Source organism: Phocoena phocoena, chromosome 18 (genome assembly GCF_963924675.1).
Source record: "Phocoena phocoena chromosome 18, mPhoPho1.1, whole genome shotgun sequence".
Classification (NCBI taxonomy): domain Eukaryota; kingdom Metazoa; phylum Chordata; class Mammalia; order Artiodactyla; family Phocoenidae; genus Phocoena; species Phocoena phocoena.
The window spans coordinates 54,134,820-54,278,998 of NC_089236.1; the positions used below are offsets into that span (position 1 = coordinate 54,134,820).

General features: G+C 36.3%; 1 protein-coding gene across 4 annotated transcripts; it reads right to left on the bottom strand.

The window, feature by feature from the left end:
• Positions 1 to 11,918: 11,918 nt before the first annotated feature.
• RBM26 (RNA binding motif protein 26) lies at positions 11,919 to 88,095 on the bottom strand. Of its 4 annotated transcripts, none has more exons than XM_065895873.1 (22): positions 88,025 to 88,095; positions 61,378 to 61,496; positions 60,622 to 60,758; positions 56,862 to 56,950; positions 55,974 to 56,191; positions 53,866 to 54,126; positions 52,924 to 53,163; positions 52,337 to 52,477; positions 51,836 to 51,976; positions 47,954 to 48,065; positions 46,743 to 46,902; positions 44,120 to 44,284; positions 43,161 to 43,292; positions 41,877 to 41,948; positions 33,408 to 33,533; positions 32,982 to 33,056; positions 31,377 to 31,544; positions 29,396 to 29,500; positions 24,824 to 25,024; positions 22,028 to 22,114; positions 14,319 to 14,432; positions 12,543 to 12,699 (listed from the first exon to the last, which is right to left on the bottom strand). In XM_065895873.1, the coding sequence occupies exons 1-22, from the start codon at positions 88,093 to 88,095 to the stop codon at positions 12,610 to 12,612; spliced, it is 3,024 nt and encodes a 1,007-aa protein (XP_065751945.1). In that variant the 3' UTR covers positions 12,543 to 12,609. The 4 variants fall into 4 exon arrangements, with proteins under 4 accessions (XP_065751946.1, XP_065751945.1, XP_065751944.1 ...); XM_065895872.1 differs by having other exon boundaries at positions 43,161 to 43,283; positions 51,836 to 51,991; XM_065895874.1 differs by lacking the exon at positions 41,877 to 41,948 and having other exon boundaries at positions 11,919 to 12,699.
• Positions 88,096 to 144,179: the final 56,084 nt, after the last annotated feature.

Consider the following 144,179-nt stretch of genomic DNA (forward strand, 5'->3'; position numbering starts at 1 on the left):
CTGGCTGTGGTGTAACCAGTGAGAGAAATAAGTCTGCAGTAATTCCGAAAGTTCTCAAGTGTGCAAACTCAATTTATTGCTTTTATATACCTCAAATACTTGTTCTCAAGACCTTTTTCTTTTCTTTTGGCTGTGCCACATGGCATGCGGGATCTTAGTTCCCCGGCCAGGGGACCTGTGCCCCCTGCAATGGAAGTGCGGAGTCCTAACCACTGGACCACCAGGGAATTCCCAAAACCTCATTCTTTATGCGGGGCACACATCCAAGGCATTTCCCTAGATTGCACCCTAAAATGGGACTAGTTAGATGTTATTCTGCCTTTACTGCTTTTAAAATTAAACTTTTGATTTCGAGATAATTAAAATTCACATGCAGCTGTAAGAAATAACAGAGAGGTCCCATTACCCTTTACCAAATTTCTGCTAATCCAATGGTAGTATCTTGCAAAACTACAGTACAATTATCACAACCAGTATACTTACGTTGATAGACGAGATAAGTTTCCATCACCATAAGGATCCCTCATTTCCCTTTCACAGCCACATCCACTTCCCTCCCACCGCTACCACCTCCATAATCCCTGGCAACTACTAGTCTGTTCATCTCTATAATTTTGTCATTTCAAGAATACTATATAAATGGAATTCACACAGTAGCTTTTTGGGGCTGGCTTATTTCATTCAGTGTAATCTCTGGAGATTCATCCCGGAGTGGCATGTATCAATAGTTTTTTTTTTTTTTTACTGCTGAGTAGTATTTTCATGGAACGGATGTTATCAGTAACCATTCACCCATTGAATGCTGTGGATTATTTCCAGTTTTTTACTATTATGAATAAAGCTTCTATGAGAATGTGTACAGACATTTGTGTGAAAATAAGTTAAATGCCCAGGAGTATAATTGCTAGTTCATATGACAGTTGTATGTTGAGCTATTTAAGAAACTGCCAAACTGTTTTCCAGAGTTGCTATCCAATTCTCACCAGCAATGTACTGAGTATTTGTGATCTAGTTTCTCTGCATCCTTGACAGTATTTAGTGTTGTCACTGTTGTACTTTGGCCATTCTGATAGGTATATAGTGATGTCACATTGTGGTTTTAATTTTCTCATTTCCCTAATGGCAAAGAATGTTGAATATCTTTTCACAAGCTTATTTGTCATCTGAATGTCATCTTTGAGGAAATGTCTCTGTCTTTTGCCTATATTCTAATTGGATTGCTGGCTTTTTTTATTGTTTTGCTTTGAGTTAATGATACAATCTAGATACCAATCCTGACACATACTAGAAATGTGGTTTGCAAGTACTTTCTTCCACTTTGTAGCTTATCTCCTTGTCCTTTTAACAGATTCTTTCACAGAGCAAAAGTTTTAAATTTTGATGAAGTTCAATCTATCATTCTTCTATGGATTAAGCTTTTGGTATCAAGTCTTAAGAACTTTTTTGCCTAGCCCTAGGTTCCAAAGATTTTTCCGGATTTTTTGTTCTTCCTAAAAGTTATAGCTTTATATTTAAGTCCATGATCCATTCTGAGTTGAGTAAGGTGTGAGATTTAGGTCAGGGTTCATTTTGTTTTTGCCGAGGGATGACCAATCGTTCCAGGATTGTTTGTTGAAAAGGCAATTATTTCCTCCATTCAACTGTTTTTGCACCTTGTTAAAAATCAGTTGGGCACACTCATGTGGGTCTACTTCTGTGATCTCTATATGTCCATCCCTCCCATCAAGAACACAGTCCTGATTACTATAGTTATGTCTTGAAACTGGATAATTTCACCCACTTGATTCTTCTTTTAAAAAATCATTTTAGTTATTCTAGTTCTTTTTGGCCTTTCCATATAAATTCTTGTATGATCTTGTATCTACCAAAAAGAAAATTATTTATGTCAAACCTGTGTATCAGTCTGGGGAGAAATGACACACTTACTACATTGGGTTCTCCAACCCATGAGTCTCTCCATTTACTTAGGTCTCCTTTTCTTTTTTTTTTAATCAGCATTTTGTAGTTTTCAGCATTCAAGTCCTGTACACAGTTTTTTAGATTTACACCCAAGTATGTCACTTTTTCCCTTATTATAATTGGCACTGTATTTTTAATTTCAGCCTCCAGGTGTTCAGAGCTAGTATATAGAAATGCAATTGATTTTTCTAGGTTTATAGTTGGGACTGCACACAGGAAGGCCCTAATTGTTCACATTTGGAATGTTCCCAGGTCCAAGTGGGTAAGGGCAGTCACAGGTAGGTTACATACATAGCACAGTAAAAATCTTGGGACACTGAATCTGGACATTAGGTCTGAGTGGCGTGGCTTATGGCTTTATGTGAAAAGTTGTGCTGAGGTGCTCTTGTGGCAGATAAGAGGGAGTTATTGGGGTGGGGAGCAATGTAACTCGCTCAGGTTGCTATCATCATCCCTTCCTTAAGTGGTTCCCCATGAGAAACACAAGCAGGACCTTGAATAGATGTGCCCTGGATACATGTTTTTCTATGAAATTTTCATGTCTTTTGATGCTCCATAAAGCTTATCAGTTGAGGAGAAAAATAAAAATAAAAAAGTACTACTTGCTTCCAGGCTGCTTCAGTCAGAATTTTCACAAATGCAGGACTAAATCTATAATCCATCCTCCTCTTCCCATCCTTGGCACCTTATATGGCTCTATTCTTTTGTGAGCACTCCCAATCTGGGGATTCTCTCTTTTTTCACTGGAAACCTTGACAAAACAAAATTTTAAAGACCTACTCCTTTTAGGTTGACCAAAAAATGGTTGGTTAGGATTATATTACATTAGTATATGCAGTTTTCATCCATTTAATATTATAAATATGACATATGTGAGGGCTGTCATGACTAATAATCAGCTCAGTATTCAATATTTTTGTCAAAGAGTTACCTGTTTGGTTTCTATGTAAATTCTTACCTCATTCAGACATGACAATTGTTAAATGCCAGAGATCTTCCTTTTTATCATCATTCTTTAATTTCTGTTAACTCTGAATATCAACTTGATAAGAAAAAAAAATATGAAGTTGGCATATTATCCAGTTATTTATCCCCAAAAAAACCCTAAACAACAAATACTGCATTAAACTTAGTACAAATTTGAAAGCTATCCAACTCCAAACTTGCAGACGGCTATAACTTCTAAGTATTTCTTCCTAACACTGACTTCTAATAAAAAGTACAGGATTGTCTACGAAGTTTTAAATCACAGATGTTATTTTTTTTTAAATAATAGGTTGGTAATGTCCCTGAAAATTCTGATTTAAATGAGATCTTAGGGACAAATGTCATTTTAAGATTAAAACATGGTTCAAAATGTGAAAGACTTTAAAGGCTTACATTTTTGTGTGTAATTTGTACTATATATAGGTATATATCTATATATATAATTCTTTTTAATAATTTTACCAAGTATCATTATTTATTAACCAAAGTCCTCTATTTTAAGCCAGAGACTTCTATTTCATAACCAGATCTCTTTAACTAGATTTTTATCAAAACTTATATACTGAGATGATAATGTATTTTCTTGTAGAAGCAGTGGAAGACAGGTTATTACCAAACTTATTTAACCCAAGTTATAGATGGAAGGGATATCTGCAATGAAAAACACAAAAAACAAATATTGCAATATTTATCATTCAATAAAAATAAATATGAAATGAACATGCTGAATGCTGGAAAAGTATATCAAATTAGATCAGGAGAAGAAATGTTCAGATGAAAACTGAAAATTATGGAGGGAAGTTCCAAAAACTTTCATTAGCCTTGGAAGTTGACAGTATAAGCACGTTATGTTTCTACTTGTGCAGTGCCCAAGGGCTGCAAGTTTTCCTTTCTATTCTATGTTACTATAATTGATGCAAAATGCAAGACAATTTTAAAAAGTTAACAACTGCTTTTAGTAAGACTATTTTATTTTAAAATTTTTCAAAATATAAAAATAATAAACATTATGGATATTTAACAAACAAAACATAATTCAACTATAAATAATAAAAATGTTGACAACCTCACATAAACACGTAATACTATAAACATTCTAAGCATACAAGAGTAGTTTTCTAGTTCAAGTTTTACCATTTTCAGTTCAAGTTTTATTATCACTTTAAAAAATAAACAAAAAAAGCTGCTACAGCTTAACCAATTACTTTCGCTCCACTCAAAGAGCAGGGAATTTTTCCCCCATGCCAACACACATTCGTGAAATGGGATACTTATGGGCACAGGTATTAAAAACTGGAACAATCCAGTCTCCAGACAAGAAAGAACTCCTTTGGTGTTTTTCAGTTCAACAATCCACAGAAATTGAGTTAGACTAAACCACTATTAAAGGAAATCTTGTGCCAGACATGTTGTGAAGTAACATCATACCCAAAACAGGTTCAGGATTCTGAGAATCAAAAGTAAACATCTATGAATGCTTTGCTGATACTTAAAAATTGTATCTTAAGAACATTCACTAAGGTGCTGGAATGAAGTCTTGCAGATGTAGAAAACAATCTGCACATCAACACAAAACTTGTACAATGTAAATAATACATCTCTTTAGAACTTATCAAATGTTCTATAAATATTTAAGAATTACCCTGCCTCCTGTTGAGTAAAAGACAGATGGGAATTTAAAGCAGAACAGGATTACACCATATTTTAGGACTAGAAAAGTTTTCCATTTGAAATGTGGGAAAACTGAGCCATGCTGAATGTATCATTTTCTTTATTCTAGTCATATTAACACACCACTCCTTTTATCAAAAGAGCTAATGAAAAACTGAAGAAATTATTTTCTTTTGGGGAAGCTGGACACAAATTAGTATAATGTCATTCTCCATCTTATCTTTAAATTATGGGATGTTTCTAATTGGCTGGGCTCTTTACCCAACTCACCGCAGACCACTTTTATAATTATGCTGCTAGATTAGATTAAGTTATAAGCAATCATAGATTTAAGCCTAGCAAAGTCTAGATAACAGGTTGAAAAATGATATTGAAAGGTTCTGTAGCACCAATGACTTTTTCCTAAGACACTTGAGGGCCTGCATCACTTTAAAGTATTATTTATCTTGTAAACAAGACCAAAAATATTCAATTGATCTGTATTTTGAGCACAAATATTTATAAACTCTATTAAAAAAAAACAAATATAGCATGAGTAGGGCAGCTGATAGTGTAAAATCTAAGTATATTGAAAAATATAAAGATATATAAAAGGCTTCCATAATGCAATCATGCAGAGGTAAACTGCTTCACTCAATTACACAAAAGTGATTCTGTACAGTTATCTACACGTAGCTCCGTAAGAATCCTCTTCAGGAAAATGAAATAATGAAAATCCCTATTTTTAATTAATAAACATATGGGAACTCAAATATGTACCTGACCTACCAGATCTCACAGCGATTTTCAAAAAGTACAATGATCTCAATGAGAATTAAATCATCTCGACTTCTGATTCCCAATGTCATGTTCAATTTATTTTGTTTTTAATTTAAAAGCAAGGGGGGGGGGGAGGAATATGACAAAATAAAATTGAGAGTGGTGGGATATGATCCACATCTATTAACCAACCAAAACTGTTAACAGCAAGTATGGTCCCCCTTCAGAGAATGTTTTTTGGGTTTTTAGCCCAGCAGGTTAGAACTATTCTATTACACAGGCAGAGAATCTTTCCTTAAAAAGAAAAAACTACTGAACTAATCTGGGAAAATATTTGTGAACTCCCAGCAACTATATGTTTGTTTGTAAACGTGAACTAAAAGAGAAGTCCAATTTTTAAAATGCCCTGTAGGCTATAAGGTCATAATTATGTTAAGAAGACCTTCCTTTAAACCAAGCCTACATTAACCATGCTGTCTCCAACTAACGTGGATCAAAATAGATAACTTACGTTATGTCTGACGGGTTCATTCTTTTTTTCATGAAGACAAATGCAATGCATACTCAAGAAAAAGTGCTTGCAGAATAGTTAACTTTGCACAAAAAGGTGAAAATATGAGCATGGCTGAATGGAACTAAAAAAAAAAAAAAAGGGAGAAAAGAATCAAGTATAATTTGGACTTTTCTAAAGGAGTTGCTATCAAGTGTAACTTCCGACTTCTTAAATGCTAATAAGAATCTATGAAGGAATACTAAGAAATTAGTTTTCTGAAAACTTTATGGTGCCCATTATAAAGAGGGTATTTTGGGTGAATATTTAGAATAAAATTTAATCACACTCTTTATAAATAATTCCAAGCCATATTGCTTATAAATAAATGATACAGACATACACCTTTTAAGGCAGGGAAACTATAGTTTTAACAATGCTAGACACACAACACTATTTCCCCTTGCTTTTAAAATTGTCTTTGATATCTTGGTTGCAACTGAGGAAAATAAGGAAAAACTGTGTAAATTAGACATTTAATAGATATTTCTTAATATCTACAATCCACAGATCATTTTATACTACTTTAAAAGAAAGAAAATTATTTTCCTTGTTTACTTTGAAGAGTTAAGAATTTTTAAAAAATTATTTGGGTAAGTGGCCTTGGCAGCGACTTCAATAAGTATATTTAGAAGAAACAGGCAAGTTATCACCATGTGAAAAAAGTATTTTACTAATTGTTCAAAATTATTTTAAGTGACTATCCTAACTCCAGAAATGTATCCTAAAAACCCAGGAAAATTAAAGCCAAACCAAGGTTTAACTTTTTAATCATTTTCATCATTCTAAATTGTTCATGCTAATGAACATAGTATCATGGCTTTATAGACTTCCTAGACACAATTTCAATTTGGCTGAGACTGAAAACTTATCTCAGGTTAGGAAAACCAAGAGGATTTTCTTTTTTTCCTTCTTAGACTGTTTAAAAATAAATGGCTATAAAGGGGAGAAAACATTTAAGAATAAGGTCAGACAAAGCACACAATCAGATTTACTTCTGGACTCAGATGTACCCTAAAAGAACTGTAAAGATAAAATGCTAATTATGGTACATGTAAACACCTATTCAAAATGATAAAGGGCAAACATAAAACGATAGTATCATATTATTGTAACAGTCGTCTCCAGACAGGAACAGGTCTTGCTGTTGTAGTCACAAAGCTAAATTCAGGCAATGATGATCTCTCTCTGCTGGAAAAAGAGAAGACTATTAAAAAAAACTGTGAAAACAGTAAATAAATCTAAAAACTGAATCATACCATACACTGACCTCTAATTTTTTTTAACATTAAATAAAATCTGAGAAAGGAATCAAAATGAAAGTTCCAGACAAATTTCACAAAGATCAGCCTTGGGTTAAAATGATTTAACAAAACTTCTCTGCATCATGCTTCACTGAAACATTAAGCTGCAAAGATCACAGCTCTGCAACATGGTTACGATCTAAAATTTTTGATTAGGAAATGTCATAACTGACCACATAGTAAATTTTTATCAGTGTGGGTTGGCAAAGTAGTAATTTTAAGAAATCACGAACAAATTCCAAAATATTGATATAAAATAAAAGCAAGAACAATTGTCTTAAGTTTCCCAAGGACTTCATTTCCTTAAACTCCATGTGATAACCATTTCATTCTTCAATCACACTATATGACATAAAATACTATACTAAGCATAATGATTAACAACAAAAGTAAATAAAAAGGAACATATCAAAATGAGACACTGCTTCGTATACAAAGGAAGACTAACTTGGATGATTGGGAAGATGAGAGGATGGATGAAGTAAAGTGACAGGGAGGGAGGGATGAGGAAGCAGCAAATATAATAAATTGATACAAAAAAGTAAAATAAAAATGCTTTTAATTATACTAAGTAATGAGTACATAATACTGATAAACTGCAAGAAAGTTATTAACCAAATTAGGAATTTTTCTACTGAACAAGTATGAAATTTTTCTTTGAACAAGTTTTCATTAGAAATTACTGAGTATGTCAGTCATGTTCACCAAGGTTTCTTCCTTTCTTAGGTCTTTTAGATAGCTATTTTGGAAGATAATCTGCTGTCATCTGATAGGTATACAATGATCAGAGAGAAAAAAATCTCTTCTCTAAAAGCCTGTATGCTGTATACATACCTCGGAGCAACTAGCCAATTCAAGAAGTTAACAAGAACAAAGTAGTTCCTGAGATCTGGGAAAAGGAAATTTTCTTTCTGCCTTACAGATAGTATGCTGACAATTTATTCCTAGATTACATTTCTGCTTTAATTATATGGTTTTGGAAGAATGAGAAAAGCCCTGCAAAAGACCAAAAGGTGAACTAACCTAATAAGCCAGAATTTTATGCAGGACATTTTTGTTTTAAAAGGCTAAAAGACTTCTTATAAGGGAAGAAAAAAGAAAATTTTACAAATATTTACATAAATTCTGGAAGGACTAAAACTGACTTTCTATAATTAGTTCACACTATAGGTAAGGGGAAAAAAGAAAGAAAATATAGACTGATAAAGTTTGTATAATATTCTACAATAGCCATTGATATTTCAACATACCAAACAAGCAACTGCTTGCCTTCTTTTTGTAACCCTTAGAGCCAGTGATTAGTGTTCCAAGTAAGACTGAAAATACAGTCCCCATAAAACAGTTCTAGTAACAAGAAATTTCCTTCAATTAAGCTCAGCCATACTTTCTACAGGCAATCAGCTAAAACAGTGAAGTCTTATCTTTATAGTAAACTACTGTTTGATACATTTGATCATATTACAAAATAAAACAAGAGCTATGGAATACTCTCCCATTCATGCAACATGATTTCATTAAATGCTTGAGTACTGGTTAAATACTAAAATTAATTTTTAAATGTTACAATTATCCAATAACAGTTAAAGCAACACTGCTTACGTAGAGACATAAAATATTGAGTGAAATATGTAAAATGACAACTCAACCATCCCTTGAGGTAATCCTAATCAATCTTTTAAACCAATGATACATAATTTCCTTCAATTTTTTTCCTGGAAAAAGTAGCTACCTACATCTCAATCCCTTTTTCACTCCCACCTCAGCCCAGATCTATACTACAGCAAAGAACTTGTTAGAACTGCAAAATTTAAAAGCGTGTATCAAGTTTTAGGTAGCATACTGTAATAAGAAAGAGTTTTAAACTTTAAGTTTGGAAGTGAAAGGAAAAGTTACAAGCAAGAAGAAAAAGTGTGAATACAGAAGTTAATCTACACTTCCCAGGTTAAAAGGAATTTGGGTAGCAAAGGCAAACATTTGGGAACACTATATACAAAACTGTACCAAGACACACTGTATGAATTATCATAACCAAATCTAAGTTGTTTCCACTGATAAGATGATAGAAACAGCAACAGCAACAACAGGTAGGGAGAATTGATACAGATATGTTAAATTGTTTTAGATCAAACACTAATATACTACCAGGGAAACTAAAGACGTGAAACGGACCTTAGAGATCATCTAGTCCAACCCCTTTCATTTTACAGACAAGGAAACAACCCTGGATAAGTTAAGAGACTTGTCTAAGGCCAGAGAGTCAAGTTACAGAGCTAGGAACCAAAAGCTAAATCTCTTAACCCTTGTCCAGTACTCTACACTAGCTCATCTTCGGATATAAAAAATTAATGGGATGGACTAGATTAGTGGCTCTTGACATTTCTGTTCTTACACACTGATAGAAACCAAAAGGCGATTTTACTCCTGAATGGACAACATTTAAAACTCCAAAATTTTAATAGCCTACTAATTGTTATGGAAATTCCACTAAGACTACTTGTATATTCCTCCATCAGTATTTGTAAGCCCCACTGGTGCAATACTTAACAGTATCAATTGTTTACTAAGACGGTCCCAATGACTGAGAAGACCTTCAAGAGAGATTTTTAGAAAATTGATAAGAATTAACAAGGGAGGTAATTGTCACTCCATTGTTGGAGATTTAAATATGCATTCATCCATTAATTCATCCAACAAACAACTGAATGCCCACTATGAGCCAGGCTTTATGATAATCACTAGAGATAAAAAGATGAATAAGACATGGTCCCCTTCCTAGAGGAGCTTGTAATCTAGTGGGGAAGACAGACATATAAACCAGATAAATTATATTACAACATAAGTACTGTAACAGAGATATGAACAAAGTGCTGTGTTAAAAGGGATGGTTAAGGTATGAACTGGCTAATGACCAAGAAGTCTACTAATTTTGTGTAACAACTACCACATTTATTGTGAACACAATCTCATGCCCAATCAATAATTAGGAAAGAGGTAGCAATGTAGAGGTTTTAAAAAAAGTTGGCACTGAAATCAGAATGCCTGCAATTCAAATTTAGTCCTTCTACTTACTAGCTGTCACTTTGGGCAAGTCATTTCATCTCTATTAGCCTAAGTTTCCTTATCTGTAAAATGGGAATTAACAACTACTTCAAAGGGATATTTTAAGTTTTAAATGAGAACACATGAAAGTACATGTAGAGTACTACTATTTATAAACATATGCATTAATTTGAAAAAATCCAATAGCAATTTCATACTACGTAATATTTATAATTAAAATCATATTAATGATAATAAAAATATAATTATGGACCTAATGAATGTTGCTAATATTTAATCCCATACTGCAGGACCCTATCAAAACATACTTGTCTTCTGATTCATTCAAAGCAACATGGTGTAAAACCTTTTAATTTTAGGTTACTACAGAATTTAAGATTAGGGAAAGTGATTAGCTATTTATGGGTTTAAGTAAATAGTATGTGATTTCAGTTACATTATAAGGGAATTTTACAATAATTGCAAAACATCATGCTAAAATTTACTAATCATATTATAAAGCCAAAAATCAGCATGGAGATTTAACTGGCCTTTGCAAGATTTTCTTTCTTTATAATACCTGTTTGGTGTAAAGAGAAGAAACGTGAGCCTCTGCCAATTTGGCATCTTTCACGACTACTAAAAAGAAAAGAAAACAAACTTACCTAATGAATCAGAATAGCACATAGTCAACATACAAGAGACTACATCAAAATATATCACAGCTCTAAGTAGAGTAAAGAAGTTTCAAGTAAAGTCACTATTTTGACAAAAGAAATCTGATAGTGAAATTTTAAATATAAATATGTGCATCAACTGCAAGCCAAAACATTCCTATGAAATATAATACCATCAAGAATATATATACAACTTTAATCCTAAGTGTGGGAAGAAAAGAAAAAGAGGAACAGCATCCACTAGCTACTCCACTGGCAAAAGACTATGGTGGTGAAATTAGTCTGTGATTGTGAGGACCCCAGTATGGGAAGAAAGTAATTTTTTTTTATGTGACTTTTAATATAATCACTATATTCTCAGGAGGGGTAGAAACACTTGCAACCAAAAGGATAAACTGTAAAAGATAAATATGTAATCTTCCACCCTCCATTCTATAAAGAATGCATTTATTTCCTGGAAACTGCTGTATCAACTTTCAATGATCATGTTCACTTGTCAGAGAAAGCCACTTAAAAATCACAATATTGTTGCATATGTCAAAGATTTTTTATACAAGTATAGGAAATGCACACTTAAAATATCAGACTGGAACACTTACCAAACAGTGTTTTCCTAAAGTAGTATCTATAGTACATTTCTTTATTCATACATCTTCAAATGGTCAAGTTTTCTTTCATACATCCAAAATGTAATGTGATGTTTTCTTATTCACCAAATGTTAGCTCTACTTGAAGTCTGGTTCCAAACTAATCAGCCTGCTTTTAATTTAAGACATCTGTTGAAAGTTTATAGGATCAAACCAAACTGAAGTGGTATAAATTTTAAACAATGGATTGAACATTATTGTAAAGGTACTGGTAACCATTATTATTATTATTAAGAATAAGTTAGTGATTATAGCTCCTTTTGTGATAATTGGGGGGAAGAGTAGATCACCATCTGGAATGGTCTATTTATTTTAACTTTTTTTCTTTTTTTTTTCTTTTTTTAAATCAAGGAACATTGTCTTTTTTTTTTGTCATTGCTTTTTTCTTTTCTTTTCTTTTCAAGAGACCATTCCACTTTATTTTTAACATCTGAATGCATAAGGACTCAAATGCAAAGCAGTCATACACCGTTATCATTAAAACCCATATTGTAAAATACATACACAAGTCCAACAAAAGGCTAATACATAGTAAAGCCTAAGCATACTACTATGTAATATTATGAATACATAACTTGGAGACTTTAGTTAGAGTACTATGTTACCTACTCATTTTTGAAAACATTCATTAAGATCTTAAATGCAAATGCATTCCTTATTTGGAGTAAAACAAAATCCTCTAAGTTATAACAAGTATTGGTCATTAAGTCTTCAGACCTATTCATTAAATTACAAAGAACCCGAAGAATTCTGTAATGTTCAGTAGAAGTATGTAATAAAAACATTGCATATGTTTCTAGTGTGATGTCTTTACCAATTGTTTACTGAAATAAAACTCAAACATCAATCTTTCAAAATACAGGATTCAGAAGGTAGTTTTCTTCTCTTCTATTTGTGAAATCCATCTTCATCACATTTTACCAAAAATTGTTTTTACAAATATGTAAAAGTACATTAGATAATACTAATGAAACACAGGTAGAGTTCTATCATATGCAGATCAATGATCAGTCAAATCATCTTCTCCAAGAGCGAGATTCATTGTCCTCTTCTTCTTCATCATCATCTTGAAGTAATGAGTCATCCACCAAAGACTCTTCCTGAAACTTTAGGTTAAAATGCATTTAGGAATTTACCCAAAAAAAAAAAAAAAGAAAAGAAAAAAGGTGACACTTTTAAACACTGATTACTCTCAACAGAGTCGAATACAAAAGGTATTTCTATAGCTAGAACATTCAAGAAACAAAGAAAAGCAATCTCTACTCAATGGTTTCTCAATACTATCTATTCTATTGCTTGCATCAAATAGACACTAAAAAAATATCAAAGTAGTAAGCCTTTGTACATGCCGTTTCTCCTGCCTCTCTTTATCAAATTATGCCATCTTCTATACCTACAAAACATTGCTCCACACCTTTTTTTTGTTTTAAAGAAAACATCAGTAAGTCTTCTCTGACACTAAATCAACCAACAACTTGAATAAAGTTTATCAATATTTATATTTCTTTTCTGCTGTATGTAACAAACATTTTCTTTTATAGCATTCTTTTCTTTTCCCCATTCCCTTCATAAAAGCTTCTCAGTCTACTTTTCAAACTTTTCAAAATACCTAATACCAGGAGCTCTCCTGCTTTTCTCCCCATTCAATTCAAACTCATGGAAGGACAAAGGTATAATCTAAAATATAAAATGACAAATCATGTATATGAGTTTCAAAATACACATTTTATTCTTGCATTTGACTATGGATATGTATAACAGCCTTGAATGCTCTTCAAACAAAATGAAGTGCCATTATGAAAATCTAACCAATGTAAAACATGGAACCATTTAGTTTCCCCACCTTACCTTTCATTCCTTAACTTCCTCAACTTTTTCCTACAGCTTATTTCATGATTAAACAAAACAGTTGCATATCTTTAGGTTTTTGGTTTCAAAGGGCTCTCCACTTCACTGTTCATGCTCTCACCTCTCAGCCATCAGACTACCTGCTGTTACCCAAGAAAAAATATACTCTTCCACACCTATACCTCTGCCATTTAAAATGCCTCTCTCAACTATACTCCCAGGCCCAGCTCTTGGTTATGAAAAGTTTTTTTATCACTCAGGGTTCAGCTCCACTGCCACCACCTCCTTCAAGATTCTTCTGGAAAGAAACAATCACTCCTTCCTCTGGGTTCCCACAGCATATTGTTCAAATCTTTATTTACCATATCAGTCTGCCTTTTATTATAATTAGTTTCTTATGTGTCTGTCACCACCCCCTCTTCCATATTATAAGCTCCTTGATAACAGGGACCGTGTCTTATTCATTTTTGTGCCTATCACAGTATCTACCATATAGCAGGCATTCATTCTAATGAACTAAAATGATATGAATTAAAATGAAACCTGAAATGTTAATAAAGCAACTGAATAGAATATATACTCTAAAACTTAAAATATCACAAGATTTCCTGTGGATAAAAATCTAATGAATAATTAATGTTTTCTAAGAGTAAATGAAAACTGAGTATATATATGATTTTCATATATTCTTTTTGGATTAGCAATCCACAGTTCTCATTAATACATAAAATTTAAAGTTGTCTGCATTTATCTGATATCCCCTGCCTGGAAGATGGCTCAGGAATAAAAGTTTTATGTTAAAATCACAGCCATAAAATCACATTTTATATAAAAACGTAAACATTTAAGGGTAAAAACAAGTGGAAAAAAAACATACTTCCTCTTCATCAGGTTCAACTTCTTCTGTTTCAACAGCTGAAATATTAGTTATTGGTTTATTCCAAGCCAGTTTTAGATCCTGCCCTTTGAAACGAGCTCCATGAACTGCAGCCTAAAACAATTAAGAACATTGGAATATAGAACATTAATAATTTGTGAAGAAAAAAATGAAATGTTATAGTACCTAATATTTAAACTAAATTAGCTAAACACAAGTGAAAGACAGTTGTGTATTTTTGCTTTGTGGTTTACTTCTTTATTTACTATTTATTATTGCAATTTATAATGTACTTTATATTGTTATTTACTTCTAAAATCAGCCTAGTGATTGTAAATTCCTTTATAAAAAGAAAACAGGAACAATTTCTCATAATCGAGTAGAGCTATTTCACTACTGGCCAATATCTGACTAGAAGAACTATGTCTCCATGTCTACAGTAAAAGGATAACTGCTACTCAAGGCAACAATCTCAAAGCACTTCAAGATTCTGGCTGTAGATCTTAATTCTTGTTAATTCACAAATGGCTCATATAATAACTAGAAACCTTTAACAAATATAAGAATAATTTTGCATGTGTATTTATTTTTAAATTACATCAAATAATCAAAAAATACCATAAAATGTCTGATGTATCACTATTACAAAATATAAATATCTCAGTGAAGAAGAAAAAAACAAACAAAAACCCTGAACTTTTCTATTGAAAAACTAAAGCACTTCCCTACAAAGCTTTCAGACCTGCATACGGTAAAACTGAGTAAACAGTCAAGTCTAAGTACTTGTTACATTAAATGGCTGGTTTAGAAAGAATGCTTTCAAATTAAAGTAATGTGAACTAACATAAATCAATGTTAGCAACATACCAAAATAACTCACAGTCACAAAAGATTTATAGCACAATCTCAAAGTACAGCATAATGTGAAATGTAGAAACAATTACATGTTCAATGACATTTGACTATGAATTGCGTGATATTAAAGTCCCCAGGTATAAATTTTAAACCTGCACATATAAATTTATGATAAATTTAAAATATTTCATGCCTATTAAAATGCAGCTCAGGAGTTTTTAGTCCATGACCCCATCATGTCATATAACTAAAAATTTTTAAGTACTTATATATAATATTTAAGGCCAGAAACAAACTGTAATCTTTTTGAAGCTATAATTATTACATAAAAATATATTCCGGTAAGGAATTCCAACTGTCTCATGCAAAATGTCTACTCATAAAACTCATGTTTTCATCCAGCTAAAAAAGGCAAAAAAAGTGATGTTTTTTTATAGTAAGTTCTTCAAAAATTTCTTATGGGGACTTCCCTGGTGGTGCAGTGGTTAAGAATCCGCCTGACAATGCAGGGGACACGGGTTCGAGCCCTGGTCCGGAAAGAACCGACATGCCGCGGAGCAACAAAGCCCATGCGCCACAACTACTGAGCCTGTGCTCTAGAGCCCACGAGCCACAACTATTGAAGCCTGCACGCCTAGAGCCATGCTCCGCAAACAAGAGAAGCCACCATAATGATAAGCCTGTGCACCACAACGAAGAGTAGCCCCTGCTCGCCGCAACTAGAGAAAGCCTGCATGCAGCAACAAAGACCCAACACAGCCATACATACATAAATTTATTTAATTTGTTAAAAATTTCTTATGGCCTAATTTTGTAAATCTCTATATTTAGCACATACTTCAAATTTATAAGGTGAATCTACAACTCTCTAAAGTTTTAATTTTAAAGTTATTTACTGGATGCTATTATCCAGGCTCTGTTGTTCCATTTACAGAGCATAGGCAGAGTAGATTTAGCATAAATCTAAGGGTCCTAGGATTTTCAGAATGCTAAATGAGCTCTGGTTTCAACTTCAAGTCATCTGCTACATTAGCTCCTCACAAGAGAGTCAGCCTGACCTTTGAAGCTTTGAAACCAGGCATTGACTTCTCCTCTCTAGCTATGAATGTCCTAGATGGCACCTTCTTCCAATATAAGGCTGTTTCATCTACACTGAAAATCTGTTGTTTACAGTAGCCACCTTCATTATCTTAGCAAGATCTTCTGGATAACGCACTGCAGCTTCTATATCGGCACTTCCATTTTTATATTACGGTGACAGCTTCTTTCCTTAAACCTCATGAACCAACCTCTGCTAGCTTCAAACTTTTCCTCTGAAGCTTCCTCATCTCTCTCAGCCTTCACAAAATTGAAGAGAGTTAAGGCTTTGCTCTGGATTAGACTTTGGCTTAAGGGGATGTTGTGGTTGGTTTGATATTCTATCCAGACCACTAAAATTTTCTCCATGTCAGCAATAAGGCTATTTCATATTCTTATCATTCATGTGTTCACTGGACTAGTACTTTCAATTTCCTTCAAGAACTTTTCCTTTGCATTCACAACTTGAATAACTGGTGCAAGAGGCCTAGCTTTCATCCTATCTTGGCTTTTGACATGCCTTCCTCACTAAGCTTAATCATTTCTAGCTTTTGATTTAAAGTGAGAGATGTGTGACTCTTCCTTTCACTTGAACGCTTAGAGGCCACTGCAGGGTTATCAACTGGCCTCATTTCAATGTTGTTTTGTCTCAGGGAATAAGGAGGCCTGAGGAGAGGGAGAGAGATGGAGAATGACTGGTCAGTGGGAGCAGTCAGAACACACATTTATTGATTAAATTTGCTGTCTTATATGGGCATGGTTTGTGGTGCCCCTAAATAACCACAGATCACCAGAACAGATATAATAAAGAAGAAGCAAGTTTGGAATATTGCAAAAATTACCAAAATGTGATACATACAGTGAGCAAATGCTATTGGAAAAATGGCGCTGACAGACTTGCATAATGCAGGGCTGCCACAAACCTTCAATTTGTTAAAACAAACAAACAATATCTGCAAATTGCAGTAAAGCAAAGCACAGTAAAACAAGGTATACCTGTATACGTGTGTGTATAAAAACCATATAGTACAGAATTAAATGGGAAATATCAGTAGGATATGTATGTATATGTACATGTGTCTATATGAACATATGCATTTTTTTCCCCACTCCCAGCTCCTACCACTGAAAAAGATTAGTTATAGTAACAAACTCAGTAGTAATGAGCATCCCTAGTACTCAGATTGTGGTCTTTAAATACCTTTCCCAGTAAAAAGAATCAGAGCTCCTTAGAGAAATGGCCAGTTCCTAGTCTGGAAGAGAAAATTTATAAGATGAACCTAGAACACCTTTTCATACCAGAAAGCAGAGAAAGTATCATAACCCACTAAAGTCCTGTCAAAAGAACTCAGGAACAAACCTATATACTAGCCACTAGCCAAAGATGGGACATCAATAACTGAGGACAATGGATCAATACCCATGAAATGTTTAAATCTATGAATTTATAATTCCACAATACCAATCAAGTTAAATCAAAATATGAATCTTATTCTGGATCCTTAAAGGAAGTAAGTAAAATATTTATAAGAAAACCAGAGAAATGTAAACACTGGTATTTGGTAATACTTAAGAAATATTAATCATTTTTAGGTACGATAATAGTATTGTTTTATTTTTTTAAGGCTCTAATATCGAGAGAACAGGTTCAGTATAAACACTGAAAGGTTTACAGCTGAAATGATATGATGACTGGGAATGGTTCCAAAATAAGGAGGCAGAGGGTTGTTAGTGGGTGGAATACAGACAAAATAAGATTGGCCATAAGTAGATAATTGCTAAAGCTTGATGATGAGTGTGTAGAAGTTCATTTTACAATTTTCTCTCATTTCTATGCTTTGAAGTGTAAATAAAAAGTATGTTTAAAAGCTGAAGCATTTTATTCATAGGCTTGCTTTAGACATTTGCCTATTTAGTCTTGCACAGTCATTCAAAGTTTGCACCATATTAGGACGTAAGGAAAGTAGGCACACCCAGTGACAGAAGAAAAAATTTTAAAAAAGGCTTTGAAGACCTGACAAATGAGGGAGGAAAAAAAAGTATGAAAAGTAGTTATGAGGTAGGTTCCATATCTTACATGGAAAATGATTCTGGAAACAAGTAACATCTGGAAAAGGCTGGATTAAGCAAAATTAAACAGGTGTGTTTGCCTTTTCAAGTCATTGAGATTATAATTCTAAATTGAATATACAAAATGCAGCTCTTCACAAATTTACTGACAAGAGAATCCTTTGCTAGAGGAGCTCCTATAGAACCAGTGTTCTGTAAAAACAATGTGGGGAAATCTGACCTAAGGCCAGAAGAGCTAAAGCTGCAAGCCTAGTGTACCTAACTTTTTTTTAGTAACCATAACAATAAAACTATCTATAAAAGAAGGTTAAAACCAAGCTTATTAATGTTTGTAATAACCACAGTATACAATGTTTAGGCAGAAGTTACATTAAAGGACCACAAAAACATGTAAATTCTGATTTTTAGAATTTATAGGGAAAGACTACATGGCCACTGTCTCACAAGCTTCAGACTTAGATTTACTAATTCTCATAGCACAGTGCCCATCACATAGCAACACTTAATAACTATTAAGTAAATCAGCAAGAACACACACACAAAGACTGTGAGATACATGATTTGATTTCTCTTGAATGAATCCACTTATACATTTACTTCTTGCTATAAATTTACTATTTACTCAGTCAGCCCCATCGGCTTCTACCCTTCATGCTGCACTATCCTCTATGAATCCAATTTTGTGCTTCTATCTTCAGGTCTAAAGAATGAGAGTTTTGAAATCACTCTATCTTGTTTGTATCCAGTTTCACTGATTTACCAATCAATTCTCATTCTTAAACATACACACACACACACAAATATTAAAAATAGCTAACATTAAGAGGGTTTACTATGTTCCAGGCACTGTTCTAAGTATACCTTACAAGTTCTGAGTCAGTGAATCCACACAACTACTGGGAATTGAGGCATGGGTGTCAAAAACGCACCAGTAAAACAAGATTCTCTTTCTTTGTGATATAAAAAGCTATATACCTTCTTTGAGTTTGGGACTGTAGAGTTTCATCTTTGGGACTGATTCTTATAAAACAGGAACTTAACTATTCCTATTCTAAAACTGGATCCTGGTTTCTTACAAAAGTATAGGAAAAATTCAGAGTAGGAAAACTAACATTCTAACCAGTCATGGGAAGAGGTTACCTTTTTCTGTCCTGTTTGGGTACTTATGCACCTTTAGTACATTAGGGGTGGTGACAGACAAATTGGAAAACAGAAAATAAAGCAGTAGGATCCATCTTCTAACTAACCAGAATCAAACCTTAGCCATCTTAACCTAAAGCTAAAATGGTTCTGTTTATATTATTACTCCTTAAAATATTTCAATCACTTTTCTGAGGAAAATTTCTTACTTTTCAGTCATATTTAAATGTCTTGATTATCTTATTCCTGTACTTTCCTTTGAAATATTATGCATCTATTGACTTAAGGAAATAGACATACATTCAGTCATCTAATACAATGATTCAGAAATTATGAACAATGAAATATTTGGAAATAAACATTAGCAAAGGTTTACAATTTTCTTTTCTTGGGAAGGACTATCCTTTACCTTGAGTTTATATCCACCTACATTTGTATTAAATTTTTCTTTATTTTATATAATGATGGTACAATTTTTTTGGTACTTTTTAAGCATTCTTCCTTGACAAAATTAAACACTGGAAACCTAATGTCAAACACACTAGTTTTTAAATTCCTAAACCTCACTGTTCCCTAAAATCTAGAAGTTTGAAAAACACTATTTTAGCCTATATTCTGCTTGTATAAGATTAGCCTCAACTTAATTTTCTATCCTCTTCTAAAATAGAATGTTACAAAATTTTAAGAAATTTTTTTGGCTTAAGGAAATGTTTAACAACTTCTATAATCAAATTCCAAATGTTTATCATAGCAATGGTAGTTGTTCCTTTTAGTCTGTTACATAAATCCAACTAAAATGGTATTTACCCTGAAAAGCTAACTCTCATCAGATCTAACTTAAGCTAAGTTATTCTGCCACTTATTCAACCTTCATATAATTTACTGTTAAAATCTTTCTTTATACATTAATCCCAGGTCTTTGAAATCACTGCTATTCATTTGGAAGATATATACATAGTATAAAAATATATATTAGAATTTACATCTGAGATAGAAAAAAGCAAAACCCAAGAAGATATATGTCAACAGGTCCTACTTACCAAAAGCAAAACATCCAACAATTATTTAAGAGGCAGGAGGGTTTTGGGTTTTTTTTTTCTCAGCCACATAAGTAAACAGGGACAAGTAGTAATATATATTTTTAAAGTAGTTACTAAATTCACAAACTTGGTAATACTGTAACCATTTGAACATAACAATTACCATTGTTTTATAACAATGGTAAATAGAACATAAAAAGATGGTACTCAAGCAACGTATCCAACATTACACTGAAAACTGTCATTGAAGCTGTCATTTAAAGGAGGCTCATTCTTAACTTATATTCAATAATACCTCTCAGAGAAAACTTGATCAAAAATCTACTTTTTCAATATAACACATATACATATAAGCTTATAAGAAAGTTTTAAACTCTCATCAATTATAAATTACCTTTTATTTTCACAAAAGACCTTTAAATAGAAGATTTCTTAAAACTTAATAAAACTCTAGGATGAGGAATTCCTATTCTATAAAACTATCCACTACCCACCCACCTAACCCTGAAACTATGTTATTCTAGGGCCCCGTTAAACACTTTTCTGAGACTTATCAGACCAACAGTCTTTTTTATAGGCTGCAATGTGCCAAGAGCAACTCCTACCAGGTAAGTTCCCAGCAATGTACCAGCAGGGAGTATTCACTACAAAGAGAATAAATAAATTTAGAAGATTTTCAAAACTTATTTAGACCACAATCATCTTAAAACTTCTGAAAACCATCCTACTCTTTCATTCACATTAGGTTAACTGTTTGGAACGCTTAACGCGTTTTTCCAAGGTCAAAATGGTACATCTATTTCTCTACAATCTTGAACAAAGAATACATAGGGCTAAAAATGTTCCGATGAACCCGTTACACCTCGCACTCATTTTCCTTTTTTAAATCTTTTAAACCCAGAAGAAAGACAAGGCTGCATATACTTCTGGTCATTCTCTAGAAAGATAATTCAAGATACACATTTTAAGACAACTATACTACAAGGACCCTAAAAGCTAGCGCTATATATTCCTGTTTTGGGCAAAAAGTTGTAGAGGCCTAGTTGCGGGTATGCTGAGCTACGGACACTGTAGGGTTCAGCCAACTGGGACTAGGAAGTAGCAGATGAGGGATGGTTAAGAAGAGCAGCCATCAGGATTCTATCTCCGCTTGTACCTTACCCCTCACCACTCATTCTGCCAAAGCAGACTTGTTCTGGGCCAGCTGAGAAAGGGATAATGGAAAGTGGAGTGGCCCTATCTCCTGTGAAAGAGAATGGAAGAATTCCTGATGTCTCAAGAGAGTACAACTTGACATTCAACTTGGTGATTAACTATATATTCTAAATATTCATGTTATATATAAAACTGCCTAACTGCTTTAGGACATTCTTTGTAGCCATGAATTCCACTTCCTATGGTCTATCTACTGTCACAGTGTAGTTCTTTAGTAAGTCAAAAAAATTCATTTATATTAAAACTTAGAGGCAATATTTATAGAACATTTAAATCTGAATTTTAATAAATTAGAATATTTATAATACTTACTGCTTCAGCTTCTGCTCGTGTCTTGAATGTAATTACTGCATGAAGTGAAGAGTCATCAATCTGACAATCTTCAATTTCACCATATTGCTTTAAATTAAAAAAAAGTATTTCCTCCAAATAAATATTTTGAAACATCCAAAATCCCAATGGTTTTTAAAATATTAAGACACCAATAAATATAACCCAGAATGCATAACAATTCAGGGTGATTAGCAGAAAGAAATTATGAATAATTCATTTTAGTACGTAATATTGTATGATAAAGGGTGTTCCTATTTTCCAATATTATTTACAATTCTATACTTTCTAGAACCAGGGTAACTTACACTTGATTGAACTATTCTTTAAATAGGGAAACAATGGTGAAAGATTGAGCTTCCTTATTGCCATTCCTTCTATACTCATTATTCCAATTCCAGAGTATGTTAAATTCTTTCTAAAGCAGAATATTTAATCCTCAGAATATTGTGTGAGTTTTTTGCATCATTCCCAATTTAAAGATGGGGGGGAGGTTCAGAGAATTTAAGTAATTTTTCCAAAGTAACTAAGTTAATTACCAGGATGAGAGTCCAGTTTTCCACTCAAAAGTTTTCGATTCAAAACTCTGATTGACCCTGCTTTTACTCTTACTTTACCCTCCTCTAGACCACACTCTTTTAGGACATTTAAAAGCTAAACATATTAAATTATGCTTGTTTTGGGTGTGCTGGATTTTATTTTTCCCTGTGTAGGAAGATTTTTCTGCAAACAGCAGAAAACAGCACCTTTATCACATAAAACTTTAGTCCTTTATATATCATTACTAATACCTCCTTATTTCTTACCCCCAAATAAAATTATAACCACAATCTCATTAAATACACACACTCCACACAGAAAAATTCTGTAGGGCATAGTAAAGAAAACGACCACAGAATCAGTCAGATCCCAGCTCTGTTAGTACTAGCTGTGTAAACTTGAACAAGTTACTTAATCTCTTCATGCTTCATTTTCCCAATCTCTAAAATAAGCATAATAAAGGTACCTACCTCATAGAGTTGTCAAAATAACTCATAATATGGTGAGTTATATAAAAAGCATTCAGAAAAATACCTGCCACAAAATAAGTGCTCTGTAAGTTTTAGCTGTAATGTTTATTACTGCTACTGGTTCCAATGGATAAATTAAAGAAAGCATTTTGTTAATCACAATTTGTAACCATCAATGATCCTTTAGTAATGTAGATTTTTTTCTCTGATACCTGTCATATGTTCAAATCACAGGTTGAGATAGAGAAGCTATCTTATTTAAAGACTGGCAATTTTTAAAATGTGCATTACCACTACTAACTTTGAGAAGAGTTCGAATCTCCAAATATATCCAAGAATATCCATTTAAAGGCTCTGACTGTTTCTAAAACCAAAACCATTTCAGTCTCATCAAAACACATTCCTAAACTCACCTTGTTTGTCTGGATTATTTGAGCATATCCTTTGATAATTTCCTGATTAGCTGTATAACGATATGTAGTACACCTAAGTTATCTGGATCTTCTTCCCCTTGGGAAGGTGCAGAAACAGGGTGTGTAGTAGGGAAGAATCGAGCTACAGTTATTTCCAAGCTAGAAAGCTGATTCCTTATTTTCTCCCTTTGAAGCCATAAAGCAGAAGACTTTCCAGACTCACCATCCTTAAATATTAATCATTTTAGTTATTTCTTAAACATATACCATTTCTTTCAATACCTCTCTATGTCCTGAAAAAGTATAGTTTTACATTTGTAACTGCAGTTAACAGTCTGGAATATAACTGTCAAATACTTAAATCTGAATATTCAAAATGTTAAATTATTTGTGTACCTATCTATAAGCTTACCTATCCCTCAAGACCCAAGCTCCAGCTTTACTACCTCTTGAAACTTTCCTCTACTGTTCTTTCACCATCATATGTCTGTGTGAAAAATACTTCTCTAAGTTACTGAAGTATTTATAGTTTTTAATAAATTTAACTAGATTTTAAATTATTTGTAGTTTAGCTGGTTTGTGTTAAACCATTATATGTAAAATCCTTGAGGGTAAAGAACTGGTTATTTACTTTATATCTCCAGAGCAATTACTCTAATGCTGCAGGCAAGACCAATGCTTAGTAACTAACCTTTAGGATACCACTAAGAATCATAACATTTAAGTTGAAAAGGGCTTTAGGCAGATATGATCTCCATTCTGCACATGAACCCAACAGATCCCAGGAAATCCAAGTAAAATAATGGATTAGCAGGGACTAGAATCTTATTCTTCTTCCTCATAGAAGGAAGTCCATTGCAATTAGACTGACTCCCTTTAATTATACCCTGGCATCAAATAAGGCAATGTCAAGATAGTATTTCAAAATTTTGTCTTGTGTCATTTCTAGGTTAGCTAGGTCAAGAATACAGTATTAACAAATAAAGTTCCATCTTAATTTTAAAAAATCTGGATGGCCCATGCAACATGCTAAATTTTTCCTAAAAGTAAACATCAAATGAAACTAAACGATAGGACTTCCCTCTCTGAAACAATAAGGTCTAAATCATTCCTTTCATAATCTGAAGGCCTACTAAGTGTAAGAATAGTAACATTTCTTCCAGACAATGATTAAACAAAAAACCACTAGAGCTTGTTTTTTAAGTAATTAACAAAGGATTATTATAGATTAATCAAAACCTTTGGTGAGATTAATGGGCTTAAATTATTCATTTCATTTTCATACTTTCCCTTTAATATCCATTACCCCCAACAATGATTATCAGTATTTGTTTTGTTGGACAGTAAGAAAGTACCGCAAAATGAGGAAGAAGATCTTCTCTATCACTCTCTGTAAATGCAGAAATCTCCAATGCCCTGGGACGGTGATCCACCACAGCATGACCAGGCACACCTCGACCTCGACCTCGACCCCTGCCTCGGCCGTGAGCTGCCCCTCGACCTCTTGAATGAATTCCTCTACCACGACCAGATGAGAGAATCCCCCGTTTCGCAGCCTAGAAGAGATTAGACAAATAGGTTAAACATCACAATTACTAACACGAGCCAAGTGTTATACTCAGTCAGATGAGTCATACAATCTGATATGAGTTATACAATTTGATACATATTTACATATTCGAATAATGCCCTACAAAAGGATTTCATAATTTAAGTTAGGGTTTTAGTTTCTAAAGTGAAAAAAAATTTAGACAGCTAATGAATTTAGAAAACAAAGTAACATTAATTTAAGCAATGTTTTGAAATTAATAAATGTGCCTTTTCTACTAAGCCCCTACTAAGACATCAAACTATATCACAAAAAGACCAGCAATTCTTGAGTTCCAAATAAGGCCCAGAGCTGAATGTTACTTCAAAAGTTAGTATAGGGACTTCCCTGGTGGTGCAGTGGTTAAGAAACCTCCTGCTAATGCAGGGGACACAGGTGCGAGCCCTGGTCCGGGAAGATCCTACATGCCACGGAACAACTAAGCCCGTGCACCACAACTACTGAGCCTGCGCTCTAGAGCCCGCGAGCAACAACTACTGAGCCCGTGTGCCAAAACTACGGAAGCCCACGTGCCTACAGCCTGTGCTCCACAACAAGAGAAGCCACCGCAATGAGAAGCCCATGCACCACAACAAAGAGTAGTAGCCCCTGCTCGCCGCAACTAGAGAAAGCCCGGGCGCAGCAACAAAGACCCAACGCAGCCAAAAATAAACAAATAAATAAATCTATTAAAAAAAAAAGAAGTTAGCATAATGTAGACATACAAGATACCTATATATATAAGTGTATTTTTTCTAGTTATGGCTTTCAAATACAGTGTTTCCATTTGTTTGTCTGTTGACTTCAATATGTACAGTTATTTCAAATTCATCATTTTGATCATTTATACTAACACCATCATACAACCAATGTAGCATAGTAACATATTCCACTTTATCGCTCTATATGAATAGCACACCATTCCTTCATTCCACAAATATTTAATGAGCACTTCCTGTGGTCTAGTCTTTACCCTCATGAAGCTCAAATCCTAAAAGGGTAGAGACATTAAGCAATCTAGTTATTTGATTATATTAATGAGAAGTGATTCAAAAAATGAGGAAATGCTTTACTTAAAGATTTAAATAGAATATTAAAGATCTGCAATGAATAAACTACTAGAATAAAAGTTCCATTAGGAATTTTTTTCCTTGTTTTACTCTCTACTTTATCCCCAGCACCTAAAATAGCAGCTAGCAGATTGTAGAAACTTAGTTATTTGTTCAATGCATCAAAGAAGGTACAAAGAACAAGCAAGGCAAGGGTGAGGGGTGGGGGTTAGAGCATGAACAAAGGAACCAAGGCTGAAAGGAACTTGGTACTTCTAAGAAGGAATAAAATTCAGTACAGCTGGACCACATGTGATGAAGCGATGAGGCTAGAGAGACAGGCAGAGCCAGATAATGAACAACTTTAAGAACCACGTTAAAGACTTTGATTTTATCCCAAGAGCCATGAAAATCAATTAAAACATCTAAAGTTCAGATGTAGGGTGATGTAATCAAATCAGTGTTTAAAATATTATTCTGGTAAAAGGAAAAGAGAACAAGCTGGGAAACCAGTCAGGCTACTATAATAGCGCCAACAACTGAAGATAGCAGCTTAGTCTACAATGGTGGCCATGGAGATAGAGAGAAGTAAAATAAACACATTTAAGACATACTGAGGCGGCTTCCCTGGTGGCGCAGTGGTTAAGAATCCACCTGCCAGGGCTTCCCTGGTGGCGCAGTGGTTGAGAGTCTGACTGCCGATGCAGGGGACACAGGTTTGGGACACGGTTCGTGCCCCGGTCCGGGAGGATCCCACATGCCGCGGAGCGGCTGGGTCCATGGGCCATGGCTGCTGGGCCTGTGCGTCCGGAGTCTGTGCTCCGCAACGGGAGAGGCCACAACAGTGAGAGGTCTGGGTAACGCAAAAAAAAAAAAAAAAAAAAAAAAAGAATCCACCTGCCAATGCAGGGGACATGGGTTCAAGCCCTGGTCTGGGAAGAATCCACATGCCGCGGAGCAACTAAGCCCGTGTGCCACAGCTACTGAGCCTGCACTCTACAGCCTGTGAGCCACAACTACTCAGCCTACGAGCCACAACTACTGAAGCCCGCGTGCCTAGAGCCCGTGCTCTGCAACAAGAGAAGCCACTGAAATGAGAAGCCCGCACACTGCAATGAAGAGTAGCCCCTGGTCACCGCAATTAGAGAAAGCCCGCGCATAGCAACGAAGACCCAACGCAGCCAAAAATTAATTGATTAAGAAAAAAAAGATACACTGGGGAGTAATATGTATAAGACTTGGTAATTAAATGTGTATGAATACTGAAGGAAAGGGAGAAATCAATGATGACTCCCAGATTTCTGGTTTGGGTAATTGTGTAGATGAGTTTAGGAACAAAATAAGCACAATTTTGAACATGTTGAGCCTGAGGATGTGAGACATCCAAGTGAAAATGTCAAGCAGGCACCACTGCCAAAATCTCTGCAAGTATAAATATTTTAGTTTATTCATCTCAAGACAGTTAATTTTAACATTAGCTAAAGTAATCATCTAAAATCCAAATAACAAACTTCAGAGGTCAAGGATTAATGTCAATAACAGCACAGCATATACAAACGTATACTCTTAGGAACTTCAAAATACTCCTTAAAAAAGGGGTCCCTGGACCAGTAAGTTTGAGCAATACTGAGTATTTAAACATGTGTTTTTGGAGATTCACAAATTACAAGCCTCTAGAAAACCATATACAAAACAAATGTTTATACATACACTGCCAAATGTAAAATAGATAGCTAGTGGGAAGCAGCTGCATAGCACAGGAAGATCAGCTCGGTGCTTTGTGTCCACCTAGAGGGGTGGGATAGGGAGGGTAGGAGGGAGACGAAAGAGGGAGGAGATATGGGGATGTATGTATACGTATAGCTGATTCACTTCGTTATACAGCAGAAACTAACACACCACTGTAAAGCAATTATACTCCAATAAAGATGTTAAAAAAAATTAAAAATAGAATGTGGGGAAAAAAAAAACATGTTTACTATAACCTCTTCCAAACTTATTTGGCCTCAAAAGCTTTTTTCACTAATACCTATTAACAAAATATGGAATTGATGTGGTGAATGAACACCCTCTGGCAAACACTGCATTACTGCATATACTAATATTAATTGCAAACTAAAGTTTGGCCATCATAAAAGAAAAACAGAAGATGTCATTCAGTGTTTAGCTATATCATGATAAGAACGAAAACATGGACTAATAATATAAAGGATATTAGTAATACTATTATTTATTTGCTAAAATTATGGGTCAAAATTTTAAAAATGATAATGTATTTTTTTAAAGTCGCATCAACACAGGCATGAAATCTCCAGAATGGTGAAAACACAATTTCTATATTAACATAAAAGGAACCTATCTTTTCCAAAACTTGTTATCTTAGGCAGGACACACAGACAACCATATCAGTTTTCCAGAGAATGCAAAATATATGCAGGTTTAATATACCATCCTATGGCTTCCTATGACAGACAAGACAGAGCCTTAAGACAAGAACAATGGCTGCTAAATGTTAAAGTCTTTAATAGCTGGATACCAGTACTCAATACAGATTTCTACTATGTTGAAAAAAGAAAATCAAGTTGCTAATGAATTTGGGAAAAAAGCATTATTTTCAGATTAAGCAAAAGGAATAAGCTAAAATACAAAAAATTAAATTGTGGCAACGATAAATATAGACAAGTACCAACTACACTAATGACATAAATGTCTCTGTACTTCAAAATGTAATTCTGATTCTTAAACGTATTTTTGCTAAATGTTAAAAATTCTCATGTATAGAGATCAATTTTACTAGATTTTTCTTATATAATCATATAACTAAATTATAAGAAGTTAGTTTTTTTCTCTTTAACATCCACAGCACCATCTATAGGCAAAACTTAAGAAAGCATGTTCTTCAATATAATTCTACCTCTAAAAGTCTGATCCTTACAGGAACTCAACGTAACATGCCTATATATGCACAGAATATCTCCCTAAGAATAAATGAAAAGGCTTTAATAGATTTTGGTCCTAGGAAGAAAAACAAACCGAAAATAGAAAAGGAACAAAATTCACTAGAAGTAGAGGGACTTGTGTATAAGAGTAGAATGGCTATCACCCCTCATTAAATACTAAGAGATTTTCTATTAGCTCTGAAAGATTTGTTAACCTCTTCCCTCTTTTCTACATCAACTTCCAACATGCCAACGACTGTTGACCAGAATGAGAGGAATGTATTTTCAAATAAACCATCAAGACTGTAACTAGTCCTCTTTAGCGTACTGTGTGGCTATCATGAAACGTACCTCCAGCTGTAATTCGGTATACTTTCTCCTAAGTTCAGTGACTTCTTCTCCAGCTTGCATCTTCTTATATAAATCCAGTTCTGTGTCAAGTAATTCTTTCTGCATCTAGAAAATAGTAATAAATATTTTAGGTGATGACAATCAATATCCTGCATTTATACAAAACATTTACAAAGAATTTTTTACACATTCTCATTTAATCCGTACATTTCTTCTCTATCTCCAGTCCTATCATCCTAGTTCAAGCCACCAGTCACCTCTGGTCTACACTACTGCAACAGCTTTCTAACTTGTTCCTACTTCCACTGATTTCCCTATAATTCATTTTCCAGACAGAAGCCAGAGTGAGATTTCTACTGACTGATATGGAGTACTTTTCAGGAAATAACTGAAAAGAAAAGCAAAACACCAAGGTGTTAATGAGGAATATACAGTACGCTTTTACGTAAGAAAGAATACATACACACACACCAAGAGGGAGGGAAGAGTGGGGAACAGAGTGTCAGGGCTCAAAGGGGGAACGGTTGTTTATATAAACCTTTTTATATAGTATAACTTTTGAATCATGTTAATGTTTTACTTATTCAAAAAATAAAACTAAATCAGCAAGAATGACAGGGAGAGCGATCCAAAACTGAATACAGACAGAAATAAACCTAACTTTATCAAATTAATAACATAACCACACGAACAGAAAAACACATGATCCTACACCACGGGTCTGACTCTATACTCTTAGTGGAGTATATTATGAGGTTGTAAAGAATGCAAACAAATTCTTAATTTTATATTTAGTTAGTTGTTGGAAGTGGTATTGTTTTAGCAATTCTGGAACTATTCGAATGGATTACAGGACTGTGCAAACGTATACTGTATTGATGTTAGTGGGAACCAAGTTGTCATCATGGGAACAGGGAGATATGGCCTAAGAGAAAGAAAAGAAGAACGCTGTGGTATTAAATTAGAATGAGAAATATCAATATAAACTCATAATTATATATATATATATATATATATATATATACACACACACATATATACATACACACACACACAACAAATACACACATACACACAAAGTATAAGTATTGTATAACTCCACGGGTTTTTTTAAAATCACTTATTGTCATCTGAAATTAACTTGCTCACTTTTTTGTATCTAATCAGTTAATCTACCTGAATTTTCTCCCTTTCAATCATTCATTCTGGAGACTTCACTGGTGGCACAGTGGTTAAAGAATCTGCCTGCCAATGCAGGGGATATGGGTTCGGGACATGGTCCGGGAAGATCCCACATGCCGCATAGCAATGAAGCCCATGTGCCACAACTACTGAGCCTGTGCTCTAGAGCCCGCGAGCCACAACTACTGAGCCCATGTGCCACAACTACTGAAGCCTGCGCACCTAGAGCCCGTGCTCTGCAACAAGAGAAGCCACTGCAATGAGAAGCCCGCGCACCACAACGAAGAGTATCTCCCGCTCGCCGCAACTAGAGAAAGCCCGTGTGCAGCAATGAAGACCCAATGCAGCCAAAAAATAAAAATAAATAAATTTATTAAAAGAAAATATCATTCATTCTGTACAGTGACATCAGATTGGTACTTCTCTGTTCATTAATATTTTATACCACCAATTACTTACAAAATAAATCTCAAACTCCTCAGTCAAGCAGTCCAGTACCTATATCGTTTTGTCCTCTAGCTACCTTTTTAAGATTATCCATAACTATTTGTCTAATTACTGACTTTCTAACTACAATTGACTTTCTAACTACAATGTGCAGGGTTCAAAAGATGAGTAGAGTTTGCTTGTTTGTGTTTATTTACTTATTAATTACTAGAGAAGGAGAAGAATGGTAGTATATAATGATCAAATTTTGAGCAAAGAATATTAGCTAAAGGAAAACTGAATCTTAAATAATGTAGTGTTTTAATGTTCTTTTAACAAGTAGTAATATGAATAACAATACAAATTGAAATACCTGAGTCTTGGTTTTTATACTTTTTGGAAGACAGCGTCCAGGAGAAGCAGCTTTGACCTCATCTTTCAACTTGGTAATATTTTTTGTCAAAATCTCTAAAGTTTTCATTATTTCTGCTTTATCTTCAGACTTCATTGCTTTGTTTTTCTCCAGTTTTGAAATTAACATCTGGCAAATTTTTAAAAACAAATATATGACACATTCCTACTATTATTTAAAAAGCAAACATGGCAAAGTAAATATAAATAACTGCTACTTTTAGTTTATGTATTCATGACAAGGCTTACAATCACTGAGACAGCAGAATAGCAGATTGGTGATGCTAACTATCTCAATTCAAGTCTTAATCTTGGTTTACGTTGTGAAGAACTATATTACTACTTAAGTCTCTTAGAACATAAGTTCAAAGCATACAACCACAAGAAATTTAATTCAATCCCTGAAAAGTTGTCATTTTGAAATAGCAACAATCTTACTTTCTAATCCACTTGCTGATATTACTGATCCTAAGTATTCCCACTCCAAACATAGTCCGTAACCCAGAAAGAATCAGAGGAAAAATTTTACTGTTTCCCTCCATATGAGATATTAGAAAAATGGCATATTTAGTTACTTACTTTCTTTGTCAGAGAGAACAGTAACTGGCTAGGCTAAGAACAATATGCCCAACATAGATAGGAAGTAAGAAGATAAACATGGTAATATGGAGAAGACATCACAAAGTATTATAGGTTCTCTGAGTCAAGATGGTTTCAGTTTTGGTTGTAAAGCATTGTGATGTCTCTTTATCAAGTACATACAAATTTAAATTAGAAAAGACATACATTTTAAACCAAAAGGTAAAAAGTTTGTGTATTTTCAATATTTTCAAGTGTCATAACTTCTATTACCAGACATAATCAAGAACTGACACTAATTAAATGCCATAACTAGAGCAACACTGTACAAAAGAAATACTGCAAGCCACTTTTAATTTTCTAGCAGCCACCTTACAAAGATAAAAGAGATACATTAAAGTTAATTAAATACATATTCTATTTAACTCATTTTATCAAAAGTAACATTTCAACAAAAATTACTGGGATGTTTTACCATTTTTCTTCATACTACGTGCTTGAAATCTGGTATGTATTTTACACTTACAGCACACGTCAATTTGGATTAGACACATTTCAAGTACCTGATAGTCAGATGTGGCTCTTAGCTGCTGTACCAGACAACATAGGACTAGAGGATCACAAGCCAATTAAAGAAAGGTACATATGTCAACATTGAGAAAAAGGTTCCACTTACTATCTATTGAACTACTGTGCAGCAACATACCTGGATAAATATTCCTTATTTTCATTTCAAGTTGATAGTCATAGCTCCATTTAAACTAATCCATTTCCCAGTCCACTGTGCAATGTATATTACACAATGTAATACACTTCATCACCAACATTTTATCAATTAATATATAATTATTGATAAATATTTCAGTTTTACCATTATCAATTACAGTAAATATGTTTCTCAGGACTATCTATAGAGTGTAAGATTAAATTCACTAAAAATTATGACACTTATAAATATATTTTGCCAAATCTAACTTTAATATTTTACCTTCTGTGTTTCAATGTGCTTTTCTAAAATTTCTTGTTTTCTTTTCCTTACATCCTGCTGAAGTTTCAGTGCCTCCTAGAGAAGGGATCAAAAATATTATTAGAATATTTACCATGTACCTTTCCGATAAATGGAATTACCCAAAAAGACAGAACTGGTTGTAACTGAAGAAGCTTGGCAACAAAAATGAAATGCAAAGTTTTCCTATGTAAAGCTTAAATAAGTACACAAGTTTCAAAAATCAATCAGGAGAGCCTTTCATTCCAAGACGAAAATTAATATTTACTAATATACTAGGGAAAATAAAAGTTCAGTGGCAGCCAACATATACCTTTCTTTTAGCTCTATTTTATGATAAGCACTGAAAAAACACATACATGCAGAAAAGCTTCCTGACCTGCAAATTCTGTACACTACTATACTTACCTGTTTTTTTTTCTGTGCTTCATTATTATCAACTGCAGAGGTGGAAACAAGTAAGGTTTTTTGTGCAGCCTTCAAAGCAGCTGGATTATACACCGTTTTTGTTAGGCCAGTAGATGTAGACAACACCTACCAATACAAATTCAATTTCTCAAAAAATGTATCAAGCATTCATGATTTCCTGAGTACTATTTCCTTCAAAACTCTAAAGCACTCCTGTCAAAATCTACCACACTGAACTAAAAGTATTATATATTTGTAATAACTAAGTCACATTAGTGATTTGAAAGAAAGGGTATGAGTGAGGGATAAACTATAAAGTGAAAAAATTTTTAATTAACACCATATACCTTTAGAAGAAAAGCAAACACAAAAACTTCAAATCAATAAAAAACACTGCCATTACTGTATCACTGAGAAAATATTAGTTGTTGAATACAACACTAGTATTCCTAGTGACTAAAGCAAAAACTGTACACAAGAACACAGCACAGGAGGAAATCAGACACTGTCCTGCAAACAATTTAAAATGATCATTTGTAATTTACATTTCTGAAATTAACCTTATTGCTTTCTCTCTCCATTCCTTTGCTAGCACTGCTCCTACTTTAAGTGATCTTATTCCCTTAAACTCAGCTCAGGTTCAGCACAACCACTCCAGACCTCCACAAAGCTCTAATCATTTATTTCTTCTACCTAGGTCCTTCGATGAAATATTATTCCTATTAAAATATTTAGTAAAAATGACCTGATGACATATTAATTTATTTTATATCTCTCTCCCTATCTTCACTGTAAGAGCCCTGAAACAAAAAAAACCATGTCTTTCTCCTCTTTGTGCTTCTTCTAGTACCTAAACCTTACTACCAACTAATTATGAGACAATGGGTAAATTCAGGTACCTTCTTGGGCCTCAGTTTGCTCATTAAATAAGAAGTTCAACCTGAAGGTGCCTAATGTCCTCACAAACCCAAAAATTCATTCCATGAGGGTAGGTATTTTTTTGCTTGGTTCACTGCTTTACCTTCAGTGCCTAGAACAGCACCGGGGCACACAGCAAATGCCCAATAAACACTTTTGCACCAAGTTAAAATGAAATGATGGTAGATCAGAGAGGATAATCTTTTCCACACAAAGGTCAATTTAAGAAAATTAAAGTGTATAGGCTGCCTTTTTTATCCTCCGAAAGCAGAAAGTTGTAGGTTCCAAAGAGTGGTTGGTTACTGGTTCTTGGAAAGGAGTTTAGAGATCCCTTCAAAGAGAGCTATGAATGCTATAAAATCTAAACATGAAACCATGTGTGTGAAGAGTGTAACTTCCCAGAGGAAAAAACATAGTTTCCAAAGTCTTAAAGGAGTGCATGATGTAAAAGAGGTTAGAAGAACTACATAAATAGAAGAGTATCAATGAGAAAAAGAGCCCTACTTTCTCGGTACTAAAATGTAAATAACTGGGTATATCAGAGAAGTAGCAATCTGGACAATACTTTCTAATCTTTTATCATGAAATTAGATTAGGGAACATCACAAAGCTTAGGCAACTCATCACTATTCTAAGTATCCAAGAATGTCTTAGCCTCTAAATGAAATAAAAACCTAGAATACTGTAATTACACTAGTTCCATATAGCACAGCTGATGTTTAAAAATAAAGGTTCTTTACAATAGTTGATATGTATCAAACTTTGATAATTTTCTTCAATAATGAAAATACTTAAGATATCACTAACAAGTATGAAATGGTTGCATTCAGTAAAATATAAAGTAGACACAGATTTAGTTCATAGTCTAACTTGTCACATTCTCTGTAATTCTAGAGGAAAAGTTATTCCATGCTACCTTACCACACCATACAATGTCAAACTGTACGATTATACAGGGTGAGATAATAACTTTATAAAGGGAGAAACGCAAGATAATCTGCAGAAGAAAGAGACTGAGTGTTTATAAACTGTTTTCGTCATGATGGCTCCATAACAAGTTGAACAGTTGTGACCAAAACAGGATTTCTATACTCAAATAAAGTTGGAAACAATATCATAACGCTACTTTCTAGTTTCAAAATGTATATTATCGTAAGAGCTGTGAGAAAGCCAGAAGTAAAGAAACCCATAAAATTTGTTTAATTCAGCATTTCTCCAATTTCAGTGAGTAGGGAACACTCCCTTTCCAAGTACTGTTATTAATACCAGATATCACACTAAGGATTGCTGTTGCAAGGTGAATAAAAGTATATGATAGGGCTTCCCTGGTGGCGCAGTGGTTGAGAGTCTGCCTGCCAATGCAGGGGACACGGGTTCGTGCCCCGGTCCAGGAAGATACCACGTACCGCGGGGTGGCTAGGCCCGTGAGCCATGGCCGCTGGGCCTGCGCGTCCGGAGTCTGTGCTCCGCAATGGGAAGGGCCGTGGCGGTGAGAGGCCCGCATACCGCAAAAAAAAAAAAAGTATATGATAACAGTAAGAAGACTCCTTTATTGCTACAAGCATCTTACTTCCTTGTTTTCTCCAGGAACTTCCTTCTGTAAAAACAGAACATCAGCTAATATATTTCACTGAGCTTAAGATATCACTGCCTAGGAGACACACTGTCATTTAATATAACCCTACTAAAGGAAAAGGCTGCCAATTATAATCACAAATACCAAGAACTATAAGATGTAGCCCAATTTCAGAGGTGTAAAAATGTGAAAATAAAATGTCTTAGAAACAGTGAACTATATGATTACAAATATTGCTCACTATCTGGATCTATTAGGTTCCAGAGTTTAGACAGTAAGAGTTTGAATAACAAGAAATATCTGTATTTTTTGCAAGATGAGGATAGAGTTGTCACAAAAGAGAAGAAAGTAACGAACCCAAAAGAAAAGATGATGCTACGATTCTAAGAATGTAATAAAAACATAGTGGTCTTTCTAAACAACCACACCTCTATTTTCCAAAATGGTTTCTGCATGTGCTGTATTTTTACATATTGACCTTATTTCCAGTGACCTTACTGTATTCACTTATTAATTCCAATCGCCTGTGAATTCTTTTGGATTTTCTACATATACAATCATATATCATCTGTGAGTAAACACAGTTCTGTTTCTCCCTTTCCAACGTTTATGCCATTTATTTTATTTCCTTATTGTAGTGGTTAGGCCCTATACTACTGGAAAAAAGTGACAAGAGTGGACATCGTTTGCTGTTCCTGATCTCAGGGGGAAAGTATTCAATATTTCACCATTGAATATGTTAACTGTAGGGGTTTGTTATTTTGCAAATATACTTTGTCAAAATTAAGGAAGTTTCTTTCTATTCCTAGTTTGCAGAATGCTTAATGTGACTAAATAATTTTACCACATTTTTTTTCTACTGAGATAATCACATGGGGTCCTTCTCCCTCCCTCCAACATCTACCACATACCTCCTCCCAACCCTTTATTTTGTTAATATGGTGAAATAAATGATTTTCAAATGTTAAATCAACCTTGCATTTCTGGAATAAACTCTACCTGGTCAGGATGTATTATCTTTCTCATATCACTGTACATTTGCTAACATTTTACTTAGGATTTTTGCGTTTATGTTCATGAGATATTGGCTTGTAATTTTCATTTCTTGTAGTACACTTGTCAGGTCGGGTATCAAAGCTCTCTTCAATTCGTAAGATGAGCTGAAAAGTATCACACGCTTTGTTGTTAAAATATACATCACTAATACCTCTTACTTCCCAAGATAAAAGCCAATTCTCCAATAAAATAGAGGTTATAATCCATTAACACCTCCTTATCTTACTTCCTATATAAAATATTACAAGCCATGACTATTATTAGTACTTGTAAAAAAAAAGAAAAATAGATTTTTCTCATGGATAAAAACGGAATAAAAGAAGTATTTTGTAAAAATTACCTACTGCAAAAGAATACCTACTGTTATTACAAATTAAGTCATCCAAGTATCATTTTTTAATAACCAGTGCCCAAGTTAAAATCAAATACAAAAGAAACATAGTTAGGATGCCCCAAAGCAACACTCCCAATAAGCTAGTTCTCACAGGTGTCTAAAGCAGAAGTGCCTTGCTTAAATGCAATAAAAAGACAGTATTCTGGCTTCCCTGGTGGCGCAGTGGTTGTGAGTCCGCCTGCCGATGCAGGGGACGCAGGTTCGTGCCCCGGTCCGGGAAGATCCCACATGCCGCGGAGTGGCTAGGCCCGTGAGCCGTGGCCGCTGAGCCTGCGCGTCCAGAGCTTGTGCTCCGCAACGGGAGAGGCCACAACAGTGAGAGGCCCACGTACCACAAAAAAAAAAAAAAAAAAAGACAGTATTCTGAGGAGTTATGTGTAGGAAACTTATTAATATATAATTACCATATAGTCAACTTTTATATTAAGTAAATAATCAGCCTTTCAATAAATCTCAATGTTCACTTATGACATTCCCTTAAAGCAGCATACAGATGTGTTTTCTGTAGCAAAACTTAACTGGGAATTCTAGTGAGGACAGGAGTTTACTTTAAAATTAAGTTTATCAAATATTTTCAGGAATTAACGATTTTATTTCTTACAAGAATACCAAGTAGCTTAAAAGAGACAAAGGGACTGAAGATCTTGCAGAGAAATATCTTAACATCAAAGAAAAAAATGTTTAAGTCAGTAATCAATTTTTGCTACAACAGCTCGGTTCCCAGAAAATTCAGCATAGCAAATAATTTTATATAAATCATATTTCTCTGTAAGAAAAATAATCCTGGTAATAATACTGACTGAGTAATCCACAGAATAATCCTGACAGAGGCCAATCCATTTTTTAAAATTAGTCAATAACAGTTATGAAAAGAAATGATCATACATTTCCTTAATCTTTATAATAACATAGCAAAATTACACAACAAATACAAATTTTAAAAATCAAAGGGTTACTTAAATGACTATATTTTATCGTTAAGGAAACAGAGAAAGTAAGACTTATCCAGGATCATCCAGAATGTCAGCTGCTAAATCCTAACAGCCAAATTCTCTATATGACATGCAATGTTCCTTCAATTATGCCACACAATTTCCCTTTTAAAAGTTCCATGGTACAGATGTCAGCTTATCATCATGCAAGGGGACCAGGATATATTTTTAGATTACCAAAAAAAAACCCTGCTAAGGAACAATAACATCCTGTACCATAAGTCTGATATACCTAAAACTGATATAAGAACATTAAATATTCAACTGATTAGTCAGTTTACCTTCTTAGAATTTAGAAGAGCTTTACGGGGATAATTTGGACAGTCTAAACCTTTTTTAAAAAACTAACCAGGATGGACTTCCCTGGTGGTGCAGTGGTTAAGAATCTGCCTGCCAATGCAGGGGACACGGGTTCGACCCCTGGTCTGGGAAGATCCCACATGCTGCAGAGCAACTAAGCCCGTGCGCCGCAATACTCTGAGCCTGTGCTCTAGAGCCTGCAAGTCACAACTATTGAGCTTGCATGCCACAACTACTGAAGCCTGTGCGCCACAACAATGTCTCCGCAACAAGAGAAGCCACCGCAATGAGAAGCCCGTGCACCACAATGAAGAGTAGCCCCCGCTGGCCACAACTAGAGAAAGGCCGCGTGCAGCAAGAAAGACCCAATGCAGCCGAAAATAAATAAATAAATTTTTTTAAAAAACAAAACTAACCAGGATGGTATATGCAGATGCCACCTTTATTCTTCATAAATCTCTCTAGAGTAAGCTGAGGCACTCAAACATCATTTTACTGATCACTCTACTCAAACAATACCTATTTAATAGTTATTACACTATCTTAATATTTAGCAGTAAAAATTAGGTTTTAAGTTTCCTCTTTCTTAGCCCTCTCACATGCAATCTTAGAATAACAAAGAATCACTAGAGAGTTTAGTGGGTGCTATTTACAGGAAGGGGATAAAATTTTACATTTGTGTACTTGTTTGCTTTAACAATGACAAAAGGGCTTCCCCGGTGGCACAGTGGTTGAGAGTCCGCCTGCCGATGCAGGGGACACGGGTTCGCGCCCCAGTCCAGGAAGATCCCACATGCCACGGAGCGGCTGGGCCCGTAAGCCATGGCTGCTGAGCCTGCGCGTCTGGAGCCTGTGCTCCGCAACGAGAGAGGCCACAACAGTGAGAGGCCTGCGTACCGCAAAAACAATGACAAAAGATATTGTTTGCATGCAAGGTTTGAGCTTTTCCCAGCCTTCAATTTAAAAAAAAATTGAAATAACATTTGATGATGGGGAACATTCTCCTACTCTTCCTAAGACTTCTCTGAATCACTGAGCTCTAAGGATTATGCAGTAAAAACCCCTATGGACTAGGGGAACAGAAATAACCAAGAATAAGCAAAAACAAAATGCTATTCTGTAAACACGTTCACTGAAGATGACAGGAAGTTACATACTTGTAAATAATTGCTTTCCTTAGAAGATTCTTTAAAATATTTACTGAGTAGGGTTTTTTTCATAAATAGCCCACTACCATTAGTGATTTTTCACAAATATACTTAATGCTAACTATATTAGCAAATTTATACTATCAATTCCAAATTTGGACACCTTTCATCTAAAGCTATACAAAACACGTTAAAAAACAATAATGAGAACAAATAGCAAAACACGCTAGAAAAGTTTTGTAAAAGCTATTATTAGTACACTTCAATTTCAGAATCCAAATCTTGACATAAACAGATCCTACACATAATCAGGGTTGTAGACCTCACCAGAATTGCTCAGTACTATACTAAGTAACAGCCCTTATATTGTTATTTTATTCCTTAGTTACTTATTATCAAGAAGGATAAAAATAATCAAAGTAAATATTTAGATGCTGCTAAATTTAGTGGCATAGACTAAGCCACACAAATTCGGGAGGGGGGCATATATGGAAAACTCTGGAGGTTTCATAGTAGAGGTTAGAGAGATTTTCAATCTTTAAAAGAATGACTAGAAATCTGTTAGGCAGAAGGAAATTACTCCAGAAAAACCACCATCAAAAAAAAGAAAAAAGAGGCAGGCAATAGCAAGAGACAATGAACAGAAAAGGGCTCATTAGGGTAGAAAGGAACAACTAAAGCAGAGGTAACAGAACCACAATAATTGAGGTATGATGAGTTATGAATCAAGCAAATTCAGCTGAGGAAATGAAAGTTTCTGTACGAAGTTAACATTAAAATATGCCTGAGAGTAGAATGGTGGCAGTGTAAACTAGAGGAGGGGGATGCCAGTCCAGAGGCCAGGGAACTGAAGGAGACAACTGGACTACAAACACAAGTGAATGACTCTAAGGCTTCTAGACTGCACAACAAGGAAAATGGTGGCATCACTTCCAGAGGTGGGTGGCTAGGAGGAGAAACTAATTTATAGGGGAAATAATGAATCATTTTAGGCATTTTATGCCTAAAGTAATGCTGAGGTACCCAAGAAGAAAACGTGATATACAAAATGAGATTCATACTCAAATTTCTAGAATTGCCAAAGTTTAACACAGTAAATAGGAAAATAATATACTGAAGAACCAGTGAAGAGAGCAGGTCAGCTATTTCATGAGATGCTCTAATTAACTATAATGTCAATTTCCCACGTAATCTTCACAATGGAAGGAGCCATGGACTAGAAAGAAATCAAAGACCCAGATTCCAGGCCTAGCTCAGTAAATCATAGTGTATAGGTCAATCATAAAACTACTTGGGGGTTACCTTCCTTAAGGTGAGGACAGAGAAATGAGAAAGATTATCTAATTCTAATATTCTGTGATTTGACATACCTCAAAAAAGACTAAAGATCAGGGCCATTCACTCATACCTAAACAGAAAAAAATAACACATCTACACAGAACTATAAGACAGGTCCAAAAATGTTCTCAATTTAATCAGCATTTGCTCCCCTCATTTAAAAAAAGAAATGACTAACTATATTGTCAGGCTATACACAATAGCTGTTTGTAATAAATAAAAAACTTATTTACATCATTCTAATTTACAAAATACTCTTTAAATAATTGATTTTATTTAATCATCATAAAACCCCATAAGACAAATATTACCATCACCATTTTACTGATGAGGAAAAGAGTTCAGAAAGGTTAAGAGCACTGCCCAAAGTCATGCAGTTAGTAAGTGAAGAGCCAGAGCTCAAACTCAGGTAAAATTCCTATTTCATGGCCCTCTCTATAAGGTTGTCAGAATTTTCAAATTAAAATGTATGATATCTCTAAAGAAAAAATAGTAAATAAAAACTAAAAACAAAAAGAATGGAGCATAAGGAAATACAGTGAGCAGCAAGTATTAAAATGCTGATGCAAAAAGCAAAAAGAGGTAGGCAAATATTTTTCTTTTTCAGCAAATGGAAAGCAAAAAGGTAGGAATAAAAGATACAATTAAGAAGCAAGAGTTTGGAACTATGAAAAAAATTAAAAAATTAAGATGCCACCTGAAAACATTTATGAAGCCAAGACACACACATCATGCTATTCTTCTTACCTTTTCAGTTGCTGAAACAGATGGCTTTGATACAAAACCCAACCTGTCCTTCACAGATAACTTAGTTACATTCTAAAAAAATTAAAACGGACATATTCAGTGTTTCCCCAAACATATATAAGTCTGTAGGGATTTTGAACATTCTGATTTTACTAACATATACTGACTCTGTAAGTATACTGATGTTAATAACAAAACCTTGGGCCTTCCGCAAAGACAGAGACAGAAAGAAAATGTCTGGAAAAACAAACAGTATACAGTATTACTCAATCATGGAAAATTATGATGTAAAATAAGAGGTTTGAACCAGGTGGTTGCTAAAGTCCCCTCCAGTGATACAGAACCATACATTCTTAGAATCCTATGTTGACAAGTAGAAAGTTTGTACATTCTAAATATTAGATCTGAGTAGTTAAAATACGTGCCTGCTTTGTGAGCTTAAAACAAACGCCATTCTTTCCTAAAGTATGTTTGTTTTATAGCCAAATACACTGTATTTGGTGATGATTTGGGATAGCAGGATTGGAGGGGTTTTTTTTTAGTACCTAATAATTTACTAATTTACATTCTGCATGTTTTTTATAAAATCTCAGTATCTTACTCTTCAGGAATTATCTACAAAGACTTATTTTAACAAGGTGGCATCCATTAGCTAAGTAGGATACGACATCCTATTTCACACAGCAAATATTGAAACATAAGAGACTGAGGGTGCAGAAACAAGAAAGTGCCACTCAAGTGTGGAAGGGAGGGAAGGGAATGGCATATGGAGAAGAGAATTTGAGAGTCAGGAATAAGTGATGCAAAGTTCTGAGAGAGCTGCATAAGTAACTTCAAGGTTTAAGCCTTCCCTTTCCAAAAGCTTTCAGTTCAGTCTACTGCATAATTATCTCTGGAACAACATTCTAGTTAAGTAAAAGATGATGGGAAAAATAAGATTTAATGTACTAAAACTTTACATTTTAGACAGTTTTGCTGGAAAATGTCTCCTCTACAAAGTGAAAAAGTATTTATTCTCATAAATAAGTATTAGCTACAGGAAAGAATTTAAGATTCAAATACTATAGGAAAAGTAGACTATGAAAACATTATGGTAATGGTAAAAAAAAAATTTTACAAGTGGTGTACAAATACGAATAGACCATCATATTTCTGCATAAAACGTATATATAATACATATATATATATAGACACACACTCAATTAATTATAATTCAAATCACCAAGGGAAACTAACTGACTGAGAACCTATTACATGACAGGCACAGTAAGACTTTTCATTTACCTGAGGAAGTTCTGAACTGGCACTCTGGGCTTCTGCTGGTTCAACAGTACTTGAAGGTACCGGACCCAACCGCTCTTTGACTGACTGCTTCACAACAGGCAAAATGGGCTGCTGGACTAAAGGCTGCATTACCTCAGAACAAGAAAAACATGTTAAACAAGTTGATTAGTTCATGAGCATGGAAGGTAACCTTTGTTATTTTGTTACTAAGTTGCCCCTGCAGAGAAAGTTTTAAAAGTGCAGCTTATAATCAAAACCTAACCACCTCCCAAATTCCTTCATGCATGTATACAGATGCATAAGATATTTATAAAGTAGAGGAAAAAATCAAAATCTGACCTTCACTATCTTCTGTCTTTTTTTAGTTAACAGAAGAAAGATAAACAGAAAAACAAACTGCTGTAGTACACCTCTGCAAACAATTAAACTTTACATATTCATTGGCTCACTGATTGAAAGAGAGAAAAAGAGAGGGAAGGAAGGATTTCCAATATGAACCCACAGTCTGAGTTTCTAGAATACACACAGCTACCATGTACTGGAGTATCTCCCATGTAACAGGGACTGTTCTATAGGCTTTACACATATCATCTTATAATTATCTAAACTAGGGATTAATGTCATAATAAAATGAGAGAACAGGTTAGAGAAGTTGCTTTTAAAAAACACTGTGCCAAGGGCTTCCCTGGTGGCGCAGTGGTTGAGAGTCCGCCTGCCGATGCAGGGGACACGGGTTCATGCCCTGGTCCGGGAAGATCCCACATGCCGCAGAGCGGCTGGGCCCGTAAGCCATGGCCGCTGAGCCTGCGCGTCTGGAGCCTGTGCTCCGCAGCGGGAGAGGCCACAACAGTGAGAGGGCTGCGTACCACAAAAAAACAAAAACAAAAAAACAAAAAAAACCCACTGTGCCAAGAGCGCTCCAAGAAAAGCATTTAATTTCACACAAATTTCTCTCTTACTTTTGGAGAAGTAGTTTGTAACTGCTGGGTGCTTCCTTCTCTGTGCCAATAAACCTTAATAAAGCGATTATTTAGCACTGCTTCTGTACTTGATATTGCTTTCTTTGCTTCTTCATATGTTGCAAATTGGATAAGGGCACCTTCAGGATCACCATTATAGGCAACCTAGGATTTAAAATATTAAGCACAGTGAATTTGCAAATGAATCTATTGCTTTATACAGTAAAATTCCCCAAGAAATGAAATATTGGTCCTCCAAGTAAGAGTCTATCTTTACACTTCCTTATATCTAGATTATTACCAAAGCCTACTTTCACTCCAGAAGAAATGGTAACTGAGGACCGTTCAGAGTGGAATCAGAGCCTCCTCTATATAACACTTAGTAGAGAATGCTCACTGCACAAATGTTAAATACAAGCATTAGAATGTTTCACTTTTTACCCCCAATATTAAGGCTATGAGAAATAATCCTTATGTCACTGAGTGACATGACTTAGATCCCCAGAGTCAGAAAAAGTCAGCAAACTACTTTGAAAGGAGTGATCTCTAATTGAAAATCACAGAAAAATCCATCTGTAAAATTTTCCAAATTGGTAACCCTCACAAAAATATTTCCAAGAGTGTAAGAAAATTTAAGGTGGGCAGGGGGAGTAAGATCTACAAAACAATAGCAACAATCACATTTTACACATAAGGAAACTAAGATTCAAAGAGTACGTGATTCTGTAGATCCATACAACGAGTAAGTAGTAGATCCAGGGCTTTTTAGTGTTCAATTTCCTGTTCTTTCAATAATACCAGTACTTTCCAAAGTATGTTATATAAACTACTGGTGATGCAAAGCAATACAAAATAGGGATTAAGCACACAGACCCTGAATCAAGCAACCTCGCTCCAGATAACAATACCCACTCAGTAGTTAAGAATTAAATAGTAATTCATGTAAAACAGAGGGGGGGGGCAGTTATATTAGGATAAAGCTAAAGGGTTTCTTTAAACTAACTTTCAAATATATGTATTTTATAAATAATGCAGGTAGTATACAGATACAGCAGTAGGACCTGTACAGAGATAAGATACCAATCTCACCAGTAACTGAGGAAATACAAGTTGAAACAATAGTGAGATACCATGTTTTAACCCTCAGCTTTAAACTTCTTTAAATTTAATGTAGTTAACTGTGTAAGGAAAAGAACTTTTTAAAGTCTAGATCTAAACGTGGTAGATAAATCGAATTGCCATAAAAAGATATTTAGAGATATTCAAGATGCAGTAAATAACTACAGGGTAATATGTATACTAGAGACCCACATATTTTTAAATATGTACATATTTTTAAGTTTGCATACTGATTTATAGGTAGATACATACAGAAATACAAAACAAAAAATCCAAAATAACACATGGTAAATTGTTACCAATAAAGTAATAATATTATGGGTATATATGAGAAGAATGGAAGAGACAGAGAGCTGAACACATTTTCTTTAAATTCTATGTAAATCTCTACTGCCCCACCCTTTTTTGTTGAACTTTCTTTTCATTTTAGGGATTGACTGACTGACTGATTTGGCTGCGTTGGGTTTTCGTTGCTGCCTGAGGGCTTTCTCTAGCTGCAGCGAGCGGGGGCTACTCTTCGTTGCAGTGCACAGGCTTCTCATTACGGTGGCTTCTCTTGTTGCGGAGCACGGGCTCTAGGCACGCGGGCTCAATAGTTGTGGCTCGTGGGCTCTAGAGTGCAGGCTCAGTAGTTGTGGCGCAGGGGCTTAGTTGCTCCGCAGCATGTGGGATCTTCCTGGACCAGGGATCAAACCCGTGTCCCCTGCATTGGCAGGTGGATTCTTAACCACTGCACCACCAGGAAAGTCCCTCATCTATTACTTTTATAATATTATTTTTTAAATGGAAAGAAAACAAATTTTTCCAAATATCAACTTAAGCTGTACTCTCTAACATTTATTCTTATCCAATTATGGGAAATAATTTAGTGCAAAAGAATGCTGCACAAACTGGAGAAGAAGCCCAACATTATTTGAACTTTCAACACATTACATAATGTAAACTCAATACTAAATAACCTCACAAGTAACATATACCTAAGCCAAGGTCTAATTTTAGGGGAAATCAAATACAAATTACACTGATATTTATCTTAAAAGATGTTCAAAAGTGGAAGAGAAAAAAATAAATGTTTAAACTGATTATGGATTACCTGGTATATGGGCCCCCAAAGTATCTATTAAATGTGTCCCACCATAGGGGCAGCAAAAATAAATCTGACTGAAGCATTCTGCTAATGTGAAACTAAGGAAATGAAAACTACTTTAAGATTAGATTTTACCACTGTGGTTATTTAACTTTGCTGTAATTTTATGATAATCTCTATTAGGTAAAAAGTGTATAATAAGATCAATCAAGTCTCCTGCCTTTTGAAAGTAAATAGGTTATTCAAAATCACACACTTTCCTAAAATAAAAAGTTTCACTTCATATCCAATTTTCTAAACTTAGAATAATACCAAAGTTTCCATAATATTTTCTTATAAAACTATTTTTCTTACTATATTAAGATTCCCTCTCTAGATAATTAAGCAGAGACAATAGAATTACTTCAAGGCTCTTACCTGTAAGTTAACCAAGGTTCCAAATCGACTAAAATGCTCATTAAGTTTGCTGATATTATTTAATTCTGGAGGAACTTTTCTAAGTTCAAGTTTGGTATTTTCATTTCCAAACTGAACCTTTTTCTGGAAGCCTGGGCTGTTTGTTCTATTAAAATTTGGCCTGTAACAAAAATCAAGTTAGTTGATACATTCATTTATAAATCCTGATCCCTATCAAGTACAAAGGAATAAAGTTTTGCAACTTAAGTTCAATTTTTTTTTCAAAATTGAAATTGCTAGTTGATAAAGGGAATTTTTTTTTTCCTCAAAAAATGAAGTTTCCAAATGAGTAGTGTTCATTATCTTTTATGGAAGCCAAATGAGAAGGTTTCTTCCTCATCATTTGTTCCTTTCCACTTCTATTCCACTCCTACTTAAAATTCTTAGCAGAAAAGTTCTTAGCACCCTCTTTCAGTCAATTTGCCTATATAACCTTTGCCATTTCTGCAAAGGCTAACTTATTGAGATATTTCCTACTTCAAAACATTGATTAAAAGCAAGAAATGACTGTCTCGACCTCCTTCCAATTAAAAAAAAAAGTCAGAATTGTAGACCATACGTTTGACACTTGAAGAAAGGGTGTCAAAACTGTGGCCCAGGGAGGTTACATTGCTTGCCCTAAATCACAGAATTAGAGGCAGAAACAGAACTAGAAATTATCCATTATTAAACATATGTTAAAGCTCTAAAAGTGTGATCCCAGTCTTTCCTCAAACATGCAAATTTGTAAATGAATCATCAAACACACAGCCTCCCCCTACCCCCACAAAGGCTGCTTTCTAACTCCTAACAGGAACTGCCCACATGTAAAGCCTCCTCTCATACCTAACCCTTCCTTCCTTCCCTAAGAGTAGGGTCATGACTATCCTTTAAACAGCTAGTATTCAACAACATTGCTAAGTTAAGGGGTGGGTTGTTGTTGTTTTTGTGAAGGTAGGGGGAGGTACAAATCATGTGCTCAACCACCACACCATTTCTATAAGAAAGTACCTTCCAAGTACCAGACAACTAACTTACATATTTTTAGAAAACAAATACTATACACTTTAGTTGGGGACTGCCTACAGAATAAATTTTATTTTGAAAGAGACCACTATACTGTCACAATAATACTGCAACGATCCTAAAGATCACTGCATAATAAAATTCCTCAATTTCCCCCGCCAGCTTACTTATCAAACCAAGTCTTCTTTGTAGGAACTCCAGGCTCCCCAGAACCAATGGTTCTTTTTCTTGACTCTGAATCCACTACTATCCTCATACTGCTTTTATTAGGAGGCTTTTCTGTTTGAAACAAAAGAAAAGAAAGCATAGATTAATATTTTCTGTTAATCGTAGCCACCTCCTTAAATCTGCATTAAAAACAAAGTTCTGGATTTTTGTCCAAATATACATTTTAGAAGAAATAGAAATATATGTACATCTAAATACAGTCATCTAAAGGATTTTAACTTATTTTGAATTCCTTTCACACTTAACTGAACAATAATCAGTAATTCTCATATGTCAAATTAATAATAAATAAATCATCTTGGGGCTGAGTTTATAGTTTTGAAATTAAATGCACAATCTACAAGATTTAAAATTTAACACTAGTCTAGTAACCCTAAGACTCAATAACTTAGAGTTGTGACTGAAATGAGTTGCTTATTTAAACATCAGCATATTAACAAAATAAAATCATGTTAAATTAAAAAAGGTAAATATTCAACATTGAAATGCAGTGCAAAAGAGCTGTAAATATGTGCTACTTTCAACATTTTACATACACTTAGATGGAGTTTGACAAACACAAAACTACATTTAACCTGTTATTCCCAAATGACGCCAAAGTTTAAAACATGCTAACATTGGTCCACACGGAAAAAATATATTTTAAAACTCCTTTCTTAAAAGATGGATAAATTGGTTATATAACTCCTACTCTGAGTATTTCTAAACATATAACTAACCAAAAGAACTTAGGATCTGTTTCAGCACAGTCTCTCTTATGGCTACCACTATAATCTCCACGCAGGAGATCCTCCTACCAAATCTGTTCTTCCTCTTAATGAATGATATTATCATCTGCCCAATTATCCAAAACAGAAACCTGGTGTCTTTCATTTCACCTTCTCCATTACCCCCATTCTAAGTCCCCAAATTCAATAAATTAAAGGTGTTGTCAACTCTTTCCACTAAACTTAAATCTCTTACTTCCCACTGTTACTACCCTAGTCTAGCTACTTATCATCTCTTTTCTAGAATTTTTCAAACGCCTTTAATTGGCCTCCTATCTCCCCGCCCCCATATCCCTTACTCCCTCTGTTCCTAATCAAAAAGATTTTCCAGTTTCACAAAAGTAGCACAGGATATATGTGCTTTATTGACGCCCTTTTTCTGGCTAACTCTGACTTATCCCACATCTCTACAGCAGATCAGGTGGAAACATCCAGTATCTGGCACTGCTGGCATTCACAGTGCAAGTTGTAGTTTCTTTGCCAAGTGGTATCTTCACAGAACCAGTTCTGCAACAGAATTTCTGGCCTTATCCCTGCCTCCCAAACATGTTCACTAGCCGTTTTAAAGAGTCTTTGAGCTATCCAATATCCTTTTGTACTTTAATATGTTCTTTATCTGAAGGTTCACCAAGAAAGGCAGTGATGTGTTTGCTCCAACTCATCTGTATTCCCTCACTCATATTCTCTTTCACTGTTATTTATTTATTTTTTTTTCACTGTTATTTATTTAAAAGGAGTGCTAAACACACAGAAGCAAGTTCCTCTTGATATACAATTAGTAAATGTGTCTATTAGTTGTATTTACTGTGTTTTCCCCTGATATCTTTTTAATAAATTGTTTTTCTGCTTAGCGTTTTCAGCACTGGTTTTGTTGATGGCAAATGAAAAACCACTTAGCCCTTCTTCCTACCTATCTATATCCAGTCAAGGGAGTGTCTATCAAGTTCTCCACTGCCTTAGAAATCTAGAAAGTACAATTATCACTTTTTTGATTCCAAGGCATTAAAAGGCCTAAAGTTTTTTCATTTGTTTAATAACAATAATTTCCTATAAAGTTGAAAGTATGAAGCATAAAAATATAGTTATCACATAACAGTCTGTGACAAATGTAAATGAGGCCATCTATAGGCTATTAGAAATGTATAATAATTATATAATGAACAATATTATAAACTTTTAATTATGTATATGTCCCAATCCAGGCCAGTAAATTTCAAACCAAATGGGCAATAGATGAGAACATTTTGAGGGGAGGAGGGATGAAAAAAGATAAGGCAACAAAAGTATAGGTCATCCTCAATTTAAATGGTTTGCTAAATCAGTTGTCTGGTACATAAAAACAATGTTATTAATGGAAAATATATTCCTAAACCAGCTTACAGAAATAGTACATGATGTACCTAAAGAAATTTAAAAAGTAATAAAATAATCATTATGTATCATGATTCTCTAAGAAAAGGCATTCAAATTTCTAAGTAGGCATACCAGACATTTATATCTCAATAGAGCCATTTCCTATAACTTGTAACTACATGCATGTGGAGCTGAAATTACCATAATTCCAACTTCTATATGGTAAGATTTATGTGCAAGGGGTTTGATCCTTCTGTCTTCTCTCAATCACCAGCAAAAAACTGTCCTAGATTTGGGATGGGTCTAATAAATGTTGATCTATAGTGGCATACATTTATGCCACTCCAAAGCAGCAAGGTAAGAAAGAGATGATTTGATGTCAGAGGTTCCAGCAAGAGCAAGGAATACTGGTATAATGAAAAGAAAATGAGTGCTAAGTAGTGACCCAAAGAAGGAAGGGGTTTTCTCTGAACTAGTCAGGTAGGAGACACTCAAGGGATGAGTAAATACCATGAACAGCCATAATCTTAAGTGGCTACTTTTCAATTACAAACAATCTTATTTCCCTTACATAAAAATTGTTAAGAAACCTTTTTTCTATTGCTGTTATTAATGAAAGTCATTAGAATGCCTCAAGGAGACTTTAAAAGGTGTGGGAGGAAAGGGACATCCACATGAAATGTTGTCCTGTGATCTCACAGGATAAAACGTTCCTCAGTCCTCCACCACAGAAAGTTCTCTGAACACTCAAAGTAGATGCTCAGAATCTGACAGTTTCTAATGAACAAACAAAAAAAGTGCAAAGTGTAAGTAAACACAAGTTTACTAAACCACATTAGGTACAGACTGTTACTTATTTAAACAAGTTGGACTTTTATTCACAACTGACAATGCATGACTTTTTTTTTTTTTTTTTTACTAGAAATAAAAGATGGCAAGGAAAGATTGGAAAGAAAATGAGATTTAAAAGTTAGTTGAAGTAGTTAGGAAAAAAGATATATTTTTATTGGCCTGTATAATATTTTCTATAATGTCTCACAACATTGCTCCATCTTTCAAATTAATGTGAACTCTCCCTCCTTTGAACCTTTGTATCAGTTTGCACCTCTGTATAGCACTTTTCCTGTCCTGGCTTGTGGACCAGTCTAAATTCTATCTTCTTCTCCCATTTAGAAATTATACCAAAAAGTCTGTCTCCTCTAAGAAAAATTTAAAAGCTAACAAGTCACTTTCTAAAATATAATTCTTTATGCTTAAAGTATTATAAGCAAACCAGTATCAAATTCTAACATGTCAAAAGCAAACAAAACTAAAATATGTATCAAGCATTAAATTTGTACAGCTAATTTCATGATCTAAACTACAAAAGAATTTATCTTTAGGAATTAAAGCATCATTCTTAAAGAGTTTAAATGAACCAATTAAGACTGCAAATGATAGCATATACCCCCAAAAAGCTAGAAAATAAGGACTTTGGGGAAATTCCTTTCCCCTTGGATGACAGAATAAAATGTCACCAACACCACAAATAGGGTACCACACATTACCTTTTCTCTCATGTGAGACCAAAGGATCCAAGGAACAAACATAAGCATCATCCCTTACTCAACTCCAATAAACACAGGACTGACTGTTCTTTTCAAATGCTTTGCCACTCTTGATATTATGAAAATGATAAGAAGAAAAGATTCATCATAGTACCTCTGGGTGGCAAATCCATATCCCCTGATGTTAGTCCTATCAAGTTAGGCCTTTGCGCATGCACTCTGTGTCGATACATTGGTCTGGAAGTGTTTGTTATGCTTGGGGCTTCAGGATTGTAACCATCTGTGTCATATGTATCTGGTAATACAAAAACTGCAATTAAAAAACAATTATAAAACTCCTCTTGGTAATTTTTTTATACTATAATAGAAAAAGTCAACTACGTAACATATTACTAATTCATAACTAACGTGCATATGTATTTTTAAAAAGTCTTATAAAAATTAAATGTTATTAAAAACTTAGTTTTTTAAAAAGTGTAACTGAGAACTTATATTTAATGTGCATTCACCATGTCTACATTTTATTCCATATAATTTTAGTAAGAAAAACAGACTTGATAGAGCAATTCACTCTCTAGACATTTTTTAATTCCTCACCTAAAACTCTTCTCTAAACTATACTACATTATCAATACAGAGAGGGCCAAAACCGCACCTGCAGTAAAAAGAGAGGGTGGAGCAGGAGGAGGCTGGTGATGGATGCCAGTTGTTACCACAGTAGGAACAGAGCTGGTCGCAGAGTTTGGGGGAGCATCCATGCCAGATGGTTGCAAAGGAGGAAGTGGAGGTGGTGGTCCTGTCAAAACCAAAGAATAAGAAATATCATCTGAAAGCAAACAAATAAAATAAGTTATTGTATATCCAAACGTGATATTCTCCTTTAGCAAATTATAATATCTACAAACACCAAGCTCTTACAACTATATGAGTTTTTCAGGGTAGAATATTCATTTAATGTATTCCAAAACAGGTTTGTCTTAAGCTATAAAGGACTACAGATAGCTGGGATTCATCAGTAACATGCATAATTCAGGGCCACCCTAAACCACAGTAAACCATAGGTTTGGCACAGCCTGAAAAATAAGGAGTATATTCCAGATGGAAGCATCTTACTCTTAGTTCCTAACAGGCATCTATAGGATTACTTTAGATACTTTTAACAAAATCAAGCATTAAACTATCAACTTTTATAAAAGACTATGAATGGATAGATAATAAGTATAGGCAAACATATTTACTTACCTGTGACAGGTGGTAGACTGGGTGGTAATGGGCCTGGCGGTGGCACTGGGGGTCTCAGATTCACAGGTGGGGGTGTAAGAATTGGTGGTGGTGGAGGGAGTCCAGGAGGAGGTGGTCCTTCAACAACAGGAGGCTGTGCTGGGAAAGGCAGCATACCAGGAAGATTGACATCTTCTACAACTACCGGGTCACTTCCATGATCAAAAGGGCACATGTCTCCTCTCATACAGAAACCCTTTTCTGTGAGGAAGAACAATTAGAAAGAAATATGAAAACTGCTGGACATATACATTTTCTCTAAGTTAAAAAAAGTGGAGATATTTAAAAATAGGAATATTTTTAATATTGGGCAAATATAAGTAACCATATCACAAGAGCTACCTACTCATTTCCAGTAATATAAAATATATATTAAGTGAAAATATAGCTAACATACCCACTAAAAAATATATTACCAAATTAAAATGAGTAAACCCAGCTAGCAACATGATACAGCTTTAATACAGTTTACAAAACTTTTACAGTAAAATCTTAGAGTCTTCAATTCATTTATAAAATGCTTATATAGGTGATATTCACATTTCTAGGTTTTACTTACATGCTAATAACCACTGATTTCTAAAGAAGTCAGTTTTGTCAAGAATGTTTCAGTAGCCAATTCCCTGGTAGGTAACTCAGTAGATATTACTCTTGTTTGGCAAATTCCAAAAATATGTTAAGACTTGGTGCAAATAAACAGTATCTTTAAATTAATATTCAATAGTCAGTGGTGACTAATGAAGACTTCAGTAATATACTGAGGAATTCATGAAGTAATTAAAACTAATTTCCCACTATTTCCAATAGGTTAATAAGTCTTTGAGTGTGTATAACCTAAATTTACAGAAGTTACTCAGCTGGAAATATTAATTCGATACCTCATGAAATAGTTGACAGGCTTACCATCATAGTCTCTACACCGTTTCTTTGGCATTGGTGGTCTTACATACGAGTTATGGTCCACTTGGTCTTCATGAAATTCAGACCAACTTTCGGTAGTATTATTACCATGATGAGTAGGAGCAATTACTGTAATAGTGCTGCTCAAAGTAGGTACAGGGTAGTGGCCAGATGAAATATTAGGTACCGAAGAGACTGGAGTATAATTGTTTTCTAATGCATCTGCTCTATCCAGGTCATATTTAGGTTTTACCAGATCCCTTTCTGCAACAAAATATAAATGACTTATAAAACTACACTCTATTAAACAAAAAAACAAAAAACACACATGTCCCCAAAGCTAAGAAATAGATATTAGGTTCGCCAAAAGGTTCGTTTGGGTTTTTCCATAAGACGTTATGGAAAAACCCAAATGAACTTTTTGGCCAACCCAATATTTTTGCTAAACATAGAGAAAAAGTTCAAATTTTACACAATCCTCCTTTTAAAAACTATTCAATGTATATACAATGTTCCAAGATAAGCAATTTCTTTTCAATATGACCTAAACTAAAACATCACACATAAACTTGCTGTACTTAATGAGATTTTTCTTTGAGCTTTACTTAGCAGAGAATTTTAAAATTTTCTTCATTGCAATCTTAGTATGCATAACTTTAGCCAACAAAATAAAATATACAAGTATGGTTATTTTTTCTGTGGTGAATATTTAGTTGTCATCCATTCAAAGATCCTAGCATGGCTTTATACACTGAACACTATTTGTTGAAGATGAGAATGGATGTGTAAAGAGGAAGAAAAAGGAGTACATAATAAACACAAAGAAATTAACTGGGCCAAGAAAAGAAAATTTACCAAGGAAAGAGAAAAGACATTAAGGAGATCAGTTAAGTGAAGCAATGTGCAGAAAGGCCTAATACACCTAGATCACAGGGCGGGGAAAAACTCTAAGAGTAACAGAGAAATACAGGGCTTACACAAAAGCCATAAATATTATTTCCTAAAGACTACAAGTAACTATACAATAAAGTTCGCAAGGGTAGTAAAAATCTAAGTTGAGTAAAGGTGTTTTACTCTTAAGGTGTTTAGTTGTTCTACTGCCTGCAATATATCCCTTTCAATAATACACATTTAAAGAAAAATACATGTTGGAAATGAGACACTCCTGTAAACTCACATATCTGAAATGAAAATTTTTAACTGTTTTCATAGTTTTGAGGTCTGATATATGATAAACTGAACATACTTAAAATGTACAATTTAATGAATTTTGATCTATGTATACACCTGTGAAACCAAACATCACAATCAAAATAAGGTATATACTGTACATACTCATCACCCCCCAAAAGTATCCTTGTTCCCTTTTATGATCCATCCCTCCTTTACTTTATCCCAGGCAACCACTGAGTTGTTTTCTGTCATCATAGATTAGTCTGCATTTTCTAAAATTCTATGTCTGTGTGTGTGTCTCTCTCTCTCTCTCTCACACACACACACACACTTTTTTGTGTGGCTTCTTTCAATCAGCATAATTATTTTGAGATTCATGCATTTTCCTACATGTATCAATAGTTCTTTCCTTTTTATCCATTCTATGGATATACCATAATTTGTTCATCCATTCACCTGTTGATGGACGTTTGGATTGTTTCTAGCTTTTGGCTATAACAAATGAAGCTGCCATGATCTGTGTATGTCTTTGTGTGGAAATACACTTTCATTTCTTTTAAGTAAACACCTAGGAGTGGAATGACTGACTGGATCATTTGGTAGGTATAGGCTTAACATTTTTAAGATACTGTTCAAGTGTTTTCCAAAGAGTTCCAATTTATCTCCATCCTCACCAACACTGGGTAAAGCAAGTCTTTTTAATTTCAATCATTCTGATGGGTGTACAGTGGTAATTCATTGTGGCTTTAATTTGTATAAAATAAAAATTTTTTAAGAAATTTTTAAAAAGCATTCACTTGGACCCACAAAATACATCAAAATAGAAAAAAATAAAGATAACATTGACAAAATTAAAACAAATTTTAAAACCCTCAAATACAGAATTTTTTTCACAATGAAAGTGCCAACTAAAATATACAGATATGTGGATTATTTACCCCTGCTTCGGGTCCTGCTTCTGCTTCTAGTCCTGCTTCTATCTCTATCCCTGTCACGAAGCCTCTCTTTACTCCAACTTCGACTCCGACTCCTGCTGTAACTGCGACTTCGCCCTCGTCTTCTATTGTACCGGTCTCTGTATGAATCTCTTCGAGGAGGGTTTCGATCATAATCTCTTTTGCGAGAACGATCATCTTTTTTCCTCTCATCACGACTTCTAAAGAAATATATGATCACTTTTATGAAAATATTTAAGTGGATACAGGAAAAACTCCAATTAAAGGCAAAAGTTCTATTTTATTCTTGTACCACCATGATTCTTTATCCCACCATCAGAATACAAACATAGGAAACTCAAAAAACTGAAAACCTGAACATGACCTGCTAAAGTACTCTAAAACCCCTAAGGAAAAAAAGAACTCTTTTGACGTCTTCATTTTATACACAAATGCATCTATACATTAAGGGATCTGTACATATGTCCTGTAGTATATATTGTCTTGTACACAGTCTCATACTTATAGGCATATATTACATGCACTGCACTCTAAATGCTTTTGAAGCCTTAATGGGAAAAATAATGTATTTACTCTAAAGGGAAACTTTGGGCAAAAAAGGTCTCACATTAAGACTTCACTGGAATTTGCAGTTAGGAATAAAAATAATAACAATAACAAACATATGCTGAGCACTGTTCTAAATCTCACTTCCAGGACCAACAAATCTCACCTAGATATTCTTGGTAGAAAAGGAGTGAGTTATCACTTTCCTAGACCAATAAAAGAGTAGATATTACTTACCCCTATGTAAAAGAAAATCAAGTCTAAATATTCATATAAAATAAAAGCAATGTCTAAACATTGAACATGGTTCAAAGAATCAATCACCTATTTTCTCTGTATCGGGAGCTTGACTGAGGAGGACTGTGATTTAGCCTTCTAGAAAACTTCTTCTCTCGTTCTTCCTCTTTTGTGATCTGATACACAAAGAAAAATGTGTGCAAGTTTAACAACAGTTATTCCTTGCCATGTTACTGTTTCAATGACTTAACTGATATTAAAATATGAGCAATAGAGTCTTCTTGTGAAAGCATTAAACAAAATAAATTTGTCTTCTAAGTACAATCATTTAATTTAACAATAAAAGACAGGCTTGCTGAAAGTTAAAGTGAATGGTAAAGAAATTCATAAATGCTTATCTTAGATAACAGTAGCAAGAAAAACATTTTAAGCAAGTGTCCTTATTTTACACATCATTAATGGAAAGCCAATTTTATTCCTTCTTTCAAAAGTCCATTCAAGTTTTGGTTTCATGGATTTGATCTGGCACCAAACACATTAGGGACTAAAGGAGAATGCATTAGAATTAACCAAGTCATAGAAAAAGAAAACATTTGAGAAAAAAATACCTGTGAAAATAAACAAACAGTTCTCTAGTTTCTCACAGCAGTATGACAGCTATACATTCCTCTTTCCTACAATTCATATTATATAATTAATATAATGCAGCCCTGAAAAACATTCCCTTGATCAGTGCTACTTTCTCTAGACCAGCTTTCCATGCTGCCCAAAAAACTGGTTCCACAGGACATTAAGAGGTGTTATTAGAGAAAAAAGGATTCAGAGGATAAACAAATTCAGAAAATATTGAACATGAGCTTCTGTAAATATGATACGGCTCAAGATTTTGCATGTTTAATAAAAACCCTAAGATATTCTTATGCACATAGTCTACAGATAGCATAAATATGTCCCAGTTTATGCCAGCTGTTTCAGCATTCCTTTGGGTAAAAGCCTCTCACTGTCAAGTGTCTCACACTGGATGATAAATTAAATGGAAATCCTATCAACAGACCAAACTCTGAGAAATAATACTTAAAAGCCTTCTTTTAACAGTTTGCCTTTTTCTTTCTTGTAAGTACTTTTTTTGTTCTACTCTTCCTATCCATTTCAACCTTCCCCCCTGCAAAAACAAAACAAAACAAAAAACCCTCCTGATGCATTTTTTCCCTTCAGTTTGCTTCCATGCACTCTTGTAAATAAGTTAGGTTGACAGACTGTCACATTCCATGGTACCTGCCCAACTGCGAACTTTCACAACACCCACAGCATTTAAAGTCCAGACTGCCATCTGACATTTCGGTTCTGAAAGATGAGGGATAAATATCCTTCACAACTGCTCAAGACAACTGTGGTGAAATATTATTATATCAACAGATGTAAGACTAAGGCTTACTGCTTCTCAAACAAAGAGCCCATGATTTACTCAAGATTTCCATGAATTAAAATATAATTTGCAATTATCTGGAAAAAATTCTGGAACCAATCCAGACTTCCATCAATGGGTAAAATTTAAATAAATTATTGTATATCTCTATGTTGCATAAGCAGTTGCCAAGACAATATCCACTATCCCATTCTTCCTTACTAACAGACCCCCTATACCGTTAGGTACAAAACATGCAGTTATAAAATTATTTCTGGTCTTCCTCTGAAGACAGAAGTGATGGGGGTGTCTTATGTATATGTGCATGTAACTATATATATATATATATATATATATATATATATATATATATACACACATGTGTGCAAATATGTTCAGATATACAGAGACAAAAATACATTTGAGAATTATATAATACATATGTAAATACATATGTAAATTACAATACATATCATACATACATAAATATTATTATATAACACATATGTAAATATAATGAACATATATTACTTATATAATCTGGAAAAAAACAGAGTATCAGGTGAAAAAAAACCAAAGGCCACAACCACACCCACCACACAACAATGTCTCAACAATAATAGCAACTATCATTTACTGAGAACCTACTTTGCGCCACACACTCTGCCAAGTGCTTCACAGACCTTATTTTACTATTCCTCACAACAGCCCTATAATATTTCCATTTCACGGCTGAGTAAACTAAGGGTTGGAAAAGTAATAATTTCAAGGTCACAAAACGGTGGTAAAAATTTTTTTTAATTAATTTATTTTATTTATTTTTATCTTTGGCTGCATTGGGTCTTTGTTGCTGTGCACAGGCTTTTCTCTAGTTGCGGCGAGCAGGGGCTACTCTTCGTTGCAGTGCGCAGGCTTCTCATTGGCTGGCTTCTCTCGTTGCAAAGCACGGGCTTTAGGCGTGCGGGCTTCAGCAGTGTGGCACTCAGGCTCAAGTTGTGGCTCGTGGGCTCTAGAGCGCAGGCTCAGTAGTTGTGGCACACGGGCTTCATTGCTCTGCGGCATGTGGGATCCTCCCGGACCAGGGCTTGAACCAATGTCCCCTGCATTGGCAGGCGGACTCTCACCCACTGCGCCACCAGGGAAGCCCCAAACGGTGGTAAAAATTTAACCAAGATTTGTTTGACCTAAAACTAGGCTAACCATGGATATATTATATTAATAGCTTAATTGTCAACGATTATTTTTGTTAAAATTACAATCTTTAAACATCAAACTGAGGAAATTTGAACTATTATATGATTATTAAACAAGAGGGTAATCTTGTATGAAAGGTAAACACCTCTTAAAGTATGAAGTCATTTACATTGCCCTATGAAGGTCCTTTTATTTGACTACCTTAAAAATAGTCCCCTACAGGGCTTCCCTGGTGGCACAGTGGTTAAGAATCTGCCTGCCAATGCAGGGGACACGGGTTCGAGCCCTAGTCTGGGAAGATCCCACATGCCGTGGAGCAACTAAGCCCGTGTGCCACAACTACTGAAGCATGGGCACCGCAATAAGAGAAGCCACTGCAATGAGAAGCCCGTGCACTGCAACGAAGAGCAGCCCCCGCTCACCACAACTAGAGAATGCCCGTGTGCAACAAGGAAGACCCAACACAGCCAAAAATAAATAATAAATAAATAAATCTATTAAAGAAAAAAAGTCCCCTACAAAATGCATGTAGGCAGAAGCAAACAGATCTACTGACAATCTAACTATTTTCATAGAACACAGATAATAAGAGTCCATACCTATAAATACTGTGCAGAGAAGAGTTAAAAGCACTCCTGAGACTTATCTTTAGAAAGACCTGCTGATAAGGTAAGCCCTTAGCTGGCATCTGCAAACAACAATTTCTGGAAGGTTCACATCATTCCCTGATAACAATAGCTCACTATGCCTAAACTGTCTGGATAAACAATATGGTCTATGCTGAACATCTGCTTTCCTCCTCAGAGTCTGGAATTTTGGTACATATGAGGCTGAAGATGCCTACGTAACCAGCGCTAAATAAAAACCCTGGGCACTGTGTTTCTAATGAGCGTCCCTGGTTCACACATGTTGTCACTACTTGTTAAGTGCATCTTCTTTGACTCCACTGGAAGAACCTCTGGAAATCTGTTCCTGTTTTTCCCCAGATTTTGCACCATATACTTTTTTCCCTTTGCTGATTTTGCTTTGTATCCTTTCACTGTAAGAAATCATAGCCATGAGTATGACTATATGCTCTGAGTTCTGTGAGTACTCCTAGTGAAATAATCAAACCTGGAGGTGGTCTTGAGGACTCCCAACACAGATAAAAATAAATAAAACTAAAAATAAATTAAAAAAAAAAAAACTCAGTTTAATCACTCCAAATATGTTTTTAAAGAACATGTAAAGTTTAACACAAATTCTTACCTCTTCTTTTTTTATATCTTTTTCTTGGTGCTGAAAAAATTCTACCTTTAAGCTTCCTGATGATGGCTGCTCTGGAGGAGGTAGATAACTCTTTGTATTCACAGCATCAAAAAGTTTTTCCACAAATATCTGTGTCTCTAAAAATAAAACCAAAACCAGCATAGATTAAAAAACATTTGCTAAGATATTTATTCTCTACTTCTCCACATCAGTATGATGAAATATGCCTTGATTTTTTATAAATCTAAAAATTATACTAAGACCAACAGCTTCCCAACCAGTGTGCTATGGCACAAGTCCCATGGTAATACTGATCCATTCAATTCTCAGGATGCTGAGGGCTAGAATGGCTAGAGCCGCTGGGTCAGTCGCTCCCAGCCATCACTAGTCTCCATGTATCCTGCCTAGTGTGCCAAACAGAAATATTATCATTACCTAAATGCTGGCAAGGTGAAAAAATTTGAGAAGCACTGTGCTAGACAACATCCAAAGTAGGTTCCTAAGCAGTACTATCTTTCAGTCATTTTCTTAATCTCTTAAGAAAAAAATAACAGCATTCTTTAAGAATAAGCATATGGATGTTAATGAAAGAAAAGATTTCCATTATAAATAAGCTATGGATATAATCAATAATAATACTATTTGTTCAACTTTGTTACAGTTAGCAAGTCTGTCTCTTAGTGAATTCCTTTAACACTCTCTGAATCTTATTTTAAATAACTTTTTAAATTAGTATTTTTAAACCAAAGATCTTACCTTTTTGAAGAAATACATCCAGTTGATCAATACATAACGCCTTTAATTCTTTTTCACTTTTGTCTTTCTTTACCAAAGCGAGAACATATTTTGCCAGGGCTGATGGATCTGCATCACAGCTGAAGAAAAAAGCAATGTTGAAGGAAATATAACCATAAAAAATTGAACATTCTACGAATTCCAGTTACAAACTAATAGCATGATAGTTAAATGAGTTAATATATGTAAAAAAGCATCTGGTTCATAGAAAGCAATGAAGAAATATAAGTTTCTCTCCCTTATCTTAATATGCTTTACATGGTATATGTAGTCATCATTCAGTATTCTGCCAAATACACACTAATACATGTATTAAAGATTCAGTAGGCTCTATTATTAAAAAAAGAAGCTATAACAAATTATAAACAACACCAAAGCATCAAAAACTAATAATTAGTGTGGTACCAATAAAAATACCAAGAGGCGGGCTTCCCTGGTGGCACAGTGGTTGAGAGTCCGCCTGCTGATGCAGAGGACACGGATGTGCGCCCCGATCCGGGAAGATCCCACATGCCGCGGAGCAGCTGGGCCCATGAGCCATGGCCGCTGAGCCTGTGCGTCCGGAGCCTGTGCTCCACAACGGGAGAGGCCACACAGTGAGAGGCCCGCATACCGCAAAAAAAAAAAAAACATACCAAGAGGCTATTCTCCCCCAGAACAAGGTAAATAATGGTCAGAAAAACCCTGAAAAAGAGGACAATAAAGGGAAACTTGAAAACATACCACACAATACAGAATTTTAACGAAAGAAAAGCAAGTTTAGAAATAGACCCAAATATATATAGAAACATAAATTTTATAAAGGTGACATCCAAGTCAAGGAAGAAGGGATGAACTACAAAATAAATGGTACTGAGAAAACTTGGCAGCTGTCTTTCTAAAAAATTAAGTTGGACCCATAACTTATTCCATATACCACAGTAAAAACATGAAACCATTAAAGTATTAGAAGAAAACAAGAAAAAGTTATTTTACAACTCTGGAGTAATGAAGACCTTTTGAATTATGAGAGAAAATCCATATATTGCACAAGAGTAATTTGATTATACAAAAGCAAAAACTTAAGAATGTAAAAAAGACTTAAAAGTCAAATGAGGGCTTCCCTGGTGGCGCAGTGGTTGAGAGTCCGCCTGCCGATGCAGGGGACACGGGTTCGTGCCCCGGTCCGGGAAGATCCCACATGCCGCGGAGCGGCTGGGCCCGTGAGCCATGGCCGCTGAGCCTGCGCGTCCGGAGCCTGTGCTCCGCAACGGGAGAGGCCACGACAGTGAGAGGCCCGCGTACCGCAAAAAAAAAAAAAAAAAAAAAGTCAAATGAAATACTAAACAGAAAAAGAAATAAAAATGATTCTTAAATATGAGTAAAAATATAACATCATCCATAAGATAAATTCAAACTTAAGCTATACTGAAATATCATTTTTCTGTTATAAAGTTGATAAAATCTAAATATATGGAAACATATTCTGGAGGCAAGACAGAAACAATCAGTTTTCATACATTATTGCTGCTGAAAGTAAACTGGTAGCTCCTAGGGTATGGCAGTAAAAAGATCACAAATACAACTGACCCAGCAATTCTACTTCAATGAATTAACTTTACAGATATACTTACATGTTCAAAATGATATGTGTACAAGTCATTCAGTGTCACACTGATTGTAAAATCAAAAATCTGCAACTGTCCATTTACAGAGGACTGGAAAAAGAAAGTATACTAAATCTACACAAGGGAATGGGATACAGCAAAAGGACAAAAAAGAATGAGGAAGTTTTCATATCATGGAGAAATTTTCCTATCAATTTGTTAAGTTTAAAAAGCGAGATAGAGAAAAAACTTGTATAGTGTATTACCATTTGTGTGGGAAGAAAAGGAGATTATATATTTGGGTTGGCTTATGTCTGAATAATGAATAGCTATACGTATAAACAAGTAACTATGGTTATTTGTTGATGGGGGTAGGGAGTAGGAAGTGAAAAAGAAACAGGGTCAGGAGGGAAGAGGGAAAGTTTTTGATGCCCAAACCATGCCCATCCAATTGCTAAAAAGCAGATAATTGTTTTTCAACTAAGCTAAAGTTGCTACCTATTTAATTAAAGATCATTTTACAAGTTATGGTAAATAATAATAAAATAATAGCAATAGCTAAGCACTAACATTTACTGAACCCTCATTTGCGCCATGAACAGTGCTCCACACTTTACATTCTATATTTAGTTCTCATTTTACTGATGAAACTGAGGCTCAGGAAAAAGTTAAGCAAACTGCCCAAGACTACATGTAAATTAGTAACAGAACCAAGATTTAAACCTAAATTTCTTACTCTAAAGTCTGCTCTCTTAACCACTACACCAAATTGCTTCTTACAACGAGCTACCCAAAAACCAGACCTCCAATTTACTTACTGCTACAAACATCTAGTTACAGCCACCAACTCCCTATCCATCCTAGTAAAAGCCCCCTACAATACCTCCCTTAGTTGCTGTCTAAGGCACAGTTCCTCTAATTTACTTCCTCCTGTACTCTCCCCTCAGAGTCCACTATTTCAAACAACCTCTAAATTCCTCAGCCACGTTTGCCTCACTTTCTTTCTACTCTTCTTCTATGCCACCAACTTGGCAAAATCCCAAGTTAGAATCCACCCCCAGCTTAGATTTAACTTCCTAGCTTCTTAGTTTCATGCCAGTAACATAAATAATGCTCAGTAAATTAAATTTTCAAAGGATACTGATGACACAAAAAGACTTACCAATTACAGTTTTTAAAAAAAGACAAATACATTAGGGAATTACAGTAGGGAGAGATGACTACAAATGAGGGGGAGAGATAGGATAACCTAATAGTTCATTTGAGGAAAAACAGATACATACATGATACATGACATCCTTCAATTCATTTTTATCGCTCTTTATTGTAACAACTATTAGCAATTTTAACTCTAACAATACTAAACACAAAATAGAAATTCCACATGTTCTACCAAAAGTTCAAATGCTAGAATATTAATAAGGAACTTATACACATTAAAGCTAGAAAATACTTTAATACATATACCAAAAAGTCTTAATTCCTGTACATATCTGGAATGTAACGGTTTTACAGAATTATAGCAGTAACATGTCACTGAATCAAAAAGTACATCTTAAAGACACTGGACAGCTTTGGCTGCACAGCAGAAACACCTATGGAAAATCTGACTGCAAGTGAATCAACAGGTCTAATACAACCATCTGCATTTTGCTTTGTTTGTTTTATAAGAGCTGTACAGATAAGTATGATACAGTATCAGAGTTGAGAATTACTCTATTAAGGAACTAGTACAGCATTTATCATATAATGTTAAGACTCCTTAGTGTACATCTTTGTGGTGACTGTGACTTCAAACTCTTCAATCTTCCCTTCAAAAGGCAGAGCCCAATTCCCATTCTTTGCCTTGCTTCTAAACAAACAGAATACGGCAGAAGTGATGGTGTCTGATGTTTATGGTCAGACACCATCTAGGTCATTTGCAATTATATATATATTCTAGAGAAATCAGCTGCTATGTTTCAAGGACACTCAAGCAGCCTTACAGAGAGCACCATGTGGCTATGAAATGAGGGTTCCAGGGAGGACTAAGGTCTCTTGCCAAGAACCATACATGAATGAACATGGAAGCCGAGTCTACAGACCCAGTGGAACCTTGAAACAACTGCAGCACTGACCAAAAGCTTGACCACAACCTCATGAAAGACTCAGAGCCAGAAATACCTAGCTAACCTGCTCCAAATTTCTGACCCACAGGAATGATATATGTCATGAGATGATAAATGTCTGCTGTGCTACTAAGTTAAGTTTCAGGGTAATCTGTTAGTAATTATATATCAACTTTTCTCATAGATCTATTTCCATTTATTTACAAAGACTTGAAGTGGGTTATAACCTAAACAGAAAAAAAAAATCATTTCAATGGTACATGAGATTTTTAAACACTTTCTCTTTGAAATTTATTTCAATATATTTATTTATACCAACAATTTTTTAAATGCAGACAAAGTGATTTGTGGTAAGTTAATTTTTTCATGTTTATCACAATGAGCATTATTAAATAATGCTAATATTAATAATGCTAATGTTAATATTGTGCATTAATATTAAATGCACAATATTAAAGATAATATTCATGTTGGTAATTTTGTGAGAAAAATTTTAGAGCCTGCTTTTCACTTAATTGCTAGTGAAGATGATGATATGACTCCAGAGACAATGGGCCATGAATTTTCCCATTTTTCTGAAACACCAATTAAACAAGGAATTTCCTTTAGCAAAAAGTCCACAGATAAGGATATAGGAAAGAGCTGGACAACGAATTCAAAGAAACTGGAGAGGCTGGGGTCAGCCTCTGTGATGAAATAAGCATGAAAAAATGGGACAATAACCTCATGATGTATCTACAGATACGCTTATATCTGGCAATCTGGTAACACTGCATGAGAGACCATGAAACAGTACTTTCTCATGTTAGGTAACCTGAATAAGCACAATCAACTAAACATTAACCTAACTAGACACCAAGCTGAACATACTTCAGTTTACTGGAAATCACTGTGATACATAATACTATCACTGTGTTATACAGTTTTATTGCAACTGTTAATGAACAAATTCAGAATCTCTACATTGAGTCCAAATGCTATAGTCTGATTGTGTATTGGCTTGATTGTTGTAGTGAATTTTCAACTTAATAACAGCCTTTCTAATAACTGTCACTTTACATTTCTCTTAGCTAAACACCAAATCTATTCCATTCCCTCCATTATTTTTTAAACAGGACACTTTAAAAGTGAATTAAAATGCTAGCAGCTAAAACTGTGGAGAAAGACTTTTGCGATTTTTAAAAAATTATTGTGGCCTAGAATACAGTTTTATAAAACAGCAAGATAAACTCCTATACAATCTCTGCTCAACATCTTCTATTAGAAGCAATTCAAACCAAATCAAGAACCAAAAAAAAGCCACAACAATCATAATGAATTAACTACCATACAAAAAAATGTTAAATACTTAAAATAGTCTGAAAGGTAGATTACTTTCTAAAATCTGTTAGACTGCAAATTACATAGTAGAAGCAAGGTTTACAATTTCACATTTAACAACAAAACAGGTAAATATGCATTTGGGAGGTAATTTTTCTTAAGTCCTATAGGAAGCCACTTCATTTTTATTTTAATAACTTTTGAAAACAAAAAAGGTATGTAGTTACAAATTATAGCTAAGTAAAAAATAATTTGAACCACAGAAGTTTAATAATATACCAAAGTGTTATGGATCAGGGACAAAAGGCAAACTGTGTGTTCTCTTTTCTATTTATCTTAATTAAAAGTACCAATGCTACTTCATCTGAACATCTAGCAATAATAACCTGCTATGCAAAATTAATGAAGTAAAAAAGTTTAAATTACTGAATCAAAAGAAAACTATATTCTGATAGTAAGGGGTTACTTTTAAAAACTGTCTCCATGGTAAGCAAGATTGTTCACGAGGTACTTTACTATACCAGTTGGTACTGCTGATGATAGGTTTGTGATTTGAATGACACATTATCTTGTCAAAGCTAGTCTTTACCCTCTGCTACACTGCCAGCATTCTAGAAACATGTGAAAGAAAAGTGGGGCTGAAATCTTCTTTCAGATCAGGGAAACAGAAAAAAAGAATCAGATTTTGAAAATGTTAAGGACAAAGAAAATACTGAAACAGTGACAAACTTCACTCTTACCTTAGAAAACAAGCTGAATTCCCACTAAGTCTGTTCCATAAGTACTTCTAAGCCCAGCAAAAATATAATCTGCCAATAAAGTACAATTCTGACCACAGAGTGCTCCAACTTCAATTACCCTTCTGTGTGTGTGTTGGGGGTAGGAGGGTGGGAGCAGTGAGGGCATAGAAGGAGGGGAGCAGGGAAAACACAACAAAAACCAGAAACTACAAAATAAAGAAGACATGGCTTACCAATAGCACTGGGGAAGGTGGGGTGAAGGGGAAGCAACTAAGTATTTCAACTTACAAAAGTCAAATGAGATAAAGCATTGAAATGGAGGAAAATCATAACCAGAGAGGAAACAGTGCAGCTCTCCCATGCAGTAGGGAGTGCCACTGCTTTCACTTCTAGGTGCCACCTTTTATAAATATATAAACAAAGTCAAACATTCTTAGAAAATGACCAGAATGGTAAATGGGTATCATTATCAGATAACTTGCTAGGGATTCTTGTGTAGCCAGACAATACACACACAGAAGGCATTCTCATATAAACAAGTGCTCCGAAGAGAAAAAAATGCCAGGTAATGGGATAAACTATAGAAGAAGAGGAATGAAGGGAAAAAAAGAGGAAGAAAGAAAACGGAGGGAGGAGAAGGAATGAATGAGGAGATCCTAGATAAGATTATCAGGTAAGGATATTTAAACAGGGTCAGAATTTAAATAGGAAACAGAATGTAGTGCAAGCAAGCTTTTTGGCTTTCTGGAAAAAGGTCAGCCCAGGCAGAGGGAACCAACAGAAAAGGGCTGACGTGGGTATCTACTGATACTTGACTCATGAGGGATAGGAGACCAGTGTTCCATTCCATCCAAATGTGTCATGCACATTTGGATTTCTAATCTCTCACCTTTGTTAAGGATTTAAAATTTACATCAGATCACTATGAAGTCATTCAAACCAATGATTTTAAAGGCTTAAAAATAAAATTTTATCAATCTCTGAATATATTCAGTTAAGGATACAACTAATAATAATGCCCCTGAAAAGCATGGGTGAATATCTAAGAGGGTCTTTCTCCTCCAGCTGTATCTGGGAAGGAGAGCACATGCACTAAATAAGTTAGAAAAGCCAAAGCAATGCAGAAAATCAAATGTTTTAATAAAATCTCCCAAAAGAACTTAATTTTCTTAAGAAAGACTTCAAAAAACATGAATCAAATAACTGAGACACTTTGCTGTACAGCAGAGATCAGCACAACACTGTAAATCAACTATACCTCAATTAAAAAAAGAATCACCCCAGATATAAAGGTTCTAATTAATCTTCCTAACACACTCATCATATTAGTTTTTACTTTTTAATTTAGTACTTTCAAAATAGTAATGAGACAGTGAAGCAAAAAACAAAAAGCTAACACACCAGTACAATATTTCAAAAAGAAGTTTGTTTTGTTTTGCCCAAGTTTTTTGGAGGCTTTAGAAATTCAGTGGAAGATAACTGATGAAATTTTACCCAAGCTTCCATTTTCAGTAATCTTGAGAAGGAGGAGCTGGAGGTGGCAGTGGGAATTAAAAATTAAATTTAAATATGTTAACTCAGTCACTTCAGAACACGGATATACACCCACGTCTGTTCCTACCAAATTTTCACTTTATATTCAAGAAAAATATCTAATTTACATCAAAGTCATGCAATTATATTCTGTACACAGAATTACTCTTTTAAAAACCCAAATTCCATTGCAACAAACATACTATATACATTGAAAAATTCAATTACCATAGTTTATTATACAGTTTCATCCAATTCAAAAAAAGAGTAAAACATAGATTATTTGTATGTAGTAATTAGTTACAGCAAAGGTTACTCATAAAGAATTATTACATACCCACTTTATTCTACAAAATAAAATGACCACCACAAAATAAGCATATGTAAACATGATACATCCATGAGCATCACATGAACCACTTAGCACTGCACAAACTTAGTACAAAACATGTAATTATAATGCTGAATACTATTCAGTTAGTTCCTTCATTCCCTTATATTACCCCCAAGAAATGGCAGGAATTCCTCCTTACCTTGAGAGCAGTGGTTCTCAAACTTTTTGGTCTCAGAATCTTTTTACACTTTAAAAATGACAGAGGACCCAGAAAAGCTTTTATTTAAAAGCCAGTATTTACCATATTAAAATTTAAAAATGAGAAAATTCTAAATTATTTAGTTTAAAATAACTAAATAAATCCATTATGATTTAACTATAAATACCTGGGGTTGGGGGACAGGAGGAGTAATCAAAAGGAGGAACTTATTGATATAAATAAATGGGAAGTCCAAGAGTAGGATTGACTTTAGGCAGAGCTGGATCCAGGAGTTCAAATGATGTTACCAGGACACTCCCTTTCTTTCTGCTTTCCTTTGAACTTGCATTATTTTGAGGCAGGCACACGTGGCAACAAAAATAGCCCTGAGCAGTTCTGGGCTTACATTATTCTGACAGCTAGTGAAGCCAGAGAAAATAGCCTCCCCTCTCTCCCAGAGCATCATATTGGTCCTTGAAAATGACTGACCTTCTCCAGTTTGAGCTATACCCCCACTGCAATGCAGGGATGGGCAGAGCTCGATAACTAATAGCCTCACCTGAAACTAAACACAGGAATCCCCTGCTTTTCAAAAGTTTGCTTTATGCCCCTTTGTGAAGCTTTTACAGAAGACCTACATTGGTAACTACTAACCACAAGAAATTCAGAAAGAATTTTCACTTTTATGAGAAAAGGTGAAAAACATAAATAGTGTCCAGCATTTGTTTTGCAGCAAGTTGTATAGAGGTAGCCCGTATCATAAGCAGCCAGAGTGGCACTGCCCAGATCCTTCCCCAAGAACTACACTGGGCATCTCAGCATCAAGCTGCCATAGCAGCTTGAACTGTGTCTGTTCAGAACTGTGTCTGTGAGCAGCTATGTTTTATCTCAATTTATTTTGTGCATCCATTGACAAGATGTGTCCTAAAGTAACTGCTTCTTCACTTTACGCCATTTCAGCTGACGAAAAGTTTCACAGGAACACTCTATTTCAGATATCAGGGGAAACCTGTACCCTATATTTTTTTGTGAATAAAGTTATATTCCCACACCAAAATAAAAATTTAGTAAGAAGATTGACAACGGTTCTTTTTTTTGGCAAATACTATTAATGTCTGCCTTAAATAATAGACTGATACTTACATCTACTTTTATATTCAATCTGTTGTGATACCCTGTTTTGGTTGAAATATAAAATCTGGCCTCACATAGGTATACAGTTGGGAAAGTGGGGACCTCACAGACTCCATGAAAGGGTCTCAGGAAGCTCTAGGAGTCCTCACACCACATTTGAGAATCGCTGCTTTAGAAGTGATTCAGAAAGTATGTGTTAAGCGTTTAATTCAAAGACAAAGTCAGTCTTCACACTCCCAAAGACCCAATAATCAGACTGTATACTGCTCAGTGCAAAAAGCAGTAGCCCAAAGAGCAAATTGAGCACAGATAGGTGTGGTTATAGAATCATGTCATAGAATTCTCTCTTAAAAGAAAAGCGGAACTGCAGATGAAATGCTGATATGGCAGCCCACAACAAAACTCCATTATTTCTTGTACGTTTTACATTCTAATTCACAGCTGAGGAAGAATCAAATTCTCTGGGAAAGGGCTCTGGGGCTTCCAAAGGCCACCCCTTCAGTTACTTATATGTGGATTCACATTTACCTAGTTACAATACATATTTGAAGCGCTTATTCAGTTACTTATATGTGGATTCACATTTACCTAGTTACAATACATATTTGAAGCGCTTATTCCCTTCAGTTACTAAGAGACAGGAGAGGTTAGGAAACATTTTCTCTCTTGACCAAGAAGGGGCAGAATTATCCAAAAGAAATAGCACTAAGACTAGAAATGTGAAAAACCTAGTTCTGTCATTCTGTTTTCAACTAAATTCTTACAAACTGTTTCCTCATATATTAAAAAAAAAAAATTCAGGCTAATGCTGTGTGGCTGTATGGTATACTCCTGGGTTTTTTCTAATATTGCCACAACAGTTTTCTAATACTGCTATCAAATCACGCTGAAATTTTTTCATTAAAAAGGTTATACTTTTCACCTCACAAATCTCAGGACTAAAGAAACTAAGCTTCAGTTTCCTTATCTGAGAGAACAGCTGCTCTGCCAAATTAGAAATAATTACAAATAAATATGACTGCAAATAAGAAAGCATTTTATTAACCTGCCAAACACCGGAACAAATGGACCACTAAAGAATGAAATAAAATAAAAATTTGAAGTAATAAGATGCCTATTATTGCCACCCCCTTAGAATAGGTGTTAAAATCTAGCTACTATATTTTAAGCACTATTCCCTTTCAAATCTATGTTGTCTTCTAAGCCAAACTAACAGCTTTTCCTTGAAGCAGTCTGGTATTATTAAAAAAAAAAAAAAAAAAAAGCACAGAAATGAACTCCAAAAACCCAGGGGTTTTCAGATTTCTAGTCTGATATCATCTTACTTTATTCATTAGTTACATAATTCTGGGTTAGCATTCTATTTCTCTAGGCTTCAGTTTTCTCATTTTTAAAACAAAGGTGCTGAACCATACAATCTGACAAAGTGGGTCATTTTTTAGGAATAAGATGCAAAGCTTTCATCGTCATTGCACTCCCCTACTCTCATTCCCAGGAACTTTAACTGAACTTAAAAATAATTCAGTATGTAATCTGAAAAAAAATTTTTTTCCTCTAGGTCTTTTTCAAAAGCCATATAATTCCCTTTTCTGAACACTCATGAGCAAAGTTTGAGCCTCTGGGAAGGATAAAGAATAACTAAATTCTACTAGGTAGAAACACTTTACATAATTTTTCTGAATTGCCAGACCTTAAGATCTGCACATATTTCTACCACTGTTCAAATGTTACTACTGGTGTGCTTGTCTGTTTCAGACTAGGTAACTATGTCTACCTTTTCCCTAGAACCAATCACACTGGTTGAGAAGTATCTACTAATTATCACAGTATGTAATAGCATACTAAGTCAGGGGCATATCAACCAAAACTCACAAAAAAACAATTCTCAGTTTAGGTCAAACCCAATTATTACAAATACAAAGGTGTGCCAACAGTTTAAAAAGCTGTCACAGATACCAAAAAAGGTCAATAAAAAAGCCCACAAGCATTCTGACAAGTCCTTCCTAGTTGCTTTTTCTTCCATATTCTGACTGCTTCAATGGTCCTCATATATATCCAGTACATATGTTCTAAGTATATTACCTCTCTCTTCCTACCTCCTGCCAAAGCCCAAATTTAGGCATTTTACAACTCACTCTTAAAACTAGAATTAAAAAACTATTTAATCTTCCTTGTCTCCAAAATGTTACAACTTAATCAAATCTCTAAACACCATAGTTTCATTCTTAAAAAGAGATGTGACCAGGTTACTCTGCTACTTTAATTAACCTTCCCAGTATCCCATTACCTAGTCCCCAAAATGTCCAAACACTTCAACATGGTAATAAAACCTTTTTAATATGAAACCAACAAAGGCTAGCTGGAGTCAAAAACCTTTTCCTACCCATAATGAACAGTCATAATTCTTCATAGAACATAACTATTCATCCAATTTGGGGCACTCAATGTCATCAGAAGCTTCAAAACTACACAGGGACTTCCCTGATGGCACAGTGGTTAAGAATTCACCTGCCAATGCAGGGGACACAGGTTCAAGCCCTGGTCCGGGAAGATCCCACATGCCACGGAGCAACTAAGCCCGTGCGCCACAACTACTGAGCCTGTGCTCTAGAGCCCATGAGCCACAACTACTGAGCCTGTGTGCCACAACTACTGAAACCCATGCGCCTAGAGCCCATGCTCCACAACAAGAGAAGCCACTGCAATAATAAGCCCTCACACCACAGCGAAGAGTAGCCCCCACTCAATTAGAGGAAGCCCACCCGCAGCAACAAAGACCCAACACAGCCATAAATTAATTAATTAATTTTAAAAAAAAACTTTAACACAATCCAATTTGAGAAAGTTCTTGAAAAACTTTCACAGCCTGGTAAGTACAAGTTTATAAAACAGTTTTCAAAATAAGATCTATCTCTTTCACAGTCTGTTATTATAAAAAATTAAACTTTTTGAAAATGTAAAATAAGTACTTCAGCTATCATTAAAGAAAATATATAAAAATAACAAGAGTCACACTGATAATTTCTTTTTAAAATGCCCTAAAAAGGTTAAGTTATAGGTTTCAAAATACTTCTTGCACTTAAACTATATTAAAAAGAGCAACAAATGATCTGCTGAACTGCTATTAGTGCTTATATGTAGGACTTGACATCATTCAAATGTTTTTTATTTATAATAACTGACTTCAAGATTTGGGTTTTTTTTTTCCGTATCAACTTTTAAACTGCCAGTAAGCAGTGGAAAATTAATAAATGGAGAATATAGGCAGAGCAGTTGTTTTGTTGCTCCTTCCCTTTTCTTTTGTAGGGTAACCACCCAATTCTCTGTGAAGGCCTGGAATGCCTAAGAGGAGTTTTGCTCAGCCCTCCTGTTCTACTCTCAGACTTTGCTAGCTGAAAGCTGGGAGTGCCTTGGTAGATCTCTTCTACTTCTCCTTCCTTGCTTGCAGAACTACTCTTGTGTTTTTAGTTGGTAAGTGTTGAGTGGTTGTACACTTAGTTGTTTTATGATATTGTTCTATTGCCACTGTCCTCCAATGATTATGAAGAGAAATTAGCGACCATTTAAGTCTTTGTTTTCCTGTATGTATCTGTCTTTTTTTCTCCCTTTGGCTACTTTTAAGATTGTTTTTATTTGGTCAGCAGTTTGACTACAATATGCTTAAGGCTGTGTGTGTGTGTGTGTGTGTGTGTGTGTGTGTGTGTGTGTATTTTATCCTGTTTGGTTTTGCCAATTTGGATCTATGTTTTGATGTCTTTCATCAGTTTTGGAAAGTCCTTGGTCATTATGTCTTCCAACATTTTTTCTGCCTCATTTTTCTTTCCTTTTTCTAAGACTTCAGTAACTTGTATTTTAGATTACTTGATACTATCCTACAGATCTCAGATGTATCTTTTAAAATTACTTTTGTCCCTTTGTTTTCGGTTTGGATATTTTCTATTTTCCTACATTCAAGTTCACTGCTATTTTTTTCCTCTATGGTGTCCAGTCTGTTGCAAAGAAGAATTATTTCTGTTACAGTTTTCATTTCTAGGTTTTTCCATTAAGCTCTTTTTAATAGCTTCTGTGTATTAGCTGAAGTTCCCCATATCTTTATGCATGCTGTCCACATGTTCAAATAAATTCTTTAGCATTTTTATCATAGTTACTTTAAAGTCCTTGATTAAAAATTCTATTATTTGAGTCATCTCTGGGTAAGTTTCCATTGACTAATTCTTCTCATGTGGATCTTATTTTCTTACTATTTTGTGTTCCTTGTTATTTGATCTTATGTTGAACGTTTTGTGTAAAAGAACAATGAGGTGAATGGAGACTGAAGTAAATAAGATTTACCTTCAGTAAATGCCATGCCCTTTTGTCAGGCCACTAGAGTGGAGTCACTTGTTCTGTAATTGACATGGTTTGGGCTTTGTAAGAAGCTTTAGTTTGATTCAGTTCACCACTGGCTTCAAATGTTTTGAGGGCATGATCAGGATTTTCCCTTTCATAAAAACTGGAATCTCAGCATTAACAAGATTCTGGATACTTGCCTGTGCTTTACCTCCAGGCTCCAAGCTTTTGAAACTAAAAGAAAAATATAAAACCAATGACATAAAGAGGGAAAGGCCAGCAAACTAAATTCAAAGTAGGAAAAAAGGAAATAATAAAAATATAATATTGAAACAGAAAACAATCAACAAAGCTAATACTGTTCTCGGAAATGATGAATAAAATTGACAAACTTAGCAAAACTGGTCAATAAAAGAGTAATATTACCAACGTCAGGTATAATTTTTAAAAGGGGAGGGGGAGCATCACAATAGATTCTAGTCATTATATGAATAGTAAGGCAACAACAGAAACAACTCTATGTCAATAAATCTGGCAACTTAAAAGGAAAATCCTTGAAAAACATAAATTACCAAAAGTGACACAAGAAGAAACAGAATACCTAAACAGACCTATACCTATTAAAGAAACTGATTTCGTAATAAAAAGTCCATTTCACAACAAAATCTTCAGTTTCAGATGGTTTCATCAGTGAAGTCTACCAAACATTTTAAAGAAAAAATAAAATGCAGATAGCCCTCATAAACAAAACCAAAACCTCTTAACAAAATATTAGCAAATCACATCCAGTAATATGTATAAAAATGATAATACATCATGACCAAGCAGGGTTTATCTCCTGAATACAAGGCTGGCTTAACATTTGAAAACCAATCCATGTAATACACAATATTAACAGAAAAAGAGAGAAAACCCCTATGATCATCTCAATAAATGTAGACAAAAGAATTTGACAAATTCAATACCTTTTCATGACAAAAACACTCTGCAAAGTAAGAATAAAAGAGAATTTCCTCAATCTGGTATTTAAAAGGCAGTTATAAAAAAAATCTAGGGATTCCCTGCTGGTGCAGTGGTTGAAAGTCCACCTGCCAATGCAATGGTTCGTGCCCCGGTCCGGGAAGATCCCACATGCTGCGGAGCGGCTAGGCCCGTGAGCCATGCCCGCTGAGCCTGCGCGTCCAGAGCCTGTGCTCCGCAACGGAAGAGGCCACAACAGTGAGAGGCCTGCGTACCGCGAAAAAAAAAAAAAAAAAAAAGTCTAGCACAGGGGACTTCCCTGGTAGTCCAGTGGTAAAGAATCTGCCTTTCAATGCAGGGGACACAGGTTCAATCCCTGGTCGGGGAACTAAGACCCCACATGCTACAGGGCAACTAAGCCCGCACACCACAACGACTGAGCTCGCACGCCACAACTAGAGAGCCCATGCGCCCTGGAGCCCGCACAACACAACTAGAGAGAGAAAACCCGCACGCCACAACTAGAGAGAAGCCTGCACGCCAAAACAAAAGATCCCGCATGCCTCAACAAAGATCCCGCGTGCTGCAACTAAGACCTGACACGGCCAAAAAAAACAATCTAGCACTAACATCAGTTAATACTGAAACATTAAGTCTCTCTCCCCTAAGATTGAGACAAAACAAGAATGTCCACTCTTACCACTTCAATTTAACTTGTACTGTCTGTCGTTCCTAACCAGTTCAGTAAGAAATGAAGGCATAAAAAATCAGAAAGTGAAACTGTCATTAATCACAGATGACATGACTGGTAAAAGAAATTCCAAAGAATCTATAAAATAGCTACTATAACTAATAAGTGTACTTAGAAAGTTGCAGAATAAAGTCAATATGCAAAAATCAATCATATTTCTATAAACAAAGAAAATTGAAAAATTAAATTTTAATGATTTTATAAAACATCACGTACCCAGTGAAAAAAAATCTAACAAAAGATTTACAAGGACTCCACATGGAGAGCTACAAAACATTGCCAGGAGAAATTAAGCTTGAATAAATGGAGAGATTACCACATTCATGAACTGGAAGACTAAATATTATGAAGATGTTCTTTCTTCTAAAATTGATCTCTACATTCAACACATCCCTATCAACAATCACACAGGCTTTCTTGCAGAAACTGAAAGGCTGATTCTCATCTTTATAGGGAAATGCCAAGAACCCAGCATAACTCAATCTTTTAAAAGGACAAACTAGGAGGACTTATATAACCTGATTTTAAAACTTATTATAAAGGTAGTTAGCTTTAGACAGTGTGGTATAAGCATCATAATAAATAAATATCACTGGACGAAGACAGAGTCCAGAAATAGACTCATATATAGTTAATCATCAACCAACATGCCAAATATCATTGGACCAAGACAGAATCCAGAAATAGACTTATACATACACTTAATTATCAACCAACGTGCCAAGTCACCCAATGGGAAAAGGAATGTCTTTTTAGGAACCATTTCTGGAAAACTTAATATACTTATTAAAGAAAAAAAAGGAGCCATTTAGCCCTATCTCATTCCACATCCATTTTTGTTTGTTTGTTTTTCGTTTCTCGACTCCAAACAGCCTTGAGCCAGGGCAGCCAGTGCTTGTCTGGGAGTCCTTCTGAGTGCTTCTGAACGAAATGAGCTTTGGCAGCTGCTGGGGACTCAGGGAAGAAGCTGCTCCTGGCCAGGGTCAACCTGCCACAGGAATAGACTACTGGGCTGGCTCACCAAAACTGATACCAAACGCAAGTTCGTTTGCCTGAGAGACACACAGTTAGGCCAAACAAACCAAAATGTCGGAGTCTGGCACTGAGAAACGATTACTGCAGGGCCAAGTAAGAACAGGTGGCTTGTGCTCAAAAAACCCGAACTCCTCCATATGCATTTTTTTTAAATTCATTTGAGATGAACAGACCTGAACATAAAACCAAGAGGCAGAAAATTTCTAGAACATAGAATATCTTTATGATGTTGGAGGAGATAAAGGCTTCTTAGACACAAAGAGCACTAACCATAAAAGAAAAATAAATTGGACTTAATAAAAATTAAAAATTTCTGCTCACGAAATGACATCATTATACAACAGTCCCCCCTTATCCATGGGGGAAATATGTTTCAAGACACCCACTGGGAGGGGGGGTGTGAAACCAGTGAAACCACAAATACACCCTATATACACTACATTTTTTCCCACACAGATATACCTATGATAAAGTTTAATATGTAAATTAGTCCAGTAAGAGATTAACAACAATAATAAAATAGAACAATTATAACAATATACTGTAATAAAAGTTATGTAAGTGTAGTCTCTCTCTCCACCTTTCAAAATACTTTAGTACAAACTGAATGCCTTTTCCATCTTAAGCATTTATCACACACAGTTGCTGCAACTTTTTTGCAGTTTGAAGTGTGACAGCAAAACCAGAAAGAATTTTTTTCCTTCTTCACAATTTCACAGAAGATTCATTCTTACTGTAAATCTCAGTAACTTCAGTACTGAATTTTTTCTTTCCTTATCAAGTCGAGAATTTTCACCTTTTCGCTTAAAGGAAGCACTTTGTGGCTTCTCTTTGGTATATCCACACTGCCAGCGTCACTGCTGTCGCATGTTGTGGTCATTGTTAAGTAAAATAAGGGTTACTTGAGCACAAGCGCTGCAATACCATGAGAGCTGACCTGATAACCAGGACAGCTACTAAGTGACTAACAGGTGGGATATGCTGGACAAAGGATTAATTCACATCTCGGGCAGGACAGTGCAAGATTTCATCATGCTACTCAGAACAGCATGCAATTTAAAACTTATAAATTGTTTACTTCTGGAATTTTCCATTTAATATTTTCAAACAGCAGCTCATCACAGGTAACTGAAACCACAGAAAGCAAAAGCACAGATAAGGGGGGACTACTGTATAAAAGTCACAGAGTGGGGAAAAAATCTGCAGTACATGTATTGTATATGAATAAAGAGCTCCTATAAGTCAACAATAAAAGACAGGCCAATTTTAAAAATAAGCAAGACTTAGATACTTTACAAAAGATATGACAGTCAATAAGCACATGGAAAGGTCCTCAATAGCATTAGTCATCAGGAAAATGCAAATTAAAACCATAAAGAGAATTAAACTGTCAGTCCAAAAAAGGAAAGATGCCATTTTATACTCACTCTAAAGGTTTAAAAAGAAACAACAAAAAAAAAACCCTTGACAATACTAAATATTGCTGCGGATATGGAGCAACTGGAATTCTCATAAATCACAGGTAGCAACAATTAGGCAGTTTCTTATAATAGAAAACATACATCTATCTACCCTATGATCTAGCAAATATCCTCCTAGGTATTTACCCAAAAAAAATATTTCCACAAAGACTTGAATAAGAATATTCATAGCAGCCACATTCATAATGCCAAAGTTAGAAAGTAGATGCCTTTGTTGGAGACGGAAAGAAAAACCCAGAAAGAGGCACAAGAGAATGTTCCAGAGAATGTTCTAGATCCTGTTTTATACAGTGATTACATAGGCGTATATAACTGTCAAAACTTATGCATTTGAGCTTCCCTGGTGGTGCAGTGGTTGAGAATCTGCCTGCCAATGCAGGGGACACAGGTTCAAGCCCTGATCTGGGAAGATCCCACATGCCGCGGAGCAACTAGGCCCGTGAGCCACAACTACTGAGCCTGCACGTCTGGAGCCTGTGCTCCCAACAAGAGAGGCCGCGATAGTGAGAGGCCGGCGCACCGCGATGAAGAGTGGCCCCTGCTTGCCGCAACTAGAGAAAGCCCTTACACAGAAACAAAGACCCAACACAGCCAAAAATTAATTAATTAATTAATTAAATTTTTAAAAAATTAAAAAATAAAAAAGAAACTGCCAAAAAAAAAACCTTATGCAACTAATGTTTATGTTAAGTATAAATTGACACATGATAGATATATACACCATAGTACTATTTGTTCAGTAAATCAATAAAGGCTGGTTAAATAAATTATGGTACACACGTTACATTAAAATGCCATGCAACCGTTAAAAAGGGGGCAAGTCTCTTACGTTTTATATTGAATGACCTCCAAGTATGAAACCAGTTATATAAAAAAAAAGAAAAATATATATAAACATATTTGCTTGTACATAGGCAAAATATCGCAGTGAGAACCAATGAGTAACATCTCCAACATACTCCATTTTTTCATATACACACAAAATACTAAATATAACCTCAAGTTAAAAATAAACTTTTACCTATTTCAGAAGTTACTATCTGTAAACTGAAAAGGATTTTTCCACAGAAACAAGGTGGTAGGAGGGTAGTGAGTAAGTCTAGTAGGAAGCATTTACCATCCACTCGTTTCACTCATTCTCTGTTCTCTGGGACTAACGAAGCAGGAGGAAGAAAAAAAATTCCTAGAAGCCTACATTTAGCTCAAGTTTGAGTTATTCATTCTCAAAATGTACACACCAAACACCGTAATATCTTATTTTCCATTTTGTTCATAATACTATCCCTATATCTTGATTTATGCATGTAAAATAATTCATTTGAAAAGAACTGTAAGCCAAAGAAAAGGAATTGCTAAAACAGACAGAAAATGCTAAATGCATTTTAACTACTCATCACTCAGATGGAAAACCCAACTAAGGTTTGCAGCAGTAAAATGTGGTAATGAAGGTCATGAAAAATATTTTAGCCAATAATTAATTATAGAAAAACTCTTCTACCAGCTGTAAAATTCATCAGACTAGAATTACCATACATAATTTTTTGTGCAGCTCCATGGAGGTGCGCAATCTTGCATATAGCAGCATTCACTAATACTTTAATGAGTAAATGTTAATACTCTTCAGTGTCCTTTCCCCCTTAAAAAAATCACTTAAGCTTTAGTTAATTTGAAACTGCTGAAAGGTAAAAATAAAGCAAAACAGGCCCTGAGATTAGTAAATCTTCAAATTGCTCACTTATCTGCTTCTCTGAAATAGAAGTTTTACACAAATGCCTCTTCTCTCTTAAGTCATGGGTGCACAAAATAGAAATTTCAACTAATGCATTTGAAACTCAGATGCACACCCCACACATGGCATTGTGCTGGGTGCTCACACAGAACAGAACACTTAACCTTAAGATTTGGAGTTTATTTTCAAGGACCTTAGACTCTAACAGTAACCTTAAAACAAGTAAGAATTAACTGCTGAACAAGTTTGCAAGTGATGAGTACCAACTAGAGCTAGGAGAGGAGAGTCATGGAGGAGAGTCACTGCTTCCAACTGGATAGATGATAAATGGCTTTCTGGAAGAACTGGAATCACACTTGACCTTTGATTTCAACATATAAAAAAGAAACGGAGAAAGGCAATACATGATAATGCACAACAAAGCTCTGGAATATAAGTGTCTTGTTTTTAATCCTGTCTCTATCATTTATAAGCTATGAATGAAGTGTATTACTTAATCTTCCTAAGAGTCAACTTCTTCATCCTTAAAATTGGTATAACAGAACCTAGCTCACATACAATGAATGCACAGGCATTAGCAAATAGCACTCAACGAATGTTACCTTCTACTTAAAGTTGAGGGGAAAAGGACAGTATGACCAATGTGATAGAGAATCAGAATGTAAAGTTCAGTTTTGCTGAAATTAAGACTTACATAAAAAGTAGGAAGATATAAACTGGAGAGATAATTTGAAACAGACATTAGAGTCCTGAAAACCAAGTTAAAAAGTATGCAATTAATTACTTAGGAGTCCTGAAGATTTTGATCTAACAATAGGATATAAACAAGTTGGGTATCCAGGCCAAAAGAACTGGAAGAGAGAAAAAGACTGGAGATAGGGAGGTCTGTTAGGAAACAAACTGCAATGGTTTAGATAAGGAGTGAAGAGTCCCCTACTGAGCACTGTCATTAGTAAGAATTATTAAAAGAAAGAGACAGAACCCAATGACCAACTTGAATGGGAGAAAAGAAATGAAGGGAGGAGAAGCCAAAAAAATGAAACTTCAAGCCCAGATAATTTGGAGAAATGAAATGGAAATAAGTGAACATTTTATTTTCAGAAACATACAATAGTTTGAAGTTCAGACGAGAGGATCAGGTACAGAGCTAGCAATCAGAGTTAAGAGCTTAAAACTTTGAAGTGGTTAAGCCTAAACATAATTGTGTGAAAAATAAATGCATACAGGTATGTGTTGGAAAAGCTCTAAAATTCAAATGCAAATGTGTATATGCAATATCCTGGGGAAAACAGTCTTTAATCAAACTTTCAAAGCATCTACAACACACACACAAAGTTTTTAAAAACCACAGGCACGTATTACAATAGAAACCATCCATAGGAATGAATGTGAATGAGGGAACAGGAGTAGAATGATTAAGAAAAAAAAGTCTTGGGAACAGAACTAAGAATAATACAATTCAAAGGCAAGAAAAAGAACTTAAGGAGATAGAAATGATTTGAGAAGAGAACCAAAATATTATGGATCCAAGACATGAGAAGTTTAAAAAAAAGAAAAAGGCAGCTATCAACACTGTCTAATGTTATATACAGAGGTCAAAGAATTAAAATTTATACAAAGTATTTACATTTAATAAACAAATTCACTGGTAACATTGAGGTAAGCAATTTTGGTTGAATACAAGTAGCAAGAAACTATATTATAGGCATTAGGAAGTAAATGGCTGGGGCAAATGAGTGAAAAATTAAAGGCTGACTACTGTTTCAAGATTTAACACTGACAGGAAAAGAAAGCTAGCAAAGTGACTAGAAGTATGATTTAATTTTTTGTTTTATTTTTTGCTACTGTTGCTAAGCTTTTCTTCCTTAAGGAATGGGAGACTGACTCTGTGCCCAAAGGAGTCTGCAGAAAAAAAAGATCAAGGGAGGGAAACAGGTATAAAGTTCAGAAATAAAAAGATCACCTTTCAGCTCTTCCTGTAAAACTGGAACAAAAATAAATTTTAATGTGGTAAGAAAGGTTTAATAACAAGCGTAGGTGAAGAGGAAAAGACTACAAAAACTCTAGGTTTCTTTCTTAAACTCTAAAGCACTGATAACCATGATGCTTTAGAACTTTGTTCCTTTACAATAGCAGCTACTACTCCAAAAATGTAATAGTAAAAAAGTGTATAGGGCTTCCCTGGTGGCGCAGTAGTTGAGAGTCCGCCTGCCGATGCAGGGGACACGGGTTCGTGCCCCAGTCCGGGAGGATCCCACATGCCGCGGAGCGGCTGCACCCGTGAGCCACGGCCACTGAGCCTGTGCGTCCAGAGCCTGTGCTCCGCAACGGGAGAGGCCGCAGCAGTGAGAGGCCCACGTACCTCAAAAAAAAACAAAAACAAAAAAAAGTGTATATACACACACACAGAGTAATAGGAAAGAATACATTGTATTGTGTTGTAGTAAATTAAGAACAAGGCTCCAGAGTCAAAAACTTGAGTTTAAATCACTGTTTAGTCACATGTAAAAGCTGTGACTCTGGGCAAGTATCTCAACTTCATGCTCTAGTGCCTCGGGGTCATCACTTGCAAAATGGAGGTACAGTATTTACCTCACAGAACTTGAAATACAAAACTTTAACAATGTGTTCAAATGTTAATGGTAGCAATAATAGTAATGTAACCTATTTGTGTTTAATCAACCCAGTATTTAAGAAAGGAGGGAAGGGCTAGGCTCTTTAAAATATGTCTCATTTAATCCTTTCAACTACAGAAAGAAACAAGTATAATTCTCCCTATCACACCAACAAGGAAAAGGGAGGTTCATTTGCCTAGATTACTCAGTTAATAAGTGGCAGAGCTGAGATGTGAACACTGGTCTATGTGGACACAAAAATGTTTTCTTTCCACTACACAATGCTACCTCCACAGCACTACATAGTAGCAGGAGCACAAAACTAGGCGTTTTGTTCTTTACTACTAAACTCAACAAAATCTGGGCACATCATTAAGTTCATCTGTCTCTCAATTTTATTTTCTGAAAAATTAAGGGGTTTGATTAGATTTTGAGGTTTCCCCTAAACTAAAAATAATCCATGATTTTATTAAATCACCACATTCAGTGATGTGTAAACTCAGAAAAAGTTTTAAAATACAGCAGAAAACCTCTTCTGTTTAAAAAAACAAAAAAAACATCGAAAGAAGACAGCTTAATTCTTTTCCAGGACTGCACATTATGAAAAAGAAATCAATGTTAAAGGGAAGACCAACATCTAATTTTATTATTAGCATGCATGACTAAGCAAATGTTTGGGAGAACAAAAACATCAAGTATTTCAAGATGACAATTTTAACACCTATATTTTCAAATTATGAAAAAAACTCAGAATCTTGATACACCTACAGACCTTATAATCAAATAAAATACAGATTTACCAACTTTTATTTCATGTTGAAACTGCAACCAGGTTGACTTTTTTTTTTTCTTAATGTCCATATGAAAACTTTCCTCCCCTAAAACCCTTCACTGGCTTCCAACTACCCTTCAATGACATCCCAAATCCTTAAAATGACTCAAGAGTCTCGTGCGATCTGGCTCCTCTCTCTGGAGCTATCCACTGGCTCTTTTTTCAGTTTCTTTCAATTCCTCCAAGACACCTCTTTTTCCCTTTATTTTAGGGCCTTCATACCATCTGCCCTCTAAAACCTTGCTGTCACAGCTCTCCATTCCCATCCTTTTGCCCCAGCAAACTGCTCTTCATCCATCCCGGTTGAGATGAAATATTATCATGCCAGGAAAGCCTTTCTTGACCTCCCAGACATATATTTTGACAGCATTCTGGATTAATAACACTCACTAGTCTTATGGTTACTTGTTCACCATCGGTCTTCCGTGCTAAGCGGTAAACAATATGAAGATGGTCATTTCATGTCGTGTTTCCTACTATTTCCCCAATATCTAACACAGTGCTTAGCACAGAGTAGATTAAGTGCTCAATAAATATGTGCTGAATTAATACATTTAAACTATGAGGCAAGTCCAAAACCATCAGATACTTTACTAGCACAAATAGCTAAAAAAGTTCTATACACGTTTCAAGTTCTGTCTTATCCTTTGTGCTTCATATGGTCCTGCCTCAAATAGGTGCTATATGGCAATTACGAAGTAAAGCAAAAAAATCTCTTTAGAGAACAAATACATCTTCAAGTTTCACAAAACCAAGGTTAGAAACCATAGGTCTTAAATAACTGTAATCAGCGTTAAAAGTCATCTAAAAGAATGCACCTGAGGGGCTTCCCTGGTGGCGCAGTAACTGAGAGTCTGCCTGCTAATGCAGGGGACACAGGTTCGAGCCCTGGTCTGGGAGGATCCCTCATGCCGTGGAGCAACTGGGCCCGTGAGCCACAACTACTGAGCCTGCGCGTTCGGAGCCTGTGCTCCGCAACAAAAGAGGCCGCGATAATGAGAGGCCCAAGCACTGCGATGAAGAGTGGCCCCCGCTTGCCGCAACTAGAGAAAGCCCTTGCACAGAAACGAAGACCCAACACAGCAAAAATAAATAAATTAACGTCAGATGCAGGCTTGTTAAAAAAAAAAAAAGAATTCACCTGAAATGCAATTAAAGGGACAGGAACTTGGATAAGGGCTCATTTTTACCACAGTAGTGTACATTATAAAAGGACCAATCCCAGCTCCTATCACTGTCTAGGTTCTACAAGTAGTGCTTTATTCCAGCAGTAATGACTGTACTGCTTACAGTCATCTGAGTAGGCTATATGATACCCGAAGATGCTTTATTAAAACTCAAGAAAAATTACAAGCAGAGTAGCTATAATCTTCAATTAGTGAAAAAAAAAAAAGGAAATGGTAATAAAGCTGATAAGTAATTTGAGAATTGAATGCTTAAAAAAGGGAATATATATATATATATATTTTTTTTTTGCGGTACACGGGCCTCTCACTGTTGTGGCCTCTCCCACTGCGGAGCACAGGCTCCAGACACGCAGGCTCAGCGGCCATGGCTCACGGGCCCAGCCGCTCCGCGGCATGTGGGATCTTCCCGGACCGGGCACGAACCCGTGTCCCCTGCATCGGCAGGCGGACTCTCAACCACTGCGCCACCAGGGAAGCCCCGGGAATGCTATTTTAACTCAAAACAGTCTTCTAAGTTTTCTGTTCACCGAACACTTATTGAGTGCTAATTACAAACCAGGCAGTGTTCAAAGATTTTCTTAATACATACTCATTATTTTCCCCATTTTAGACATGAGGAAGGAGGCACTGAGCTAAGTAACTTACCTAGTATCATACAGCTGGTAAGTGGCAGAGGCAGAATTCAAAGGCAGCCATTCTGGCTCCAGGGTTCTCCCTCTCATACACTCCTGCCTACTCCCTCTCTCCAATCCACTTAAACAAGGCTTCTAACCATACCACCCTACTCCAGTGAGACTTTTCACTTAGTTCACCAATGACTTCTACCTTGACAAACCTAAGGGCCACTAATCTGCCTCCACCTTTTTCATCCATTATGCAGTATCCCATCAAGTTGACAACCCTCCTCTTTTGTTATACATTTGTTTCATTAGTGACATGTATCCCAATTTTCTTCCTACCTCAGACCTGGACTCTCTTCGCTTCCCTATCTACACATTCTTCCTCAGAAACTTCCCAGTCTCGTGGCTTTAAACACTATCTGCATGACTCCAAATATTTCTAGTCCTGGCCTGAGTTCTAGACTCATAACCAACTACTTATTTGACATCTCACTTAAGTATATAATACCTTACACTTAATGATCAAAACCAACCAACCTACTCTTCTCCCCTCAACCTGTTCTCTCCAACACGGATTCAGTTGCTTAGGCTAACTTCTTAGTTATCACCCTTGACTTCCCTTTCCCTTATCTCTCGCACCCAATCGATCAGCAAGTTCTACCAGATCTATTCATTAAACATATTTAGTTCTGTCTCCACTATCACTCTAATGCAAACTATCTACAGCTCTGCCTACAACGTCCTTCAGAACGGTCTCCTTACTTCTCTTCTTGACCCCTTAACCTCCACAAAGCAGGTAGAGTTAAAACAAAATCAAATCAATCCCTGCCTGCTTTAAATCATCTAATGTCTTCCCATTATAGTTTAAATTAAATCCTAGCTCTTGACCACAGCCTAGAAGATCCTACATGATTTGGCCCCTGCCTACTTCTCAAACTTCACAACCTTCCATCCTCTCCATCACAAGGTTCCCTGCAGCTACAACTGCCTGCTTTCTCTTCCCAGATCACACCGTGATCATTTCCACTACAGAGCCTTTGCACTCGCTGTTCCTTCTGTAAGGAGCATTCTCTCTCCAGACTTTTACACAGATAGTTCCTTCTGTTCCTTAGGTGTTGCTCAAATGTCACCTCCTCTGAGAGGCCTTCTAATCACTCTTTTACATGATTCTCTACTGTTACAATCATCATTACTCTTATTACCTGAAATTACCTTATTTACTTGTTTATTATGTCTTACTGATTTTGGAATTTAAAAACTCTAGCCCTGACCCTCCCACAGTACATAGAAGGAGCCTAATAAATTTATTAAATGAATGGATATTCCCCGTTGTATTTTAAGCTGTTTATTGTAAATCAACCAATTTTGATAAAACACTTGGCCCATATTTTGCGTGTATTAAAAGATAACTCCTTAAAACACTCAATTTTTCCAATATAATACATTTCAGCACTCTGAACCCCCTCAAACACACACATGCACAGAGTCCACCTATAGAAACCTACTTAAAACTGCTAAATAGTCCATATGGATAGATTGCATTTTCTTCCTCCAAGCTAACAAACGTGTAGGTGGGAAAGGGGAATTTTACTGGGCACCTTAGCACCTGTTACATCTTCAGTTAACAGAGGTGCTGATGAGCCAGACAGCACATGGGAGACATGGCCTTTCTTTCAGGGATTGTATGTAGGTAAAACTTGAGTGGCTGAGACAAGAACTGTTCTAATCCGTAATAAGGGCTATTCACCTCATTTAAAGAAACAAAAATAGTCTAGTGGACAGCGGATTATGCTCGGATTCACCAGAAGAAACTGATCTGGGGGCCCTGGGCAAATACGAGTTGTGTGTGTAGGTTGTTGGGGTCGGTCTACAAATAACGGGAAAACAAGAGGAAGAGACATTGGTTTAAGAACCAACTCAGCGATAAGGTAAAGGTCAGCTCAGGCTCCCAGGCGTATTCTGAACCTGGGAACGAGGGTGGTAGAGGAGGAGAAAACACAGAGCCCTAGGACCAGCGTTCACCGCTTCGGCCTCCACGGAAGGCACTTGAGGCAACCGTGAGGCCACCTATCTCCCACTTCCACCCCTGCAAGGAAATAGCCCCCGGATACTCACATGGGCTCGAGAGTCTTGCTGAGCCAGGACTTGAGGGCCTCGAAGTTTTCAATGATCATTTTAGAAACCATCCACAGCGGCCCAGAGGCCCGTCACACTAGTCCGCCCGCCCAGATCGCGGCCGCTACAGCCGCCGCTGCCCCCGCCCCCTCCTCCGCGCGCCGCCCGCGTGGGCCGCGGTGGGAGGCGCCGGTGGCAGGCTCCCGCGAGCCCCGATGGGCCAACAGCTCCGGGGGGGACGGCCGCAGGCCGCGAGTCCACGGGGTGCCAGGAACTCCCCCTCCCCGGCCCCCGGCCCCGGCTGAGGCAGCGACTGTTTGCCCGGGCCCTCCCCCTTCTCTCCACCCCAGCGAATCTTCCTGGACCAGAGCGCGACACGCTCCTAGACCCGGGCTTTCTCTCAGCTTTGAGACCAGGTGCTGGTTGGCAACGCAGAAGAGGCAAAAGTGAAGAAAGCGAAGACGAAGGGCAGCTGAATGGGAACGGTTCAGGGGGTCTTCCCGGCTCCCAGCACCCCCAAGAAGATGGCTGCCGATAAATCTCGCGAGAATTGTTGAAGTGTCGCGGTGACTCCCGGAGCCTGCTGGGAAGAGACGTAAGATCAGCGGAGAGCGCGCTAGGCAAGTTTGACGAGTTTTGCGTCTTTGCGTGGTTTGTGGGCCCTTTTCTTTTTCACGCTTTGATTCTCTTAAGGACTAAAGACTTTATTTTTTTTTGCAAGGAGGGAAAGGCCGCTGATTTCAGAATCAGCGGGAACCCCAGCCCGTCCTCTGTAACTGACGGCGTGGCGCATCGGCTGGAACGACCGACGGGAGCGCTCCTCTGAGAGCGTCCACTCGGATGTGGCGGGATGCAGGCGACCTGGGGATTACAGGTGTGCTGCGCTGTGCTGCCTCCTCCGTTTACCTCAGGATCCTGCAGTACTATATTCTGCATGTGCTGTGCTGTGGACAAGATTGGGAAGAACGGGCTGGTCTAATATAACGCGCTGAGACCGCCAGAGGCTTAGTTTTGTCCAGAATTACTCGACTTCATGCATGGGCAGAGCACTAATGACCTAGGGATTCCTTCAACCCTTGACAGTTCTGAAATAGTTTCCAAACATCTGAAACTTTCGGACTTTTTCCCAGCCAGAAATAAGATAAGTGTTTGTGGTTTTTTGGGGGGGTTTTGTTTTTTTTTAGTGTTAGTGTTTTTTAATTCCCTCCGTTTAGAGCCTATTCAGCCCCAGATAGGGAAATTACATAATATCAAAAGAGAGCCTTCATATCAGCATCCTAAATAAAGTAACTTCCTTTCTCCTGGGTGGTCAAATAAGTTTGATTCCCGCTTCAGTTATTCTTTTTGCTATTATTTACTTCCATTAAGGTACTAGGTGGAATTTTACAAAAAGTCTAGTGCCTGTTAACTGTAATGAAAATAATTCACAATATAGACATTTAAAGTAGAACAATAAAAAGCTTTTTATGGCAGACACAGTGGTAGACTAAATTGTTAAGAACTCTGAGTTTATAATTTGCTAGAGTGAAGTGTCCTTAAGCACTAAGTGGAAAAGATTTGACAAAGTCGGAAAAGCTTGACATTTGTTTTAAAATATAGCATATAAAGTAGTATGCAAATTAGAAGACTGCTACTGATTAACCAGGGTGTTGATTAACAAGTGATTTAGCTAAGTGAAATAAGCTGGATGCAAAAGGGCAACTATTCTGTGTTTCCACTTATGTGAGGTACCTAGAGTGGCCAAACCCCTAGAGACAGAAAAATAGAATTTTTATCAACTTGTTATCACTTAGTTGCCAGGGGCAAGAGGGGTAGGGGAGAATGGGGAGCTATTTTTTAATGAGTAAAGAATTTCAGTTTGGGATGATGAGAAAGTTCTAGAGATAGGCGGTGTTGATGGTTGCACAATAACGTGAGTGTTGTGAACTGTACACTTAAAAATGGTTAAAGTGGGGGCTTCCCTGGTGGCTCAGTGGTTGAGAGTCCACCTGCCGATGCAGGGGACACGGGTTTGTGCCCCAGTCCGGGAAGATCCCACATGCCGCGGAGCGGCTGGGCTCATGAGCCATGGCCGCTGGGCCTGCGCGTCTGGAGCCTCTGCTCTGCAACGGGAGAGGCCGCAACAGTGAGAGGCCCGTGTACTGCAAAAAAAAAAAAAAAAAGGTTAAAATGATAAATTTTTGTATATTTTGCCACAATAAAAAAATGATTTATAAATTTAATATTGCTAGGGAAAATGTAAAATCCTAACTGTTTAGCCTGCCAGTTTAATAGCCTTGCCGCGGACTGACTCCACCAGTTTTCAACCTCATCACCAACTGTTGGGTAACTCTGGCTCTGCACTCCAGCTAATCATCATTCTTTTGTTAAATGCTATATAATCCACGGAAACAGATTTGCTCACCTTTCCCTCCTCCAAACATTTATTCACATCATTTCCACAGGGAATGCTTCCACTTACTTCTTTCTCTGGCTATTCAAACCTTGCCCATCCTTCTCTCTCAGTACCACTGCTACTGTATTTTTGAATCCTTCCTTATTTTTCCTAAACAATAGTAACAGGCTTTTAATTTCTCTGCCTCTTAGCTGCCCCCTTATCAGTTCATCTTCAGTTGCCTTCATCATCATTGCCTTTAATAGCAGTTATTGTAAAATTTGGATCTAATCATGTTAGTTCCCTGCTTAAAATCTTCATCAACTTCCACGTTGTCTTCAGGATAAAAAATCTACATTCTTTAACATCTATAAAGGACCTTTTAAAATCAAACTCTTACTATATGCCTTAGAAACTTCTTTCACTGCCTTTCAGCCTTCGCTTCAGCCACCCTGAACTATTTCATGCTCCTTGAAAGAGGTGTGTTCTCTCACTAAACTGATCCATTGCAAAATGTGTTTCCCTCCCTTGCACTTGAATCCTACCTGTCCATTAAATTCAGTGCATACAGCATCACCTTTAGAAAACCATCCTTGACTTCCCTGCTCTAAAGCAGGAGTCCCTCTGAGGTTTTATCACATCAGCCTGTGCTTGCATCTATTGTAACACTCATTGCTTTATTTCTGCAATTATTTGATTATCTGTTCATTAGTAGACTATGGTTTTGAATCTCCTGTTCCATGCACAGCCCCTGATATATACAGTCATTTCTCAATTTTTTGAATGATCAAATGAAGCTCTGCCACTTCCAGGAAATCTTCCCTGAACAATGTAGCTGATAGCAATCTCTTCCACCTCTAAATCCTTAGTTACAGTGCTTGTTATCACTCCACGACTAGTCATCAGTGCTTCCTAGCATGATTCTCTTTCTTAACTATTATCATTTATCCCTCATCGCTTCAGTGCTTCATCTTCTTTGGCTTTGTCTTCAGAGGTGATAATTAGCTAATGTGATAAGCAGTGCAACTAAGAAAAGACTAAAACAACCCCCATAGACTACTTTATGTATTCAGTAACAAACAATTCAGAATGTCCATTATTAGGTTACCTCCTTAACATTTTCCAACATACCATGTTCCTTCAAAGCCCTGTGACTGTTAGCACTGTTCCTTTTGCCTGGAATGACTTTCCTTATAGCTCAAATACCAGATGCCCTAGGCAAAGGTTGTTGCCTCTTGGTTCTTACCTGTAGAATAGGAGTTAAAACGTCTTATTTAGTTTTTCATCTGTCTGTCTAACTAGATTATGAGCTCTTTAAGGACTAGGACTCAAGTTGATTCCTGTTTGTTCTTTCTGCACGTAGCACAGTGTGTGGAACTCAGAAATGTTTGTTGTAAGATATAAGAAGGAAGTAGAGGCAGGGGAAATATTTTTGATAGGCAAGTCATAATGATATACCTCCCAGTAGGCCTACATCTCCTTATAGTTTACTTAGCTGCCCTGATCCTAGGAATATTCTCTAGAGTATACTTAACTCCTCCTTAGGTTCTTCCAGTTCTCTCACCTAGCTGGTGGAGACAGTCTTCTTACTCTCAGTGGTGCTTTGAGGGTCTTGATTAAACACTTAGCCTGTATTTCAACATCACAAACATATTCTATATTTTTTCTTCTATTGTATAGTCAGTACTCTGTCCCGAGAATCACGTTTAGGTCTTTATTCTCTCTGGAATACATGCCTTTATTTGGTGTAAGGTGGGGATCTAGCCTATTTTTTCTCCAAACAGCAAGCCAATTCTTCTCTATAATTCTACTGAACAGTCTCTCCCTTCCCCATTGATTTTCAATGCCACCTTTATCATATATTCATATTTCCATTTATGTATGGCTCTGGTTCTGACCTCTTTTTCAGTTGGTCTCTTTGTCCATGATGACGCCAGTACCATGTTGTTTTTATTTACCATTGTCTTATAGACTGTCTTAATATGTAATAGTGAAAAATTCCTCCCCTTTGCTCTTGTCTTTCAAATTTGACTTAGCTAACTGTGAACCCTTGGTCTACTAAATACTTCCTAGAACAAGATTGTCGAGCTTAGCAAAAAAAAAAAAAAAGGATCCTTTATTGAATTTATAGATTAATTTGGGTTGAATTGGCATCCTGTGTCGCAGTCACAGGTACTTTGCTCAGGTCTACCTTTGAGAAAGGACTCACTGCCGAAGGCATGTAGTTAGCTGACAGCCTTCAGTCATTAACTTCTTCTGGGTTCACCTCAGCTTCCAAGCTGAAGTAACACTATTTTCAGGGCTACCCCTCTCTCCCTTGCCCATCCTCAACTAAAGACTGAGTAAGGCATAGTATAAGGACCTAATGTCAACATTAGGATGACAGAGGCTTCTTCAGGCCTGCATGGCAGTCTGATGGCTCCCCCTGCCTAATCCTACTTTCTGCCTTTCTCTTTCACAGATGCTATCCTCCAGTAAACCTTTTGTACTTCTAACTCCACCTCAACATCTACTTCCTAGAGAACCTAATCTATGACACAAGTCATCTGATTCATTCTATTTTTATAAATATTTTTAAAATTATAGTTAATAAAATCTAACCGTCCCTTCTGGCCCAATTACTTCTTTGAAACCATCCCTAGCCACCTTCATTTAATATGATGTCTCTCAGGACATACATTCTAACAAACCTTTGACTTTCTATGGCCATCATTGATTTAGCCCCTATCGTTTTATTTTTTAATGCACATATACTTTATCCCCTGTGGCCTCTTTAGTACCTTGTTTCATCGATTACTTCCTTATCTCATGTTTGCAACTCTTGTACTCTGTTGGGTCTTTCCAATTCATCACTCAACGAATGTTTACTAAAGGTCGGCTCTGTTTCAGATATACTACTACTTGCTGAGAATACAGTGATGGACAAACAAGGCATGGTATCTGCCCTAATTTAGAAAGGGAGACATTTAACGGAAAATCATATAGGAAATTTTTTTTAATTTCTGTAATTAAATTTTAATACAAATTATATTACGTATTATGAAAGAAAATAGAAATATGAACCATTATAACAATTTAGACTGGAAAGACTCAAGCATGGCTTCTCTTAGAATATAGTGTTTAAATGGTTAAGAAAGGGGGTAATGAGTGGAAGTTAGCCATGTGAAACAAAATAGAGACAGGAATATTCAAGGCAGACATAATAGCTTGTGGGATGTTCCAGAGGTAAGGAAGAGCTAGGCTCTTAAAGAATGCCAGAGAGGTAGGAGGGTATCAAGTTAGGGGGAAACATGGCTGTAGGTCAAATTAGGTAAACAAGAGCCACATTAAGATTTTTGAACTAGATTTTATTTAAAATATGATACACAACCATTGAAAAGTTTTTCAGTATGACAGGATGAATTGAAAACATGAACATATGTACATACTTCTTTTAAAAGAAAAAGCTTAATTAAATTTGGGAATTTTTAAATAAAAACAGAAGGGAGGCAAATCACTTTTAACATAATAATGCCAGGATTTTTATTTCGCTAAAAGTGAATCAAGAGCTGGACTTCCCTGGTGGTGCAGTGGTTAAGAATCCGCCCACCAATGCAGGGGACACGGGTTTGAGCCCTGGTCTGGGAAGATCCGACATGCCCCAGAGCGACTAAGCCCGTGCACCACAACTACTGAGCCTGCGCTCTAGAGCCCGTGAGCCACAAGGAGAAGCATGCACACTGCAACGAAGAGTAGCCCCCGCTTGCCGCAGCTAGAGAAAGCCCGCACGCAGCAAAGAAGACCCAAAGCAGCCAAAAATAAATAAATTTATTAAAAAAAAAAAAAAGTGAATCAAGAGCATGTTAATAAAGGGAATACAGTTTTCTCATCTGAGACTAGGCACTGATGACTTGGAAAGAAAAATAATGCTTGCTGTGGTAAGGTATATCTTTAGGTAATTTAAGAGGAAACACTTCAGCAATTGCTGATAGTGTAAATTGGGATCAGAGGACATTCTATCATTTCCCCCTTAATAAGTTCAGAGGACTTCTAGTAAAAAAAGAGTTTGTGGGACAATCACCAGTTCTTCAGTGGGCACTCCATTTATACCTATAATTGCTTATAATGACTCCTATAGCAGTACTTTTATAGAAGGGACCCAAAACAGTATAGAGTAAGAAGACTAGGAGTTGTGCTATTAATACCCTGAGCTCTTTATTTTATTCCACATAAGGAGAGGAAAATTACTAAACAAACAAACAAAAATGCTGTCCAATAAAAATATAGTGTGAGCCACATATGTAATTTTAAGTTTTCTAGTGGTTACTTTTTCAAAAAGTAAAAAAAAGTGAAATTACTTTTAATGATATATTTTCTGTAACTTATCCACAATATTTTCACTTCACTGTGCAATTAATATAAAAATAATTGAGATATTTTACTTTGTTGTTGTTACTAAGTCTTTGAAATCTGGTGTGTATTTTTACACTTATAGGTCATCTCAATTCAGACAAGCTGCATCACAAATGCTCAATAGCCACACATTGCTAGTGGCTATGGTACTGAACAGTGCAGCTTTAAAACTTTAGAGGGTGCCTCATGTGGGCATTTAATTGTACTTGATGTCTGTTGTTTCAGTGTTATTGGTCGTTTTCTTCTGCTCAGGTTCTGCCCCCCATAAGAGTGGGCTTGAATTTCAAAAACCCTAATTAAGGTTCTACATCATTACTTTTGTAATAGACAGTTTTGTCCTAAGGCTACTAAGGAAATAAGAACAAAATGTAGAGGTGAACCTTCTTCAAAAGACTGTTTATTCCTTCCGTCTCTTCTATTAGCCATAGTAGTATTAGCCATAAGAGAGGGAAGGAGAGGATAGGGTATATACATAGTTTTCTTCTGATTCTTGGCTTGAAGACAAGACAAAGACATCTCCACAATAAATATTTGTTTTTTAAAAAGCAATGGCATGGAATGATATGACAGAGTCCCCAGAGAAGCTTTCTAGGGATCAAATGCATATTACCATTGTAAATACCTACTTCTCATGGAATACCAAAGTGAAGTTTGTGAATCTGCTCTGCTCTCTCTTGGGTTGGTTTTCTCGAGCTCTTTTTCCTTACAGTAGCTAAGGAGATATCATATGTAGCATAAAAGATGATCCCCAGGAATCTTGGCTCTCAGTCTAAGCTGTCAGACTCACTTAGGTTATGGTTTTTGTTCTCCAGCGTTCATTCCTTCAACAAATACACACTGAGAGCCTACTGTGTGGGTATGAACTGCTCTAGGCCCTGGAGATACAGATGTAAACAAGACAGGCAAGGTCTTTGCCTTCATGGACTTGTATTCTAGCCAGTCTATTAGGCCCCCCAGGGATCTTTTTGTTTTCTAGGTCTCCCTACCTTAGTATATTTTTTTAAATGTTTTTTGTTATGGAAAAAATTTTAATGTATCCAAAAGCAGAAAAAAGTATAATCTTTCCTGTCATCCAGGTTTTGCTTTTGTTTTTGTTTTTGTTTTTTGCGGTACGCGGGCCTCTCACTGTTGTGGCCTCTCCCGTGGCGGAGCACAGGCTTCGGACACACAGGCTCAGTGGCCATGGCTCACAGGCCCAGCTGCTTGGCGGCACGTGGGATCTTCTCGGACCAGGGCACGAACCCGTGTCCCCTGCATCGGCAAGCGGACTCTCAACCACTGCGCCACCATGGAAGTCCTGTCATCCAGTTTTAACAGTAATCAATTCCTGGTCAATTTTATTTCATTGACACTCCATCTTCTCTCCTTAGCCCATTTTAAATTATTTTGACAGATTATCACATCATTTCACTGACAGATGATTTTAATAATGTTACATATTTGATTCTTCTGGAAACTGAGATTTACACCTATCATCATCTGTGGCAGTTTATATAGGAGACTTTGTAAATGTGTGTGTATGTATAAATATGTAATATATGTATACATGCAACATATAGATATATGCATATATATCTTCAAACTCCATCCAATCATTATTTTTTTTATAACTTTATTTATTTGTTTGTTTTTGGCTGCGTTGGGTGTTCGTTGATGCACGTGGGCTTTCTCTGGTTGCGGCGAGCGGGAGCTACTTTTCGTTGCGGTGCGCGGGCTTCTTATTACGGTGGCTTCTCTTGTTGTGGAGCACGGGCTCTAGGCACGTGGGCTTCAGTAGCTGTGGCACGTGGGCTCAGTAGTTGTGGCTCGGGGGCTCTAGAGCTCAGGCTCAGTAGTTATGGCACATGGGCTTAGTTGCTCTGCGGCATATGGGATCTCCCAGGACCAGGGCTCGAACGTGTGTCCCCTGCATTGACAGGCAGATTCTTAACCACTGCGCCACCAGGGAAGCCCCATTATTATTTGAGTCTTCCTCTTAAGTACACCTAGAATCTACTCATTGTCATTCAACCTAGACTATACACTGCAGCAAAGAAATCCATAAAATCCCATTCTAATCATCTCACTACTTAAAACTCTTTATTGACTCCCCATTTCTCAGGCTGAAGAACAAATTTATTTAAAAAAATACCGAACTGAAATTTAGTGTGTTTTATATTAAGCACTGTGCTAAGCACTTTATATTTATTATGTTAATCATCACAGCTTAGCATTTCCATTTTACTGCTGAGGAAATTAAGGCTTTGAGTTGCCCAGTCATATACAGTGAGTGCCCAGGCATGGCAGAGATTGAACCCAGGTCAGTAGACAACAAAGACCACATCTTTTAACTACATCTTTACTAGATCTTTCATTAACTGGTGCTTGCCTAGTTCTCCAGCTTTATCTCTTACCTTTCACACTCTCCAGTGCTGCCACACTAAAGTATTTGTAGTTCCCTAAAGAAACAGTAGTGCATGATGCAATAGACAAACTCATATATGCTGAAGTGCCAAAGCAGGAACATGAGTATATTTTTCAGAGAATTCAAGATTTCTTTTAAAGTATTAAACTACACATGATGAGAAAAACCAGAAGGACTTTCCTACATGTATTTTATTTATTTATTTATTTTTAAAACATCTTTATTGGAGTACAGTTGCTTTACAATGGTGTGTTAGTTTCTGCTTTATAACAAAGTGAATCAGCTATACATATACATATATCCCCATATCTCCTCCCTCTTGCATCTCCCTCCCACCCTCCCTATCCCACCCCTCTAGGTGGTCACAAACCACCAAGCTGATCTCCCTGTGCCATGTGGCTGCTTCCCACTAGCTATCTATTTTACATCTGGTAGTGTATATATGTCAATGGCACTCTCTCACTTCGTCCTAGCTTACCCTTCCCCCTCCCTGTGTCCTCAAGTCCATTCTCTACGTCTGTATCTTTATTCCTGTCCTGCCCCTAGGTTTTTCAGAGGCATTTTTTCTTTTAGATTCCATATATATGTGTCAGCATATGGTATGCATTTTTCTTTCGGACTTACTTCACTCTGTATGACACACTCTAGGTCCATCCACCTCACTACAAAAAACTCGATTTTGTTTCTTTTTATGGCTGAGTAATATTCCATTGTATATATGTACCACATCTTCTTTATCCATTCATCTGTCGATGGACACTTAGGGTGCTTCCATGTCCTGGCTATTGTAAATAGCGCTGCAATGAACATTGGGGTGCATGTAGCTTTTTGAATAATGGTTTTCTCAGGGTATATGCCCAGGAGTGGGACTGCTAGGTCGTATGGTAGGTCTATTTTTAGTTCTTTAAAGACCTCCATACTGTTCTCCATAGTGGCTGTATCAATTTACGTTCCACCAGCAGTGCAAAAGGATTCCCTTTTCTCCACACCCTCTCCAGCATTTATTGTTTGTAGATTTTTTGATGATGGCCATTCTGACAGGTGTCAGGGGGATACCTCATTAGTTTTGATTTGCATTTCTCTAATGATTAGTGATGTTGAGCATTCTTTCATGTGCTTGTTGGCAATCTGTATATCTTCTTTGGAGAAATGTCTATGTAGGTCTGCCTATTTTTGGATTGGGTGTTTTGTTTTTTTGATATTGAGCTGCATGAGCTGCTTGTAAATTTTGGAGATTAATCCTTTGTCAGTTGCTTTGTTTGCAAATATTTTCTCCCATTCTGAGGGTTGTCTTTTAGTCTTGTTTATGGTTTCCTTTGCTTTGCAAAAGCTTTTAAGTTTCACTAGATCCCATTTGTTTATTTTTGTTTCTATTTCCATTTCTCTAGGAGGTGGGTCAAAAAGGACCTTGCTGTGATTTATGTCATAGAGGGTTCTGCCTATGTTTTCCTCTAAGAATTTTATAGTGTCTGGCCTTACATTTAGGTCTTTAATCCATCTCGAGTTTATTTTTTCTATGGTGTTAGGGAGTGTTCTAATTTCATCCTTTTACATGTAGTTGTCCACTTTTCCCAGCATCACTTATTGAACAGGCTCTCTTTTCTCCATTGTATATTCTTGCCTCCTTTATCAAAGATAAGGTGACCATATGTGTGTGGGTTTATCTCTGGGCTTTATATTCTGTCCCATTGATCTATATTTCTGTTTTTGTTCCAATACCATACTGTCTTGATTACTGTAGCGTCATAGTATTGAAGTCCGGGAGCCTGATTCCTCCAGCTCTGTTTTTCTTTCTCAAGATTGCTTTGGCTATTCGGGGTCTTTTGTGTTTCCATACAAATTGTGAAATTTTTTGTTCTAGTTCTGTGAAAAATGCCATTGGTAGTTTCATAGGGATTGCACTGAATCTGTAGATTGCTTTGGGTAGTATGGTCATTTTCACAATGTTGATTCTTCCAATCCAAGAACATGGTATATCTCTCCATCTGTTTGTATCATCTTTAATTTCTTTCATCAGTGTCTTATAGTTTTCTGCATACAGGTCTTTTGTCTCCTTAGGTAGGTTTATTCCTAGGTATTTTATTCTTTCTGTTGCAATGGTAAATGGGAGTGTTTCCTTAATTTCTGTGTCAGATTTTTCATCATTAGTGTATAGGAATGCCAGAGATTTCTGTGCCTTAATTTTGTATCCTGCTACTTTACCAAATTCATTGATTAACTCTAGTAGTTTTCTGGTAGCATCTTTAGGATTCTCTATGTATAGTATCATGTCATCTGCAAACAGTGACAGCTTTACTTCTGCTTTTCTGATTTGGATTCTTTTTATTTCTTTTTCTTCTCTGATTGCTGTGACTAAAACTTCCAAAACTGTGTTGAATAATAGTGGTGAGGGTGGGCAACTTTGTCTTGTTCCTGATCTTAGAGGAAATGGTTTCAGTGTTTCACCATTGAGAATGATGTTGGCTGTGGGTTTGTCATATATGGCCTTTATTATGTTGAGTTAGGTTCCCTCTATGCCTACTTTCTGGAGGGTTTTTATCATAAATGGGTGTTGAATTTTGTCGAAAGCTTTCTCTGCATCTATTGAGATGATCATATGGTTTTTCTCCTTCAATTTGTTAATGTGGTGTATCACATTGATTGATTTGCATATATTGAAGAATCCTTGCATTTCTGGGATAAACCCCACTTGATCATGGTGTATGATCCTTTTAATGTGCTGTTGGATTCTGTTTGCTAGTATTTTGTTGAGGATTTTTGCATCTATGTTCATCACTGATATTGGCCTGTAGTTTTCTTTCTTTGTGACATCTTTGTCTGGTTTTGGTATCAGGGTGATGGTGGCCTCATAGAATGAGTTTGGGAGTGTTCCTCCCTCTGCTATATTTTGGAAGAGTTTGAGAAGGAAAGGTGTTAGCTGTTCTCAAAATGTTTGGTAGAATTTACCTGTGAAGCCATCTGGTCCTGGGTTTTTGTTTGTTGGAAGAATTTTAGTCAGTGTTTCAATTTCAGTGCTTGTGATGGTCTGTCTCTATTTTCTATTTCTTCCTGGTTCAGTCTCAGAAGGTTGTGCTTTTCTAAGAATTTGTCCATTTCTTCCAGGTTGTCCATTTTATTGGCATATAGTTGCTTGTAGTAATCTCTCATGTTCTTTTGTATTTCTGCAGTGTCAGTTGTTATTTCTCCTTTTTCATTTCTAATTCTATTGATTTGAGTCTTCTCCCTTTTTTTCTTGATAAGTCTGGCTAATGGTTTATTGATATTGTTTATCTTCTCAAAGAACCAGCTTTTAGTTTTATTGATCTTTGCTATTGTTTCCCTCATTTCTTTTTCATTTATTTGTGATCTGATCTTTATAATTTCTTTCCTTCTGCTAACTTTGGGGTTTTCTTTTTTCTCTAATTGCTTTATGTGTAAGGTTAGGTTATTTAGTTGAGATGTTTCTTGTTTCTTGGGGTAGGATTGTATTGCTATAAACTTCCCTCTTAGAACTGCTTTTGCTGCATCCCATAGGTTTTGGATAGTTGTGTTTTCATTGTCATTTGTTTCTAGGTATTTTTTGATTTCCTCTTTGATTTCTTCAGCGATCTCTTGGTTATTAAGTAGTGTATTGTTTAGCCTCCCTGTGTTTTTATTTTTTACAGATTTCTTCCTGTAATTGATATCTAGTCTCATAGTGTTGTGGTCAGAAAAGATACTTGATATGACTTCAATTTTCTTAAATTTACCAAGGCTCGAGTTGTGATCCAAGATACGATCTATCCTGGAGAATGTTCCATGAGCATTTGAGAAGAAAGTGTATTCTGTTGTTTTTGGGTGCAGTGTCCTATAAATATCAATTAAGTCCATCTTGTTTAATGTATCATTTATAGCTTGTGTTTCCTTATTTATTTTCATTTTGGATGATCTGTCCATTGGTGAAAGTGGGGTGTTGAAGTCCCCTACTATGAATGTGTTACTGTTGATTTGCCCTTTTATGGCTGTTAGCATTTGCCTTATGTATTGAGGTGCTCCTCTGTTGGGTGCATAAATATTTACAATTGTTTTATCTTCTTCTTGGATTGATCCACCACCCCATTATGTGGTGTCCTTCTTTGTCTCTTCTTTTAGTCTTTATTTTAAAGTCCATTTTGTCTGATATGAGAATTGGTACTCCAGCTTTCTTTTGATTTCCATTTGCATGGAATATCTTTTTCCATCCCCTCACCTTCAGTCTGTATGTGTCCCTAGGTCTGAAGTGGGTCTCTTGTAGACAGCATATACAAGGGTCTTGTTTTTGTATACATTCAGCCAGTCTGTGTCTTTTTGGCTGGAGCATTTAATCCTTTTACAGTTAAGGTAGTTATCAATATGTATGTTCCTATTACCACTTTCTTAATTGTTTTGGGTTTGTTATTGTAGGTCTTTTCCTTCTCTTGTGTTTCCTGCGTAGAGAAGTTCCTTTAGCAGTTGTTGTAAAGCTGTTTTATTGGTGCTGAATTCTCTTAGCTTTTGCTTGTCTGTAAATATTTTAATTTCTCCATCGAATCTGAATGAGATCCTTGCTGGGTAGAGTAATCTTGTTTGTAGGTTTTTCCCTTTCATCACTTTAAATATGTCCTGCCACTTTCTTCTGGGTTGCAGAGTTTCTGCTGAAAGATCAGTGTTAACCTTATGGGGATTCCTTTGTATGTTATTTGTTGTTTTTCCCTTGCTGCTTTTAATATTTTTTCTTTGTATTTAATTTTTGATAGTTTGATTAATATGTGTCTTGGCGTGTTTCTCCTTGGATTTATCCTGTCTGGGACTGTCTGCACTTCCTGGACTTGATTGACTATATCCTTTCCCATATTAGGGAAGTTTTCAACTATAATCTCTTCAAATATTTTCTCAGTCCCTTTTTTTTCTCTTCTTCTTCTGGGACCCCTATAATTTAAATGTTGATGTGTTTAATGTTGTCCCAGAGGTCTCTGAGACTGTCCTCAGTTCTTTTCATTCTTTTTTCTTTATTCTGCTCTGTGGTAGTTATTTCCACTATTTTATCTTCCAGGTCACTTATCCGTTCTTCTGCCTCAGTTATTCTGCTTTTGATTCCTTCTAGAGAATTTTTAATTTCATTTATTGTGTTGTTCATCATTATTTGTTTGCTCTTTAATTCTTCTAGGTCCTTGTTAAACATTTCTTGTGTTTTCTCCATTCTATTTCCAAGATTTGGGGTCATCTTTACTTTCATTACCCTGAAATGTTTTTCAGGTAGACTGCCTATTTCCTCTTCATCTGTTTGGTCTGCTGGGTTTTTACCTTGCTCCTTCATCTGTTGCATATTTCTCTGTCTTCCCATTTTGCTTAACTTACTCAGTTTGGGGTCTCCTTTTTGCCAGCTGCAGGTTCATAGTTCCCGTTGTTTTTGGTGTCTGCCCCCAGGGTCTAAGGTTGGTTCAGTGGGTTGGGTAGCCTTCCTGGTGGAGGGAACTGGTGCCTGTGTTCTGGTGGATGAGGCTGGATCTTTTCTTTCTGGTAGGCAGGGCTGCGTCTGGTGTGTTTTGAGGTGTCTGTGAACTTAGAATGATTTTAGGCAGCCTCTCTGCTAATGGGTGGGGTTGAGTTCCTGTCTTGCTAGTTGTTTGGCATAGGGCGTCCAGCACTGTAGCTTGCTGGTCGTCGAGTGGAGCTGGGTCTTAGCGTTGAGATGGAGATCTCTGGGAGAGCTTTCGCTGTTTGATATTATGCAGAGCCAGGAGGTCTCTGGTGGACCAATATCCTGAACTCAGCACTCCCACCTCAGAGGCACAGGCCTGACCCCTGACGGGAGCACCAAGACCCTGTCAGCCACAAGGCTCTGATATTATAAGTGCCAGAAGCCTCTTACCAGCGGTCTCAGCCACAGAGTATCCTCTTACTGACATTCTTTGCACCTTTGTAGGAGCTGCGACCCCCCGCCTGGCTGCGTGCTCTTCCAGCTCTGCACTGACCCTCCTTCCTCCAAGTGCCTGGAGGTGGCGCCCTGGGTCTTGTGTGCCTTTTTCCCTGCATGTGTTTTATAATTAGCATTAATTTTTATTTTGAATTTCAAATGGAAGAACTTAGCAGTATTCTTGATGCATGGGGCCTATAAAGTCCTTAATCTATTCCTAGCTGTCCTTTATTCTATTCCAAGCATGCTGTCCTTTATTCTCTTCTTCGAACAAGGAGCCCTTGCTGTTTAGAATGTTTACCATGCCCAACCCTATTCTTTACCTAACTCCTAATCACCCTTCAGGATTTATCCTAAAAATCACTTCCTCCAGAAAGACTTCCCTGACTAGGCCAAGTGTTCACAGTGCTTACCTTGCTTATAATTATATCACACTGTATTGTTAATATTTGTCTGTTACCACATTAAAAGATTAGGTTCCTTGAAGGCAAAAGCTTTTTCCATTCACGGTTTTATTCCCAATGTCCAGCGTACAATAGGTAGTATTTTTTTTTCAAACAAAGGTTTATTAGCTTGCTGCAGCAAGGAGTGCACACATAATGGAGAGTTCAACATTTTAACAGGTGGAAGTTAAGGAAGATTATCTACAGAGTTTGCAGGACTGTAGTTAGTCATTGGATGGCCTTGGCAGAGATAGGTCAGAATTTGTAAACTAGGAAGTTGTTGGAATAATCAGCGGTCTTATCTTTAGAAGACATGCCTTTGTGTGGAGTTATTGTTAGGTTAGTTTGTTGTCTTATTTAGAACACCATGAGATGTCGTTAAGGGTCTGAACTTAGTTTGTCTTGCATATCATGGTTTTGTACAGTTTTCCTATTTTGTGACTCATTATATAGTTTTGCAAGTTGTGGTTTCTGTTTCAATTTTCAGTTCCCCCCTCACATTCTAGTTGCCAGCTGAACTGGTTTTCCCTTTACCAGAAGATTAATGACAAACTTCCTGTCCTCAAGGAGTTCCCAGTCTAGGCTATTACAATATAATCTGATATGTGCTGTAATAGATATATGAGTAAGGTGTTACAGAGTTCAGGAAAAATAACTAACTTTTTTTTAAAACTACCATTTTGTTTAAATCCTGCCATATGCAAAGCTCTATATACAATTATGTAGTAGGCAAGTTACATATATTATCTTATTTAATCCTCAACAATCCTATGAAATTGGTGCTATTTTTCTTATCCTCATTTTAAAGTCAAGAAATTGAGATACAGAAAGGTTAAATAAACCATTGAAGGTCACCCAGCTAAGAAGTAATAGATTGAGGACTTTATTAGACAAACATTTGGTGGGTACTATTCTAGGTGCTTTATCTCATCTCCAAAATAGACTTTTGAAGTAACCACCATTCTTTATCTTATTTAACTATTGAGGAAACTGAGACATGGGGACATAAAGTAACTCATCTAAGATCACAGAGCTCATGACCACATTGTAGAGGCAGGATTCAGACCCAGGCAGCCTGGCTTCGTAGTCCATGCACATCACCACCTTTTCTGATGCTTCTCCTGAGCACTGTTATTGGGCTCTTACATTTGTTCTTAACTGCTGTGCCATTGTGCCTCCCTGGCAGAGAATAAGCTTTACAGAAGGGTTGAGTGGGCTGGTGTGGTGGATAAGTAGGATATTTCTGAATGGGTCAGAGAAACAAGGCTGTGCCATCCTATTCGGAGGAGGAGCCCTGTGAGAAGCCCTGGGAGCAGGAAAGTCTCTGCTCACTTGGGGAATGGTGAGGTTTGAGGAACTCTGAATGCATAGGATGGGGAGTGGTAACAGCTGATAGACTTGTGTATTGGGACCAGATTTGGACTTCACAGTCACCCCTCACATTTGACTAAAAGGATGCTCCTCTTCTCAGTACCACTGTTGGCTCTGAAAAACAGTTCTGGTCATAATGCATCCCCAAAGGAAAGAGATATGTCATTACCAAAGGTACTCATGCTGGAGGCAGTTACAAAAGAGAAGGTCCAGAAGTGGGTTAAGCAAAGAGACCTTTAGGGGAAAAGTGCTACTTAGAGATATTCTTATGTCACCGCTTTCAGTCAATCCAGATTCTTGAATAGTAGCTTTTATTTATGGAGTTCTGGGAGCTGACATGCATTTACTCTTTACGTCAATCCCATAAGGTAGGTATCATTCATGACCCAACTGTATAGATGAGAGAACTGAGGCTCAGAGGACTCAGGAGTTTGGGCAGGTCACATAGTAGGAGCTGGTAGAGCCAAGATTTCAACCTGGTTTGTCCGATTCCAGAGCCTGTTCTGCCATACAGCCCCAAGAAGTGTGCGTTCTTTTAGCTTGTGAAAGTGCAGAATATTCCAAACACAGCAGGCAGTCAAATGCCATGGAGAGCTAGTAGTCAGGAGAGGCAAGAGCAGTGGTGGGACCAAGAGGAGGGGACTTGTTGGACCTTAATCCATGCGCATTCTGTATCAGACCCACCCCTCTTTGCATACATCATTGGGATTTACTGGTATCGATTAAATAGTGTCCAGTAAAATAGTAATCCAGTGTTACTCCTTGGACAGCAGGAAATAGTCCAAAAAACTAAGGCATAAAATTCTGATACCCCTTGGGCAATGGAGCTTCCCTCAGATTTTCTGGGACATGGGCTCATTAGACAATTAGCAGATGTGTTAGTGTTGACCTTTCTGTTACCAACCTAGTGATTTTCTTATTTGACTAATGACAGGTAGCCTCATTAGGAGCTGTGGGCACAGAGAAATCTTCGTTGTCTCTGGACAAGTGATGATCTTTGTTAATTTGGGGTATGGCATTCTACTTCTTCACAGCGTCGGGGAAAAGGTAATGGCAGCAGCTAGTGAGCCCTAACTGTACATTCTGGAAATGAAGGAAATTATTTATTGTTATTTTTTTCTGTAGAGTATGCTTGTGGATTAATTGCATTAACTGGTTAACTTAACCTAAGATTGACTTGTTCCTTTGGCCCTGTGGTTGTCCCTACCAGGGGCAATGGTAGTAGGCATGTGGCCAATGAGAGCCTAAGCTGTAGTTAGGCCAGCAGGGTCTGAATCCTGATGCCTTGATTTATCTTGGACAAGTCATTTAAACTTTCTGCACATTAATTATTTTATTTCTAAAATGGGAATAATAAGATAATACATTTTTTTTAATTGTCATTTGTCATTGGCGGTGGGGGGCGGTTCTGTATAGTAATTGTGATGGTATTGTGCTCATGATGGTAATTGACACTTGATCTATCTTTCAGGGTACCAGAAAGTGAAACATTAGTCACAAGAGAGATTGTTTTTTTTTTTTAATGGCCTTTCTTTGATATTTGTCATTCTCCCAGAGAAAAGGGAAAAAATAAAATGAACTGGTTTAAAAAAGAATTAACAAAGGTTTTTTGGGTTTGTCTTCTATTTTAAGGAGCTAGAAAGTCAAAGGAGTTTAAAGGCTATCTCTACTCATATTTTCAAGCCCATGGTAAATTACTACAGTAATGGCCCTGCAATTTGTTCACACTTTCCATATCCACTTTCACAGTTTCCTCCCACAGCAGTTTTGGACTTGGCCATGTGATTTGCTTTGACTAAATGAGATTAAAGCAAATATGCTGAGATAAATGTGATACAAGTCAATAACTTGAAAAGTACTTGCACATCCTTTTGAACCCTGAGAACCCCAGACCACCATGTGAAGAAGTCCCAACTAGATCCAGCCTGTGAACCACCAGACGTGTGAGAAAGACCATCCTAAACCACTCAGCTTCTGCCCAGCCAGCCCAAACTATAATGTCCCAGCAACTCACAGAATGATAAGAAATAATAAATGCTTTTAAGCCATTAATTTGAGGTGGTTAGTTATGTAGTGAACACTAACTGACACAGAGCCCAACAAACACATGCTCAGGCTCGTGGTCTCTATCAACATGTATTTTTCTTATGACACAGCTCTAACTTTCCTTCTATCATTCATTCAGCCAATATTCGTAGCTGATTTACTTTTATAAAAGGGGATTCAGGGCTTCCCTGGTGGCACAGTGGTTGAGAGTCTGCCTGCCGATGCAGGGGACACGGGTTCGTGCCCCGGTCCGGGAAGATCCCACATGCCACGGAGCGGCTGGGCCCGTGAGCCATGGCCACTGAGCCTGCGCGCCCAGAGCCTGTGCTCCGCAACGGGAGAGGCCACAGCAGTGAGAGGCCTGCTTACTGAAAAAAAAAAAAAAGGAGATTCATGTTTTGAATGAAATTAAGGTAACTTATGGCATCAAAGAGTGCTGAACAGCAAGCCTAGGCAACAGGAACCAGCACACCTCTAAGAATCAGAACAGCCAATATTTGTTCCTTCATGGACTTTTTCTATAGGGTGCTCCTGCATTCCAATGACACAATAGCAACCACCTACCCTGGGCTTCTCTGTTCAAGATACAAATGATCAGGATAGAGAAGCTAATCGATTGAGCTTGAGTCTATGTCTGTCTCTTCACCAAGGAAGAGGGATTTACTACCAGCGTAAATTGGAGGACAGGGCATGTAATCACAGATAACACTTTAACAGGAATCAAATTCTGATTCTTTTTCTTCAATAATTACCTTATTTGCATGTAATTTTCCAGAAGATGGATATTAATTTAATTTGGGAATTTTATGTCCAAAAGGCAAATTCAAATCACAAGTAAAACACACAAGCACCCGTATAGGCCAAACAAAACCAGTGGAAATTATCATTGTGAAAGACTTACTGGGAATTGAAGAAACAATAATGATCTATGAGAGCTGCTTAGCTGAGAGGTTCTGGATCAGGGTCTCTCGTGAAGTTGCAGTAAAGATGTCTGCTGGGGCCACAGTCTTTGAAGATTTGTCTGGGGCTAGAGAATCTTCTTCCAAAATAGCTATTGGCAGGAGTCCTTCATTCCACACCATGTGGGCCTCTTCATGAGGATGTTTGTGCCTCATGACATTGCAGCTGGCATCCCCCAAAGCAAGCAATCCAAGAGAGAGCAAGTAGGAAACCACAATATCTTTTATGAATTAACTTTGGAAGTCTAATACTTTCAATTTCTCCCACATTTTACTCATTAGAGTCAAATACAGCCCACATTCAAGGGGGAAGGAATTAGTACTCACCTTTAGAAATGAGATGTATGAAAGACTTTGTGGACATATTTTAAAGCTATGGCACTGCCCTTGAGGCTGGGTGAATACCACATCAGTGATCCCTTCAGCAGCCTCAGCAGAGAATTGGCTGTTTGCCTGCCTATACTACCTTTTGGGATAGAGACTTTAATGATATGTTGGTTAATGTTTATCAACTGCCTTTCTAGAAAACAAAATGTATAGATACATATGTATGTATATAAGTTGTACTGATATAAAAGATGTGTAGCACACAATTTACAAATAATGAAATATACAATACTCTATTATAAATTCCAATACAACAAATTGGTTCTCACAAAATGTTTTAGTTGATTTTTGCCAAGTGCTTATATGTGTAACATTTTCTGCATCACTTTCTTACATCTAGACAATCAACAAAACAATAAATCAAGCCCAGCTCTGTAGCACTTGCCATTTCCAAATGCTCCCACCATAGCCAAATTCAAGTTACTGACATGATGTCACTGAATGCAGAGTTGGAAAGAAATTTGCAGTAACACACCATTATACAGTATTTTCACTATACATATACAATAGATGTAAATAACCTGAGTGGCATAAATAATAATAAAATAAAGTAGAATAATTAGGAAATCAGTTTTGAGTACTTTTTTGCCTTTTTAATAGAATTAATGTTATTTTAAGTTTAGATAATTTCATTTTTAATAGAAGCTGTTTTTAACAACTAGCTTGCAAAATTCTTGAAAAATTAACAGTCACGTTTCATAAGCTGCTAACAACTGACATCAGCACACCATTGACTAGAAACACCTTTATCTTCCACCACATGGGGAATTCCCAATATTTCAACAATCAGAATTGAACCCATGAACTAACCAACAAAAACAACATCTTACGTAAGAAGCATGAGTAGTTTGAAAGAGGAATGTCTGTAGAACAAACAACTGGAAAATACAACTGATAAAACAGAAAGATGAAAACCTGAATTGCTTTTTTAAGGCATCGTTAAAGAAATTTAAGTAAAGCAGAAAATAAATAATTTAGTAGATAAATAGAAGGATAAGTTGGTCACCACTGAGACGCTAATCAATGGTCTGGAATATAGAAATAAAAAGAGAAGAGAAGTAGCTAGTAGTTTTGTATGGCACATCGTAATCATAGATTATGCTATCATGACAAAGAACAAAACAATATTTACAGTTACTCTAAATTGTCATGTTAATCATTGTTTATGCAAATATTTTATATTCCTTCTAACTTCAAAATATGCGTATGATATTTCAAATCAATTAAATGTTAATAAGCTAACCCAACAGGTAGGTTTTATGATTACTGTAGCTTGAAAGCCATAATAAATTTAAAAACTAAAGTTCTCCTTTACGTATTGTGGTGTATGTAGAATTCATTCCTGTACAACCCAATTATGTGGTACCATATTTAAGGATGTATTAAAGGCACATACTGAATAACGTTTTAAGATTTGTATTGAAATGCTCATCTTGCTTGGCAATATTAGTGACATATTAGCAGAACTTAACATTTATAAAATTTTGGAAAACACAGTTTAGAATTACTCTCTTAAATATTGGCAAATGAATTAATGGCATTAATCATGTGCAAGTTTGTTTCTAAATAAAACCAAAATTTACTCTGATATGCTACTACAGATCCAGCAGAGGGAGCTCAAACATTTTTTGCTTTTTAACTAAAGAAACTTATTTTCTCTTTTAAAAGCTGCTGGATTCTGAAAAATTAAAATTAAAAATTATAGTTATTAAATAATAATAATAGTTATTATTTACATAATATAAATGTATTACTAAAAAGAATATCCTATTTCTTGTTAAAATAATAAATATATTCCCAAACAAAAAGAGATATCATTATCATTTATTTTACTTAGAAATGGCAGGCAATTAAAATTAATTCTGTCTATTTATTTTTCCAATAGCCTTTACTTAAAAAATTTTTTTTTCTTACCAAGATTTATGGTTCTGGTAAGGTAGACTGAACTAAAATGAAAACCTTCCAGTTGCAAATATAGAACATGATATGTAAAATATGACACATTTTATTTTTTTTCTCTATTTTTCTTGACCAATATGGATAGAGGCTTATCAATTGTATTTTTTTTTTAATTTCACAGTTTTTATTTAATCTTTTCTAAATATGGCGCTAGATAAATCCAGAACAAAATAACAAGAGTTCCCAGCAAAGGAGCCAGGTTGGTATTAGCACTATCCCCTTTTGGCTACCTCCCCAACCTTTTGGGTTTTATTCTTTGAAATATGACAAATTTTAAATGTAATTCTTTCATATGTAATAAAACATAAACATGTTTCCCTCAGCTCAATGCTCAGCCCCTCCACATTCATGGGTAAACATTCATTATTAATTTCTTATGTATCCTTCCAGAATTTCTTTATGAATATACAGATACATATGTGTCTCATTTTAATCTATTTTTTTTCTTATGCAAAAAGCATCATATCATATACCCTATTCTGTATCTTGCTTTTATTACTAATATATCTTGGAAATCTTTCCATAAATCTATTGTAGATTACTCCTTGTTTTCTTCGACATTTGTATAGTAGATAGCAAGTGCATTTTAGGAATATATCACTATTTACCAGTCCCCAGTTGATAAACTTTTGAGTTGTTTTCAGTCTTTTTCTATTGCAAATAATTCTTCAATAATAATCTTGTATTCATGTGCCATGTTATACATGTGAAAATTATGTCTGAAGGATAAAGTCCCAAAAGTGGGATTGCTAGGTAAAAGGACATATGAGTGTGTAATGTTGATGGGTATTGACATCATGAAGGTTATACCAATTTATATTCCCTCAGGAGCAATGGAGCCATTTTGTTATAGTATTGCCAACTGAGTGATACCAAACTTTTGAATTTTGCCAATATAATAGATGAAAAATGTATCTAGTTGCAGATGTATTATATATTTCTCTTATTATGAGTGAGCTATCACTGTTGGAGTTATTTGTATTTCCTTTCCATGAGCTTACTGTTCATAATCCTTTGCTCATTTTCTTTTGAGTTGTCAGTCCTTTTCTTATTAATTTTGTAGGCTGTCTCTCTTTATTAGGGAAATTAACCCTTTGTGATGTGTGTCACCACTTAGTTGTCTTTGGACTTATGGTATTTATTTGGCATGCGGAAAGATACAAACTTCCAGTTATAAAGTAAGTAAGTCATGCGGATGTAATGTATAGATGTAATACTGTATTACATGTTTGGGAGTTGCTAAGAAAGTGCATGGTAAAAGTTCTCATCACAAGAAAAAAAACTTTTTTAACTATGTATGGTGGTGGATGTCAGCTAGACTAATTGTGGTGATAATTTCACAATACAAAGATTGAATCACCTGAAACTAATATAATGTATGTCAATTTCGTCAATTAAAAAAAAAGATCAGTTGACTATATTTATGTGGGTCTATTTATGGGCTCTCTGTTCTGTTCCACTGATCTATTTGTCTAGTCTTTTACCAATACCACACTGTCTTTTTTTTTGTGGCACTGGTGGCATGCAAGATCTTAGTTCCCCGACCAAGGATTGAACCCCCAGAGTCTTAACCACTGGACCACCAGGGAAGTCCCTACTCGTTTATCTTTTATTTATTTATTTTTTTGGCCACGAGGCATGTGGGATCTTAGTTCCCTGACCAGGGATCGAACCCAAGCCCCCTCTGCAGTGGAAGCACAGAGCCCTAACCACTGGAACGCCAGGGAAGTCCCAATACCACACTGTCTTAATTACTGTAATTTTATAGTAAGTCTCAAAGCATATCAGGTAGTGTCAGTTCTCCAACTTTGTTCATTTTTTTTCAGTGTTGAATTGGTTATTTTGGGGCCTAGTCTATATAAACGTTAGAATCACAAAATAACTTGCTGGGATTTTGATTGGGATTGCACTGAATCTATAGATCAAAGTGGGAAGAAATGGCATTTTGATGATGTTGAGTCTTCCTACTCATGAATATTGAATACCTCTCTATTCATGTTCTTCTTCTTTATGTCTTTCCTCAGAGTTTGGAGTTTTCCTTATATAGCTCTTGTACATATTTCGTTAGATTTATACATAAGTATTTCATTAAGGGGGATGCTAATGTAAATGATAATGTGTTTTTAATTTCAAATTCCACTTGTTCATTGCCAGTATATAGGCAACTGACTTTTGTATATTAACGTTGTATCCTGCAACCTTGATATAATAACTTATTAATTGCAGGTTTTGTTGTTGTTGTTGATTTGTTTGGGTTTTCTACATGGACAATCATGTCACCTGCAAGCAACAACAGTTTTATTTCTTCCTTTCCAATCTGTATAACTTTTATTTCCTTTTCTTGTCTTACTACATTAGCTAGGATTTCCAGTATGATGTTGAAAAGCAGTGGTGAGGAGGGATATCATTGCCTGGTATCTGATGTTATCAGGAAAGCTTTAAGTTTCTCACCATATTAGCTGTAGGTTCTTTATCAAGTTGAAGAATTTTCTCTCTATTCCTAGTTTTCTAATAGTGGTGTTTGCTTGTTTGTTTGTTTTTTAATATGTAGTTAACATAGCTGGACTCACACTCCAAAATCTGTTTTCCCCATAGAGGGCAGCAGCTAAATTTCTGTTCAAATCTTTTGGCCTTATCTGGGCCCCTTTAATCTGTCATGTGCAAGTAGAGTTCAGGTTTCAACTAAGATCTGAGCAGAGAATTTGGAACTCTCCCTTTCTGGATCTCTCTTTTAAGAGATTTTTTCTCTTTCTTTCCAGCTGCAGTGATCACCCTAAACTTGGTGCTTTCTTGTTTCTTTAAGCCAGTATGACTGTGGGTTTCCATCCAAGTTTTAGCTCCTTTACTGGAGACTGCCTGTTAAAAATCACCTGATAAAATAACCTGTTACCACCTCCTTCAAGTTCTGACTTCTCTCCAGCTTCTACCTGACTTTTGTCACTCTCCAGCTCATTTAGGTTGTTGTTTTTTTAAGCAGTTTTTAAAATCATGATGTATATTTGAATGATAACGTTGATGCTAGTGCAGAGAATTGGGCTTAGCAAACAAAAGATTGGATGCAGGAAGCCCCAAGTAACAGACTGATGATTTCCTGAAATGGGACAATAATCATAAGAATGGAGAAGGCCAAAAAAATGAGAACATCTACAAGCTCATATTGGCGAGCTTTGTGACTCTGAGCTACCACATTTGACCCATCTAAAATTTTCTTCGTTGTATAGAAAGGATCAGAAAAGAGGTTGAAGAAGTAGCAGCCAGTATTATTAATTGCTTGTCACCTAACATTCATAAACGATGCAAAAGTAAAGAGAATTACCTGTAACTTTAAGCAAAAATACTCTTGTCTCGTTTCTCTTCATTTCACAGAAAATAAATTCAGGCGTCTCCTGAAGTACCATTGATGTTCAATTGCAGAGTTGTATTATATCAAGTAGGAATTTTATCAGCTACTGGCAATAAAAACCTGACTACAGTGGCTTAAATACCTAAGAGTTTATTATTTTACATGTAAGAAACACAAAAGTGGGCTATCCACACTGGTACGAAGTTCTACAACGACAACGGGAATCCTTTCTTAATACATGGTTTCCATCCTCAAGGGCACAAGATGGCCACTAGAATTGCAACTGTCATATGTTATTAATTCAGGAAGGAATAAGTAGAAGGGCGAGGAGCAGAAAAGCTCATCCAAGCTTTCTGTTAATAAGAGTCTTCTAATAAATCCCAGCCTATGACTTCTGCCTATATCCCTTTGACCAGTTACATGGTCATTCCTACCTATAAAGGAGGCTGGGAAGTACTTTTTTTTAAAGCTAGGACAATTGGTACCCTGAATCAAATTGAGATTATGTTACTAAGGATAAAGAGGAAAGTGGATATTGAATAAGCAACCAGCTATCTCTGCCACATGTACAAAATGATTTTGTTGGAGCTCTCTCAACCAACTTAAGCCAAAAAAAAAAAAAAAAATGCATTGACCCAGATTAGCAAACTGTTATGTCTGTACAGGCGTACCCAGTCTAGGTACTCAAATGGTCTTTGGGAAATTTTACTTCCTTTTACCTCTCACCTTTGCTTTGTCTGGATTGGAAACAGGCTTAGATGTGCTCTCCCCTCATAATGACAAGATAGCTACTAGAAAGACTAAGCTTACATTTTCTCAGTTAAGCAATCCCGGATGAAGGAGATCACCTGTTTCTTAATAATTTTAGAATGAGTCATAAGAGGGACTCATGGTCCTTGGTATCACTTGCCTATTCCTACAATCATTGTAGACAGGGTGTGTGCTCTCTGATTGGCCAGATCTGCATCAAGGACCCCATCTTCCTGGGTCAGTCCCAACTAAACCATATGAACTGAGTTGGAGGAGGCATATTTCCCTAACTTAAACTCAATTCCAGCGAAAAGGTGATTGGGTACCGTGCAAGCAAATACAGCAGACCTTGTGCAGAGGGCAAAAACTTTGAAGGAAAAAAATTAATTTATGCAATTCCAGTCTAGAAATGAAAAGATAAAATAGGCAAAACAATGGTAATCTATAAATCCCTTGCATAATTCCTATTGTCTTCAATAATATTCAATAATACAATGTCTATAGGGTGAAAGTTTACCACAAGCCAAGGCTGGTAATATTTTGAGCATTATGAAAAGCTTTTATAATTCTAAAGCAACTATGAAAATACCAAGGAGAAGATTTTCATAAGTATGCTATTTATAGGAATATTTAATTGTGGTAACTCCCTTAATACCTAAATCATGGAGATTCAAAGTGATGTACAATCAAAATTAATCCTTTCAATACTCCATAATGAAAAAGATTATGAGGAGAATAAGGCACAAAGGAATGACGGGTTTTTTCCCAAGTTCACGAATTGAATCAGCAGCCAGCCAAAGCTGCTGACTCGCAAAATATATGACTCATTCTGCTCAACATTTCCACACCTTATTTTAGCTGATCACAACTATTGGTCTTTAGGGGCATTTGTTTGTAAGTGATGGGCAGAAAATGAAAATGGCCATATGTTTGCAGCTTAGCATCATCTGCCCTAGGGAAATAATAAACAAAAGAGGAGAGCACGAATACTCAAATGAAAAAAGCAAATAGGGCACAGCGAAAAATCTATGGACAAAATTTGCCAGTAGCTAAAAATAACTGTGGAGTGGAGTATAAATTGGGGTATCAGAACTCTCAGTATTTGGTATGACAGTGAGTACACTTAGAAAGGTTTTTTAGTTTTCTTTTAACATAATATCATACTTATAGAAAAGTTTCAAAAATAGTACAGAGAATTCTGGAATACACGCCACCCAGATTCCTCAAATGTTAACTTTTATTGTACTCACAACCTTCTTCATTCTCTCTCTCTCTCTGTCTCTCGTGTGTGTGCACACGTGCATCCAAGCATGCTTGCACATACCCACCCACAACCATACCCCCAACACACACACCTCTGAATCCTTTAAGAGTAAGTTTCAGATACAATGCTTCTTTCCTGCTATATACTTCAGTGTGTATTTCCTAAAACCAAGAACATCTTATATAGCCACAGTACAATTTTCAAAACTAGGAAATTAATACTGATACAACACTATTATTTACTATACAGCCCTTATTCAGATTTCACTAATTGTCCAGTAATGTCAATTATAGCAAAAGAAATTTAAGATCATGCATCACATTCAGTTGTCATATCTTTTTACTTTCCTTCAGCATGGAAGTCCCGAGATGTTCTTTGTATTTTATGAAGCTGATATTTTTGAAGAGTACAGGACAAGGATTTTGTAGAGTGTCCTTCAAATTAAGGTTTGTCTGATGTTTTCTCATGATTAGATTCAAGTTATGCACTTTTGGTAGGAATATCATAGAAATTAGGCTGTGCTCCTCTTAGTGTACCACATTAGGAGGCATATGCTGTTTATTTGTCCCATTATTGTTGAAGTTAACATTGATCATTTGGCTAAGGTGGTATCTGTCATGTTTCTCCACTGTAACATTATTATCTCTTATAATTAATAAATGCTTTATGGAAACATACTTTGAGATTATGTAACTATTTTAATATTCCTCAAGAATGTACACACCAGTGTTAGCATCTATTGATGACTACTGCCTGAATTAATTAGAATGAATATCTTTTCATTAAACCTGTTTTTAAAATGTATACCAGTCATGCCATGCTAAGTGTTAACATAGTCATAGGACTTTCATTATAGGTGAATTCTTTTTTTTTTTTTTTTTTTTTTTTGCGGTACGCGGGCCTCTCACTGTTGTGGCCTCTCCCGTTGCGGAGCACAGGCTCCGGACGCGCAGGCTCAGCGGCCATGTCTCACGGGCCTGACCGCTCCGCGGCATGTGGGATCTTCCCGGACCGGGGCACGAACCCATGTCCCCTGCATCGGCAGGCGGACTCTCAACCACTGCACCACCAGGGAAGCCCCTATAGGTGAATTCTTATAATCTAAAAAACACTATAATCAATGAGGAGGAGGTGAGATACAATTTCAATATGCCTAATAATGATCTAAGAACCATCAATAACCATGAGTGATCTTATTAGGGGGATGAAAATGTTCTAAAACTGACTCAATAAAGCTACTAATTGCATGACTGAATTATACACCTGAAATGAGCAATTTTATGGTATGTGAAATATATCTCATTAAAAGTAAAAAAAAATAGGAAGAAATATGAGTTAAGGAAATAATAAAAATGATTTAAATCAGAACACAGAAGCAAAGGCCAGTGAGAGCAACCATTCAGACTCATGATTTGCATAAATAACAACCTGCACCTAAATCAAAGGTTCTTAACCTTCTTTTATAACATGGACCCCTTTGGCAGTCTGATAAAGCCTATGGATTCCTACTAGTAATAATGGTTTTAAATTCAAATGTAGTCAGCACTTCTTATATAGCTTGCATTTTTTAATTGTAAAATCCATTCCCCCTTTAATCTGATATGTTACTCTGTGTCTAACTAGGCACGAATAAGTGCCAGTGTGTAGCCAAGTAGGACCATTAAAGCTGCCCTGATGTTAAGAACCTAGGTGAGCTTAAGAGCAATTCAAGGGACAACAGGGTTTGAAAAAAAATGTAGATTGATTGATTTTCATCTTTGTGGTTATGTGGACATTTGTATTAGTGCTAAATAAGTTATGCATGTTAAAAATTTATTGCTGTTATATATGAGATAGAGATACTCATCATGTGGTCCCTAGCAACGGCTGGCTTGTTATGTTTCAATAAATATTTTTTTTATTAAATGGAAATAAATGGTTTGAATATATAGGATTACAAAGAAAATCATTGAAAAAATTTTGAAAATTTTTTCAATATTTCAAAATATTGAAAAACTTAATATTATTTTTGTACTATAAAAAATATGAGCTTTAAAAAATACACTAAATAACAATAGATTTAAAATATAGGCAACTCAAATTTAAATTTTATTTTTCATAACTCTTAGTGTGAAGGCTGTTGTTACTTAAAATGAATAAGAATGATAAACTTTCTTTGACAGAGCAATATACATGTCGTATGACATCCAGTTGACTTCCACTTTTTGTTTTTTGGCTTCAAGTGCTGACAATCCAGATTCTCAAAAACATATTATCGTAAATTTAATTAAAGTTTCCATAGCTTGCTTAACAAGGAATGGGTAGATTCTCTCAAGGAATATCAAAAATCTCTAAAGCTATTTGAGTTAAATTTCTATTATGAGGTTATATAGCTTCACCATATGGAGGCCCAGAGTTGCTCTGCATTTGGCCAGCCCCACTGCAAGGGTGTCTGTGGACAGGGAGGCTGAGAGCTAACACTGCAGTACTTTTGAGAGAGTGATGAGCATAAGTGGTATTTTGAGAGATATTCAACAACTTCACTGTGATTTGAAAGTCTCGGTGATTCCTATTGATTTATAAGGTCACAGAGACTAAGATTTTTGCCAACATTCATACTTGGAGGACTTTCTAAATTTCAGTTAAATATTACTGAAAATAAAGATGTAAATGTTTTTACCCATCAAGTTCAACTACCCACTGAATTCTATCCATGGACAGTTTGGGCATCCAAGGACTCCAGGTTAAGAACTCCTGATATAAACAGATACGGTAAATAGAATTTATAATCCTCACATTTTGACTATTTGGTACAGTTACGTAACTCCTAAAGACAGCATAAATATATATATAAAGCCAAGATGTTTTAAGAGAAAAGGAAAATTCCTGGTTTTGTCAAGTCTAAAGACTCAAAAATAGAATCCTAACTCGCAGTTTCTTTCAAGATTCTTCCTCATAAAATGTGATCAAAATACTTAGCTCTGTTAAAAAAAAAAAAAAATCCGGTGATGAGGCATCTCTTTCTGCTTTTTATTTCTAGCATTATTCCAGCCTGGGGTTTTTCTGCCTCATCACTTGTGATAGGAAGAAATTGATTTTTGTCTCTTATTTTTATTGCCAGTTTCGGGCTGCCTTTTTATTTTTTTGTTCTCATCTAAATTTAGTTGTTGAATTCTTCTTAAACTCATTGCAAGAAGAAGTCCAGTAATTTGACCTTGAGCAGTTAATTCTTTCCCATTACAAAATTAATTTTGTCCCAAAATATGTTATCAAGTCCTTTTGCTCTCTGAAAGAAAAAGATTAGAGGTAAGTTTCTGCTACCTATATACTAATCAAAAGAAAAATTTCTGGAATTAGGAATTGGGATATAATAAAAGTTAACCTGCTGGAAGTCGGATTTGTGCTTTAATCCGTATTATGCCAAATCGGGCGCTTCTAAGACTGTCTTTGAACCTCGGTTCTCCTTATATGGAAAGTGAGTGGTAATTTGTTATGTAATCTCTAAGGTACTTTCTACCTCTAAATTTTCAAAAATTTAACAAGTCAGGACCGTATCTGATGGACTATTTTAGTGCCCACCCTGCTTGATCTGGCTGGTCTGTCCATCCGCTAGCACTTATGAGTATCTCTTGTTAGCAACTCACAGCTGTCCCTAACCCAGGAGAACTGCTCTCTTCCCTTCAGCGGAACTGGAGACTGGAGCAGCCACACCCTGAGGGATATAGCCCCCATCAAATAATTGACTGACAGGAGGCACAAAAGCTGGCTGCCTTCCCGCAAGATGAGAAAAGAATTTCCCATGGGACTGGACTGAAGCTAGCATCCCAGTGAGATTACATCCCTGCTAAGCTTTTATCCCCTGTACTAACCTGCCTCTCTCACCCCCATTCTCCTGAGATCACTCTCTCAACTAATCATTTCAACAAGAATCTCCATCTCAGGCTTTGCTTCTAGGGAACTGGACATAAGATAGCATCTTATAGTAGGCATTCAGCAAATCTCTGTGGACTGACTGAATGAATGGAATTAATCTGTTTAATATTAATCATAAAAGTTATAGACCACGCCTAAGAAAGCTTCATATAGTTTTTAGCAATAACTATGTGTTGAAAATCTTTCCTAGCAAGTACTATGACCATGTCTGTGAATTTGCCTCTGCCCCTTTCTGATAAAATTAATTCATTTCCAGAAGGAGCTTCCCCCAAATACTGATTCAGTGTTCAGCAGAGTATGAGCTATCCTTAACCCTAACCACTGGCCCAAGTGATCAAAGGAATGAACTCAATATTGGTGAGGAAAGGAAAGCTGACAGCTCATATTCCCAGAGTTCAGTGCCTTTGATTATTTATTTCTAATCCAATGTATTTCTAATACATTATCAACTTATTAGCAATACAGTATTAAGAATGTATGAGAAGACAATGCAGTAAGTGCCTAAATGCAAGGCTAACTTTCAATTATTCAGTGATAGAGTTGAGTAATGTAGATGTGTGGGATGGGAATGGATTATACAGCTTGTACCAAACCACAGAGAACAGACAACACCTTCATTTATCAACATATCTTCTTTTAACTAATAGCACAGTTGTTTGTTTGTTTGTTTGGTGAAAAAAGCAGTGTGTAAGTTTTGAAACTTTTTACTGGAAAGAAATTTCCTGTAATTACTCCTCGGAACAATCATAAATACAAGAGTAGCTCCTGTTTTGTAAGAAGAGTAAAATCCCAGATACCACTGTTTGGATTCTAGCTCCATTGGTGCATGGACCCTGTCTCTACTCAGCTCTAGTTGTCAGTCCCCTGGCCTCAGATTGTTATCTTTCGGTGGGTATTCAGTGTTAATGAGCATCTGTTTGGAGATCCTAAATACCTTCTTAGTTAAATGTAGTATAAAGTTTACTATTTGCGCTTGTACTTCTTGTGAAAGTGCAGTTGAGCTGAAAAAAATGCTCTTCATTAATAATTTGTCCATGATTAAACTGCATTTACATGTTATTATGGGGCTTTATATATTACAGTGCAAAAACACAAAAAACACTGTAGGATTTGTTTTATCCATCATGAAGAGAAAACTCAGTGTTCTGTTTACTTTTAAAGGCTATAAGAGAATGTATATATGTATATATATATGTGTGTGTGTATATATATATATATGTATCTTTCTGCTTATTACAGAATATAAGATCTGCCACAGTCTTCAACCCACTTAAGTCTGAATATTCTAAACTTCTTGAGTGAAACAACTGTTTCTTAAAATGTTTGTATTCCCCACGGAGCCTAGCATACTGCAGACATTTTTCAACACGTGGGAAAAAATATTGAATATCCTCGCGTCCATTTGCTAGGGCTGTCGTAACAAAATAACACGGTCTCAGTGGCTTAAACAACAGAAATTTATTTCTCAAAGTTCTGGAGGCTAGGAAGCCCAAGATCAAGTTGTCAGCCAGTTTGGTTTCTTCGGAGGCCCCTCTCCTTGCCTTGCAGATATCCACCTTCCCACTGTGTCCTCACATGGTCTTTCCTCTGTTACTATGTCTATGTCCTAATCTCTTCTTATAAGGACACCAGTCATGTTGGATCAGTGCCCACCCACATGACCTCATTGTACCTTAATGACCTCTTTGAAAGGCACTATCTCCAAATATTCTATGGTACTGGAGGTTAGGACTTCAACATAAGAATTTGGGGGGGGACACAGTTCAGCCTATAACACTCCTTTATATTGGTCTTATAAATTTATAATTCTAGTTTATATACTAAGAGAAAGTAAAAATAAGTACTTAAATTATTTTAAAATAAGAATTATGAATTATAGAATCACTCTTTTTCTAGCCATTTGTTTGGAAAATTATGTGTACTAATTAAAGTTTAGTAGTTGTCATAAGCTATATTAACATTCCATCTGAGCAGAAGCAACTATTAATGAAGTTGATGAGATAAATTGTTTCCATTTCCCAAACTAGAATATAGAGCTCTAGTTCTACATAAATAGAATATAGACTATAGAACTCATAGAAATAGAACTCACTGATTAAAATAAATATGGGCCTTTTCATTGATACACTTTTTCTAAAGGGAACATTTAACAATGTTTGAAGCAGGCATTTGGAATTGCAATACGTCATCATGTGTTGTGTTTCGTAAACAAGATAATTATATTGCCTTTCACCATACAAACTAAATTATAAAATTACTTTGAATGTCAGTTAAGTGAGGAAAAACCTGGGGGTGTTTTTCAGCAGGATTACTTTTCTTTGTTCTAACTATAATTAAATCCATTTTATTTATATGGAGGAACTTCTGTCTTGTAAAAAATAAAATATTAAAACAAACTGCACTTTGGAATTCTGGCTTTTTTTAACCAAAATAGGTTGGGATCATCAGAAGATAATGTTATAATACCCTGGGAAAATGGAAAGAAGTGAAAGATTTCTTTATGTTTTCAAGTAACTGTTCTTTTCATCTTATGTGCATAAGAGTTATTAAATTTGTGTGCATAGAGTTGTTCATCATATTCGCTTATTATCCTTTTATTGGCTGTGGGGTCTGTAGTGATATCCCCTCTTTTGTTCCTGAATTAGTATTTTGTGCCACTCTCTCTCTTTTTTGTCAGTCTTGCTAGAGGTTTATCAATTTTACTTTTTTTTCCCAAAGAACCAGCTTTTGTTTTCATTGACTTTCTGTATTGTTTTTCTGTTTTCAATTTGATTGATTTCTGATCTAATGTTTATTATTTCCTTCATTCTTCTTGCTTGAGTTTTATTTTTTCTCTTCTTTTGCTAGTTCCTAAATTGAAAACTTACATTATTGATCTGAGACTTTTCTTCCTTTCTAATATAAATATTTAATGCCACAAATATCCTAGTAAGCACTGCTTTAGCTACTGTCCCTCAATTTTAAGAGTAGTTGCATATTAAGATTATTAGCACTTTGTATTATGTATCATCAACATTTCTCCCAATTTGTCAATTATACTTTGTCTTAGTTTATGTTTTCTTTTTCTAATAAATTTATTTATTTATTTTTGGCTGTGTTGGGTCTTCATTGCTGCGTGCGGGCTTTCTCTAGTTGCAGCAAACGGGGTACTCTTTGTTGAGGTGCGTGGGCTTCTCATTGCAGTGGCTTCTCTTTCTTGTCGAGCATGGGTTCTAGGTGCATGGGCTTCAGTAGTTGTAGCACACAGGCTCAGTAGTTGTGGCTTGCGGGCTCTAGAGCGTAGGTTCAGTAGTTGTGGTGCACGGGCTTATTTGCTCCACGGCATGTGGAATCTGCCTGGACCAGAGCTCGAACCCATGTCCCCTGCATTGGCAGGTGGATTCTTAACCACTGCGCCACCAGGGAAGTCCTATGGTTTTCTTGTGCAAAATTTTTAAATTTATTATGTAGTCAAAATTGTTATTTTCTTATTGCTTCTGGATTTTGAGTCATGATTAGAAAGTCTTTCATTACATGGAGGTTGAGGAGGAATTCATCTATTTTTCCTTTAGTACTTGTATGATTTTTTTACATTTACATGTAGATACTTAATCCATTTGGAGTTTATTTTTGTGTATGGTGTGAGATATTAATCTAATTTTACCTTTCTACAAATGGCAACCCAGTTGTCATAGCACCATGTACTAAAAAGTCTATCTTTAACCCAGTGATTTGTGTAGTCACCTTTCTCATGTACTAAATTTCCATAAATATTTGGGTCTAATTCTATCTAGTCTATTATATTCCACTGGCCTGTTTGTCTATTCATGTGCTAGTACCACACTATTTTAATTATGGAGGATTTATATTACTATGTTTTAATACCTGGTAGGGCTAGTTCCCTGGTAGTGTTTCATTTTTTCAGTGTTTTCCTGGCTACTCTTGCCTGTTTGTTTTTTTATATGAACTTTAGTATCAAGTTGTATAACTCCATAAGGGCTTATTAGTATTTGTATTGATTCTATGTTAAAGTTAATCTTGTTAAATTAAGTCCCAAATTTAAGGTCTAAGGATTTTAATATCCTAACTCATTCAATTTATTCTATATCCCTTCTAATTTTATTTTATCATAGATTTGAAGTGTATGCCCTCAACATCAATCATATCATGATCCATGCCATTTATCACAGTGTGATACATTACTGGGCCAAGAATACTCTTCTGTATTGATATACTAGACATGTCCCTCTCAGGTGACATTGACCTGTGAATCTTTTGGGAATGGGTGTTCCACTCTTTTCTAATCCAAGCCATCCATTCAATCCATATTTCCCTAAATGGTTTATAAGTATATCATGATCCATTTGTCATATATCCTACTATGGTCCAAGTCACACTAGATCTAAGCCATTTTTACTATCTGCTCTAAAAACAAACATAAAAGTCCTATCTTTTAGAAAAATGTATGAAGCTAGAGACTTAGAAGCAGTTGGCCTAATTGATTAGTAAATGTAAAAACTCGATTACAGTTCCATTTTGGGAGAAAAAAATACCCTGAAGCCAAGGAGTCTGTCTTACAGAGTACAGTTATACACTTTGAGTCAGAGACTTGTATGGTACTCTCTACCCCTAATGTATGGTAGTAGGAATCAAGGGATAGAAGTAGCAGTGGCTTCTCTTACTACTATGCCTAGCAACCCACTTATAGAATCTTTGCTTCCTGTCCTAGCAATTTTGAGCTCCACTGGTTTGAAGGTCTTAGTTCTCAGGAGGGAATGCTTCCACCAGAAGACAAAATAATGGTTCTATCGAATTGGAAGATAAGATTACCACCTTGTCATTTGAAGGTGACAGGAAAAAAAGTTACTCTACTGGCTGGTATAACTGATCCCAATTACTAAGGGGAAGTTGTGTTGCTGCCACACATAGAGGCAAAGAATAGTATGTCTGGAACCCAGGAAATTCTTTGAGATGCATTAAGGGAATATTAGACTTGCCAGTAGGGGGCACTGGTGTGACCCTCTAGGCAATAGCCTCAGTAAGACACTTGCCTTCCAGATTCCAGTCCTTAGATACGATTATTCAAAGCAGGAAATTAGTAGTCTACTATGCAGAAGAGCTCCAATCATATCTTGAGGCCATGATCTCCCTACCAGATGCCTGAACAGCTCTGGCCTGCCTTCACCGTCTGACAAATAGTGTATCACTTCCAGCCCACTCACCACTTCCTCCAGCAATGGTGGGCTTCTTCCACAGACCTGTGCCAGCTTATACTCTGGCAACTTCTTGGGCTACTGGCAGGCTGTGTTACTATGGTAGCTGCTTTCTTTCTGAAGAGGTCCAAATCTTAGTCTGGGGTAGGAGTCGGGGTAGGGGAAGCCTTCTCTTGGTACTGTACTTAGTTCCTTTATTGTCTGTATTCACAGCCTACGAATAGTAGCTGTTTTTTGGGTTTTTCTGCACCTGACATTTCTGGACTCCTTTTACTCATTTCGGTAGATGACTGCCTTCTACTATCTAACAATTCTTTATATTGAACTTTTCCTGTTTGAATAATTGGTTTGGTTTCTGTCTCCTGACTGGACCCTGACTCATAAACCCTTTGAGAAGAAAATCATTTATTTTTTCATCAAGTAAATTGTCTTTTGCTCACTGGATTTAGTAGGATAGGAATAAATGTCCTAAATCAGATTACATTTTGTTTTACAGTGTACTTTCTGTTCTCTAAGCTCCTGTCCCCAAAAAGAAGAGGATGTGCTATGGAACCTGATTTTATCTATTATGAAATACACAATAGGAACCTCTGTGCTTGAGTAAGTGTTAAAGTTTTGTGAAGCATTGTTGTAAATAATTGCCTAAAGTCATGATATAATAGCTAGAGTGAAAATTGATGATGGTTCATAAATTTTATCAGTTGGTACAAATGAATCAGCGGCAAGTTCACTAAGTTTTCTCTATTTTTAGGTCTTTTATTTTCAGTGCTATAAAAAACTCATTGTAACTCTCAGTGGTTAGAAAAAAATGACATTCTTCTCTGCAGCAGACCTTTTTAACAAAACAATTTGTGACTGATCCCTGAAATCTAAACACAATGCAAAAATTTGGGGTAGCTTTTTAAAAATAGAAACCTTTAGCATATAACAATCAAGATAGAAACTGGCCCTTGGAGTTAAACTGAGTTCCCTACTCCCATTAAAGCAAGCTGCAAACTCTAGCTGATATTCTAGGGAAGTGTTTCTGAAACTTTAGTTGTGCCAGAATCACCTGATGGGCTTGTTAAAACACAGATTGCTGGATCCCAGTCAGAGCTGCTGATTCGGTAGGTCTGGGGCAGGGCCTGGGGATCTGCATTTCTAACAGATTCTCATGTGATGCTCATCTGGTGCTTCACAACTTAAAAACCAATGTTTTAGATATGGGAACATATGTATATGCGTAACTGATTCACTTTGTTATACAGCAGAAACTGACACACCATTGTAAAGCAATTATACTCCAATAAAGATGTTAAACAAACAAACAAACAAACCAATGTTTTAGGGCAACCACTCAGGACTTACTTCCTGTCTTCTCCTATTTTTCTCCCTTTCCTCTGATTTAATGCCAGACTGTTGGCACTTGCTATTATTATCCTGAGATTCATATTTTTGGCATCATATTCTGCCTTGAATTCCTGTAACTTTTTTCCTAACGTTTTTGAAACTTGGCACATTTTTTTTCCTTTGGCTTTCCTCAATCATCTGGCTTTAACATCTCCTGTTGCATAGCCTTCCATTGCCTGCTTTAATCCCCAGGGTCATGCTATACTAACTTTCATTGCAGCCCCTCAGCCAATGCCCCCTTTCCTCCTCTCCCCGGCTTTTAAGCACTCAGACACATTCCTTTACTGCCCGTAATGAATGGTATGTGTGGGATTTGGAGAGGCGAGGTTAGGATGTATTGATCTTTTCAAGTTAATCCATGCTGGAAGCTAGAAGGACATGAAGCATTCTTTAGTAATCCAATTTAAAATCCTCCTTGGGATCAACCATTTTAGAAATTTGTAGCATAATCTTCTTACCTCTTTTGAATGTTGTATAATCTTTGTTTTACTCCTGCTCTGAATCCATCTTTCACAGCCCCTCAAGCATCACTGATACCCGTACAAGTTCTTTTTTTTTTCTTTTATAAATTTATTTATTTTATTTATTTATCTTTGGCTGCGTTGGGTCTTCATTGCTGTGCGCGGGCTTTCTCTAGTTGTGGCGAGCGGGGGCTACTCTTCGTTGCGGTGCATGGTCTTCTCATTGCAGTGGCTTCTCTTGTTAGAAGCACACGGAGCACAGGCTCTAGAGCACAGGCTCTAGAGCGGAGGCTTAGTAGTTGTGGCTCACGGGCTTAGTTGCTCCGTGGCCTGTGGGATCTTCCCGGACCAGGGCTCGAACCCCTGTCCCCTGCATTGGCAGGTGGATTCTCAACCACTGCGCCACCAGGGAAGCCCCCCATCCCGTGCAAGTTCTTGTTCACACTACTTAGCCTTCCTTACCCTGCCTTGTCCACCTGTAATGTTCCGTTCATCTCTGAGATTCATCTCAAGCATTGCCTTTTCTGAGAATCCTTCTAGATCCCTCCTCCCCATAGGCATAGCTAATATGTAACTATACTTTACATCCCACAACTGACATGGAATTTACCTAAGTTAGGAGACTTCATCTCATGTAGATTATTGACATGTTCTTTGCAACCTTTTCTTTAATCGTAGGTTTCTATTTTTTTACTAATATTCATTTCATGATTGTCCACCAAAAAATTGTTCTCCCTTGAGAGAAAATATTAGAACAGCATAGAAAATGAGAAGTAGGCTTTCTTTATATTATTAGTACACCATTGGTTCTCACTTTGGACCCATCCTGTCAAGCTTGTGTTTGTATCATGTGGTTAGCCCCAGTTAAGAACAGGGTTGCAACATTTCCTCTGTGTTTAGACTTGATACCACTTTCTGGCCACCATTGTTCTGGACGTTTGTCCTCACTTCCTGCTTATGACCTCATCTTTGCCTCTTGGCCCTAATGATTTATATTAGTCCTCTGATAACCAGAAGATCACATCTGCCTAGATGTGTCCACTCTGAGTAAGACTTTTCTGGGATCATAGTCTAAAGTGATGACTCAGTCTTGTAGAAACTGGCTTTAAAGAGTAGTTGAGGGCTTCCGTGGTGGTGCAGTGGTTGAGAGTCCACCTGCCGATGCATGGGACACGGGTTCGTGCCCCGGTCTGGGAAGATCCCACATGCTGCAGAGCGGCTGGGCCCATGAACCATGGCCGCTGAGCCTGCGCGTCCAGAGCTTGTGCTCCGCAACAGGAGAGGCCACAACAGTAAGAGGCCTGTTACGCAAAAAAAATTTTTTTTAAATAAAATAAAATAAAGAGTAGTAGAAGTGGTCACTCTGACAAATATATCGCACACATTTTATTGTGTAGCTTCCAGTGATACATTTGCAGCAAAGAATACCAGAATATATGAAGCTAGTGTAGTCTTTCTCAACTAGTTCTCGGAGCAAATTAGGCCATAATTGCACTAAGGCATCCCTTGTATGCAATAAATTAACTTCTGTCCTATGCATCTAAAGTAGTTCTAGTTATGTAACCATTTGGGGAGAATTGAGAAAATTGTCACTCAAATCATTTTTCCATGTTCTTTGGCTCAAGTGGGCAGAGAATGTGGCTTCTTGAGTCCTACAAAGTACACGTGTTTGGGTGGTGGAAATGGTTTTGTGATTGTCCAGGATAAGGTCCTGCCACATCAAAGAGAGTCCCTTATTGAAGCAAAGGCAGATTAAAGCTTAAGCTTTAGGGCCCTTACTTGCATGAGTCCTTCCCAAGGCCTTGGGAAAGACCATAGAAATGTTGAATTTGTTAGTTTTTATTTTGTCTTAAATAGGGCCCTTCTCCCAAACTGAATACATTTCAGACCTCATAAAACCTAGATTTGCTGCTGCTCTTCTTACATAAATCATGCTCACCTGAAACTCCAGGATAATTAAATTTTATGGTTTCTAAAACTGTCTTAAGCAAACTGTATTACGTGTGTCTCATCCAGGTTCTAGGTACAGTTTTTTCTCTGTCATAGACACCATCTTGCTACCTGGTTCATAGGTTATATAAAAATGACTAGGCCTTCTTTGTGTACAATGGCACTACAATCATGTCTCATCGGCACTGGGCAGCAATGACCAACCTGCAAACGTGCACGAGGCTTGGCAGGCCTGGCTGGGACCCACCACAGGCAGGTGCCAGCCCCTGGAGCCAGAACTTGGTCTTCTCCTTTCTTTCTCTTTTTCCCTTCCTCCTTTCCTTCTTTCCTTCCTTTCTCTCTCTCTTTCTCTCTCTCTCTCTCTCTCTGTCTTTTCTTCCTTCCTCTCCCTCTCTCTTTCTTTCCTCTTATATAACCAAAAAAAGAAGGAAGAAGTGAAGGGTGGGAGGAAGGGAAGCAAGCAGAAAGGAAAAAAAAGAAATAGCTCTCTATGTATGGTATTTAAAAATAATCTGTTTATTCTTTAGGCATATTTCTATCATTTGACATTGTCCATAGTTATATGCTTCTTACTTCTACTACATAGACATACACACATGCATCTGTGTGTGTAATATCACATATATACAAATTCATATACAAAAATTTTATATATAAAAATAAATATCTATACACATAAATTTAAATGTGAGATTACAAAATAATTCAGTGTGAATCTCATTGTTTCTTTTGATATCTCCTCCTTCACCTACTCGTGAATATACTAACCAATAACACTTCTCAATGTGATTACTAGTGCCATTTGAATTATATAGTGAGAAATGTATTTCTGGAGTTTTAAACCTTCTTGAACTATATAGGAGACTTATACTTTTTTTCTCTAAATTTTTTGAAATATATAATTTCTTAAATTTAGGAGAATTGATCTAAATTAGATTTTAGAGTTCCTAAAATTAGATTATGCCCAGCCTTTCTCTCCAGACCTACGACAGACTCTAAAATAACAAAATTCAAGCTCTTTAACACTATCTCTCCTACATCATCTCCTGCTATTCCCACCTTCACACCTTATGTTCCAACAAAATTGGGCTGCTTAAAATTCTCTAATCCAGTCGGCTCCAGGGCTAGTGATGGGAGTTAAGTACATACACAAAGACATCTTCCATAGCCCATCCACATGGGTTTCTCCACTTTATGGGAGGTTAAAATGCTAATAAGCATGCCAAGAACTCTAACATAAAATATTGGTAAGGAGGTTTTATTAAAGGTGAGGATATTTAGTTATGATAACAGTTTTAAATTATAACAATAAAATAAAACAAAGATACTGGAGTTAAGATTTTTTTTAAATTACCTGACATTGCAGCATAATACAAAAATCAAATGCTGCAATTTTGCTTGTGCTGGCAATCCTTGTCATTTGAGGAGAGATCTTGTATGTAAAGTTATGAATAAACAGAACCTAAATAGAATGCCTAGGATTGCAGTTCTATACCTTATTTAGGACAATTACTGAGAGCATTTAATGGGAAATATCGTCCACTGTCCCATAGGAAATAAGATCCTCCTGCCCTTTTTCCCCCAATGGAAAGAAAATATTTTATCTAGGAAGCAGAATAGAAAGCCAATTTTATATAAATAGTATACAAAACAGAGTTATTGATTTTAGACTTCATTATACCTGTTTTCAAATAAGAGGCCTACAAGAGAAATGACTAAAAAATAAAATAAAATAAAATAAAAATAGGGGTTATTCCTGTTGCCTTCAAAGGTCATTAAAGAGAAAAGAGGATGAGTCACAAACCACCTCAGCAGAGCTGAAAATTGGGGCAATTCCCCAGAACTCTGTGTGTGGGGAAGTGAGGGTGGAGTGTGTGACTACTTAGAAAACAAGCACCTAGCAACAGCTAGGCAGTGACTCAGGGCAGCGACTCCTTCTGAGAGAGAGGAAATGGCTCAGCCACTGCTTAGAGACAGGCCTAAAGTCTGTGTCTGTATAATCGGTACATGCCAGCTTCCGTTGCCTTCAAAAGAAAGAGCTGGATTGCTTCTACCTTATTCTTCTTAAACAACATTTCAGTTGCTCCTGTTTTCATATTAAATGCAATTCCGCCTGTATAGAAATGTTGGCTAACCAGCTGGAGGGAAGGGTGAGGCTGTGATATTTGTCCCGGCCCAAACTGTTGTAGAACTTCATAATGGGAAGTTAATACAGTTGGATCCTTTTGGGGGAAAACAAAAGAGAGAGAAAGAGACGAATCGGAAGCTAATTTGACAGGTAGATAAGGTGCATAGATTTGCGCTACTTAATTGGTCTTTTAGTAAAGACAAAAACAAACAAACAAACAAAAAATGGAGAGAACTACAAAGTGTAAGTTTATCCTAGTTAAGAGAAAGAGTCATAAATAACAAGGAAGCTGAGGGAAATAATTCTGTATGATAAAGTTTGTGGACCTCAATTATTACTGTGCATAGTATCAAAATAGAAAGTTGGGCAAATACCTAACATCTCTGAAGCAGTCTGAGTTACTTCTGAACTTAAATAATCCTGTATCCAGAAAATTAGAAGACAAAATTAAGTTTAAACTGATCTTTTGATATTGGTGAGAGCTTAATATAATAAGCTCAAAATAAGAAAATAGTCTTTTGTCAGAAAGCATTCTTGGTCCCTTAGATTATCTAATACCTACTGTAACCTAATCCACATATTTGAGTTGTATCTGAATTTAAAAAATGTTGTTCTGTAGTCTAAACAAGGGCAGTCCTGAAGCCATTTTGCGAAGTAAGAATTCTGAGCCAACATCATTCCTAGTGATCCTAGAAAGTGTGTTAATATATTAGTTCCTCATATTTCTCCAAAGAAAGCTACCAACCATCTCTTCCTAACCTGATGCCCAAATATAAACATCCCCGTGCATTCCTAACCTCCCCCCAAACATAGCATCCCTAAAAAACAAAACAGAAAACAGGATGAAATGAAAAGTGGCAGGGACTTCCCTGGTGGTGCAGTGGTTAAGAATTCGCCTGCCAATGCAGGGGATGCAGGTTTGAGCCCCGGTCTGGGAAGGTCCCACATGCCGCAGGGCAATGAAGCCCCTGCACCACAAGTACTGAACCTGCGCTCTAGAGTTTGTGAGCCACAACTACTGAGCCCGTGTGCCACAACTACTGAACCCCACGTGCCTAGAACCCGTGCTCCACAGCAAGAGAAGCCACTGCAATGAGAAGCCCGCACACTGCAACGAAGAGTAGCCCCTACTCGCTGCAACTAGAGAAAGCCTGTGCACAGCAATGGAGACCCAATGCAGCCAAAAATAAATAAATAAAAAGTAAGAAGGGTTCGTGTAAGCTGGCTGTCCCTCTATTAAGAATCCTTTCTGAATTCCATGTCTAGCTGCAATGTGGGCTGTGAGGACCTCTTTAGTTGGTCATATTGTTACTTGGAATAAAATCAAACTTTTTTAATTTTTATTTTATTTTATTTTTTAAATATTTATTTTATTTATTTTGGCTGTGCCAGGTCTTAATTGTGGTATGCGGGATCTTCCTTGCAACGTGGGATCTTTTAGTTGTGGCGTGTGGACTTCTATTAGTTTCTACATGCAGACTCTTAGTTGCTGCATTCAGTATCTAGTTCCTTAACTAGGGATCGAACCCGGCCCCCCTGCACTGGGAGCGTGGAGTTGTACCCACTGGACCACCAGGGAAGTCCCTCAAAGTTTTTTTATTAAGTAGGAAGAAGAGAATTGGTATTGGTTTGCTAGCTAGCTTCTTCCACAACTGTAAATCAGGACCCTAGAATTGCCATCATAATGAAGGTTTTCACTGATCCAGAATTATGTTGTTTTTGTTTTGCCCTGTGGTAAAGATATGCTTGAGCCAGTGGAATGCAAGTTTCCTTGAAATTTATATGAGGATAACTTACTTCAAGGTACAAAACTAAGATTTTTGAGTTTTGAAAGTAAGACAGGTTGCCAGTCATTTGTATTTTGCATTTAGTATATAAATATATACATGTATATGTATTTTGTCATCCTGTATTATTCATGAACCTTAGGATATCTCCAAATTGGTATATAACGGATGAAGTCAACCTATATATAAGGATCACCTCTTTTCTTGACCCAATCATTTAAAAATGGCACAACAAATTAGCCTAGAAAAAAAATACAAACTTTTCCAGTAAGAATGTCCTAAGAACTAAAATGTAATATGGCCTAATATATAAAATATATACCTTTTCCTTTATAAATTCTTACCTTTTATATAAAAGAGAAACAATTTAAGTAATGAAGATAAAGTTTTTTTGAGGAGAAAAATTATAATTCTCCTGTCAGAATTAAGGCTTCATAATCAGCATAGAAACATCACTGGCTTAAAGGAATCTACCATGGTCAAGGCAGATCCTGCTTCTCCTGGGATATTCCCAGTGTTAAAACTGAAAATCCGGGCTTCCCTGGTGGCACAGTGGTTGAGAATCTGCTTGCCAATGCAGGGAACACGGGTTTGAGCCCTGGTCCGCAAAGATCCTACATACCGCAGAGCGACTAAGCCCACGCGCCACGACTACTGAAGCCTGCGTGCCTAGAACCCGTGCTCTGCAACAGGAGAAGCCACCGCAACAAGAAGCCCGCACACCGCAATGAAGAGTAGCCCCAGCTCGCCGCCAACTAGAGAAAGCCCACGCATAGCAACGAAGACTCAACGCAGCCAAAACTAAAATAAATAAATAAATTAAATAATTTTTTTAAAAAACTGAAAATCCTAAGTCCTGGGAACCTTCAGTTCTGGACAAACCAGGACAGTTTGTTACCCCACTTTTAGTTAACATCAGGGTAACTGGTTTGAGGTAGTATAAGAGAAATGATTAAATTTTTCCAGACTTGAATAACAGAAACCTAACAGATGATTCACTGTTAGGAAACACTGATTCCCAGAGCCGGAGGTGAAGGAGGGTGCTTCTGGAAATGGGACAGGAGCAGGTAGGAAAGAGACAGCTCAGCAGTCACATGCTTATCAGTCTTGCTTGTAGTTGTTGCCATGTTATAAGCATGTGTTTGTGGCCCTGTCTGCTGCTGACAATGTGTCATGCTTACAAACAAAATAAGTATTAATAAATGAAGAGGACTTTCATAGTAAGCTTCAACCTTAACTTTGAGTATTAGGTCATAAGCCTCGCGGCCGATTTTTCAAGTTCTAGTATAGGGTTGCCAGGTAATACACAGAATGCCCAGTTAAATATGAATTTTATAAAACTAATGAATAATTTTTAAAAGTATGTATGAGCTTAGTATTGAGAATAAACTTTAAAAAGTTTAAATGTGTCACAAATACTGCATGAGACATACTAAAAAGTTATCCATCGTTTGTCTGAAATTCAAATTTAGCTGGGTGTCATATTTTTATTTGCTAAATCTAGCAACCGTGTAGGAAGAAAATAACAAAGTGTGCCCATTGGTACCAGTGCAAACACACAATTTCTTCCCTGAACAGGGCTCTTGATCTTTTTTTATCTTTCTCTCACCAGCCCCCTCTCATCACCTGCTTGGGATGGATGGGTTTGCGGGGGCAGGGGGCAGTGGTGGTGGAAGGATAGAAGGTAGAATTCCCTCAACCTTGTCCCTTTCCCTCCCTTTCCAACTGTCTGTGCCTACATTTCTATACTTTTTTAGTTCCTATCTCAGAACTGAGATCCTGCTCCCACTGAGAGTCATTTCCCTGCAAGAAAAATTCTATGATCTCGGCTCCTTCAGCTTCTCCCTCCCTGCTGGTTCATTTTCTTTGGCATGTGAACAGTCATAGCTCTGACCTTTAACCAAAGGTGCCCCTTGGCCCTCTACTGGCATCCTCTCTCTCCTCTTTTCTTTGACACTCAAGCTCTTTGAGAAGCAATCTACACTGGTGGGTTTCACACCTGACAAAGCAAGAGCATTACCTGGGAAATTTGATTAAACTATCTGCCTCGAGCTCCTTCTCCAGACCACCCAATTTCCTGGGGTGGGACCCTCACCACATTTAGACAATTCCACCTCCTCAATATCTCTGGGCTTTATCCCAGTGGCCTCTGAGAGCCCACTGTCCCCTATTTGGTCCAGGGGAGCATAACTCCTGCCAGGATTACTGTGTCTTCCAGTTGCCCTACATGCCTCTAATTGTCTGAACACACTTCCACCTGATCCTCAGATTAATTGTAAATTCATATTTTATCTTGTCACGTTCCTAATTGGAGTCCTCATCTGACTTCCCCTTGCCTTCAGGATAAAATCCACGTTCCTCAGAGTGCCAAATAGAGTCCTTAATTATGTGGCCTCTCCTAACTGTGCCACCCAATCACTCACCATCCTTTTCCCCAAGAATACTTAACTACCTGCAGTTTCTTCAGGCACTGTGCATTCTCGTTTCCCAGGTTGTACTTGTGCACTTTCAAAATTTCCTCCTACTTGAAACACCTTTAACCCACTTCTTAACCTCACTCCTCCTTATTCTTGTCTTAAAGGAATTACCTGTACACCTCTCTATCCTTGCTATACGGGTAGTGACCTTCTTGAGGGCAGTCAAGGTATCTGATTCATTTTTGTGTACTCACTATACACCACAGTGTCATAAAATATTGTTGTAGGTATACCATAAAAGAAAGAATGCCTGGATGAACTCCTGAAGGATTGAATTACAAAATATTAAAAAGCTACAAGTTATTTCCCAGATAAGAAGAGTAAGAATGCAAATTAACTTTCAAAAGGCAACTGAAACTCAGAATATTAAACTTAGATGTGGACAGGATCTCAGAGTTCATATAGTCTATTTTATAAATGCCTGCCGATTTTAAAAAGTTAAAATATTAAATGTAACTCAGATTGGTTCAAGATGGCGGAGTAGAAGGACGTGCTCTCACCCTCCCTTGCAAGAGCACTGGAATCACAACTAACTTATGAACAATCATTGACAGGAAGACACTGGAACTCACCAAAAAAGATACCCCACATCCAAAGACAAAGGAGAAGCCACAATGAGATGGTAGGAGGAGGAGGGGCGCAATCACAATAAAATCAAATCCCATAACTGCTGGGTGGGTGACTCACAAACTGGAGAACACTTATACCACAGAAGTCCACCCACTGGAGTGAAGGTTCTGAGCCACACGTCAGGCTTCCCAACCTGGGGGTCCGGCAACAGGAGGCGGAATTCCTAGAGAGTCAGACTTTGAAGGCTAGAGGGATTTGATTGCAGGACCTCAACAGGACTGGGGAAAACAGAGACTCCACTCTTGGAGGGCACACACAAAGTAGTGTGCACATCGAGACCCAGGGGAGGAGCAGTGACCCATAGGAGACTGAACCAGACCTACCTGCTAGTGTTGGAGGGTCTCCTGCAGAGGCGGGGGATAGCTGTGGCTCACCGTGAGGACAAGGACACTGGCAGCAGAAGTGCTGGGAAGTACTCCTTGGTGTGAGCCCTCCCAGAGTCCACCATTAGCCCCACCAAAGAGCCAGGTAGGCTCCAGTGCTGGGTTTCCTCAGGCCAAACAACCAACAGGGAGGGAACCCAGCCCCACCCATCAATAGTCAAGTGGATTAAAGTTTTACTGAGCTCTGCCCACCAGAGCAACAGTCAGCTCTACCCACCACCAGTCCCTCCCATCAGGAAACTTGCACAGCCTCTTAGATAGCCTCATCCACCAGAGGGCAAACAGCAGAAGGATGCAGCAAAAGCAGTTCTAAGAGGGAAGTTTACAGGAATACAAGCCTACCTCAAGAAACAAGAAACATCTCAAATAAACAGTCTAACCTTACACCTAAAGGAACTAGAGGAAGAAGAACAAACAAATCCCAAAGTTAGTAGAAGGAAAGAAATCATAAAGATCAGAGCAGAAATAAATGAAATAGAAATAAAGAAAACAATAGCAAAGATCAATAAAACTAAAAGCTGGTTCTTTAAGAAAATAAACAAAATTGATAAACCATTAGCCAGACTCATCAAGAAAAAGAGGGAGAGGACTCAAATCAATAAAATTAGAAATGAAAAAAGAGAAGGTACAACAGACACAGGAGAAATACAAAGCATCCTAAGAGACTACTACAAGCAACTCTATGCCAATAAAATGGACAACCTGGAAGAAATGGACAAATTCTTAGAAAAGGTATAACCTTCCAAGACTGAACCAGGAAGAAATAGAAATTATGAACAGACCAATCACAAGCACTGAAATTGAAACTGTGATTAAAAATCTTCTAACAAACAAAAGTCCAGGAGCAGATGGCTTCACAGGTGAATTCTGTCAAACATTTGGAGAAGAGCTAACACCCATCCTACTCAAACTCTTCCAAAAAATTGCAGAGGAAGGAACACTCCCAAACTCATTCTATGAGGCCACCATCACCCTAATACCAAAACCTGACAAAGATACTACAAAAAAAGAAACAGACCAATATCACTGATGAATATAGATGCAAAAATCCTCAACAAAATACTAGCAAACAGAATCCTACAACACATTAAAAGGATTATACACCATGATCAAGTGGGATTTATCCCAGGGATGCAAGAATTCTTCAAGATACATAAATCAATCAATGTGATACACCATAGTAACAAATTGAAGAATAAAAACCATATGATCATCTCAATAGATGCAGAAAAAGCTTTTGACAAAATTCAACACCCATTTATGATAAAAACTCTACAGAAAGAGGGCATAGAGGGAACGTACCTCAACATAATAAAGGCCATATACGACAAACCCACAGCAAACATCATTCTCAATGGTGAAAAACTGAAACCATTTCCTCTAAGATCAGGAAAAAGACAAGGATGTCTTTTAGATATAGATCAATGGAATAGGATAGAAAGCCCAGAGATAAACCCACACCCATACGGTCACCCTATCTTTGATAAAGGAGACAAGAATATACAATGAAGCAAAGACAACCTCTTCAATAAGTGGTGCTGGGAAAACTGGACAGCTACATGTAAAAAGATGAAATTAGAACACTCCCTAACACCATACACAAAATACTCAAAATGGATTAAAGACCTATGTAAGGCCAGACACTATAAAATTCTTAGAGGAAAACATAGGCAGAACACTCCATGACATAAATCACAGCAAGATCCTTTTTGACCCACCTCCTAGAGAAATGGAAATAAAAACAAACAAATGGGATCTAATGAAACTTAAAAGCTTTTGCACAGCAAAGGAAACCATAAACAAGACTAAAAGACAACCCTCAGAATGGGAGAAAATATTTGCAAATGAAGCAACTGACAAAGGATTAATCTCCAAAATTTACAAGCAGCTCATGCAGCTCAATATCAAAAAAACAAACAACAATCCAAAAAATGGGCAGAAGACCTAAATAGACATTTCTCTGAAGAAGACATACAGATGGCCAAGAAGCACATGAAAAGCTGCTCAACATCACTAATTATTAGAGAAGTGCAAGTCAAAACTACAATGAGGTATCACCTCACACCAGTTAGAATGAGCATCATCAGAAAATCTACAAACAAATGCTGGAGAAGGTGTGGAGAAAAGGGAACCCTCTTGCACTGTTGGTGGGAATGTAAATTGATACAGCCTCTATGGAGAACAATATGGAGGTTCCTTAAAAAACTGAAAATAGAACTCCATGTGACCCAGCCATCCCACCACTGGGTATATACCCTGAGAAAGCCATAATTCAAAAAGACACATGTACCCTAATGTTCATTGCAGCACTATTTACAATAGCCAGGTCATGGAAACAACCTAAATGCCCATCGACAGAGAAATAAAGAAGATGTGGTACATATATGCAATGGAATATTACTCAGCCATAAAAAGGAACAAAATTGGGCCATTTGTAGAGACGTGGATGGATCTAGAGACTGTCATACAGAGTGAAGTAAGTCAGAAAGAGAAAAACAAATATCGTATATTAATGCATATATGTGGAACCTAGAAAAATGGTACAGATAAACCGGTTTGCAGGGCAGAAATTGAGACACAGATGTAAAGAACAAACATATGGACACCGATGGGGGAAAGCGACGGGGGGGTGGTGTGATAAGTTGGGATATTGGGATTGACATATATACACTAATATGTATAAAATGGATAACTAAAAGAACCTGCTGTATAAAAAAATAAATAAAATAAAATTCAAAAAGAAAAAAGAGTTGCAGAAGTAGAGAAGGGGCTTGAGGACACGGGGAGGGGGAAGGGTAAGCTGGGGCGAAGTGAGAGAGTAGCATTGACATATACACATTACCAAATAGATAGCTAGTGGGAAGCAGCTGCATAGCACAGGGAGATCAGCTCAGTGCTTTGCGACCACCTAGAGGGGTGGGATAAGGAGGTTGGGAGGGAGATGCAAGAGGGAGGGGATGTACGTATGCATATAGCTGATTCACCTTGTTATACAGCAGAAACTAACACAACATTGTAAAGCAATTATACTCCAATAAAGATGTTAAAAAATAAATTAATTAATTAACAGAAATACTATAAAAAATAAGTAAATAAAAAATAAATGTAATTCCAATTTACTCATACATCTTATCAGAACCAACTAAGTCGGTATTCAGCTATGTTCCCTGTTTTATTTTGGGTTTTTTTTTCCTGTACTCTTAATTCTTTGACCTTTCCTTTGTTTATCTTTCTCTTTATTATAAAATCCTAGAGTGGCCACCAAATTTCTCAATGCATCCAGTAAATCCAACTAGTAACCTCAATTTGAATGATAGTATGTCTTGTCTATTCATCCCTGTATCTGAATCTCTGTGCCAGACAGGTTGAATGTTTCACAATCCATTTTCTGTCTCTTATTTCTGGCCAAAAGTAGGATGTTTTAGCTGAGTCAAACAACTTATTTCCTTCCACCTGTGCAAGCATTTATCATCAACTTTTTATGTTTTCTGCACATTTTTACTATTATTTTCTCCACATTATGTAGAAATCATAAAAACTCTGAGCAAAAATGAGTTCCTATGTGAATAATACCATTCTCTTCAAGATATACAGGAATCACTCCTGTATTTGTGTATGATATATTTGCAAACACATGTGCAAAATATTTATTAATCTATTTTGTTTCACCCTTTATGCACAGTTTGTCTTCTGTTGCAAAGAGCATAGTACAGTGCGTTGTGTTTTTCCAATCTTTTTTATTGTGGTAAACTACACATAACATAAAATTTACCAGCTTAATCATTTTAAAGTGTATAGTTCAGTGATATTGAGTCCATTCAGATTATTGTGCAATCATCACTACCACTTACCTCCAGAATTCTTTTCATCTTGCAAAACTTAACTCTGTAACTTCCCCCAGGCCCTGGCAACCACCATTCTACTTTCTGTCACTATGATTTTGACTACTTTAAGTACCCTATATAAGTGAAATCATACAGTATTTGCCTTTTTGTGACTGGCTTATTTCACTTAGCACAGTTTCTGTGGTGTTTACTCATGTTGTAGCATACGTCAGAATTTCCTTTCTTTTTAAGGCTGAATAACATTTCATTGTACCTATATACCACATTTTGCTTATCCATTTCATTCATTCATGGACACTTGGGTTGCTTCCATGTTTTAGCTATTTTGAATAATGCTGCAATGAACGTGGATGTGCAGATATCTTTTTGAGGCTCTGCTTTCAATTCTTCTGAGTATATACCCAGAGGTGGAATTGCTAGATCATAGGGTAGCTCTATTTTTAATTTTTTTAAGAAATGTCATGCTGCTTTCCATAACGACTATACCATTTTACATTTTCACCAACAGTGGAGAAGGGTCAATTTCTTCATGTCCTCAGCAACAATTATTTTCTGATTTTTGATGGTAGCTATCCTAATTGGTGTGAGGTGGTAATTTCTTTTCATTATTAGGATGATTTGGCCTATTTAGAATAATTGCATAGCCTACTTTTGTTTCTACTGGTTATTTTTGACTTCGTGTATGAAGCTTTTTTGTTGTTGTTAGCAAATAACAGATAAAACATACTGCTCTCATTTCCTGAATATTGATCCATACTGCTTCTGACACCAAATGATCAGTGACCTTGAACTGATGACAATATCACATGTACTTCCTAACCTCAAAATTTGCTTTTAAAGTCAGAAAAAGTGACTGGCCTTTTTTTGTCTGTTTAATGACTATATTTGAATATATTAAAAATTACTTTAGGTCTCTTTGTTTTTAGCTGTGATAATGGTTACTATGATTATATTTTAAAAAGAGTTCTTACTTATCGTGGTAATCATTTCACAATATATGTAAGTCAAGTCATTAAGCTGTACACCTTAAACTCATACAGTGCTGGAGGTCAATTATATCTCAATAAAACTGAAAAAATAAAGACAAAACAAAATATTAAAAGTAAACAAAAAGAGTTCTTATCTTTTAAAGATACCTATTAAAATGTTTACAGAAAAAAATGAAATAATGTCTGAGATTTGCTCCAAAATGATCCAGTGGAGGATGGAGGGTAACAGCAGGTAGGTTATAGATGAAAAAAGATAGGGCATCAATTGATAATTGTTGAAACTGGGTGATGGATCTGGGCAGGTTTGTTATATTAGTCTCTCTACTTCTGAAGAAATTGTCATTTTTCATTATAAAAAAAATTTTTTAAGCTGTGTTTAATCTAGTAAGTTAAGTATTTTAAAGGATAATATTTGTTAAGTAAGGTGAGTGTAGCCTTTCAATTAATGCAGAAAAGAAAAAAGTGAAATAAAACATGTATATCACACTCACATATTGCTTTTCTTGCATTTGATCCTTACCATAGATGATTGTGCAGTTCTCAAATAATAGTAAGCTTTTATAATATTAGAAAAAAAATTAATTACTAAAATTTGCATAATTAATTGAATAAGATTGGGGCAAATACACGTTACTCATAAATTGATACATAATGCAAACATGCTACTTTTGTCAAAAGACATAATACAGCTCTGTTCAACAGAATTTTCTGCAATGATGTAAATGTTCTGTATCAGTTTTTTCCAATATAGTAGCCACTATACATACAGCTATTGAGCTGGTTGGTATGACCAAGTGGCTAGTGCAACTGGGAAATAAAAATTTTAATTTTATTGATTTTCACTTGTATTTTTAAGTGCTTTTCATTAGAAGATCTGACAAATTATATTTGTCAGTGAAGATATATATGCCTTTGACAAGTGAAAAACAATCACAAAGTTAGTCCATAAATTAAAAATTGAGGATTAGAAGTCTAATAATACTTGATCTGAAATACTTTATAGATGATGTTAAAATTTAAACTGAGAAAGCATTATAAGTTATCTACAAATAATGTTATGTATTTTAAATTTAGTCAATTACATCTATCTTGGTTTACAATTATAGTTTTTAGTGTAACATACCAAGGATTTTTAATAGCTAATAATAGGTAACATTTATAGAATCCTTAGCAAATGTGAGGCACTGTTATGGCATTTTGTATGTACCTAATAATTTTCTATGTATTCAATGTGTTAAAGATTAACACATTTAATCCTTATACCAAACCTAACAGGTAGGGACACTATTAATAGTTCCTTTTTTTTTTTTTTTTTTGTGAAGAAGTAACTTACTCAGGTTGATGCTAGCAACTTGTGGGATTGGGATTTGAACCCAGAAATTTGGCTTAAGTTCACATTCTTAATTGCTTTGCTATAGTTCCTCTCCAGAAATAATTTGCCTAGAAAAGGATTAAGAAAGAATGATTAATTAGTTGTTAAAATGTGTTCATAAAGAGTTCTCATCACTGTGGAAAAATCCTATGCAATGTATTGCATTATAAGGTTAAGTGAAAAAGGATATAAAATTGAATACAGAGAATCATTCACTATGTTTATTTCTCCTTGCCCCCATAAAAAACTATGCTTAGGAAAAAAGACCAGAAGTAAATATTTTTTCTATCTTTTTTATATGTTCAAATTTTCTATAATAAGAAAAATGTTTATGGGACTTCCATGGTGGTCCAGCGGTAAAGAATCTGCCTTACAATGCAGGGGACACGGGTTTGATCCCTGGTCAGGGGACTAAGATCCCACATGGCGCAGGGCAACTAAGCTCATGCACCACAACTACTGAGCTCGTGTGCCTCAACTAAAGAGCCTGTGTGCCACAAACTACAGAGCCCACACACCCTGGAGCCTGCGTGCCACAACTAGAGAAGCCTGTGCACCACAATGAAAGATTCTGCAATCCTCAGTGAAGATCCTGCGTGCCACAACTAAGACCCGATGCAGCCAAAAAATAAATAAAATAATAAATAAATAAAAATAAATCTTAAAAAAAGAAAAATGTTTATGAAAAAACTTTAGTTATTAAAATTATAAAGCATATTTAAAATTTCTTTTTGGTTAATATTAATATTTGGTATTAGAGGAACTCTAAATTGAGATTGTTATGAACGTTTATTAAAAATTCTCCTGAAAATTTTGGCTATTTATTTTCCCAGATGCTCACTCTGAGAATGACTTAGTTGACTCTGAAGATACTTTTATTTCTAATAAGTTATCAAGTCCATATTCCTTAAAGATATGATTTTACTTATTTGTCTGATAAACAAAATGAGACATTTTTTTCCCTGAAGAAACAAGTCATTGGTAGTCTTTAAGACTGAGCTCTTTGAACTGACATTTTAACCTCTCTAAGGCTGGCAAATAGATTGTGGGTAGAATAAAAAGAACATGTTTCACAAATGACTTTTCCTTCATTGATCTGAGTACTTTAGAAACCAAAAATACCTTTTGGATATGCCATATGTATACGACCTAAGATGACTTTTCCATAAAGCAGGGACTACATTGAACACACTAGTCTGGACTTCTCCTGAAATGTATGGAACAGACTTTTTGAATTGCTCACTATCAACATGAATCATTATGCTGCCAGCTGCCATTTACTGAACACTGACTATCTGTAAGGCACTACACGAGGTATTTTGTTATCTTATTAAATCCTTACTCCAGTCCAGTGAGCGGGGTAATTTCATTTCCATTTTACAAATGAGAAAATTGATATGCAAAGAGAAAATTCAACATGGCCAAGGTCAGTTGCTATATAAGTGACAGAGCCAGCTTTCAAATTCAGGTCTGGCAGGGGTAGTAACTGTGAAGATTTATAACATATAACGAAATATTATTCAGCCTTAAAAAAGGAAGGAAATTCTGACACGTACTACAACACAGATGAACCTGAGGACATTATGCTAAATGTAATAAGTCAGACACAAAAGGACAAATATTGTACATTCCACCTGTATGAGGTACTCAGAATAGTCAAATTCATAGAGACATAGAGACATAAAGTAGAATGATGGTTGCTAGACGCTAGGGGGAGAGGGGAAAGGGAAGTTAAAGTTTAATGGGTAGGGAGTTTCAGTCTGGGATTATGAAGAAGTTCTGGAAATAAATGGTGGTGACTGTATTAATGCCACTGAAATGTACAGTTAAAAAGAGTTAAATGGTAAATTTTACGTTATATATATTTTACCGTAATAAAAAGTAACTCATGAAAACTCTTTAGCAGAGTTCTAGCCCATTATAGAACAAATACAAGGTTGAGGATCATAAAAGTCTCTACCTATAATAATAAATGGAAGTGGGAAGGGGAGATCATTAGTGAGATGACATTTAAGTGGTCAGACCTAGTTCTATTTATATTTAGGATAAATGAGG

Coding starts and splice junctions, on each gene's coding strand:
- RBM26 (XM_065895872.1), bottom strand. CDS start 88,095: ATGGTTTCTAAAATGATCATTGAAAACTTCGAGGCCCTCAAGTCCTGG. Junction 41,949..43,160: donor CCAGTTCAGAACTTCCTCAG/GTAAATGAAAAG, acceptor TAATTTTTTTAG/AATGTAACTAAGTTATCTGT. Junction 22,115..24,823: donor ATCTTCTTCCTCATTTTGCG/GTACTTTCTTAC, acceptor TTTAATTTAAAG/CAATATGGTGAAATTGAAGA.